General features: G+C 39.9%; 4 protein-coding genes across 12 annotated transcripts; all 4 read left to right on the top strand.

Annotated features, from left to right (window-relative positions):
• The first annotated feature begins 9,618 nt into the window (after positions 1–9,618).
• Positions 9,619–12,445, top strand: LOC110948060 (homeobox protein MSH-C-like). Its single transcript, XM_022189434.2, has 2 exons — positions 9,619–10,493; positions 11,070–12,445. The coding sequence occupies exons 1-2, from the start codon at positions 10,073–10,075 to the stop codon at positions 11,480–11,482; spliced, it is 834 nt and encodes a 277-aa protein (XP_022045126.1). The 5' UTR covers positions 9,619–10,072; the 3' UTR covers positions 11,483–12,445.
• A 1,118-nt stretch (positions 12,446–13,563) lies between these two features.
• Positions 13,564–17,349, top strand: LOC110948086 (ATP synthase subunit d, mitochondrial-like). Its single transcript, XM_022189478.2, has 6 exons — positions 13,564–13,666; positions 15,245–15,375; positions 15,961–16,057; positions 16,654–16,725; positions 16,998–17,060; positions 17,166–17,349. Exons 2-6 carry the CDS (start codon positions 15,254–15,256, stop codon positions 17,295–17,297), a joined length of 486 nt encoding a protein of 161 aa, XP_022045170.1. The 5' UTR covers positions 13,564–13,666; positions 15,245–15,253; the 3' UTR covers positions 17,298–17,349.
• Positions 17,350–17,918: 569 nt separating this feature from the next.
• On the top strand, positions 17,919–52,345 carry pnpla6 (patatin-like phospholipase domain containing 6). 8 transcript variants are annotated; one of them, XM_051945155.1, is made up of 37 exons: positions 17,919–18,052; positions 23,036–23,124; positions 25,182–25,235; positions 25,536–25,623; positions 25,710–25,792; positions 25,941–26,032; positions 26,168–26,308; positions 28,149–28,308; positions 29,208–29,288; positions 29,743–29,871; positions 30,082–30,162; positions 32,768–32,903; positions 33,054–33,122; positions 34,259–34,359; positions 34,614–34,793; positions 35,233–35,310; positions 35,540–35,745; positions 36,007–36,138; positions 36,324–36,447; positions 36,808–36,921; positions 36,999–37,074; positions 37,192–37,341; positions 37,529–37,592; positions 37,878–38,046; positions 38,143–38,325; positions 38,416–38,534; positions 38,826–38,982; positions 39,188–39,304; positions 39,428–39,497; positions 42,272–42,388; positions 44,116–44,232; positions 46,124–46,272; positions 46,493–46,645; positions 48,771–48,887; positions 49,076–49,163; positions 49,500–49,645; positions 50,524–52,345. In XM_051945155.1, exons 2-37 carry the CDS (start codon positions 23,077–23,079, stop codon positions 50,596–50,598), a joined length of 4,164 nt encoding a protein of 1,387 aa, XP_051801115.1. In that variant the 5' UTR covers positions 17,919–18,052; positions 23,036–23,076; the 3' UTR covers positions 50,599–52,345. The 8 variants fall into 8 exon arrangements, with proteins under 8 accessions (XP_051801115.1, XP_051801114.1, XP_022045166.1 ...); XM_051945154.1 differs by having other exon boundaries at positions 49,076–49,169; XM_022189474.2 differs by lacking the exon at positions 42,272–42,388.
• A 1,092-nt stretch (positions 52,346–53,437) lies between these two features.
• Positions 53,438–75,535, top strand: LOC110948058 (ependymin-2-like). Of its 2 annotated transcripts, XM_051945158.1 has the most exons (7): positions 53,438–53,676; positions 71,683–71,779; positions 72,154–72,188; positions 72,297–72,428; positions 73,396–73,579; positions 74,130–74,217; positions 74,936–75,535. In XM_051945158.1, the coding sequence occupies exons 2-7, from the start codon at positions 71,704–71,706 to the stop codon at positions 75,081–75,083; spliced, it is 663 nt and encodes a 220-aa protein (XP_051801118.1). In that variant the 5' UTR covers positions 53,438–53,676; positions 71,683–71,703; the 3' UTR covers positions 75,084–75,535. The 2 variants fall into 2 exon arrangements, with proteins under 2 accessions (XP_051801118.1, XP_051801117.1); XM_051945157.1 differs by lacking the exon at positions 53,438–53,676 and having other exon boundaries at positions 71,069–71,779.
• The last annotated feature ends 52,101 nt before the right edge of the window (positions 75,536–127,636 follow it).

The raw sequence follows: 127,636 nt of genomic DNA, 5'->3' as shown, positions 1-127,636 counted from the left end.
AAGAGGATAAAGAGAAAAAATGTTTAGTTAAGTCAGACTTCAGTCAATCGGGGGGGGGGGGGGGGGGGGGGGGGCTCGGCTTTGTAACTGGCCGCTGGAGATGAGAGACAAAGACAGTTTTGTGCAGACGGCTCGGCGAGGCTCCCCTGTCTTACTCAGTTTATCACAGGAAAATTGTGTTTGTTATCAACAATGGCTTCTAACAAGCACCACAAGCAATGAGGGGATATGACTATGAGGAGATAAAACCGCAAAATAATGCACAGTGTACTTTCCTTCCTCTGATGTTAAATGAAGACCACGTTTTTTGAAAAGGTCAGATATGATTAAAAGCCGGCGCAGCTATTTGATCACAAACTGTTTTCTGCTGCTCTAACTGATGGAATATTAACTGTTTTCTCGTTCTTTTAATCAAGAATATAATCCTTTTTTCCCTCTCGTGGCTTAAGTATTCATACTCTACCTTCAACCACTGCTAAACCAACTAATCTAAAACACACCAGAGAGCCAATGAGTCTCACCTACAGAGTACAAAGATGTCTCAAACTGACTTGTTTAGCATCTGCAGCCAACAGTCAGCCGGGGATAATTACAGCTAACTATTTGTCTCATTAACTGCAGTTTGTATCCCATTAAACCAAGCCAGGGAGACACTTAATGACCCCACAGACGAGCAAATTACAGAGTTAATATTGCAAACTTTAATTAGACTTTACTAGCTGCCTTCAGATTTTGGAAAGTTATTTTAAAGTCTCTTTTTTTCGCAAAGAAATCCAACAGACAAGGCTTAGCTCCTCGAGACAACTTTACACATCCCATAACTGGTCAATAATCCCATTTGCTTCATTTGGAGAGTGTTCCCCCCCCCCTCTCTTCTGAATTGCCCAACATCATGATGCAATTTGGGTTTTTAATCACCACTTTAGCAGTTACAGCGCGGCTGTCCGATTTCCTGCAACAAAAGTGTGTAGTGCCATTAGTGCGAGTAATTCCACACAGCAGGCCTCCAGTTGTGGATGTGATCGGAGCAGAAGAAAACAACAAGCCTCACAATGGAAAACCTGAGCTAATGTCCTCGATCGTCCCACCTTGTTGTGGTTCTTTTCTGGGGCAATTACATTCTTTCAAGATTATGGGGGGAGAAATACCCGCAGATGGGATATAATCCTTCAGCTCTGTTGTTCTCTGCAGTGTGTGTGTTTGTGCGGACTGTTTTTCAGGTGTGTTTAGCGTTACACCGTGTCATACTGAGATGTGTATCCCTTAAGAGTTGCCTAAATGGGTCTGGAGTAGCGCCGGGAAGTTATTGCAAGGTCAGTGGTGAGTCATGGAGCTGATGGCAGACCACTGGGGAGTGCGGTGCAGCGCTGGGATACTTTGCTACTGTGTCACTGTTACATTAAGAGATGTCAAGGTCTGACTTTTTAAGCACTCAACAAAGAATCCCCTATTCTCTCACACAAGTCATTTTGTGGGCAGCCTCGCATCTGTAGTTAAGTGTATTTTTACATATACCCAGTGGCATATGCCCTGCAACATGGACTCTAACCTCACCATCATGGCCCGCTACACATTTCAGGCCCGACGCAAAAAGTCAAACAAGCAAAGCCACACAGCAGGTTAGATATTGAAAATCGTGCACTTAGAGAGCCTAAAAGCAAAACAGCGAGAATTCTTGTCCTGTTTTAAACTTTGTCTTATATAAACGTAGCCGGGGCCGGGGTGATATCTGATAAAATAGATCAGAATTACATTATTGGCTTTTATAGCCCACTGAAAACATAGCCCAAAGGTATGCTGTTTGGCAGAGAGCAGCTCGTAATATGTCTAAGAATTGTTACCATCTGGCTTGACTGCAGGGAATGCTTCTCTCTTAAAAACCTCAAAGTCAAAATGATACAAGTAAAACGCAGCATTCATAACCAGGTTGGCTTTTTATGGATGCCTGTCCACATTGATTTGGCTCCACTGTGTCTTGAAGATAACTTGCGCTATTTAGAGGTAATCATTTCTCCTTCTAAAAGTGGGCTAGGCCTTCTCCGTGGTACGCAGGGTATAAGAATCGTGACAATTCCCGCTCAAAGGAGGCGAAATTTGCTATTTTTGTTCTAAAAAGTGGACAACACTTATTAGTAATCCTCTTAGTACCAACATGCTGTGAAGATAAGGAAAAGAACCGAGCACCAATACAGACTTCCACAACAAAACCATACAATACACAACCCCTCTGCCTGGACAAGAAAATGCTATCCCCTGACATTTTAACCTTTTTTCCCTGAGCTACACCCTTCTAATCGCACTCCTGTACACAGTTTCAACCCTCCATTACCTTATTATGAGATTACAATGTCAATGTGGTCAGAATTGTGACAATTACAGTAAGTGGTGGAGTAATTTTCGGCATTAAATGGGGTCTTTGTGTGTTATGTTGCCGTATATTTCCGCGGCCTGTCATGGGTTGAAAGGAGGCGAGTCCCATACATTCTCATACGTACAATGAGGTGAGCAGGTATAAGGATGCATGTGTGTTTATGTACATGAGCGGATAGGTTGCTCATTCATATTAGCAAACACACATGCAGAGTCGCACTGACAAGCTGCCGTGAAGCAGGAATGCATGTGAGAGTGTGCGTGAGGCCTGTGGCATATGAAACATGAGTCCCTGTTTAGCAGTGTGAACCGTGGGGGAGAGAGAAGGGGGGAGGCTGTTTTCTCAATGCCTCCTTGACCTGTCACTATTGATGATGTGTGCGTGGTTGGTGTGTGCGTGTGCGTGTGAGTGTGTGAGAATCCAGCAGACATCTACGGTGGGGGGGGAGAACAGCCATCCCTTCCCTTCCTCCTCCCCCCCTGCTGCCGATATCCTCTCATGCCACCCCTCCCTTCCCCACCTCTCTGCCTCCTCTCCTCCCCTCTCCTGGCGCCCTGGTATGAGAGAGAAAGCTGTTGTTAATAAAAAGTTTTCAAAGAATGGGATGAAAAGGGAGGTGAAATTGAGCGGCCCTGGCCGTATTATTTCTTCTCCGTATGGGAGCTGGCCTCTCGCGGTCTCTCCGACGCTCTCGGACCGGGAGGGGGTCGCTAGCTCGGTGACCATTACTGCCCCGGGGCCAAAGCAAATGATTTGCCTCTCTGAGGCTTCAAAGGGGAGCAATTACACTTAAGTAACCAAATGAATAGATAGCCCAGCTTGGCAGCAGTTTGGGGGAAACAGTGGAGGCCTTTGAGGGAAGAGGCACCACACCTTAGGAGTAATATGTAACAGCTCGCATCTCAGAGAGAGAAAAAAAATGAACAAGTGAATATTCTGCCACTGAATTCAGAAGACAGACGGTGCTGAAACCTGCCAAAACCAAAACAACAACATCCTTCAGAGTGGTTCACCAACCAGGCCGATAGCTTTTAAAGTAATTGTGCCTTGCAGAAATAGAGACCTGACCGTTGGCCACTTTGGCTAGAATGTCACATAAACACATATTCACAGCAGCATCACATTGTGGCAAATTTGGGAGAAATTCGATAAGAAAATAGTTTCTGGTCGTCGTTCTTCTTCAAGTGTACTGTATGTGTATCCACTGATTTGTTTTTGTAAATTGTTTATCTGAAATAAGCCTCAGAAAAGGTCCAGTCTCTTTACCGCAGGCACAGTGTGTTTTGCATGATGCTTGTTTGTTTATGGGTGTTGCAATTAGCATACAGGCAAACATCAGAAAGGCTTGTGTCCAAATGTGCCCGAAGAGACGACGCTAAAGCAAGATATAAATCATCCGGGTGCTGAATCGAACTGCGTGTGTTGCACAATGAATAACATTAATTGCAATCTTGAGAGCCATGAACTGCAGTTGTGTGAGTGGCACACACATAAAGTCAGCCTCTCCCCACTGATAAAAGACTTGAAAAAAGACCCTATTGAGTGAAGTGGAGACTGGGAGTTTGGTAGGGGAGCTCACCTGTGGAGAGGAGTCTATAGCTGCATAGAAGGCCCAACAGCTGCCAGGGTTGTAAGTCTAGGCACCTAGCAGAGCCGCAGAATGGGAAATGCAAGAAGCTCTTTCAATGCACTGCCACTTAGTAACAGAAGGCATGTGCCAAACTTGCAGAATGAGAATGAAAACTCCCCCTTCGGAGTTCACTAAATATCAGCAGTGACTCTCTTTTATCCCCTCCCCTCTTCTCCCCCCTCCTCCCTTTCTCCTTTCTCCTTCTCCTTTAGTCTATTATAATTCCTCCATAAAAGAACAATGGTTGACTGAAAGACCCCCAAACCACAGAGATATACCAACAATCGGCAAGGAGAAGGAAAAGGGGGAACTCGGCTGAAGTGTGGAAGCCATCAATTACTGAGGGCCTAAAGTTAACATCCCAGCAGGATATGTGCATTAGAATGCAGATATAAGCAGGCTATGGGCAGCAGATGCCAAGCGGAGCGGTCAAAAGAGCATCTCCAAGCTCATAGGAGGACATATGCAATGTGGGAGAGTCTCGCCTCCGCTGCCTCGCCTTGGAATCTACAGAAGAATAGAAAATTGAATTGAATGATGATTGTAGTAGTGGCTCAAAAGGGGCCATTGTGTGGAACTAACTGGAATTATGGGTTTGAAATGTGACAAACAACTGACATCGCGCGTAATGGATGCCAGTGCACATGGCTGTGGTGCAGTCTCAATAAATCTCACACATCAGCAGCGAGATCGTACCATTGCAACAAGTGGTCCTCCTTCCTGTGAGCTCCAGTCGAGTCGAAAACGCACCGTGATTCCTCCACATGCACTGCCCTAACAGGATTTTCCCCTCTCGCTGCATCTCTCTATTCTGGCTGCTCAGCAAGACTCAGCCCTCCAGGCTTCCTCGCACGGCTAATTTACAGTAGCCTGCAGGCTATCTCCACAGTCAGGACAGTGCAATTGTATTTTCAGGGTCATTAAGCAATAGCAGGAAAAAAATGGGGGAGCTCTTACCCCCCCCCCCCATCTACTTTCCCGTCCACGCTCTGTTGAGAGAGAAAAGAGGGGGAGACATAAAAGGTGGGATAAAGAAATGAAGTAAAATTATAGTTGTGAGGCTCTATGAGGTTGTTTGTGTTTACTACATCAGTTTGTTTGGGAGCTGAGGAGGAGGACAAGAGCCTGCACAGTCGCTGCTCTCAATCTGCTGAGAACCAATCCTGCTGCTCGGTAGCAGCTCTATTCAGGATCGACCCATGCTTGTTTATTTGAAAGAGATCCCGCTTTTTTAACTTCCCACCCTCTCCATTGTTCCACTTCTCATGGGGAGGACTTTGAAATTGTAATCTCAGGATATTCAAACACACACATTTGTTCTGACCTTCGGTGCCTGCAATAACATTATTACTTGGAGACAAGCGGTGCCGTGTGTATTCAGCAAGTTTTCACTGAAGAACTTTTTATTGACTTATAAAGATTTTTTATAATCGGGTTGGATAAGAGAGTGACAAACAAAATTGTGATTAAAATAATTAAAAGAAGGAATCTTAAATTAAATACAGGGAAAGATTAGTTGTTTGAATAACCAAGAAAATGAGCACCGACTGCCAGAAGAGAGTTCCAAGGAATTTGCTTTTTTAGTAAATTTATAGGAGAACTGATAAAGCACAGATTTTTTTATTCTAACGCTTGGTTTTTTAAAAAAAAAAAAAAAATCATTTTCTGAAATTGTTGCCATTATTACGATTATTATTTTCTGAAATGAGAAAATGTGCTACATCTACAAATAAGACATCTTGCGTTTTGATTTGACTGCATGAGTTCAGCTTTAAATAGTCAATGATCATCCCAGTTGTAGTCACTTAAAATTAGTAAAATAAAATAAAACAAAATAAGAAAACTGGTTGAAGGAGTTAAATATTATTCGCCCTGTTTAAATGTCAGCTAATGCTTTTTTTATTACGTGAAAGAGAAAATATAAAATCGACCAAATTGCTGTAATTTATACAATAGTTACTGGTTTTGGCCTCGCTGGGATTTGAAGCCAGCAGTAAAAGAGAAAATTGATGCTGCTGCCTTGGTTTTCTTTCTGCTCAGATATACTGCATCACAGCTTTGGCTGCTAAGAGCGTATGAGATTGTGGTGACATTCTTCGGTTTGTGAATGAGACCACAGAGTAGCCACACAAAGTTCCTCGTCCCCAGTGCTCAACCTAACTCGCCCACTCGCATTGTCTCGAGACTTTCCTCAAGAATGTGGATTTCTATGGCCGATGGCAAGCCAGATGAAATTGCCGATGCATTGTCACCTCTTGCGGTTTTTCTCCTTAACAATCTCTATTGGCAATAGAGTTGAAGAGGAACCCTCTCAATGAAAACATCTGTTTTTGGAGATACTGGAGTGGTAGACAACGTTATAGATGCTGTTTAAAAGAATTTAGCTAGTATCTGCATATGAAGAGACATTATTTAAAAATTAAGTTCCCACCACTGCTGACGAATGAGAGCAGCCCGGTCTTGTTTGAGTCAAAAAAAGGAGCAGCCGTAACACCGCAGGACACTCCATCACCCTGATTGCTTTTTTACGGCCCCAAAAAGAAGCCATGATGAATGCAATTTGCTTCCTTTACTTTAGCACGGCAAGAATATTTCCCTCATTACCCAACGTTCAAACACGGGGCACTCCGATGCCACAAGAGGAAGTGGCTTTGGCAGAAAATGTCAAACCAACGTTTAAGTGCAGCATTGAAACCAGTCTGATGTGGACTGGATCAACTTGTTAAGTCAAATGAAAGGTCAAAGATATTTTCCACTGCAGTGGGCAACACAAATAACTGCCACTTTAAACTGCTGGTAAATACAGAGTGCCATGCTGGTCACCTTATGTGAGGAACAAATTGAAATGTAGAAGTTAAAATGTTACCTCTTGCTTCTTGCAGAAATGATGACTACATTTCCCGACAGAATATTCCTCTCTTACATCTAACATCCGCTTGCTTGAGGTGGAGATCTCTAGCACAATATTTCACTCTTCACTTGCCAATTTTAGACAAGAAAGGTGTGAGTAAAGCGCTGTGATGTCGCTCAGAGTAGCTCTCACTTGTCCCCATCGACGCTCTCGTCATGTCAGCAAAGTGTCCATCCAGTTGAGGCCTGGAGCTGCAGGTCTTTGTGCTGCCTTTGACACATCTCACAGGGATTGGGTTCCACGGCCCACTCACTCCTCTAAATGATGTGTTTGTTTGTCAGAGGGCCTGTCTACAGTGGGGGAATTCACATAATGTTGATGGAAGACGAACATCAGCTCACCTGGAATCACAAAAGCTCGAGAAAACTCATTAAAATTTGGTTTCCGAGTGCCTCTGAGCACAAAATGTGCTTCTTTAAAGCCTACAACTGCTTTCTTTCGTTGCTTATTGTGCCACCACTTTGCCCTTTTGCACTTTCTGGTTTCATCGAAGCATGAGTGTACTGGAAATGGCCTGGCGCAAGCATGTGAAAAAAAAAAGTTTTCATTTCTGGTGCCAGCTGAGGGGAAAGTGCTTCCCATCGCGCTCACATCGACCTTGAAGAGCAGATCTGCTTTCAAACTCACTAACACCTTCTGACACAGTTCACTCGCCTGCATGCTGTTACAGAAATGTCTTTTGTGGCAGGGGAGAGGGAGGCCCAGAGCTAAATACACTGCACCAAAACACCAGGGGAGGAGAGGTAACTATGCTTCTCGTGTAGATTTATCTCTGGGTGTACCTGTATCAGATGAATCTCTATATGAGTCCGTGCACTCTGCAGCCCCGGCTCTCATCCCCTTCTTGCACGGCAGTATGGAGATGAGATAGAGTAAAGGGGTGCACATTCATTGGGGTTTAAACGCAAACCAGCTGGGTGACGAGAGGCGTGTGAGGAGACAGAGGGCCGGTTTTGTCAGATAGGAAATGAAGCAGCGGACTCAACATCAGGATTTACTCAAGTCGAATCATCAACCAAAAAAAGTCATGCCTCTCACCTGATGAGAGGTAAATTGCTCTTTGCACCTGAGGGCTTTCAAGAGGGCCAAACATCAGTGATCTCAATAAAGAATTTTGTCAGTCACACACCGTTTATCCTCCAGTTGCATGGCAGTCATGCTCAGTCATATGAGATACAGCTGTAAAACACAACCAATTATGTGTGGTTCCTTAACCAGACAAGTCTAATAGATGAATTATTCATTGTTTCACCCAGCCAGGTGATTAATCGTGAAGGGGGCGAGTAAAGTAATTTGGTGGAAAAGTTCTCGGTCAATCGTCTCACTAATCCACCTCTTGTGTATCTGATAGTGTTGATGACTGTGGAGTTCTCAGTGGGGTCTTGTGTTGGGTTGGAGGCCGCAGTGTGTCGCTGACACATTTAATGAGCTCTCAGCTTGTTGAGAGAGAAGAATTCAGATGATAAGCTTTCTTAAATTCGAGGAAGTTTTGCATCTCCTGTTGCAAAATTGTCCTAGGAGATGCACTTCAACCTATGGATACAAGTATATTTGCTCAGCTGTATGTATAATTTGGGTGTTTTATGCTCCGAGTGCTTTAATTGCAAAACAAATCTCTAAAATGTGATTTATCATTTATCTGACTGTCTAAATGTCCAGTAAAAGCTGCCTGTGTGCTCATTCAGCTCTAATAGTTCTAATGATGTAATAACTGGCAAAATGAGATCTTTATGCAACTATTTTTGACATTTTGACACAAAACATGCAGGACTTTTACTTGGAACAGACTGGATTTTAAACTGTGGTTTATAGTAAGTCAAAGAATCTACACACTGACTGACTTTATGAACTTTCATAAAGTTGCAAAATGTCAGAAAAGTGGTGTCTAGTCATTCCAGCATATACAAGTGCTGCATAATAATGACATATATGGAGAAAAAAATCCGCTGATTCTTTACAGTTAACATCCATCCATCCATCCTCTATACACCACTTTATCCTCATTAGGGTCGCGGGGGGTGCTGGAGCCTATACAGTTAACATAATTACATTAAATTACCTTTAAAAAAATTCCTGCACTTCTTCTGAATCCAAGACAGTATGATGTGATGTTATTGCTGCTGCAGATGTTACAATCACACAATAAAACACGTCCACATGAATTAAATTAAACGTCACCAGCTTTAACTGTACATGTGAAACAGTTAACTGTCAGCCCTGCTTCCTCCTTCCAGCTTCCACGCAGCGAACTATGAAATATTTGGAGGACAATTGGTTAAGTGGAGTTAACCGTTGCCTTTTCTCCCTGAGGTATCTTCCTTTTTGATCCTGCCGAGCCTGGCGCCTTGCAAAACACAACTTGTCTGGCTTATTAAATAGTATGACCTGGAGAAAAGAAAAACGCCTGTTGCTTCTCCACTGAGGCCATTGTGAAGGAGAAGAGCTCCTGACAGGCCTTAAATTGCTGTAACGCTGTGTGACCAACAGTCATACCTAATCAATTTCTATCCTGGCTGCGCACGTTTTCTTATCGGATGCGATTTTCTTTTTAGCTGATTTGCTCGTTTAATTCTACACTCATTTATTTCTAATTACTTCTACTGTTTATTTACTTACAGATGCAGTTTACCGTGTTGAATTTTATTATCCGAATTAACGATTTTTTTTTAAATTCTCTCATCTCCTCTGAAAGTATTAGTTTGGTATTTGCATGTGACTCCTCAGCTGCTGCTCAGCTTTACAGTGAGACAGCAATTCACGGGACAGAGCCGATGGAAGTGCTCTGCTAATGGATGTAAATGGTCAAGAGAGTCCTCCCCACTGGTTAATTGCGCTAAAATTGGTCTAAGCTACTTTGTGAGAGCCATCAATGGCCCCGCACCGCATGGGGTCTGTATGATTAACGTCTCCTTCCTTTCAAAGACCTCTTGATGTTCTCTTGGAAGGCAGCGGGCCAATCAAAACCACACTAGGAGACGTCACGGGGCCAAATCCAGGAGCTGATTGGTGGGAGCAGGTAGAGGGAACAGCCTCTGTCCTTTTATAGACGATCCCTTCCAGCGCGTAAAAGCTACTGGGCACCGCTGACAGCGCAAAGACGCACATTGGACACTGTACACCTCAGCCACACGATTCCTCTGAACGGGCCAGACGGAGGTGCATGGCCCCATCCCCTTGTGTCATGATGAATCCTGTGCAGGGGTCGCCGTCCCAAGACGCCAAACAGCTTCATCAAAAGGAAGAGACGGATACGGAGGGAGAGGAGCTTCAGCCCAAAGACATGACAACTGAAAAAGGATACAAACTCCAGCGGAGCAGCCTCCCGTTCAGCGTCGAGTCCCTGATTTCCAAGAAGACCACCTGTCGGACTTCTTACTCTCCCGCAGATTTAACTCTGGTGCTGCCCAAGCCCGTGGCCGGACAGGGCGCGCAGTTCTCCCCAAGGACTTTTTACGCGGAGAGGAAGACTTCCGCGGAGAGCTCGCAGGGTGTTTCCAGTAGCTCCACTGAGGACAGTTCGCAGTTTTGTGAGAAAGATCAGAGCACTTGGTTCCAGACGTCCTCCTTTTCTACACCTCCTCGTAAGTCCGTCCCTCCACTGTTACCAGACACAAGAATACACTGATTTATTATTAGTACTCGAGGCTAAAGGAATATGAAGTTCAACTACAACTGAAGTTCACTGTAATATCCATTTTATGTTATAACGTCATGGACTGTGCGTAAAATTCGTTTTTACGCACTTGTACTATGCTGTTTCTTACAATAAATCCTGTGCCACCTATCATGTGAATCACCTATTTGGTTGTTGACTTTATTCTTTGTCATATTTGTTCTTACATTTTTATATATGTCTTAATATATTTATACAGAAGTAAAATATAGACGCTGAACTTAAACTATGTGGATAATACGCAATTAAACGTTAAAATTCATATTTGCAGGACGCAATGTAATGTCTGTGATGCGGCTAAACACAGAAGGTCATTTTGTCAACAAAAACATAAATTTAAAACCTATTTATTGGCATGTGTTTGCTTGCATTTAGTTTCTGTTTGCTCGCCAAAGCTCATGTGTCCACCTGCTGTGATAATCCTCAGCTGAAGCTTGAACTTATTCTAACAATTGCTGTTTTCTTTGCAATCTTTCTGTAACAGGGAGCTCAAGTCCAACTCAGTGTACTTTAAGGAAACACAAAAACAACAGGAAACCTCGCACGCCCTTCACTACCTCCCAGCTCCTGGCGCTGGAACGCAAGTTTCGCCAGAAGCAGTACCTCTCCATCGCCGAGAGAGCCGAGTTCTCCAACTCGCTCAACCTGACGGAGACTCAGGTCAAAATATGGTTCCAGAACAGGAGGGCCAAAGCCAAGAGACTGCAGGAGGCCGAGTTGGAGAAGTTTAAACTGGCCTCCAAACCAGTCCTGCCCGCCTTCGCGCTGCCTTTCCCCCTCGGAGCGCACATGGGCTCTCCAACGTGGGGCCAGTCGAACGCGTTCCCGAGGCCCAGTCTGCCTGTCCCAGGACTCTTCAGTGGACCCGTCACTTATGGGATGTACTATTTGTCTTAGTATTCCTGTACGTGCGTGTGCGTGTGTGTGAAAGAGACTCTGACCATGGTTGCAAACACTTATGAGTGAGGACGGTGCGTCTTGTGGCCCACATCTCGGAAAAAAACACATCTTCGTATTTTCACTTTGGAATTTAGATTTTTCCTTAAAACTCCAATTTAAAGATACAGTTTCTTCTAAACTCCAATTTGGAGATGAGATTTTCTCTAAACTCCGAAAGTGAAGTAATTTAAAAAGGTGCCTTCAGATTTTATTGTATAAATATGTGCGACATCGAAATGCGTCACTTGCTCTCCTCATTTCTGTCCAGTTCTGTGGATTGTGGATTCACAGGCATAAATTACTTCTCCAAAACTACATATCAGGTTTTAAATGACATGCCTTAAACACTTCATTCTGGTTCATCCGCAGTGCTCCGCAGTGGTTTGTGAAACTGGACATTTAAAAGTGTCCATGGAATGAAGGCAATAATCCACTAAAGCGGAGGAAGGATCCTTAAAGCAACAGAAAAGTACTTAATCGGTGCCTTAAGACCACGCAGTGTCTTTATTATCACTTGAAGTATTTCTCTTCATCCGGCTTTGACTGTTTTCTGTAATTCTCGGGTAAAAAAAGCAGTTTCCCTGCGTTTTTAGTGTTTCCTCAAAGCAGTTCTATTTCTATATTTTGTAAAAAGGGGACAAAATTATATTTTAGAATAATACACGTATTAGTATTTTTTCGTTTTTGTTTTTTTACTCTCACAACGTGGCCTTTAAGGGAGTGTTATTAGATATTTTTTGAGGAATTTTGCTGTAAATGTAAATAAAATGTGTAGTGTTCACAAAAGCCTGCAGCCTCTGAACAGCAGGAAAAGTGGTATTTATTAAATATCTTTGTATCTGTACTGTGTACATACATCAGTCTATCTAAATGTTCAGTTACTTGTAAAAACTGATTTTAGTAAATAAACATTATACAAGACCTGAAAGTGGCTGACTCTTTCTAAAACCTTTTCTCACTGTTTTCCCTTTTTTTATTCCTATTATTGACTGTGGTATTTTGAACAGCAAAAAATATGACTGTATTAAAGGTTGCCCATCCAGATCATGTTAGATTTTTTTCTTTGCATTAGAAACATTCACAGCCTGACCGACATTTCCTATTTAATTGTTAGTATCTAATTTAAGAATTGCTAAATAACACTGTGATTTTTCCAGTCTGGTGCCTTTTGCTTGACCTGCTTTACATTAAAATGTATAATCTGTGGTATGAATTATGCATTTAATATTTTAAAGGGAAATTTTCAGATATGTTTCAATTGGAACCTGGTATTCAATCCACAATTCTGTACAACTCTTAGCTCTTTTTGCATGTCTTCTTTGAGACAGTGCACATTATTTTTTTATTTTTCATAAAAATAGATGAAAAACACATTTTATCCAACTTATTTTGTCGTTTCACAGCTTTAACAGACCAGGCAAATATTTATTGTAGCCTGGCAATAGTGCAACAGGAACACATGACAACACATATGCACACCTCTCAGGTAAAATGTGAAACAATTTCACAACTAATTTATTTAAAATAGCATTCATGTAATGTACTTGTGAGATTATTTGCATCTTTGCATTTCTTTGTTTCAGTTGAACAGCGTAAGTATTGCAGGAGAAACACAAATGACCCGCTTTTTTATGCTGCTGAAAATAACCTTTTAGTGGCAACTCCGATTTGGAAAGTGGTGGGTTTTGTTTATTTGCAATTATTGCCGGTTGGTGCGCACTTTAACGTTGTATTGTAGACTAATTATATCAAGATAAGCAAATGTTTAAATCAAAATTATCTTATTTTAAAAGAATAACAATAATGGTCCAGTTTTCTTTCAATTTTTTACTTTCTTCATGTTATTCTACCTCCAATTAAAGCAACAGAGTGTCTTCATCTTCAATAAAATATCATGACTTTTGTTTGGTAGAATTTAGTAAAACCTTCAGCCTATTTAGTTTTTATTTACCATTAAGGCGCTGAGATGCAGATAACGACCCACAGCTGAACTGCGGAGCTTTCGATGAATAAACGCCGGCAGTGAGTTTTCGGGTTGGCCGGCAGGTGGCGGTGGCGCCTCTGTGCTGCTGTTGCTGCTGCTGCTAAAATAAAAGAAGAAGAAGAACTTCCTCCGTCCTGTCAGACGACTCTTGCAGCGAGGTGAGTACAGCACAACACCGGGTTATTGAATGAAAGAAACTCTTGGTAAAATACTGTGTAAATACTAATTTGTTAAGCCTACACATATATCGTTTTTCACAACATGTCAAAGTAAATTTAGCAGTTTGCTCCGTGTTTAGTGAAAATAGCGACGTCACACAGATAATTCTCTGACCTTGGCTAGCAGGCTAACAGAGCTAGCTGACGTTAGCTAGTCCTGCTGCGATCTGAAATTGGAACAAAATGTCAAGGACGGTGTTATTGATGGCTTTCAGACAATTAATTAAAAATTTATTTTATTTGCCTTATTAACCACCCTTAAATGTATTATCTGTTAGCATATGCGGTTAGAAGGCATGCTGTATAAAGGGACTGCGCTAGCTTGATTTCTGCCTGTGTTATTTATCACTATGGGATTAACCTAAACGTGATATTTTCTCTTCATGACACAGAAATCCTGTGGTAAAGCATCAAAAATAAACTTGAATTGAGGCAATGCGTTATGATTTACATTAGAGTGCACAGAAACCTGGAGGTGACCGTGTTTTTGATCGTTTCTAAATTCAAAGTAGACTTCATTTCGTGAATACGGAGTAATCCCAGATTTCAGCAAAATGCAAATGTCTTTTCGTGCAGGTCTGTGTATTAAACACAAAAAAACCACAGTGTAAATCCAAAGGTCAACCGGACTGGCTACACATACGTATGTGGTCGTGGAAACAATAGTTGTATATTCTCTCACCACATAAGATCAATTTCCAATTTAGGTGTTTATTTAATGGCACTGTAAAATTAACAACAGCATCCAGAATCATCATGAAGTTAAAAAGACAGATCTCTATACACCGAGTGTTTGTGCTGTTTTACTCTTGGTAAAATTGGTTGTCAACAAAAATCTTGTAAGCTAACTAAATAAGCAAGCAAGTGAAGTTTGTGAGTACTGTTTTGCTTGCATGAAAGCAATTTTGATATAACTTGGATATTGTAACCTTCTTCGTTGAAGATCCTTTGCTGACATGTTAAAATATACATAAAATAGTCTGTGTCTTGGATAATTTGAGTCTATTATGTTTTTGGGGGTAAAGAAGTTAAACTACCCAGTTAGAAATTAATTAAATTCTGTTTCCGTCTCTTGTGTCACTGGAAAATCCAGAACCTGTGCTAAGGTTATCTGTTGCATATATTTATATATATTACATCACACTAAACTAAAGGTTTGTTCAGTGGAAATTTTTAGTCTCCAAATCATACTACTTTAAGTTGCACCAGGATTGGTAGAGTAGACAACTAAACTAAGTGGGAGTTATACTGGGTGTTTAGTTGTGATGCCACACATCATACTTGATAGTACACACCATAAATTTTTCACAATAAAATTTTATTTTCAGGTGTTGTTTTATGAAATTATCGATCTAGTGTTAAACTGAACATACATCATCCTATAGAGTGAAGCTAAAAAAAAATGAAATGAGTAACATTGACCAGAACACATTTTTAATTTGAGGGTTTCTCTCCAAAAACCTTTTCACCTCTGTGCCCAAGGGTTCGTTTGGACTAAAGATTTCCTTCTATTTTCAGACAGTTAAGATGGCAGGCCGTCGTGTAGCCCTGAAGGCCGTTGACTGGGTGGCTTTTGCCGAACGGGTTCCACCCAACCAGCGTGGTATGTTCAACGCACTGAAGACCCGCAGTGACGCCATCGCTGCCAAGTATGTTACACATGACCTGCATTGTTTAGAAGTGAATGGTCGGCATTGGTCATCTTCAGTTATATCGTGATAACTGGTTTTCCTGTTTCCTTTTGTGTCAAGTCAACAAATAGTGCTTTTATATATAAATAATTTTTAGTGGAGGATGTGTTTTGTTGCTGATTTACAAAGAAACATTGACCTGATTTTTGCAGGAGTCTGATATGATTTTTTATGTGCTACGAGAGAATGACTCATGTAGAGTACAGAGCCAGTGTGTCCGCTGTTTTCCTGGCTGAGAGGTTTACAAGATGCTGGAAGGACAGTCAAACTTAAATGCACAAACAAGTGTTTGCACATATCTATTTTTATCCACGATGTGCAGCACTTCTTTGTATTTACATGATCTTTTCTGACATGTCAGGGCTGTAGTCAGCATTTATTTACTTCAGGAGTTTTCCTTGCACACAATCACCTACCTACATAGCCGATTTCCTCACCCTTAATGAATTTTTGTATTCGTGTATTTGTTTATTGTTCATCTTTTGTTTACCCATTGTACCTCCATTGACATCTGTTAGCTTGATTTTTCTATCTTTCCACCAGACTGAACTCCCTGCCAGAGACTCCTGCAGCCATCGACTGGAGTTACTACAGGAGCGCAGTGGCCAAAGCTGGGATGGTTGATGAGTTTGAGAAGAAGGTGAGCTTTACTCAACAGGTCATGGGCCCTAAGTATGCATCTGGTTAGTCATGTGTGAGAATCCTTGTTTTGACACAGCAAATCTCTCCTGGAGTTGTGTGTAAATGCTGTAATTTAACAGATGCAGCAGACAAATGTTAGTTTGTCAGTCTTAGAAATATGTTTTTGTCTGAAAATTTGTGCATGAAGATGAACGTCATGGCAGCTCCTCAAAAGTTAAGCCAACATATCTGGCTTCTGGGCAACTGTCACTATGCCCTGCTGACATGATTTATAAGCATTGTCTGCACAATATTAACTTAACTTAAAACACAAAAAGATATGTCTGTACCCCTCTTTTGTACAATGGGAGGAAGTGGTGATGCTTTGTCCATCTTCATATGCGGTCTGTGGTCCGAACACTTCTGAGAATTACTGTGCTACTGAATAGCACATTAAACCATAGCTTTAATTGCCTTGTTGTGAGTCTACAAGGTTATGCCTTCGTTTTAGCAGGTGGATGTCCGGTTGAGTCATGATTTTATAAATTTGTATTGGTTTAAGAAGTGCTGATTTACTTAACAGTGGTAACGCATTAATGTTCGTCCTGCACACAGTTCAAAGCACTGCAGATCCCTGAGCCTGTTGACACACAGACGAGCGCCATCACTGCCCAGGAGGCTGAGGCTGTAAGTAGTTACACCAAAAACATCATGTACTGCATATGTTTTATCTTGAACTTTGGCAACTGAACCTTTGCTGACATTTTAGCAATTTTTTAGCATTTTAGCAACACTTGCAATGTTGAAACAATATTTCACAATCACACTGAATGTGTAGTTTTTCTAACTGGGGGGGGGGGGGGTTTATACTGATTCCCCCATCTGGAATTAAGCAGACTGCAGGGATTAGATGTGTTGTGTTACTTTTTCAGATGTGTAGTATCACTTTTCTCTAACAGAACAAAAGTGCATCAGCTTACATTGAAGGATCAAAGGCCCGCATCACTCAGTATGAAAAGGAGGTGAGACACAAGTTGTATTTGTTGCTGAATCACCAAATAAACATCTTGAGGGAATTTGCAAACATACTACTATTTTTCTAACTCTTCTGCTTTACGTGTTCACAGCTGGATAAATTTAAGAACATGATCCCCTTCGATCAGATGACCATCGAGGACCTCAACGACACCTTCCCTGAGACCAAGCTGGACAAGGTCAAACACCCTTACTGGCCTCACAAGCCCATTGCGGATCTGTAAACCTGTTTCTGGACACTCACCTCACAATAAAGACTATGTATTTTAAAGAGAACTGCTTGATGACTTCATTATTTTATACATGTATAAAAGGAATATTGCTGCAGAGTTGTTGAATAGTAGTTTGTGAAATTATAGGTCGTGGCCATAAGGGGGCATTGTTGCTTTCATTTTCATTCAAGCAAAAGCTTTAAACAGCTTTCTTACATGCTGACACCTTACAACTTTGCCATTAATTGTCGTTTCTGTAGATATATAATCAAACTCATAAGACCTGAAACGTTCTCTGTTTCTGGTAGAGGCTGAGTCAAGATACAGTTAAGTATAAGTGTAAAATGGTAAGTGACAGAATTGTCATAGTCTCATGATTAAAATTAGTAATAAGGCTTCAATTGTGCATTAACATATTGGTCACTTATTTACTCATCTCAAAGGTACTGCAGTGTGCACACGTCCTGTGTCGAAGTCCAATTACAGGTTAACTTAATGCCAATCATTCCTAATATTGTCCAATCATGGATCGCCTTGTTGTTTCTCTTAACGCTGATTGGACTTCAGATATTTATTTGCATGGCAGTGGGCGGGACATCGGAGCTTCACCCCAGCCTCGGATTTTAATTGGTCCTGCGTTAGAGAATTGCATTTGTTGATTGGTCAGAGTTCTTGTGGAAGTAAAACAGGAGGGACTTCACGGAAGATGATTTCTGTTGTATTTTACATGACAGTCAGCGGCGATTGACGGTAGTCCATCAGCTCAGGTAAATGTCCCTTTTTTATAACCCCTCTTTAATTTGAGGACATGTCTTTAGTATATATTTTAGTACACGGCTGTGCAAGAGTTTTCCTCTAGTGTCGGTGAGAAGCCGGAGGTGAAATCAGGAGCTATCTGCTCAAGTGTGTCAATAACCGTTAGGGCTGTTCTCAGATTGCTCGTGTGGAGGTCAAAAAGGGAGAGCAGAAAATATTCTGAGCGCGTTTTCACTGTTGGATTTCTAATATTGAGAAGTTGTTTTACTTGCATGTCCGTGACAGTGACCACAGTAAATCGCTGTTAGTAGCATCGACACCTCGCTAGCAAGTGACACCGTTAGCCTTCAGATTACGGTTTAGATGGGAGTCAGTCAGGTGCCCTCTGCTCTAAAAGATGGAAAGGTGTTCATTTAGATGTTCTCAGTTCATTAAACTTTAATTTTGCGGCGATATTCATATACATTTTTTAGTTACTTTCGGCAAGCTCATTGTCTTTTGTATAAACAACGAGGCCTAACTGTTATTTTATCTGTTCAGCCACTACTGTGTAGGTTTCATATGACGGTACACTACTGCGACAAAAAGAAAACACCCTCTACTGGTGTGAACTAGCTAATACGAGCTCACTGAAAGAAAACATCGTTTTCTCTTATTCTACTAATAGCGTTCACACCAGCCTAGTTTGTTTACAACAAACAATCCTGCCGAGGGATTCACCAGAGGTCAGTAAGCCAACGCCTCTGTGGGTGCAAATTATGCAAAACTATTTTGGCTGGAGGGAAATATGAGCTGATGTCGTCCTCAGAGTTCACCTTGGTCACTACTTTGCTGCTGTTTGTGTCAGTGCTATTGGAATATTTATTATATTTTAGGTTCCCATTTGTGCAAACCTTAAAACAGCGTCATTTTTTTTGTATAGGTGTAGTGTAAGATGAAACTTAAAATCTTGGCTTGTCTACCACGGTTAAAGGTGACAGATCAGGTTGTGTGTGTATATATGTATGTATACATAAACACATAATTTACACATAAAAGAATGTGAGAGAGTGACTGAATTATGTATCTGAGCCGGAACCAATTCAACGTACTCACTTCTATATATGAAACAGAATAATTAAGATTGTTTTTTCTTTATATTCAACTATATCGTCCGGAGTAGTCCATGGTGAAATGTGTTCTGTCTTCCTTACATAGTCTACTCCATCAAGCCAACTATAAAATTCATGCTACAAATTGGTTTCTACCCATTATTTAACCAATATTTCATTTTCATGTGCAATATTTCAATATTATGTACTTCACTACTGCAGCAGTATTGCCGCTTTTACTTGCGGCTGAGTTTCATTATAATTTTTAATCATCTATAGTATTTATATCTTAATGCTTTTCTATGATGAACTACATTCATTCTCATGTTATTGTAATTTTCTCTGAGCAATATCTTCACACATGAATTACTTTTGGGAATTTCAAGTTCTTTTCTTATCTTTTTAAGTGCATTTAACACCAATCTTAAGCTTTTTTTTTCTTGTTTATGTCATTTTAAGCACAATATTCTGTTACCCTGTTATTCCTGTTAAAGTACACTTGCCACATACAGGAACTCATGATTGCTTAGTCGAGACATGGACAGTGCCTCTGCTCTAAACATTCTGTCTACATATCTGGTGGAAAAACAGGCTTAGATTTTAGCTTTTGTAAATGCGGTGACTGGAATTGTTAAGTTTGCAGGTTTGCTTGTCACATGGGAGTAAAAGATGGGAACTTTATGTGTTACTTTCCAGCATTGTCTCAGCAACTACGTGATAACCTGCTTATAATCAGCACTCAACAGAGTCAGTGACTGCAGAATGAATAGAAAGAGAAGCTTTAGGCATTACATTCCATTTAAATAAGCCTTCATTTTCATATATGCTGATTCAAATATATATCTGTGATAGGCCTCAATATGCCGGTGACTCATCAGGCTCCGCATGTAGACTTGTTTCTTGTTTCACTGCAGCTTTCTGCTTCCAACTTTCTGTCATTTAGATATGATTTCAGTGCAGAGCCACATCACTTTGCAATGTTTTTCAGATGGTTTCCAGCTATTCATCATCTAAATGTGCCTTATGATGCATAAGACCTTGTGAACCTACATCCTTGTTGTTATTTCGAATCTCATGGTCTAAAGTGCGTATTGTTGGGTGACAACAGACATAGTTGTGCGAGTAGTCGGCCCAGGTCTGACCCTGGACAGTGGAGTCAACACTAGCTCCATTGTTCATAAAGGACAATGGGAGTAGGTCTGCATGGAGGGAGGCACTGCTAGGAGGCTAGAGGTTGGTTAGTGTCTCATCCTTACTCGACTGCAGGCCTGTGCTTTTCTTACAGTGTTGTTAACAAACACAAAGCTATGTTGAAAGAAAGATAAGAAATCTGAAGTCACATGCAGCAACAAGTTTCCGATCTGGGATGATGAAAAGTTTGTTACAGCGGCTTCTGCACCACAGACAGAGTAGAAAAGAATTTTTCACAGTAGGGATGACAGCATCCTATGTCGGTCCATTAAGTCACTTGTACTTAACATTGAGATGTAGCAATATGAGATGACAGTTTCAATTATTTGTATTGGATTTATTAGTTTTGAATAATAGTATTCAAATTTTCATTTACAATTTCTGTTAGAATGAAAACCCCCTTTATTACAGATGGATACATTTAGGGAAGGTCATTTATATTTTTATAGGTGTTGAATGGTCAGCATAGATGCTACAGATTTTCTTTTGTAATATTATGGCCCTGAATCTGTTTGTCCTTCACAGCAGCATCCTACAGTGTTTGTTTGAGTCGCAAGATTGCTTCATGTAACATGACACTCCATCCTCAGCTTTTCACTGATTAAATTTCATCTGTACAGCAGGCCAGCCACCGTCTCCCAGTCACTGATGGCATAGATTAAGCAGGAAATGCACCAGACCACGGCTGCAGCTGATGCCAGTTCATGTTGTCACTTCATATGTTGCCAAGACAATCTTGCAACATTGTTGGTATCATTGACCCATATGTTGTGCAAATATTAGCGGTCAGTATTAGCACAAAACATCGTCATTGTTATTTCTAACCAAGCTTCATCCTTGAATTGCAAAACAAGGACTGATGAAATGATGTGAAATGAAAATAACTAATGGTTGCTTTACAAGAGCATTTATAATTTTAGTCCTTTATCAGGCAGAAATAGTGAATGGCTGTGATGGGAAAATAATATTAGAATAATAATTCAAATAATAATTACTTACTGCTGTCAGACCATGAAAAGAGTAAACAAAAAGTTTTGTTGTTGACATTATGTATTTATTTTACAGTAGAGCAATATTCAGTATAATGAGTTATATTGAATTAGTAATTTTGATTAAATTGCATCATAGTTTATTATCAGACTAAATGGGATTTCCCCCCTCTTCACTCAACATTGACATGTATTCAGGCGTCCTTTAGATGAAAGATGTTAGAACACAGAAAAAGGAGCCTATTTGTATCCCATGGCTATTGTCCTGTCTTTTCTTAGCCATGAGATGGCTGCTTGTTTATAGGCTTCTTCATGCTAGAGCAGTAGCCTACTTTGTATGCCCTCAGCAAACATAGAGTCTGTGTTGTTCGCCAGCTTGTTTTCCCTTCAGCTTCACTTTCTGCTGGAGTTGCCAGAGTACGAGTGGGAAATCGGTTGACCTCAGTGAGCTAAGCTAGTATAGCTGTTTATTTGTCTGTAGACGGTGAATGAAGCTTGTTGTCCCTGCTTTAGCATGTATGCCTGTGTCAGCTGAATCAGTCTGTACTGACAGACGTGGGCAGTGATGGTGGTATGCAGCCAGCCTGGATGAACTTTAGGAATTATTGCTTCTGTGCATTACCTCAGTGTGTATCTCCCAGGGTAGGTATATCAGAATATATATAGATATAGATCTTCTAACTTGCTCCTTGCTGAGATCAATTGCACTAATTCATGATGACATCAACTCACACAGACTGACAGGCACACCAAAAAAAAAAAAAACTTTATTGAGACATTATGCCAACAGACTCTTTTTTTCTCCAACCTGATTTTATTTCATCATATTGTGATGCCTTAAATACCCTGTCTAAATCCCTAGTAAAGATGGCATCAGTTTACTGGGACAACAAGGAGATCATCCTCTTTTGGAGTGAATGGGGAGGGATGGATAAAGTGAGGGAAGGGGTTACCATCTGGATAGGTTTTTATCTGTTATCTTGAGAGCCTGCTGTGTTTGTGTGTGGCAGAGACAACAGCCTGGCTCAGTGTCATCAGCAGTATGCTGTTGTAGGATGCAATAATTTGATCCCTATCTGTGCAGTTAAAGCGATTTTGAAGGAGAGATTAACTATGGTTGTTACAACCAGACAGTTAAGAATTCAAGTAGTTTAGTCAGGAACATCCATACGGTCTGCCCAAAGGCTATGCTAACAGCATCTCTTTAACCACGTTTCCTGGTTTCTCCTTACTGGTTTTGCTGTATCTTGGAACAATTTCTTCATCTATGTGTGTGTCCACAGTACCAGCAAGAAATGTTCTTAATTGTATAAACTGCGGTGTGGTCACTTGGTAGGAGAGGTCTCTGAAATCGCTGTGATAGCTTGGCGTTTGTTCACATTTGTGGGCTGCAGCTACACACAAACTCTGCTGAGTCCTGACATTTCAGTGCATGTTTGATGATATTGAGTCCCTGCATTTAAGGTGATATTCTTCCATTAATGCAGCTGTAAAGTCAGGACCAGGATTTTTTTTTTCACAGCAAACATTCTAGCTTGTATTAGCAGGGAGCGTACAGGCCTTACTAACTGAAGTGAGATTGACCGTGATGCACAGTAGTACTCCCCTGAAGCAGCTTAATAGAATTCAGTCAACATTAGTTTCATTCTTTACACTGGTACTTTCCATGCTGTGACATGTCAAAAAGCTTTTTGTTGAGTATACATATCTGTCTTTTTTCCAGTGGCCGTTGATGGACCATCCCTATGAAGAAACAGGCTTACAATGGGACAGAGTACCTCGGAACAAGAGGTCCAAGGAGACATTTCAGAGGTTGCTTTGTTTGCTATGGTTATATATATCAAACACGTGGGGTCAATTGATAAAACCTTGGCGTTCAAGTGAATGCATCCCTGAAATATCAGTGTGGTATGTGGCCTGACAAAAAGGAGTGTTAGAAAAATGGAGAAGCGTTGTCCATCATGCCAATTTTACAAGTTCGACCCCAGAGTATGCTTTCGCAGATAAACACTTACTTTAGTGGACAAGAAGTCTCTCACAAACAAAAACATAATGTGGGTACAGCCATCGTGCTAGGGCTGGGCGATATGACCAAAAAATAAAATCTTGATATTTTTTTTTTTTTTAGTCATCTTGGACGATTACGATTTTAATCGATTTTTGTTGTTTCTTTGCGGTCTGTTTGCTATGGCTAGTGCTAGCCATGCCGCAATCCCGTAGCTGCGAGCACTTTTCCCATTCTTTAGGATGCCTCTGCCCGAGGTGCTGAAAGAGGTTAGTTGTGCTGCTACTCTTTGTTTTCACAGTACTTTTGCAAACCTTGCACATGACTGTAGTTTGCTCTGTGTCAGTCTTGTCAAAGCCGAACTACTTCCATATAATTTTTGCAACATGAGGCCCTTTTCTCGCGACCAACTCTTCGTCTGCCGTTCTGTTCGCCATGACAGTGGTGTGAGTGTTTTGGCGGAAGGAGATGAGAGGTGGAAATAAACGCCAGTGCACAAGTCGTGAAAGGCAGAAGAAGAATCTGTATTATATATTTTCGCTCGCCTCGATTTTCCGATTTGGCAAATTTTCAAATCGTCAGTTTTTTAAAAGACGAATTAATCGAATTAATTCGATTTATCGCCCAACCCTACATCGTGCCAGCACAAAAAACTGCGTGGCAGCTTGGAACAGCCAGTTCCTCTAAGGGTACATGTTTAGCGACATAAAAAGAACTAAAATGGCAGCCAGCTAGCAGCACAAGAAGCAACAGCAGGTGATAATAACAATGCTTCTTTTAAAGTCGGTATTAAGCTCAACTTTTCCCAACATTGGTCAGATAAATGTGGCCAGTAAATTTAGACCTTCTTCCTCAATTGAGCTTGTGAGTCCAAGCAGCCACAGTCACAGGACATAATAGACCCACAGCGAAGCAGAATTCCCACAATCACTGGGGATTTTGAGCAGAGGCCGTGCCCACTTTGTTTCTGTGTTTTCCAGACAAACATTGTTTCTTATGCATGCACTGTATGATCTTTATCTTCTTGTCAATTTGTTGTAGACATCGCCTTCAGACAGTTGTGCACACGTATGCACTTATCACACTTATGCTTTGATTTTCAGACTCCATTGTTTGTACTTGAAGTCTCCAACTGAAATGCATTTCCGTGTACACATGTTTTCTATACTCTCACCATTTGTCAGCCCCACCATCAATATCCCCTGAGTCCAGCTTAGGCCTTTTACTGCCAAACAGCCCTTAGCTCATCACGCTAATCAATAACCACGGATAACAGATATGTATTCTCTTTGGCTGTCAGCCAGAGCACTAAAAACCTATTACTCTTGCTCTTACAATAGTGTATCTGATGGTTAGTCAAGCACACATTTACACACACACTAATAAAAATAGGTCTATTCTGCCCGCAGGATCTTTGCACTCCCTGCACTGACAATGTTGGTTTTAATAGTGAAAACGTGTTTAGTTTTATGTAATAAAACATTAGTGATAAATGCCTGCCGGGCCTTTTGTTGCCTGTGAGCTCAGCAACTTTGCATCTGGAGCCATGTGTCTATAAATACTGGGGGGAGCTCGGAAGCTCCGTGTGGTGTTCTGTTTTTGATATTGTGAAAAATAGAAGTAAATGTTAAGTAAAGTGTTGAGAAGATGTGATGAGATGTTACATTCTTATCCCCCCCTCCTGGCCAGGCATTAATACCTCCAGGACAAATTCCCACATTCCATTACACTTCAGTGAAATTGAAGCCTTTGGGCTCCAGCTTCATACAGTGCTGTTTCAGCAGTTAGCATGCTGATTGTAGAAGTTATGACATTTTCTCTTTCAGATTAGTAATATGTCTCTGCAATTTTCTTGTTACATTAGGACGGGTTTAATAACATCAAGACGTTTGTGGAAGAAGAACTACAGACGAGCATGGTGAGTGTGCAAAGAGGTTTCACTGGGATTGTTTTTCTTTTCTCGTTGCCCTCATTTAGCTGCTGTTTGGACACTCCAGCAGGGAATAGCATTTCCACCATATGTGTCTCACCTTAGTTGAAGTCAGAAAACAAGGAAAGACATTTTTGCTCGCTAATACTTAGATAGCACAGATTAAATAATGATGCAATATTAGGTGTTAAAGTTGATAAGATATATGCACTGAAGCAGTAGACATACATTCAGTACACTGTTTATGCGCACATATTCAACTTTGTTCTTTTGTTTCTCTCTGTTCAGATGGTGGGGATGGTGATTGGTGCAGGCATCGCCATAGTACTCATCGCTATCCTCATCTTCTTCATTTTGCGGAGGATTCAGCTTCGAAGTTAGTACCTAAGAAGCATGTACTGAGAAGGCGTCAATTAGCTTTATGTAGTTCAATCCTAATTTTTCATTTATCTCATTTCACAGACCTAGAAGCTCAGGAGGCACCCAAATACCGCTTTCGCAAGAGGGACAAAGTCATGTTCTACGGTCGAAAGATCATGCGTAAAGTAAGTGTGTGACTGAAACTGATAATTTAAAAAGCCAGTCTGCAGCTGGAGTCACATGTCACACTTTTCCACCATTCCAGTATAGTACATAACACAGAACTAATATAATGAGAATAACATTTAAACCACCACAACTGTTTCCCAACAGGTCTCCCAGTCTACCTCTTCCCTGGTGGGTACGTCCTCCTCCTCTCGGCCACGTCTGAAGAAGAAGCAGAAGATGCTGAACATTGCCAAAAAGTACACTAGACAGCTCACAACAGCCAGCAACCATAAGACTTTTCACTTTACTGACATTTTGATAAGTATGAGTTCACCTTTATCCCCATCTATTGATCTCTCTCTGTGTCATTGTTTCCGTGTTTCCTTGTTTAGGATCCTGCGCTTTAAGAAAGAGGTGCCCACCCTTCAGGCCAAGGAGCCTCCTCCCTCAGTGCTGGAAGCAGACCTTACTGAGTTTGATGTGGCCAACTCCCACCTCCCCTCTGAGGTGCTCTACATGCTCAAAAATGTCCGGTAGGTTTGTCATCTGTATGTCTTTATAATTGTGTTATTATGAACTATAAAATGTGTTCAAAATGCCAATTTGTTTGTATGTTACAATAAACAGCTATATTGAGAGGATTTGCATGATTCATTAGTATTAAGCATGAGCAAATTTTCCTGTTGGAAAGCCTTTGAGGTGTGTGGTTCTGTTGTGAAGCAACAGTTGAGTTGTGCTCATAAAGTTCAGTCACAGTACCGATAAAAAGCGTTGACCCTCGTTGGAATTTTTCTTTTTCATTGCTTTTTAACATTGAATCATGCTCCATTTTATTGTCTTTTTTGGCAAGACTTTACAAAAACACACCCTTTCATGCCAAAGAGAAACTGATTTGTACAGAATAATGTCAACTAATTAAAAATATAGAATGGGAAAATTAGTGACAGCATGAGTATTCAGCCCTTTAAAGTGACTCACCTAATTCAACACAGGTGCAAACACTTTGTGCAACTCAGACAATTATTGAAATGGAGACCATCTGAGTGAAAGGAATGTGTCTCAAGGGAATGTAGTATAAAGCCACCTACATCTGGAAGGTCTAGTCACTGGTGAATCAGTACTCCTGGTGGTGAATCAGTACTACACCACAAAGACAAAAAAACACTCCAAGCAGCTCTGTAAAAAGGTTATCGAAGTTTAAGTCAGAATATCCCTTGGAGTGCAGATACACTCACCATTTGAAATGGAAGGAATATGACTCGTGTAAATCTGCATACAGCAGGGTGTCTTCACAATGTATAAGAGACTAATAAGGGAGGCCGCCAAGACACCTATGATTACACTGAAGGAGCAGCAGCTGAGATGGGAGAGACTGTGCATACAACAACTGTTGACAGGTTCTTCACCAGTCAAATCTTGATGGGAGAACAGCAAAGAGAAAGCCACTTTTGGAAGAAAAAAAACAACTTATTAAATCTTGACTAGGGTTCAGCTTGGCATGTGGAAAATTTCTAGAGTCAGCTGAAAGAAAGTTTTTGGGCCTGATCAGGCCAAAAGTAGTTCTTCGGCCATCATTATAGATGCTATTTTTGTCTGACATCAAACAGTGCATATCATCACAAACACACCATCCCTAAAGTGAAGCACAGTGGTGGCAGCATCATAATGTGGAGATGCTTCTCAGCGGCAGGTCGTGGATTTTTAAAGGTAGAGGGTAAAATGAAGGCAGCGAAGTATAGGGAAATGCCAGAGGACAACATCATGCAGTCTGCAAAAGCACTGCAACTTTGGAGAAGATTTTTTTCAAGCAAGACAGTGACCTGAGGCATACAAGTATAGCTACACATAAGTGGTTTAAAGACTCAGAGCCTAGACCCCAATCGAATAGATAATTTGTGGCTGGATTTGAAAATCGCTGCTCACTCACAGTCCATGTGCAATCTGACAGTTTTGCAAAAGGGAATGGAGTGAAATTGCAGTGTCCAGTTTTGCAAGGCTGATTGGAGCCTTGTCTGCACAGGCTTATTGATCTAATTGTGGACAAAAGTGCATCTACTAAATACTGACCTGTAGGGGGTGCAGTCACTTGTTTTACATTTTAGATTTTAATTAATTGACATTACTTTGAAGGAATTTGTTTTCACATAGATATAAAAAAGTCTCTTTGTAGACTCTTGTAAATGAAAGCCAAGTGACCATGATTCAATGTCGAAAGGCGATTTAAAAAAAGGAAAACTTTTCTGAATACTTTTTATAAGCATTGTAAATACACAGCTAAACTCAGGCAGACCACATTACTGTTTACTGCTTATTAGTACATACCAGGTAGTTGCAGGTACGTGTGCCCCTCTTAACCTCTCTTTTTGTCCTCAGTGTGCTGGGTCACTTTGAGAAACCCCTCTTCCTGGAGCTCTGCAAACACATGGTGTTTGTGCAATTCCAACAAGGGGAGTATGTTTTCAGGCCAGGCCAGCCTGACAGCAGCATCTATGTAGTTCAGGATGGAAAACTAGAACTGTGCCTTAATGGAACGGTACGCATGTATATCCCTATTACTCTTTTTACCTGTAAATGTAATGCATGTTCGAAGCCTAAAACAAGCTCTCTCTCTCTCTCTCTCTCTCTCTCTCTCTCTCTCTCTCTCTCTCTCTCTCTCTCTCTCTCTCTCTCTCTCTCTCTCTCTCTCTCTCTCTCTCTCTCTCTCACTCACTCTCACTCTCACTCTCACTCTCACTCTCTCTCTCTCTCTCTCTCTCACTCTCACTCTCACTCTCTCTCTCTCTCTCTCTCTCTCTCTCTCTCTCTCTCTCTCTCTCACACTCACTCACTGGAGAGTAAATCTACTTAGGAGCTTAACAAATGGGAGTTTTAACTTTCGCAACTCATTGATGGTAGCATTTGACTTGGACAATCTCTTCCTTTAAAGCCAGTATTATTTAATTTTCAGGCTATTTAACAAGTCTTACCTGGGATTTTTGCTCCGACTAAGATACTGTTGCAGGTTTTATCTATAGCTAGAACAACACAGGGTGGGCCATAAGTTTCCATACATACATGTTATGTTGGACAACCTTTTTTATTTATACAATGTTCTCTATATGATTACCATTGTTTCGAAAACATATTAATACGTGTTTTCCACTGTTGATGAACTTGCATTAGCACAGTTAAAGTTATGCTTGTGATGGCGTTGGTGATACGTTCCTTGAGATGATTTATGTCTCTTATCTTCACCTGATACACTGTGGCCTTCAAGTGCCCTCCAAAGATAGTGTTAAATGCATCTTCTAGGGTATCTGAAACATAAGAAAATATATACATTATAGATTTTCGTATGTATGGAAACTTAAGGCCCACCCTATATAATACCCCAAAAAACACCAATTGGTTGATGTGTACACCAGTGTAAATGTCTGATTACTTCACTTCCAGGATGGCAAAGAAAGTGTGGTGAAGGAGGTTTACCCAGGAGACAGTGTCCACAGCCTCCTCAGCATTCTGGATGTCATCACAGTAGGTCACACCCACTGCTTGCCACACTCACAAAGCTGCACAAGCAAAGGTGACGCCCCATACCTATGGGCTTCTTCAATGCACACACCTACACATAATTCGCGTATTGTCATATGAGACACATGCTTTTGCATCACTGTGTTTGACCCTACCCACTTCCTGCTAGATTCTTTCATCCTCAGATGACTCAACAAACCATTTGCACTGGTATGGATATGACTAACACGTTGATCAGCAGTTGTAATTTAGTTGTGATTCAGTTTTTTACCATTGCAGTGGTTACATAGTGTGTCTGAAATGTAGAGTGCTGCTATAATATTACCCCAACAGGCTTCCCTTTTTTCAAATGTGTACCAACACAATTACTATAAGATGCAACATCCTATTTAGGAGCTTCTGTGACTGCAGGTCGATTCAGAAAATATGAGGTGTTTTTTGGGATCTTTGTGTGCAGGGCCACCAGAAGCCTTACAGAACAGTGTCAGCACGGGCTGCAGAGGTTTCCACTGTTCTCCGTTTACCTGTAGAGGCCTTCCTGTCAATATTTGAGAAGTACCCTGAGAGCTTAGTGCGAGTAGTACAGGTGAGTTGTGTTTGCTTTGTATTCATTTCCCAATATTTACTGTAGTACTGAGTAGATGAACTAGACTCCTACATATGGATTCATGTTCATCATAGTGTACTGTAGACTAGAAACCTATGCTGTCAAAGACATGATATGGCTTTAAATAGAAGCATCTGCCTGTTTTCATTTGCTACATTAAATCACTCATTTCCTGTTGTATCTGCTCAGATTATCATGGTTCGCCTCCAAAGAGTAACAGTCCTAGCTCTGCACAACTATCTGGGTCTGACCAATGAGCTCTTCAGTCATGTAAGTTTTCTCACACACACAGAAACACATTCAAACACAGTGCAGTAGGAACTCCCATGCGAACATCTGCGTGCAATGTGCTTTGACATTTGTCAGGGGTTTAACATCATCAGCTTTATTTATAAAGGCCATTATAAACATAGAGACAATTCAAAGTGCTTTATGAAGGGAAAGAACAGCAACAAAATATACAAAAACAGATTGTTGTGTTCCCTTCAGAGCGACAACTTCTTCCTCGCAGCATTTGCAGAAAGCTTTCTTCTGTGCTGGGTTGATGTTTACTGAAGCCAAGTGTGCCCACAGGACTGCAATGGCTGCCTTTTTTTTTTTGTACCAGTTCTAACTCGTCTGCACCAGGGACTGCTACTGTTTTTCACGAGACAGATTTTCACTGTACTTGCTGTGCCTTCTACTTACCTTAAATTACTTAAAAATCATAGCTGGGAGCTTGGAGGGAGCATGCCAGCTGCATCTGTGAGTGGGTGTGTGTGAACATAAAGATCACAAGGACACACTAACTGACAGCTCTGGGATGGGCTGACTGCCTGTGTAAAAACAAGTTCTCAAACATGCCGACATGAGCGAAATGGGGTTTGTTCCAAGGTTATAATATAGATTTATCGCTTTATTTGAGTAATTACCAACTGTTACTAATGGGTTCATACACTCAACAAAAATATAAATGCAACACTTTTGTTTTTGCTCCCATTTTTTATGAGATGAACTCAAAGATCTAAAACTTTTTCCAAATACACAATAGCACCATTTCTCTCAAATATTGTTCACAAATCCATCTAAATCTGTGATAGTGAGCCCTTCTCCTTTGCTGAGATAATCCATCCCCCCTCACAGGTGTGCCATATCAAGATGCTGATTAGACACCATGATTAGTGCACAGGTGTGCCTTAGACTGTTAGAAGTGCTTCATAAAGCAGCGTCAGGTACTACACACCAATGGAGAGAATAAAGAACAGGAGTAATCTGCTTAGTTGTCTTGTTTTTTGTTAGAACTTTGGCAGCAGTGCTCTTAATTAGCACCATTTGTTGTTCACCCTGCTTGAGATGAAGGCAGTGAATGAGCTTCTCTACATCTTGTTCAGTCCAGTTCTTGCTGTTTGTTTGAGATGCTGATTTATTTACTGCCCTTGTGTTGCTGCTGATGCTTACAGAGATTTGTGATGTGAGTTTTCATCTTTACAGGTCAGGAATCAAGCAGTAACTTTTATTAATTTTATCCTTGCGTCAATGTGTTCCAAGCATTGAATGAAGTGAATCTGAATGGTGTGTGAATGGCTGTAATAAACAATTTTACTCTCATGTATTTGTTTGATCAGGACAGAACATGTACAGGTTAAATAACACTGATGCATGAATTGAACCTTTGGGGACTTTGCCTGTCATGGGGAAGCCCCAGGTACCGGTTTAACAGTACAGCCCTTGCCAAGCTATGATCTAAACTGACAAAAGGCTGTAGTAGACAATCCCACCTGCTTTTTCTAAATCAGTAGTCAGACAAATGTCATTTAACACATCTGTCAGTGCTGTCTTGGTTCTGTGATATCTTTTGAAAACAGATTGAAATCTATCTTTAACATATTGTAAATTCTCCAATTGCATGCGCAGTGAATTTTTAAGTTAAAATTTCTTTAGAAGTGGTTTACCAGCAGAAATACTGATTGATTTTGACAAAAATGTGTGATTGGAGTGACAAAATGACAGTTTCCAGCTCATCAACCCACAGTTTAAGACATTTTTGAATATCTGGATGGCAGGATGTTCAAAATAGAAGGCAGAATAACTAAAATACTTCACTACATCCTCCAGAGTTTTATTATCGATAGAAATGCATAGAGTAGGTGTATCCAAATTGCTTCTGTATGGCGACAGCAGTGTTCTGGTAGTGTACTCATTGATATGCGTTCTTTGATCTGGTTTGGGTATTGGGAGAAGGGCCAACATTCCTGACGGCAAATGCTAAATGTGTGTGGGCCTTTTTACACGGTGGAACAGATCAAGAGTTCCAAGTAAACCACGGAATTCCTTTGCAGGTTTGATCTTGAGATAATCAGTGTTAAAATCACCAGCTATGACAAAAGAAAGCAGCTCAGTGAAGCTGTCCGCAGATTTATAGAGAACCTTGGATGTCTACAAATTGCTAACAAGATGATTATTTATGTGAATATTAGTGTGTTATCAATTTTTAATTGCCCCCTGGGGACAAATAAAGTTTTGTGAATCTGAAGTACTGCAAAGTTATTTAATGGAGCCAAAATCACCACATGGTAACTGCTGAAACGCTGATATGCATCATTGAATATGTGGGCTCAGAGCAAACCGAATGTGGCATCACATTGGCAACAAATTAGCCAGATTTGATGCATCAGACAAGTTTCTGGCACACTTGGTCCCATCTTGTCCCAGGAACAGTCATGCATTTCATTGCCCTTGGAACCTAACAGGCTCAGTAGTGCGCATAGAGTTTTTATTATGATTTGAGTCATCAAATGCTACGGTTGTGTCTTGTTTTCCGCTTTCCTAACACACGCTCCATTGAAACGTGTACCTCACATACATCATTTCTACAATACCCGCATTTGTCTTATAGGAAATGCAGCCCTCACGTCTGCCACCTCAATCACCCCACGCTACTCGCACCAGTCCTGTCCGACACGGCAAGCGCTTTGGCAGCCTAACAGTGTCTGAGGAGCATCGAGAAGCTGCCATCAAGGGTGAAGCTGCAGGTCGGGTATAGGTGTACAGCGAACTCACTCATGAGATATAAGAAACTGAACCCATGTACAGGTTTTAAGTAAAGCTTTATATTTTTATTTTTCACCGCTGGCTTTGCTTTCTGTTTACTGATTAGTCCTGCACATTTTATTTCTTCACAGGAGAACAAGGGAAGGATGGAACAGTGCCAACTCTTAGTAGGACAATCTCCATGCCTGTGGACATTGCTGGTGAGAGGCTTCTCTCCTGTTCCGAGCGATTATACTGTCTCGCTGTTCTTAAACTATGCCAGTACCAGAATATTTTGTTCCTGTGCAATGTGCTACTTTGAGAAATTGTGCGAAAACATAGCTGAGATGCTTGAAGAAAATGATTAGCTGAATTATGTGACAAAAAGTTTGGCTGCTCTGGATCTCCAATGTACCACATGTACTCATCTTAAGGCGTGTTCACCTCGGTCACTTTCTGTTGTGTTTATCCTATGGATCCCTTTTAGGCTGCTTGTTTTGGTCAGGTGTGAACACTTATTAATCTCGTCGTAGCTGCTCCAGAGATAGAAAATAACTCCATTTAACAGGGCAGTTAAATTGGCAAGCAAAAGCAGCTCAAGCTTTTGCAGATAATGACATGTCAGGTCAGAAGGGTTTATGGCTGTAATGACAGAGATGTTGAGATGTGATAACAGCGAAATTGTGGAGCGTGCAAAGCCCAGCACGTGAAATGAACACACGGTTGTAATTGAGTAATGTTCTTGCAACAGTAAAGAAAGACAAACTCATTTTACATTTGAAATTACACAGATTAGGATTGGGTTTGTTTGAGCATGTTAGACTCTTTGCTCTGTCTGCATTCAACTTTAAATAATCAAAATAAGTTTGTTTTTTTTAGCACCATTTAGTTTCTGTTTCTCAACTTTACATGCCTAAATTTTTGGATTCTACAAATCAGACAGCTACAAGATGCAAAAAGGTTTGCTTTCCTACTGTTGTTTGCGCACAGTGAACAGAGATGTGCTACAATCTGGGCATTTCTGATGGTGCTCACAAAAAGGCTTATAGGACAATTGGATGGGATGGTTTAAAGATAGATTTGTTTGTTGTTTTGTGATTTTTAGATATATTTTGACTGTAACATTGCATATGATGGAAATATGTGTACAAACAGCTTAATCTAGGTCATGAAAACAGCTGTAAATTGTCAACTTGTTTTTTTTAAGTATGCAGTACATTTTATTTTTGGACTTTTAAGCTGTTCATTTGTTCTTCTCAAACATAAACGTCCACCTACGTTAAGATGGATTGTTTTTGCCTAACCATGCTGAGTAGTTGATTCAAGACTAAAAAATGCTTTTGTATTGTTTGTACAGGTATACAGAAAGGTCTGAGATCAGACTTTGACATGGCATATGAAAGAGGAAGGATTTCTGTCTCTGCAGAGGATGGCAACACTCCTCCTACCTTTACTCGGGTCAGTACGCTGCAGAATCTTGGGACACAAATGAGATAAGGTCAACTTTATTGGTTCGCTGACATGAAACTGGGTAGCTGCCTAAACAACTGCTCTGTCATTAATGAACAAAGAATATAGGTTACTCAATGGGGTATACTTAAGAATATTTACATTTTGTTTAAGTTTGGCTACATATATGACAATATCTGAAGCAAAGAAAAGAATAGGAGGTTGTACTATTTCAGAATGAATCATTGCGTGTGTAATTACAGTCAGTATCCCAGGACCAACGTGAGAGGAGGGTGACAGTGGATGAAGTTCCATCAGGGATCTACCTTTATCCAGAGGAAGAGCCAGCTGTGGATAATATTTTCACACCTGTATCCATTCGATCCAGTGCTGCTCTGTTTGAAGAAGCTCAGAAAGAGGTTCTCAGACTCATGAGGATTGAGGTTTGTTTTTCGTTATTCTGTTCCTTAGGCAGTCTCTTCACATGACATCATCACCGTTACCAGCTGCAGCTGTATAGCTGGATGCATTTTGTTGTGACAAAATGATGTTAGCGATGAGTTTCCATGTGTTTGCATTAGAAAATCCAAAGACTTCTGTGCTACATCTGTGGTGGGAAGTTTTATCTATTTATTTGATGCAATATGTGGTAAAACCTGGCTCTGTGCCTCGGAGTTGGTATTGCTGCACTTAATCTTTCAAAATATCACATTACTGTAACTAGATCAAAGTATGATAGATTAAATAAATGTCACAGAATTATATACAGCAAAGGACAATGAAGACATTTTGTCCATTTTGTTCTTCCACTCTACTTCACTATTTATTACTGCTCGACTTTATATTTTAGACTTTTTTCTCTTTCTGTCTTCTCTATTTCAGGACCCAGCCTTGTTAAATGGGAAAGTGACTCTGCATCATGCAAAAGCTGGAGCTGTCTTAGCAAAACAGGGAGACCAGGTACTTTACAGAAGACACACTGGACCTGCTTTTTGAAAACTAAAAAGAATCGATCTGCCTCCCAAAAGCTGTAATGGTAAAGCAGTAGCAAGAATAGTAATCAGATATAGTAAATATAGGAACTCGATCACTGCCAAGAAAAAAGGTCTAATGTGTGAGATAATTCAATAGAAGTTATGTTTGTCCTCCTGTTTCTGCTTTCTCGCTCTTCCTGCTTTCACTTCTTAAGGACGTGAGTCTGCACTTTGTCTTGTCTGGTTGTCTGCACGTCTACCAGCGGATGATCAACAAGCAGGAAGCCGTCTGCTTGTTTGTGACCCACCCGGGAGAGATGGTGGGTCAGCTCGCTGTGCTCACTGGAGAGCCCCTTATTTTTACCATCAAGGCTGTCCGAGACTGTACTTATTTGAAGATCTCAAAGTCAGACTTCTATGAGTGAGTCATTCTGCTTTACGTGCAAATTGTGAGATTTTTTCACAGACGTAGTGATAAATCACCACTGGCCATTTATAAGCTGCAATTCTTACATTATTCCATTCAACCAGAGCACAAAATTTGGTAGAATTTCGAACTGAATTTTTCTGCATTGTAAGAGTCCTCAAGTTTTGCCTCATTTCTTCACTTTGACCATATTTTATGGTGGAATAAGCAAGTCTTTGTTCTCTCTGTAACTTTTCTGTGTGCTGCCCCCTGCAGGATCATGAGGGAGCAGCCCAGTGTGGTGCTTAGCGTTGCCCATACGGTCGCCATCCGAATGTCTGCTTTTGTCAGGCAGATGGACTTTGCCATTGACTGGATGGCTGTAGAAGCTGGCAGAGCCCTCTACAGGTACTCTCAGCTTTACCCTGGACAGACATATTTTTTTTAAAGCGAAGTATTTTATGTGTGCAAACAATGCTTGATCACTGAGCTGTTTTAACATAGTCATTTTCATTCTCTCACACTATTTATTCACAAAAAATTTGTAATGACTACTCTAAAATCTGTTATTTTTTTTCTCCTCACATCTGCAGACAGGACGACCAGTCAGACTGCACCTACATTGTTCTAAATGGACGTCTGCGTTCAGTCATCCGCAAGGCAAACGGCAAGAAAGAACTGGTGGGGGAGTATGGAAGAGGAGACCTCATTGGCGTGGTGAGAACAAGTCAAAGTCTAATTCTGCCTCTAATTTAATATTAATTGTGTTTTAAAGGTTTCTTTTGTGAATAGTTTTGGTATTAGTGCAGTGTAGCAGTTTTAAACCAGCAACTGCTTGTAGCGTAACATGGGTGGGGGCAATATTCTACATTAGCACAATCTAGGTCAAATGTCTTTCTTATACAAGATCAGTAGTTAAGACAGACATGTTATTTTATATGTTTTTGCCCAGTTTTGAGTGACTGACCAGCCCAGTCATGTAGGTTTAAATGCTGGCAACAGTTTATCATTACTAATTTGCTATCGCTAATAATAGCTTTAAAATAGAACTTTGTGATATTCTGCTTCACATGTTAGGTGGAGGCCTTGACCAGACAGCCAAGAGCCACCACCGTCCATGCTGTGAGAGACACGGAGCTGGTTAAACTGCCTGAAGGAACACTCAACAACATCAAAAGGCGATATCCACAGGTATGTGACTTCTCTGATGAAAACTTGGTTGAAATGTTGTGTACTGTGTAATACTAAGGTTTCATTTCTGTGTTTAGGTGGTGACTAGGTTGATCCACTTGTTAGGTCAGAAGATTCTGGGTAACCTTCAGCAGGGTCGGGGGCCATTCTCAGGTAAAATTGGGAAGAGGGGGGATTACCTGCGCATAAACTTCCTCCCTCTGTCTTTCTTACTGCACCCTCAAGCTTTTCTCACATGCTTCCGTCTCACACTGTGTTTCTGTCTGCCAGGTTCAGCTTTCAGTCTGCCCAGTATGGCAACAAGTGCAGATGTCACCAACCCTGCCAGCAACCTCTCCACTGTGGCTGTGCTGCCTGTCTGTGATGAAGTGCCGATCAACGCGTTCAACCTGGAGCTCAGCCATGCCCTCAGTGCCATCGGTAGACACACTGATTTTTTTGTTTGTCCAGCACAACTCCTTTTTTCTGTGGGATTGCTGGATTTCTATGTAGTTGCATCACAATTCAGTATTTTTAAGTTAAACAGATTGAAAGATTCATGGATGCTCTTTTCTTTTTTATTCATTGTATACACACAGTTTAAACTGCCTCTGTTTGACTCTCATAGGGCCCACTCTACTATTAACCAGTGACATAATCAGAGAGCGTCTGGGTGCTTCTGCTTTGGACAGGTCAGTCTGATAACGAGAGAATAATCTCAGTCAATTCTATCATCACAAAAGCCAGCTGCTATGATCATATCTTCCTCTTTAGTTTTTCCCATTTTAGTTTGACTGTACTTGCTGTATCTCTTATTTGTTCTTATTGTTATTGCCTTTTCCCTTGTACATAAACAGTTGTTAATCTTTTGTTGTTTTTGTTCATTATCATCCTTTTTAGTCATTGTCTGTGTCTGTTTTAATAAATTAAGATGCTGTTCCATATCCTCATCTCTGCTTTTCTTCTCTGTCCATCAGTATACATGAATATCGTCTCTCTGGCTGGCTGGCCCAGCAGGAGGACATCAATCGTATTGTCCTGTATCAGACTGACAACAGCATGACCCCATGGACACAGCGCTGCATCCGCCAGGCTGACTGCATCCTCATTGTTGGCCTGGGCGACCAGGAACCTACGCTGGGAGAAGTATGTGTGTGTGTGCAGCTGAGGACCTGGGAAGGGAAGAATATAATGGTCACCATTCAACTCTTATTCTCTTCCCACTCCTTTCTTTCCATCCAGTTGGAGCAGATGCTGGAGAACACAGCAGTCCGGGCTCTGAAACAGCTGGTCCTTCTGCACAGAGAGGATGGACCTGGCCCCTCCAGGACAGTTGAGTGGCTCAACATGCGTAGCTGGTGCTCAGGGCATCTCCACCTCAAATGTCCCCGTAGAGTTTTCTCCAGACGCAGTCCCAGCAAACTGGTATGAAGCCGATTTTGACAAAATTTCTAGCTGTTTTCTGTGAATTTACTATTACTGTATAATGCAGTTTTCATTTTAATGTCTGCGTAGAGGGAGGTATATGAGAAGGTGTTTGAGAAAACGGCAGACAGACACAGTGACTTCTCTCGGCTGGCCCGAGTCCTGACTGGAAACAGCATTGCCGTTGTGCTGGGAGGAGGTGGAGCTAGGTGAGCAGTCACTGAAAGATCTGAGCCACAATAAGCTGTCCAATCTTGTTAAGCAAATCAAGCTGCCTTTCATTTATTTTTGTGTGTGATGTTGCAGGTAAAGTGTTCTAATGTGAAAATACAGCTTTTTGTGCCTCATATACACAAAGTAATGGAGCGTTAGAAAAAGAATTTCCTGTTTTCTGTTTTGAAACTTCAGTGATTTGTACTGTTTAGACTTTAAGGTTAGAAATCCATTTGTCATCTTACACACCTGCCTGCTGTCTAAAGTATTTGCTTTCCTTCATGCAGAGGTTGCTCCCATGTGGGTGTGATAAAAGCTATGGAGGAAGCAGGGATTCCTATTGACATAGTGGGTGGGACCTCGATTGGCTCATTCATTGGTGCACTGTATGCTGAGGAGAGGAGTGCCGTACGAACCAAACAGAGGGCCAGAGAGTGGTCCAAGGTGCAGTACATATATTTACTGTTATCAAGTAATTTATCTGTCTGTGAGGGCATTTTCTAAATTTGCTACGAAAATTATTGTTTTTTCACATTAACACAGCAGCCTGTATCAAAATGAAAATGATAAGAAACAAAAACTTCACAGTTCTAAATATGAATAGGTGATCAACTTGTGTCTGACTTCTCTGTGTTTTGTTCTCTAACAGGCAATGAATTCGGTGTTTAAAACAGTCCTGGACCTCACCTACCCTATTACCTCCATGTTCTCCGGCTCTGCCTTCAACACCAGCATCTATAAAGTGTTCCAGGACAGGCAAGCTGAGGTGAGAGGATGTGGCATAAAATCATTTTGTTTAACTGCAATATACTCTGATGGAAGTTTTTGAACGAGTCAGTGAGAAAATATTCATAAAGATGATGACACTGAAAAAACTTTGTGTGGCCAGGACCTGTGGCTGCCATACTTCAACGTCACCACTGACATCACAGCCTCAGCCATGCGTGTTCATCAGGATGGTGAGTGACAGCTGATCTGACTTACTATTTTGAAAGATTAAATGTAATTTCAACTTTAGAAAAGGTCAGGGCAGCTCTTTTATATGTTACAGCACTTTTATATACAGTACATTTACTTGATAGGACACATACTCACCCATAGACAATAGAGGGAATGATCGATTGCTTAGGTCTTTTCCAACATTTAACACGACTGAATTCAATTACACTACCCTGAATGATGGAGAACTAATGTGTGAAATTGGCACTGATATCAGTATGTTTCAAATGTTAATTAAACGGTGAGTTGTGCTTGAAGCGTTCACAAGTAAAATGGCACAGTGACTAAAGCTATTACCTAAGTGAATATATTGGCATGTCGCTGCCCTCAATCAGCTCTCAGAAACTACTTCCAGCACCGTAATATGTCTTTTTCTTTCACAACAGCTCTATGAATTATATATTTGTAATCAAGACCTGCAGCAGTACACAAAAATATCATTGACTTTTGCATCATGTAATCATGAGTGACTGGACTGCATGTCCCACTATGGGTATACTCCAAACTAAACTGAAGGTGTTGTGTTCTCACACTCCATTTATGTTCTAGCATAGTAACAATGACAAGAGGTGTGTTTGTTTAATAGTGTCCACACCAGCTGGAGAACACTTGAAGTTATGCTCCCTACAAAAACATTAGAAGCATTGTATTGTAGCCTTCATAGCTCAAATTCATCTCTGCATTTTAGCTGCAAACCCGCTATTTTGCCTGCACAAACAATGCCAGTTCTAATGTAGTTTGGAGTGTGCCGCAGCCAAGTGATGAGAGATTTATGGCACTAAATATTTACAAAAGAAAAAAACTTACATTTCTGTGCTTGTGTTTGTATTTACTGAAAGTGTGTTTTTGTTTGACTGGCATAAAAATGCACCATCACTAACATTAGCTTTAGTAGTTCAGCTCAGAAGTGTCCCCTCACCCATAAGCCCCACAAATCCAGTACTCTGTTTTCTGTGCTGTATATGTTCACTGTAAGGCTCACTTGTAATTTCTAGCATTGTACGTCAAATTAAGACGTTGCTAGTTACACTGCAAAGTCAGTGTTTCAAATTATTTCTACACTGGCTGACTGCTGGATTTGGGGAGTTTTTTTTTTTTTTAGGTGTGAGTTCTGCAGGGAAACACTGAATGCATAAGTTTGCATTTTGGCATGTGTATGAACTAACTGCTAGAGCAAAGCCTTTTCCTCTCTCAGTTCCATTCTTCCCAATCATCTGCCTCTTTTACTTTAATGGCTCTTTCTTTCTTTCTTTCTTTCTTTCTTTCTTTCTTTCTTTCTTTCTTTCTTTCTTTCTTTCTTTCTTTCTTTCTTTCTTTCTTTCTGTTTGAGTATCTGGGTTTTCTTTTCTGTCACACTCTTCATTTTCTTTCTCTGAACTTATTCTTTTTGCTAAATTGATGAAGCTTTTCCATTGTTTTGTCTCCATCACATTTGCGTCTAAAACTCCCAGATTATGCCCTAGGTATAACCCTTATGTCAGATCTCTCTGGACATGTAGAGACATATTGTATAGATGCTTATTTAAAGGTCACGCAGTAGGCAAAATAACCTGTGTAGCCGCTGACCCCCAAAATGCTGAATCCCCTCCCATGTCCATGTGAACATGTAGGATCCAGAACACTTCACCTTGCCTTTTCACCCCTTGCCCTTTAATGACATCCCATGTTGCTTCCCTCACTCCTTAGCCTTCATTCTGTGCTTTCTGTAGATTTCTGGTTTGTTTTTATTCGACATTTATGGTCTGTTGTTATCCTGAATATGTCACTTTGACTCCAGTCATTGAAAGGAAATAGTAATGGAAGGATATTTTTGATGGACGTAAGTCACAGAGTGTTATGGGTTTGTATTATTTCCTTTGCTTTTATCCAGTGAGAAAGAGTGCCAAGACGGAGATTTGAAACTTGTCTGATACTAAACAGAAATCATAAACCTTTAATGTCAAATCTGATGTATGTAGCTCTGTTCTCCTGATTTGACTGTTTGGAGAATTTAGTCAAAGGCCCACCAGTCTTAAAGTGATGGTCCTGTATCTCTCTCTCTCTCTCTCTCTCTCTCTCTCGGTCTCTGTCTCTCTCAATATATCTATTTCTGTCTCACATTTTCTCCCTCTTTCTGCCTCACTCACACTTTCTCCCACCTTGCTTGTTAAACCGGTCTAACAGTGCTACTACTATTTTTTAACATGCTTAATCAACACATCAAACAGACAGCATCACAGTTTTTAGGCAAATTAAATGTCCATATATATGTCATTGTACTTTATTGGTTATCAGTTACAGCAACACATTTTGATGATATTTAGTCCTAACTCTATTGTTTCCAGCTGCAATTTTGCCACGTTGAGATTTGTAATTTTCTGAAGAAAGCCTGTGTTTCAAAGCCTTCAAATAGCGAAATCAAATCAATTATGGAGCAGATCTATAGTATGTTTTTGCATTACATTGGCTCCGTATTAGATTATACAACATTTGGTCAAAACCGCAGACATAAGTGGCTAATTTTGTTGAGATCATGTTGCGCTTTGTCTCTGTTTTGCTCCTTGCAGCTTTTTGCATTCTCCTTCACAACATTGCAGGCATTTTTTTGTCTGTCCTCCTCTCCCTCTTTACTGTTCTCTTTTTCTGCCTTCTTCTCCGTTTCTTCGTCTGTCCTTCTCATTCTCTTTCCATCTGTGATGTGGAGTCCGGCCCATGTTTGATGTGTTCCTCCTTCTCCATCTCCATTTCCCGACAGGTTGCGTCTGGCGCTATGTTAGAGCCAGCGCCTCCTACACCCCCTATTTACCTCCCCTGTGCGACCCCAAGGATGGCCACTTGCTTGTGGATGGTTGCTATGTTAACAATGTCCCAGGTCAGATTTTAAACACCCGCTCACCAAAACCTCGTCCCCCGTCCCTAAGATGAAAATCCACCACTTGACTACCCTCCACTTCTGTCGTGTCCCTTCCAAGTTCTTACCCGTAACTAACCCCACCTTGACCAGCTGGACATTGGGAGCCCATGGTTTGGAAGGAAAGACTAAATCCAACATATATCTTAAGATTGATACAATTAGCGCCTCATATTTTACTAAATAATCACCTAAAGTATATCATATTCTGTCTCCCATTGGCTTCGTTATTTTACCCACACAACACACTTTCTCCCGTTGGCTTGGTGCCATCTGTGAATAAAACCCACCCGGCTCTTACTTTTACTCCTGGATGGGAGGTTTTGCCCCTGCATGTTTGGGCATTTATAGGCCATAGAGTGATGCATGATCATCCAGCTTCTTCTGGCCCCTATTTGCTGAAATTTTCCCTTCACCTAAAGTTCTGGATGTGGATTGTCAACAAAGATGTTCTAGGTTTCTAAGTCAGACTTGACTGGTTTGGATTTAGCTGTATTTTCGGTTGGAGATCCTGCATAGAGAACTTGACAGGCGCTGTATCCTTAGATTAAAGGAAATGGCATTGGAGGTGAGATTTGTGCTTTACTGGAGAGAGTGTAGGGATGCACCATGCCAATATCTTATCAGTCAGCTGTCACTGTGTGGGCCTAAGTGCATCTGTCCTGTGCAACTTGTTTCCCACGAGGTCGTCCTGCTTCTGTTTCATTTCAGTCATCTCTATCTCCAGGAACATGTTCAGTCTCTCCCACCCAGCTCCTGTCCTCTCCCCTGGCTTTGCTTGCTTTTATGTGCATGCCAGTGTAAAATACAGTGAGCCTTTGTACACATTTTTAAAAAATAAATAGACATTGATGCATGTATCGCTTTTTACTTTGAGAATATGTGTTCTGGATCCTACTGTTACACATCTTAGACCTGTCTACAAACTCAGTAAATCCCTTTAAGCTACAATAAATCTAGAGTGAAGGAATGGAAAGCTGTAGGTGGTAAATCCTGTTAAGTCACGCTTCAATAAGATGATTCTGCCTCAGCATTCACATATACTAGATGCAGTTGCACCCCTCGCTTTTCTCTGCGGTGCTCCTTATCCTTCCAACCCATGCAGCACCCAGCCTGCCCCTGCCCCCTGCTGGAACCGGGCGGTACTGCAGGACTGGGTAGGCTGGTTGCTTCCCTGTCATGTTCATGGTGACAGATCTCCAAACATTGCCACATCAACATCTGCTGCTCTTTCTCTACACAGTAAAAGTTGGGCAGTTACGCTACTGTTTTGTAATGCTTCAGACCACTTAATAATTATTGGATTTTGAAATCTCTGTGGATTATTCAAAAACATAAGATCAGAACAAATCCACATGATCAAATGCAACAAAGCATTGTTGTTGTTCCAATAGTTTGGAGATTGAAAACAACTTTGGTTCTCTGTGATGGTTGCCATTTACTTTTTTACCTTTGGCACGCTGGGTCTCTGTGCAAGGTAACGAGGTTTGCAGTGGTGCACAACAGAGTCTAAAGGTGAGCAGAACTGCAGTCCTAGCCTTTGCAGGGATCGGCAACTTCTTCTGTCCGACCTCCCTCTGGTGTTTGGACTGCGGTCTGTGTCGACACTAATCTGAAACATGTAGCGAACATTATTGAGATGTTATTCCACCCCTTCCTCCTCCCTCCTTCCCTCCCTGGTGTGCCAGGCTCTCTGTGGCGCTATGTACGGGCGAGCATGACCCTCTCGGGGTACCTGCCGCCTCTCTGCGACCCCAAAGATGGCAACTTGCTAATGGACGGTGGCTACATCAACAACCTGCCAGGCAAGTACAGGTGGTAACCCCCATTCCAAACCCCACCCCGCCCTTCTCCAACCGCATCCCACCCCACCTGCCAATCAACATATTCCACCGTTCCACACAACTCTTGACTGCTAAAGGAGAGGGAAGGTGGAGTGATGGTTGGAGGTGCTTTGAAAAGGGGGTGGGGTTAGTCAAGTTAGTAATATTTAGAGGCTGGGTAAGTATGTAGATGTGGGCTTAAGGCTACTGGAGGGAAGTCCTGTGGTAGTGCTGAGTTTTCCCCATCTGAATATGAAGCCATTTGAGATCATTAATTATTACATCTAATGAGACAAATGAAATCAAAAACTCAAAAGAAAAAAAGCATTGGTAGAAACTGATCTCACTTATTCTCGATTACTAGATGGGGAAAAGCCAACATTTTGAGTTGTACTGTGAGTGGATTCAACTGTACATAATGACAAAATGATTTCTCAAATTAAGATTTTTTTGAATGCATTTGCCTGTCAAACAGCCTGGTGTCTGATAGATATTGGATTAAAAATGGTGGAAGGGTTGCTACGAGCATTCTATTTGGGGAGAAAAACAATATTGCTTTCTAATATTAAAGCTATGACGGAATTCGGCGTTTTTATTCCACAAGACACCAGTCTGTTCTGAGAGGTCTGATTCCTCTTATGTTGAAAATTAGCTTATATTTTATAGGGCTGGGTGATAATATTTTTTGTCAAGTTGTATTTTAAAATACAAAGTTGACTATTTAAGTATATATTTTACACTTCTGAATAGGTTGCCCTCCTGTAAAGCTTAATAGTGGAACACTCTTACCTTATTTTTCAATGTGATTTGGAACAAACCTGCTATATATTGGTAAATATTTCTAAATCAATTAATGTCAGCATCCTCATTTATATTGTGTTACTGATGTCAACTTTATTGCCTCACCCCACATTTATAATAATCATACCTAAGCTTAATACTAAAATCAATATTTTCAACCAGAGGAAAACTGTGGTGTATGTTTGGACTTAGAGGAGGAGCTTTTTCATTGTTTGAAAGCACTGAAAACTGCACCAGGTCAAATACGCATATTCCTGTAAAGTTCAGGCAACGTCAAACTTTAAACATAAGCAGTTTTTAGCTTTCATTGTATTTTGCAAATGAAAACTCCCCTGAGTCTGACTCGGTGTCGTTATGATAAAGAATATACTGTGTGTTGATGTTAAAGCCATATTACACAAATCTCTAGACTGGCATAATGCAATACTATATTTGGTATGGAAATCATGTGTCATTACGTCCCAGGCGATTCTTTTTTCTGAGGTTTGTGAAATCCGGTGCTTTGTCAGGCCAAAGATTGATCCAGCTGAAGGTAGCCTTGTAAAATCATCATCCTTTATTTCTGAATTTTATTTCTCTGTCTTCTCCCTGAAGATTTTTTTACTCAGTCAGCTGCTTCTATAGTTGTTCTTGGCACACTGGATCGGTTCTTGGGGCTTGTGGGATGTCTTTCTGTTCTTATCTTCGAATAGGCTGAACACCACAAAAATGCTTGATACTGCAAGGCTTTTTTAAACCCTAACAAATCAAGGAGAAAAGTTTGGACTTCAGGCCCTGTGCTGGTTGGCCAGGAAAGTATACAGTTTTCTTTTTGTAAATTGCAGTGTTAAATTGTTACTAATTGGCCTGGACTATGTCTAACAGCTGACAGAAACTGATGTTTTTTTGTGGTGTAAGTCTGTTGGAACATTGTGCACTCCTAAAATGAACCTGTAAAGAAAGTCAGGTCAGCCTGAAACCACACAGGATTCATTGTCTTGTCATCTCTGCTGCTGGATTTTGTCCTGCTTTGTTTGTGTACGTGTGTGTGATTGTGTGCATGTGGGTGAATACTGGTGTTACGCAACCACAGCGGACATTGCAAGGAACATGGGTGCCAGAACAGTCATCGCCATCGACGTGGGTAGCCAAGATGAGACTGACCTCTGTAACTATGGCGACTGCCTGTCTGGCTGGTGGTTACTGTGGAAACGGATCAATCCCTGGGCAGAGAAAGTGAAGGTATGGTAAGAGTTGGCGGCACAAAGCACTGGTAGCTATTCATGATTCAGCAGCTTAAAGTTTTGAAAACTACATTTGCATTTTTAGTTCAACTGATGAATGTGTAGCATCAATGATTCTCATGTGGGATCAGTAGGATTGAATCATTTTTCTTAGTGTTAATTGTGAATTATGGTAGCCTGTGGCGTACATGTATTGCCTGTGCTACCCACTTGTGCAGGTGCCAGACATGGCAGAGATCCAGTCACGGTTGGCCTACGTGTCTTGTGTGCGGCAGTTGGAGGTGGTGAAAAAGAGTGCCTACTGCGAGTACATCAGACCACCCATCGACCGGTTTAAAACCATGGACTTTGGCAAGTTTGATGAGATCTATGTAAGTTACCTCCTGAATATGGCTTGTTTTTACTTTTTTTGGAAATATGTTGCACATTATGAGTATTACATTAGCCTCTCAAATCACTTATTTACCATTAAATGTAATGTGGCCACTAATTAGATATTAAATTACGGGGATTTCTTTAAAGTAGGGGGTCACTGCACAAGCCAAGGTCTGAATGCTGAGCAAGAACAATAACGTCCACTACTCGTAAATATGAATCCACATGTTCCATTGTCAGCTGTTGCAGCAAGCTTGAAATGTGTTTCACTTTGTGTTTCTGAACAAACGGCTACAAGCTGTTATCCAGCAGAAAGTATACACAGTTGACTATTTGCATCAAGGGGACTAATAATTTTGATCTTGGTAGTTTTTGTTTTTTGTTGAATATTTTGTTTCTGTGTGCAAAGTAAAATAATGTAAGCATCCAGAATAAAACAAGTATGTTTGGAAAAGCTGTGTTATAAATCCCTTGATCTGTTGAACAGCACTTCGGAATTTAAAAACAAAACAAAAAAATCAAAATTTTTATAGGAGGCTAATAATTTTGTCTTCAACTTTATGTTTACAAAATTCAACCAGTTCGTAATGGACATTCTGCTATGTGTTACACGTATAGCTCTCTCCCTCTCTTTCCATCCATTTGTTTGTTAAATTTCCAGAAACTGTCTATCTGGACTCTTTAATTAAAAATTTAAAATGGAAGTGCTTTGGACTAAAGGAAAAACCCTGCAGTTTTTCGTTTTTTTTTTTTTTTTTTGCTCATTTAAATGCATTCAGTACAGTCATCATCATCTCTTGCTTTTAAAAAACCTTCACGTTATTGGTTTTGCTGAAAATGGTCCCAGAGTTACCTCTTGAACAGACATTAGTGTGTGATTATCAGAAATTCGACGTCAGAATCTGTCATGGTTTTAAAAGGTGTCCCTCAAGCCTCAGTCCTTGGGCCTGTGCTGTTTGCTTTCTGCATAGATGATATTGTTTCTTCTGTATCCTATTGTTAGCATGTGTTTATGCTGACAGTGCAGTATTTTACTATAGTGCGGACACTGTACATTCTGCTGAACATTTCCTACAGGACTGCTTCTCTCAGTTACAAGTTGCACTCACTAAACCTGAAGTAGTTCCCAATACAGACAAAACCCAATACACAATTTCCAGCAGAGCTAAAAATATTGCTATTGAAAGTCTGCTTATCTCTACTCTGAATGGTACAAATATTGAAAGAGTTGTAGATTGCAAATATGAAGGAATTTGGATTGATGAGAAATTGTCTATTAAGTGGGTTTCCACCCTGTGGCGAAACAAAACAAAAAAAAACAAAACACTTGGTTTCTGTCACTTTGCCCTGTAGGAATACACTTATTGAAGCATATATTTTTTGTATTGGTACAGTACTGAATTATGGTAATCTTATACATGCCTGTATCAGCAGCAGCTCTTAAACCCTTGGATGCTACTTATTACTCTGCATTACGATTTATTACTGGTGATAATCTTGCTGTATGAGCTGTATGCTCTGGTTGGGTGACCCTCACTCTCTGTAAGGCCTGATAAACACTCTGTTTGATTTATTTATAAGGCTCCTACTGTTTTTTTTGCTCTTTTATACTAACTCATTGCTGTCTTTTTTTGTGGGCTCTCATCAATCATACTCAAATAACTGGATTGCGCTGCAGGTGCTGGCTTTTTTACTGAGCCTGAAAAACTTACTTTTATTCACTAGAGTCCTACAACCTGGAATAACCTGCAGAACAATCTAACGCTTGTTTCATTTTTAGGCTCTGATAATTTTAAAATAATTTTTGCATTTTTAATTCCATCTTATTTTACCTCCAACTGTTTTTGTTTTAGTTTTTAAATGGTGTAATTCATGTTTTTGTTATTTTACTAACTTTTCTTTTTAGTATTTTATTGTTATCTCAGCGTATTATTTGTGTGTCAACATCTTTCATTCTTTTTCTTGGCAATGTACTCTGAGTGTAAATAAAGGTTCAATGAATAAATTAATGAGAAATGTTGTTGAAAGATACATCAGATTTAGAGAGTCAGCTTTTTGCTCTGAATATACACAATATTTCCACAAGCTTTGTGCTTCTGTTCAAAATACTTTGTATTTCAGGATGTGGGTTACCAGCATGGGAAGTTATTGTTCACCGGCTGGGCTCGAGGTGACATTATCGAGAACATGCTGAAGGACCACCGTTCTGCTGACTACAACGACAGCAAGAGAACTGACGTGAGAAGGACACACACACACACACACACACACACACACACACACACACACACACACACACACACACACACACACACTTAATACCACTAAATGCAATATGGTTGATATATAACGTACATGTTAGCCATCAAAGTTATTACTGCAATATATGATAACAACAACAATAATAATAACTTCTTTCCTATTAGTCCTGCACATGTCCAGGAGCCGACTTCACTGACCTTGCAGAGATTGTATCCAGGATAGAGCCGGTCCAAATCTACGTAGCAACAGAAGGTGAAGGTCATTATCGTCTACAAAGAATTCCTTTAAAACTGGTTGGAATATGTTTTTCTCTTGATTTCAAACCTGTATGAAATTACTTTTAAGCTATTGTTGCCTTGGTAGCTTGTACATGTCACAGCTGTCTCATCCACTAGATGTGCAGTTCCCCTTTGAGGTCATGTCAAATTAATCAGTGTAATAAATAAGGGGCTGTATCTTTCACCTGGTCTGTTTTATTGAAATACAGCTGGTAATGTTCCTGATATTTTATGGCTGCTATCTAAATTGGGTGGGTCAGTCACACAATAAATTTTCTCTGTAATATCTCCTCTAAATCTTTCCACTCAGCGGAGGAGTCAGACTGTCTGACAGAGTACGAGGAAGACGGGATGGACACGGTGAGAGAGGAGGAAGGGGAGGAAGAGGAGTATGAGGCAGAGGATCCTGAGGACCACTCCCCTGGAGAGTGGGGACAGAATGGCGTCTTTCAGACTGTGAGTGCACAAAGTTTAAGAAGAAGAATAAGGAGAATTTAGTCCTAAAAATGAATAGTTTAAATAAATTCAAATTCAAACACCAAAGCTCACTTATGTTTACCTGTCCAGTTGCTTCTTTTTGCCCAACCTCAAAGGATGGTTTTTATAATATTTGAAATTAAAATAGCAAAAATAACAAATTCATCCTATTTACATGTGCTTTTTGTGCAACTAAGACCTGAAGTAGCTCATTCTGCTGTTCCATAGAGCATTAAAGTTGTCCAGAAATAATTAACACATGACTTTGCCGCACTGGTCCATTTTGCTTCATTACACTGAACACACACATTAAAGTTTATTATATTGCCTCAATTTAATACACACTGACCTGCTGTTACAATTACCCATGCGTAATAGTAATACTAATGCATATTTGATGCTTTAATCAAATATGTATTAACCTCCAGCTTAAAATAGGCCGTGATTTCATTCTTTTTATTTGACGAAGGATAAAGTGTATTAATCAAAATACAAACAATGCAAACGTATCACAAGATACACAAAAGATTAATTGTCATTGGTAGTTCCTTTGTCTAATGTTATTCGTGAGGTTTCAGTGTTAAGTACTCCCCAAAGTGCACAAGAACACCTTCTGGGTAGCAGTAAACTACACAATTGAACATTCAGGAATACACAGCTTATTCACAGTTCTGCTTTCATTATTCTGCATAATTATTACAATAAAATATTTCTTCAGATGGCTTCTCTTGATAATCAAAAAGTTTATTTTAAACAGAATAATAAATTTTATCTATCTAATATTTAGTGCATTATCTTCTCAGCAACCTTCATGTGGTTCCAAACAGATAAAAACAGAACTGTCCTTTGCTCTGCAGGATGAAGAGAAATCTGTGAGACAACGCAGGAAACTTACCAGTGACTCCAACACCTCTGAAGTGTCAGACTGCTGACAGAGGGCCACAGAGGAATAGGACAATAAGAACAAGGGTCACGCTGTGGGTCCATAAACTGTCGAAACGTGGACGTCACACTCAGCCCCTACAACTACTGAAACTCTGTTTCTGTTTTATTTCTGGAGAGAAACCACTCATCCTCTAAGCTGTTGAATTTTGTTTGTGTCAAATGACTTCCTCCGAATTTATACAGTCTCAAATGAGAAAACAAGTGGAAAACAACCAGAGTTTTCTCTCATCACTGACCCATTGCCAGAATCCCACCCACAACAAAAACATGACACTAAGAACTTGAAATTCAACAATTCAAATCACTTGCATGTCCCATCTGTGTCTCTGAATCTTAATGTACGTCTTTAATGTCGGTACAGCGTCCCTGCTCTCCATCGCTGGTGACACGGTCTTCATTTCTTGTTCAGATGAGTGTTACCCATGTGTCAGGATGACTGGTACAGATGAGCAAAACTGTTTTTTTTTTTTTTTTTAATCATAGCATGACACTGAAAAAAAAAAGTCAAGAATGCAGACAGAAGAACAGTAGTTGCTAAGAATCCTGTAGGTTTAGCATAGATGTTGTAGGAGATGGTATAGAAAGAGGGGATCATTATATAAAAACCAAAGTAGATTTGATGTTGACTGAACTAGAGGTTGGACCAGAGTCAGGAAGCAGGGAGAGGACGGACTAAATGAGAAAAGAGAGAGGCATGTTTGTATTGCTGCAGAAAGCTGGAAATGCAATAATGGGATAAAAATGTGCAGACAAGGACAAAGATGGATCAGTGGGCATAGTTTTAATTTAATTTCATTTATTTATTGTTCACGCACAACAGAATAGTGAGCTTGATGTGCTGTAGGCAGACTAAAACCAACAGAGGATGTAAGAAAGTGTAATGGAAATTAGGGATGAATGAGATTATTTCAGTGAGTGGATGACACTGTGTTTGTGTGCTTGAAATGTTGTGTCTCAGTAGTTTTTTTTTTTAAAATGATGCCAGATAATTACGATGCCTTTTCAACTACTGTTCAACCTGCTCAGAGTGAACATGACTGTGGCGCGATCATTCAACTGACAATATACAACAAAGGAGTTTGTGCTCACCTCTGCTTCCACAAGGTCACATGCACAGTACTCAGGGTTCCTGCGTATAACTTGACATTATAACATCCTCTGCTGGTGGATAAGAATATATGAGAGTGTATCTCAAACCGTAAAGTTACAATAATCTCCAAAACCATGCCAACACATGATTGTCAAAAAGTGATTTTGATATGGATAGCACGCAGAAATCCTGAGTAAACCTAAACCTCTAACGGGCAGATATTCACCTCGTCTAACACTTATTTCACATGGACCTCTTGTAGAAACTGTAACAAGATTATATTATAATATACACAATGTTAATATTCATATATGTATATGAGGTGAAAATTTGTATGTTGATGCTTTGCTGCAAAACAAGGCAACCTACACCGAAACAAAAAAGTTTGTTCGCTTAACATCAATTCATCATTTTTTATTTATACATATTAACAAATGGCTTTTTAAATTGGGGATTGAGGGGGGTGTCTTATTCTAATTAGCTCAGCTTTAGCTGTTTTGCACTGAAATATTTGAAGTATTCCTTGCTCTAAAGCTGTTTGGTTTAACATTTGCCATACACCTTGATATGCCAAGGGAATCTAGGAAATCAAAAGAGGTTATAATTGAATATGCATATTGGGAAATAAACGTAATATGCATCCACCTATGTGTAAATAGATGTTTTTGTTCTCTTTTAAACCCTTGAATCCATCCATCCATGCTCTATACACCGCTTTATCCTCACTAGGGTCGCGGGTTGGCTGAAGTCCCAGCTGACTTGGGCGAAGGCAGGGGACACCACTTTCTTCTTAGCTTTCTGTGGTCCATGTTCAGTGTGATACACACCATGATACCAGACAGCTCCGTGGCTACTTTTCACACTTTAAAAAGGCAGACTGACTGATTTCAAGTTTGAAGACTCCTTGCTGGACCCGAATATCCATCCATCCTCTATACACCGCTTTATCCTCACTAGGGTCGCGGGGGGTGCTGGAGCCTATCCCAGCTGACTCGGGCAAAGGCAGGGGACACTCTGGACAGGTCGCCAGTCTGTCGCAGGGCTACATATACAGACAAACAATGACACTCACATTCACACCTAGGGGCAATTTAGAATAATCAATTAACCTCAGCATATTTTTGGACTGTGGGAGGAAGCCGGAGTACCCGGAGAAAACCCACACATGCACAGGGGAGAACATGCAAAGTCCACGTAGAAAGAGGATTTTGAACTGAGGACCTTCTTGCTGCAAGGTGAAAGTGCTAACCACTACACCACTGCGCAGCCCTGAGGTAAATTTTGTCATTGCAAAACAATTCTGTACTGACCCCTCTGTAGCTGAGTGCAGCCCAAAGCTTGTGACAAACTGAACTATGTTTGCATTGCTGCCTACCTACAACAAGCTACCTGGCTGTTAAAACAGAAAACTGACATCCCTACTAAGATGGAAACCTGCTTTTAAGACATGACCTTCTTTTCTATACAAATATAAACTTGTATAATATTGTAATAAGAATTCACACAAACATAACATCAGCTTTTTTTTTTCCATTTTGCCCACCACGCCTGACTGGAAATCTTGTTTTTATTTCACCCTTCCTGCAGTTCTTCTCACTGAATGTCTCCATCTCGCGCAAGCGCAGGTCGAGTATTAATATCAACAAAGTCACGCGTGACCCCGGATGACCGTGGCAGGTATAACTACCGGTGTCATCCAGGCACTCATTCCCTTGAATCTTCTCGCTTACGCAGGTCACCTGCTGTTAGCAAAAGTTAATAATAGCATTTGAGGAAGGGATTGTCGCCGGTAGCCTCGAGACTACAAGTTGTAGCCGCGAGCTGTTTGTCCTCCAGAGGCTGCGACAAGTTTCCCGTTTGAGGAAGAAGCGGCGTTCGCCCGTCGTGGACAACCGATAAGAGCGTGTGTGCTCAGCATCGACTGTCTAAGAGGTCAGCGAAGGTAGCGCTCTGGCTGCTCTTTCTACGACATCACGTAAGTACAGTTTCTACTTAGCGGCGGGGGCTAGGCGCTACCAAGAGCGCGTTCGCTTTGTGAAACGGCCTCAATTGGGAGCTAACTCTTGGTGTGTCGCCAAGAGCTAGCTCGCTGCCCCTAACCGAGACCAGTGACGGCCGTGTTCTCGCTGCCCTCTGACTGAAGCTCGTGAGTATTACACGGTTAACGTAGTGCTTTCGCTATTGTTGGCTGTTGTGCTGATGCCAGTGATGGCCGTGCTCTCGCTGCCCTCTCACTGATGCTATGAGTGTTACGCGGTTGGCATCGTGCTTTCGCTAAGGTTGACTGTCGTTGTGCTGATGCCAGTGATGGCCGTGCTCTCGCTGCCCTCTCACTGACGTTTGTGGGTATTAAACAGCTACCGTAGTGCTCTCGCTAGGGCTAAGTGTTGCTGTACAGATACCAGTGATGGCCGTGTTCTCACTGCCCTCTCACTGAAGCTCGTGTGTATTGCGCCGATACATTGTGCTCTCCCCGAGCTGTTAGTGCTCCGACAGGAGCGTGCACATTCGCTGTCGGCTCCCTCTACTGTAGTGCCGGTGACGGCCGTGTTCTCGCTGCCTCTCACTGAAGCGCATAAGTTTTACACAGCTGATGTAGGGCTCTCGCTGGTGTTAGCGGTTAGTGTCCCGGCTTGTGGCTTCCTATAGCTGCGCCATGCTAAGCTCACATTTCTGTGCTACCTGTATGGCCCCCCTTCACCCTGAAGACGGCCACGATCTCTGCCCCTCGTGTCTGGGTATCGAACATCTGAGGGAAGGTTTATCAGAGGACCCATGTATGAACTGTAGCTTCATGCCGTGCGCATTGAGGGCTGCTAGGCTGTCGGAGGTGGAACGCTTGGTGGGGGGGACAGGACCCCCTCAGTCAGGGGTACCATCTTCTTCTCAGACAGGCCAATCTAGGTGGAAGGCTCTGGGCGCCCCCCCACATAAGAAGAGGGATAGGACAGACACGCTGTCTACTAAAGTGGATCAGCTGTCTAGTGAGTTGGCCCAGATGAAGTCGCTCCTCCTGTCTCTACACCCTACCGTTGAGGACTCCCCTGATGCCGGAGCTGGCCCCTGAAGAGGACATTATTTCTGTGCCGGCTTCGGCTGCGCTTTTCAACGATGATGAAGATGGAGAGGGGCCCTCCCACGCCTCTGAGTCAGGTTCCCGCTCGTCAGCCCGTGGATCGGTGAGGGGGTCCGATGATGACTCAGTGTGGTCGATAATCCATATGGCCCTGGCTAGCTTGCACCTGGACTCGCGGCAGCCTGACCAGCCTCCTGCAAGTGCCTTCTTCAGACATGCCTCAGCTCCAACTAGCTTTTTGGTTCCTCCTTCCGGGGAGTACCTGAGGGAGCTGCAGGCCTGCTGGAGGGACTCAAAGGTTCTCTCACGACTAACCTGCTATTGCCTCTCTTATTGTTCCCCCAGACGAGGCTCTAAGACCTGAGGCCAGGTGCCCTCGACAGCAGTGCAGGGTCACTGATGACCTGCTGTGCAGGGCATATGACACAGCAGCACGCATGGGCAGTATTGGTAATTCCCTCTCCCACCTTATGCTGGCCCTGTCGGCTTCCCTGCAACAGACGTCTGCGGACGCATCCACTACCAGCCTGAGCGATGCCTCATTGCAGGCTTTTGCCCTTATGTCTCGGGAACTGGGGCGCCTTATGTCCACTTTAGTCCAGACCCGCCGCCAAGTGTGGCTGGCCCAATCACCCCTGTCAGAGACGTGCCGGAGGACCCTCCGTGCGGTCCCAGTGGAACCTGGGGAGCTGTTTGGCTCGGCAGCGGTCCAGCTTCTGGAGCAGACGGTACAAGCCGATCAGACCAGGCGGCAGTTCTCAGGGCCTAGCAGAGACTTGCCGCCTTCCAGCAGGACCAGGGGTTCAGTGGGTGTTTCCCGGGAGCGCTCCCAACCACTGCCTCAAACTTCCCATTCTAGAGGGCCTCAACGCCCCGCTGGGGGACGAGCCCGCTTTTGGCATGGCCCCACTGATTTACAACGGGTGAGCGACACCTTGGGCCTCCTGCTTCGGTTTCGAAGAGGAGTAGCACTGCCTTACAGACATTACCTCTGCCTTCTGGGCAAACTGACAGCTGCATCTGCTGCTGTGCCTCTGGGCCTACTGTCGATACGCCCCCTGCAGAGGTGGCTGAACAGCTTCCACCTGGATGCCAGGCGACACAGGTGCAGGAAGCTCAGGGTGTCACAGGGCTGCCTAAAGGCCTTGTCACCGTGGAGAAGCAGGGCCTATCTGGTAAGGGGCGTATCCCTGGGTGCCATCCCATTTCGTTGGGAGACGGTAACTACCGATGCCTGCCTTTCAGGTTGGGGGGGCTGTCTGGCAGGGCAGGATAGCTAAGAGACAGTGGTCAGCTCGGGACAGCCAGAAGCATGTCAACGTGCTGGAGCTGCGAGGCGTGCACCTAGCGCTCAGGACTCTCATGCCGTACCTCAGAGGGAAGCATGTGCTGATACGGTCAGACAACATCTCTGCAGTGTTTCACATAAACCACCAGGGGGGTACCAGGTCAGCTCGTATGCTGCAGGTGTCACAGGATCTGCTGCAATGGGCAGCCCCCCGCTTGGCCAGCCTCCGAGCCATGTATTCAATTCAATTCAATTCAATTTTATTGATATAGCGTCAATTACAGTCAACTCGTCTCAAGACGCTTTACAGAACCCAAATGCCTGACCCCCAGAGCAAGCCCAAAGGCGACAGTGGCAAGGAAAAACACCCTTTTAATAGGGAAGAAACCTCGAGCAGAACCCGGCTCTATATAGGGGGGACCCATCTGCCTGCTGGCCGGGCGGGTTGAGAAGGACAGAAGAGGGCAAGGGGGAGGGATGGGAGAAGAGGGAGGGGTGGGAAAGCAAGGAAAACACAACACACATTTGGATACATGCATGACAGGATATGTGACACAGACAAAGTATAAGCTAACATTCAAAACTGACTCATAATTTACTCTTATGATGTACGGCACTGACATTACACATACTCCATATATAGCTAGCAGTAAAATTCAAACAGTATGTAAGTTAGCATAACAAGTATAGTGAAGGCAATGCAGAGTTGACTGGTGGAAAAAGGGAGTTGGAAGCAGAGGGCTGGAGGAAGGTCAGCAGCAGCATCCCACAGTGGACATGGTGGAGACTGGACCAGCTGGTGGAACATCAACCGCAGATCTGAAGCATCCAGCTCTGGGACCAGGGACACTCGGAGAAATAGCACAGGGGGAAACAGAGTGAATGTACTGCAATAACGGTATACATATTAAATGTAAAGGTAGATAGAGAAGGGCTCAGTGCGTCAAGAAAAGTCGGCCAGCAGCCTAGGCCTATAGCAGCATGACTAGAGGCAGAACGAAGGGACGTCCAAGAGGGAGTCAGCTGTGCAAATGAAGACACAAGCCGAACCCCTGTGGGTCACCCAGTCAGCCTCAACTATAAGATTTGTCAAAAAGGAACGTTTTAAGCCTGGTCTTAAAAATAGAGAGGGTGTCTGCCTCCCGAACCCAAACTGGGAGCAGGTTCCACAGGAGAGGCGCCTGATAACTGAAGGCTCTGCCTCCCATTCTACTTTTAGAAATTCTAGGAACAACAAGTAAGCCTGCAGTTTGAGAGCGAAGAGTTCTACTAGGATAATAAGGTACTATCAGATCTTTAAGATATGATGGAGATTGGTTATTAAGAGCTTTATATGTCAGAAGAAGGATTTTAAATTCTATTCTGGATTTAACAGGAAGCCAGTGAAGAGAAGCAAGTATAGGTATAGGGGAAATATGATCTCTTTTGCTAACTCCTGTCAGTACTCTCGCAGCAGCGTTTTGGATCAACTGTAGATGTTTGAGAGAGCTATTTGGACAACCCGATAATAAGGAATTCCAATAGTCAAGCCTGGAAGTAACAAAAGCATGAACTAATTTTTCTGCATCACTCTGAGACAGAATGTTCCTGATTTTTACAATATTACGCAGGTGAAAAAAGGAAGTCCTACAGACTTGCTTTATGTGTGAGTTAAAGGACATGTCCTGGTCAAAAATAACTCCAAGATTCCTCACAGTAGTACTGGAGGCCAATGTGATGCCATCCAGAGTAACTATTTGCTTTGAAAGCGAGTTTCTAAGATGTTTGGGGCCAAATACAATGACTTCAGTTTTGTCTGAATTTAGCAGTAGGAAGTTAAAAGTCATCCAGGTTTTAATGTCCTTAAGACAATCTTGCAGTCTAGCTAACTGATCAGTTTCATCTGGCTTCATAGATAAATACAATTGTGTGTCATCTGCATAACAATGGAAGTTAATACAATGCTTCCTAATAATATTGCCTAAAGGAAGCATGTATAATGTGAAAAGTATCGGTCCTAAGACAGAACCCTGAGGAACTCCATGATTAACTTTAGTATGCTCAGAAGAGTTATTGTTGACATGCACAAACTGGAACCTATCTGATAAGTAGGATTTAAACCAGTCCAGTGCTGTCCCTTTAATGCCAATTGAATGTTCTAGACGCTGTAATAAAATGTTGTGGTCGATTGTGTCAAACGCTGCACTAAGATCTAACAAAACAAGTTTAGAGACTAGTCCATTATCTGATGCTATGAGAAGGTCATTAGTAACTTTCACTAGAGCTGTTTCTGTGCTATGATGCACTCTGAAGCCTGACTGAAACATTTCAAACAAATTATTCCTTTGTAAGTGTTCACATAATTGATTTGCAACTGTTCTTTCCAGAATTTTAGAGAGAAATAGTAGGTTGGATATCGGTCTATAGTTAGCTAACACATCTGGATCTAAAGTGGGCTTTTTAAGCAAAGGTTTGATGACAGCAACCTTAAAAGCCTGTGGTACATAGCCTGTTACTAGAGAGAGATTAATCAGATCTAACATTGAAGAATTAATTAAAGGTAAAATCTCCTTGAAGAGTCTCGTTGGGATAGGATCTAAAAGACATGTTGATGGTTTGGATGTAGAAACTGTTGAAATTAGTTCAGAGAGACATATAGGAGTGAAGAATTCTAAAGATTCATCAGGTCTAACAGCCAATTCAAAAGCATCTGTGACATTTGTAGGAAGGGCCAGATTAATTTTATCTCTAATCAGAACTATTTTATGTGTAAAGAAGCTCATGAAGTCGTTACTGGTTAAGGCTAAAGGAATACAAGGTTCAACAGAGCTCTGACTCTTTGTCAGCCTGGCTACAGTGCTAAAGAGAAACCTAGGGTTGTTCTTGTTCTCATCTATTAAAGATGAATAATAAGTTGTCCTGGCATTACGAAGAGCTTTTTTATAGATTACTAGACTATTTTTCCAAGCCACATACACTACCTCTGAATTAGTGGAATACCACTTTCTTTCCAGCTTTCGGGATGCCTGCTTTAAAGTCCGCAGCTGGGAATTATACCAAGGAGCAAGTCTTCTCTGAGATATAACTTTCTTTTTTACAGGTGCAACACTATCAAGAGTTGTACGCAGTGAGGCTGAAGCATTATTAACATAATAATCCACTTCTGTGGGGGTAAAATTATAATATCTGCCTTCTGATTTATCAGTAAATGTTGCTGAAGTAAACAGTGAGGGTATTATTTCCTTAAATTTAGATACTGAATTGTCAGACAAACACCTACTGTAATGATATTTGTTCTCAGCTGCTAAACAATCCTTTACTTTAAATTGAAATGTTATCATAAAATGGTCAGAAAGAAGAGGGTTCTGGAGAAATACTGTTAACTCTTCAATTTCTATGCCATAAGTCAGGACAATGTCAAGAGTGTGATTAAAACTATGAGTTGGTTTATTTACATGTTGAGAAAACCCAATTGAGTCTAATAATGAATTAAAAGCTGTTGTAAGGCTGTCGCTGTCTATGTCAACATGAATGTTAAAGTCACCCACAATAATAACTTTGTCTGAACTGAGCACTAATTCAGATAAAAAGTCTGAGAATTGAGATAAAAATTCAGAATAAGGAGCAGGAGGACGATATATAACAACAAATAAAACTGGTTTCTGAGCTTTCAAATTTGGATGAGAGAGACTAAGAGTGAGATTTTCAAATGAGCTGTAATCGGGTTTAGGCCTCTGGTTCAATTTTAAACTAGAATGGTAGATTGCTGCTACTCCTCCTCCTCGGCCTGTGATTCGAGGAATATGACAGTTAATATGACTAGGGGGAGTTGATTCGTTTAGGCTAACAAATTCTTCCTGCTGCAAACAGGTTTCAGTCAAACAGAACAAATCAATCTGGTGATCAGTTATCAACTCATTTATTAGCAGAGATTTAGACGAGAGAGATCTAATATTTAACAGGCCACATTTAATTTTCCTGTTTCTTTGCTCCGTTGAAATAGAGGTATTAATTTTTATTAAATTTTTGTGGTTACTATTTCTTTTGTATATTTTTGATTTGTTTAATTTATTGAATTTTGGTGGTCGGGGGACAGACACAGTTTCAATAAAGTTAACTGAATTACTGGAGGGTGACAGCTGTGAGGAAACTGCAGAGAGGTGTGTAAGACTACAGCTCTGCATCCTGGTCTTAACTCTGGGTTGTCATGCTTTAGGAGTACTAATAAAATCAGCCATATTCCTAGAAATGAGAGCTGCACCAGCCAAAGTGGGATGGATGCCGTCTCTCCTAATCAGACCAGGTTTTCCCCAAAAAGAGCTCCAATTATCTATAAAGCCCACGTCGTTTGATGGACACCACATAGACAACCAGCGGCGAAATGACGACATGCGGCTAAACATGTCATCGCTGGTCAGATCAGGCAAGGGTCCAGAGAAAACTACAGAGTCCGACATGGTTTTGGCGAAAGTACACACCGATGCCACGCTAATTTTGGTGACCTCCGATTGGCGTAACCGGGTGTCGTTACCGCCGACGTGAATAACAATCTTATTATATTTACGATTATCTTTAGCCAGGAGTTTCAAATTTGCTTCTATGTCGCCCGCTCTGGCCCCTGGGAGGCATTTAACTATGGTCGCTGGTGTCGCTAGCTTCACGTTTCTGACTATGGAGCTGCCAATGATCAGAGTTGGTTTCTCAGCGGGTGTGTCGCTGAGCGGGGAAAAACGATTAGAAACATGAAGCGGTTTGTGGTGAGCCGGGACAGCAGGCTTGAGTTTAGGACTGTTTCTCCTACGAACTGTCACCCATCCACCCGGCTGTTCGGGCACTGCTAAGGGACGGCTAACAGATGCTACACTAGCTAAGCTATTGCGGTCCGCACCAGCTAAGGGCACTGTTGCCAACTCCTCAGTAAGGAAAGTCGCTGTTGGCTGTCCTAAAAGTCGCTAGAAGTCGCTAAATGACGTCATCGCCTAATTTGCATATTTCCCAGTTTGCATGTAATTGTAATCAACGTTGTCGGAGAGAGGAATAACGTAGTGGAAGAGACCAAAGAGTGAATATAAAACACCCAGAATATGTTTTTATACTAGAGGCTAAATGCTGTGGTTTATTTTAGCATGACAGTGAAGAAACATTTTCGTTTATATGCAAGGCCGTATTACCGACCGGGCGAGTGGGGCGGGCGCCCCGGGGCCCATGGCCCCAGGGGGCCCAACAATAATGCAGACGCCAATTGCGATTACGATGCCGATTGCGATGCCGATTGCGAGGGCTTCTGGGTCATACGATACAGTGACTAGAGGGCCCCTAGGCCACGGCAATCAAAGGGCCCCTGGGCCATGGGAAATGGCGACCAAAGGGCTTCTGGTTCATACGATACAGTGACTAGAGGGCCCCTAGGCCACGGCAATCAAAGGGCCCCTGGGCTACGGGAAATGGCGACCAAAGGGCTTCTGGTTCATACGATACAGTGACTAGAGGGCCCCTAGGCCACGGCAATCAAAGGGCCCCTGGGCCATGGGAAATGGCGACCAAAGGGCTTCTGGGTCATACGATACAGTGACTAGAGGGCCCCTAGGCCACGGCAATCAAAGGGCCCCTGGGCTACGGGAAATGGCGACCAAAGGGCTTCTGGTTCATACGATACAGTGACTAGAGGGCCCCTAGGCCACGGCAATCAAAGGGCCCCTGGGCCATGGGAAATGGCGACCAAAGGGCTTCTGGGTCATACGATACAGTGACTAGAGGGCCCCTAGGCCACGGCAATCAAAGGGCCCCAGCTGGGCTACGTGAAACGGCGACCAAAGGGCTTCTGGCTTCTAGGCCACGAGATATGCGGTACGGCAACCATGAAATACGACAATCAAATGGCCCCTGGGCTGGGTATATTAAACAAGAGTCATCAGAAGATGACCTAAGCCATGGAAGCTGAACAAATTAAATTTACAGAATTCTGAAAATATCAAAAGGCACCATTTCAGTAGTGGGTTAAAGCACATACCAAGTTTCAGATGGATATCAAAAACGGTTTTCGAGTTCTGCCCCGGAAACGAAATTATTACGGACGGACAACGTACGGACGGACAGACAGAAGAGAACACCTCTGTCTGTCTGTCCGTATGTAACGTTAGTCAACATGGTTACAGTCCGCCACTCTGAAACACCACCATTCCGACATGCAGCCTTTCCGGAATAAGTCTATTCCGAAATACCTCCATTTCAAAATCTCATTTTACGCGGAAAGAGACAGTCCACGCATGCGAGAGCAGCGCAGCAACCCTAACCTACAACCTAACCCGAACAACATCCTAATCCTAATCTTAACACTTAATTTGAGCCCTGTAATCCTAAACTTTTCAGAATGGTGGCTTCTTTCACAGTTTCAGAAGAGTCCCCAGTGATGCTTGATCATGTCGGAATGCCGGTATTTCGGAATGGCGAAAGACCCCCAGTCTACATAGCCCACCGGTGGGATAAAAAAAACCTAATATCGATTTTTTTAGAAAGCAAGTGTTTGACACTAACGTAAGGCATCTAATGTCCCCTGCCGTTATCTCATATAACATATTATTGAACCACATATCCCAATGAAAACCAGTCAAAGTTACGTAACGACCTTGAAAATTGGGTCAAGGTCACCAAAATCGACTGGTGTCTGTGCGCTGCCTCCATAAATGCAGTGGTCAAGTTTGAAGACGATAGGGCGGACGATTCATGAGATATCGCGTTAACGAGAAATGCGACATTACGTACGTAACTACGTACGGATTACGGACGCCGCTGTATTGGCCTCACTGAGTGGACTGACAGAAGGGGCGGAGACTGTGGCTCTGTCTCCTGCTTCCGGCTCCCCTTCTCCTCAGTCCTCACTCAGAACTTGACCGTGACAGTTCAGCTTGACGACTTGCTTTGCATTCAACCTGTGCCTTATCACTTGTTTTTTTCATATTCAACAGCCTTTTTAAAGGCTTGTGCGCATTTGGAGCATACTATACTATTATAGTAGATCATTCTACATATAATAGTTTAATACTCAACAGCCTTTTTAAAGGCTTGCACACATTTATGTGTGAGCATGGATAGTGCATTTTGTGTTTAAATAACGTTAAATCACCTTCTTCACTTTAAGGCGTGTTGTGCTGTATTTCATTTAGCCTAGTGAATTTACGTAGCGACCTTGCATATTACCGTTACGTCACTCTGCCTTCAAGTTTCACATAGCAACTTTTGGCCGTTTTTGACAGCCAAAAAGCTCAAGATTGAGATATTTTAATTATCAATTCATTTTCAGTTCTGCCTCAGTCAATTTACCGTCATTTATTTCAAATTCTATTGTCTGCCTTGGTAATTTTGTGGACGTCATTATTGCGTTGACATCTATGCTATTTGATCGTTAAATCTCTACGTCAATATCACATTCGGAAAATACGTAATTTAGACTTATTGTTTTGCACCATCCAGGGACTGTTTGACGTCGAAACTATGGAATTTTTCTGTCACGTCATTAGGTCAGGAAGCCTTTTACATTAGCCTTTTTGTCATTAATAGTAGTATGGATTTCAAACAAAAAAGTGGCGCTTCAAAGCGAAAAGCCAAAAAAATCAGGGAGGCTAAACAGGCCGACTTCATAAAAACTGTGCCTTTGATTTCTGGCTTTTTTGATAAGCCAAAAGATTCCAATGTTGATAATGTCATCAGTGGTCCGAGTTGCAGTAGTGCAGAGACCACCATTGATCTGATGGTGCCGGAGCCCACACAGTCAGGCATAGACCTGAATTCTCAGGCTCAGGTTTCAGGGCCAGACCTAAACCAGACATCACCTGAGAAAGGTATGGAGGATTGCACAGAGCTCAGTATCACACCAGAAGCTGGAGACACCATCTCTAGTCATGATTCTTCGGCTTTGTGCTCAAATACCACAGCCCTTCTAGACCCGTGTACTCTTGCAACAGCAGACTCGCCGTCAGACCAGGATGAATACACTGAGACCAGTATCCCTAGGACCTCAAACTTCTGGTGTGAAACCGTGAATGACCCTGCTTTGTGGCCAAGTGTCATTACTGAAAAGGCCAAGTCGATTCTGGTTAGTCGAGGAGCAGTTGCTTTTCAAAATCGGAGTGAGAAGTACCCAGCCTCAATTAGAGATATGACCATGGGGGGTGGCACTAGGACTTTCAATAACTCCCATATCAAATGCTCTCTACCAAATGGCCAGTCCGTGAAAAGGCAGTGGCTCCTTTATTCTCCTTCCTCTGGTAACATTTATTGTTTTGCTTGCAAACTCTTCTCAAGTAAGTGCAATGCATTTGTCTCTGGGTTTTCTGATTGGAAACATTCTGAGCGTATCGGTGAGCATGAGAGGAGTGAGGAGCATAGGGCTTGCATGTTAGCACTAAACAGACGTTCCAAAGACACAGGAAGGATTGACTCTGATCTTGTGAAACAAATAGATGCCGAAAGGCAATACTGGCGGGAGGTTTTGAGAAGAGTTGTTGCTGTTATTCAGTTTTTGGGAGAGAGGGGCCTTGCATTCAGGGGAAATGACGAGCAGTTGGGATCAGCTCACAATGGCAATTTCTTGGGCATTATCGAACTGTTGGCCAAATTTGACCCCTTTCTTGCAGATCACCTCCAAAGGTTTGGAGGCAAGGGCAAGGGCTCTGTGTCCTATCTCTCGTCCACAATCTGTGAGGAATTCATCAACTTAATGGGAGAAAGAACAAAGGAGGCAATTATCAGTGAGATAAAAGACGCTAAATACTTCTCTGTTATAGTTGACTCCACTCCAGATCTTGCCCATGTGGACCAACTCACTTTTATTTTCAGATTCGTTGAAACTGGGGGAGACGTTGTTGAGCGGTTTCTGGCTTTTGAGCCAATTGAGAGTCATAGCGGGAGCAGTTTGGCCGAGTGTGTTGTTGCAATGGTGGAAAACCTGGGCCTAGACATAAGTAACTGCCGTGGCCAGTCATACGACAATGCAAGTAACATGTCAGGCAAGTACAATGGTGTTCAAGCTCATCTGAAACGCATCAACCCGTTGATTTGTTATGTCCCCTGTGCTGCACATTCATTAAATTTAGTTGGAGTCAATGCTGTCGACAGTAGCCCAGAAGCTGGGCGTTTCTTTGACTTTCTGCAGTCATTCTACACATTCTGTGCCTCTTCAACACACAGGTGGGGAAGGGTGTTCAGAAATACAGATGTGAAGCTCACCCTGAAGTCCTTGTCGGGCACTCGCTGGAGTGCAAGAGCTGAATCGACAAATGCTCTGTGGAAATATTATGCAAAATTGAGAGAGTCATTGAGCAATATTTCCAAAGATACGCAGGAGAAACGTGACACTAGAAGTGAGGCCTCTGCACTTTGTGACAAGCTGGACACCCTAGAGATAGCTCTCATGGCTTACTTTTGGGATACCATACTACAGCGGTTCCAAGCCACAAGCCTACAGTTGCAGAAACCAAACATTAACATACATACAGCTACACAGCTTCTCATTTCTCTTCGTGATTTTGTGGCAGCACAGAGAGACAATTTTGCCCATTTTGAAAGATCAGCCATAAAAGTTAGTGTTTCTGTTTCTCAACACTACAGGCATGATCTCCAGCGCACAAAGAAGCGCAAGCATATGGATGATGAAAGTGCAGAGCCAGAGGTTGAATTTGGTGGAAAAGAAAAGTTTCGAATCGAAACATTCAATGTTCTAATTGACAAGCTTGTGTCCTGTCTTGACCATCGCTTAACTGCATACACACACTTGACCAATCTTTTCCATGTTCTTTTCATGCCTGATAATATGTCCATCAGTGAGCTCACTTCAAGGGCTGAAGCACTTGCTGCAGCATATCCAGCAGATCTGACCATGAGCCTGGCAGATGATCTTATTCAATTCAAATCATTCATTCCTGAAGAACAAAGATGCCCAAATACAATGCTAAAGACCGTGGTAAATTTGGGTTTGCAGTCCACTTTTCCAAGTCTTTACATTGCACTTCGACTGTTCTTGACTCTGCCCATTACGAACTGTGAAGGGGAACGGTCATTCTCCAGAATGGCTCGAATCAAAAATGAGCTCAGGATGAAAATGAGCCAAAATCGTCTGAACTCCCTCTCTCTTCTTGCCATTGAATCACAGTTTGTGCAACAGCTGAGCTTTGATGAGTTGGTTGATGATTTTGCTCGAAGGAAGAGCAGAAAGAGACCTTTGTAGGGGGGGCTTGGGTGGTTGTGCTCGGGCCGGGGCAGGGGGGACTGGTGGGAGGAGAGTGGGTTGGAGGGGGGCACTTTCAAACTCCCTGCCCCGGGGCCCAGACCCACCTTAATCCGGGCCTGTTTATATGGCTCCGTAAGTCCGGATGGGATCTATTGTGACTGCGCATGCGCGATTCATCTGTCGTCTGGCCGCGGAGTGATGTGGGTCTCCCCCTCCCCTCACTCGGACTGCTGCGGGGTTACTGGACTGACAGCCTGTGCTCTGGGAGGGGGAGAAGCTCACAGCAGCACCTGCTGCTTGTTGAAAACAGTAACTGCAGAATGAGCCGAGTTTTCCTATCAGTCTCCAAAACGGCAGAAAAAGTCGCTAGATTTGTCGCTAGTCGCTTTTGACAAAAAAAAGTTGCTAGGAGCTTTGAAAAGTCGCTAGATTTAGCGAGAAAGTCGCTAAGGGGGCCTGGGTAGCTGCTAGCGGGTTATTTTCCATGGTGCGGAGCCGCGATTCCAATTCGGAGAGCCTCCAGAACTACATAAAGGCTGCACTTATTACACATATCGTTATCACTAAAGGAGGCAGAGGAATAACTAAACATGTGGCACACTGAGCAGGAGAGAGAGGGAGAGGAAGAGGCAGAAGCAGAAGCGATGCTAACAACACGACACAGTGCTGAAACAGGAAATGACGCAATACGCACACCGTAAGGTCAGACGTCGCCTGCAGGTCAGGATCCAATGACAATGACCAACATTTGAATTATTCAGTTTGTCAAAAACATTCAGGGACATGTCTATACTGAAACAATACAAGCAGTCAAAAATGTTCTGAGAATACTGTAAAAAATCTATTGTATAATTCTGGTTCACAAATGCTATTAAAATTACAGAAAATGTACATGACTGACATTTTCTGTTTTGTGTGAATTTTTTCCAGAGAGTTTTTCAGATGAATTCTGATGATAGGCCACATGAAAACATCTGGGACAATGTTAGTTTCCATAGAGGACTATTGATTAGGTAATGGTTCAATATGAACCTCAAGTTATTGTGGTTTTTCTGCCACCATATTCTCCCTTTCTGAATCCTACAGAAGAATTCTTCTCTACATGGAGATGGAAGGTATGGAAGGTCTGTGTACAATAGAGTGCTGTATTTTTTGTCTAACATTATTTTTATTTTGTAACGTAGAGTCAAGCACTGCAGTGGCCCTCTCTGATTCATTTACAGGATGCATTTATGTTTAAGTTGTCATTTTTTAGGACTGTATCATTTTTTTACACTTCATATGAAAACACAGTGAGAGAGGAGTGTTTTGTGTTTAGCTGTGCAGTGTCCCAGTTTTGCTTCGTGTGTCTTAATTTTGAAAACAAAGTTCAGATTTTGACAACAGAGTGCACTTTTCACACAAGTGTGCAGTGCTTTGTGAATTGTGTTCAACTTAAAAAAAAAATAGTGTGCAGTGTGTTGGGAAATGTGGGCTATTTTTCAGGAACAGTATCTTATCAATTGAGAAAAACTGTAAAATCCCTCTGGCATGTCAGTCGAGCCACTGTCACCTCCAAACATACCTCTCTTTGGAGCCTAGTATCTACTGAATTATTGAATTATTTTGAACATTATTGCAAGGACACTGATCTGAAGTGGGGAGTTTAGCCAATAACTTCCTAATAACTTTTGTAAAAATAAATATTGACTGAGTGTTTCATGACGGAAATAGATGTTTTTTGAACAGGAGCCTATTGGAGAGAGAGAGTTTTAGGCAGCAGCACTCACTGACCATTAGCGGTATTGCACTTTCAAGAACTTTTGCATTCACTTTCAAGTCATAGAAGGGTTAACTTTGCTACTCAGTAAAACACATTAGGCCACAGTGATAGGGTAAAGATAATGTTGTTGGAAGGAAAGCTTGCGATTTCTTTCTTCCTTTCAGAGTACCTCCTATATCATTGACTGGGCAACGTCTACCTGCACAAAGTTATGGTGACTTCTTTCCCATGCGCGTGCCTAAGGATGCTAAACTTTTTGGTCAGTTTTTCATGGGATCCTCCTCCTCTTTGGGAACGGGTGTGCTGGTCAACAACTGGAATGGAAGCCTGCAAGTTAACGGTAAGATGACACAAATTTTTAAGCATGAAACATGATTTAAGTTCCCGGTGAATATATTTTGGATTTTATTTGCATACTTTTAAGTAATTTGAGCCAAAAAAACATTTGGGTTCTGCTTGGAAGATATCAGTTTCATCTTGTGTATTCAGCAGAGAGACTAGTTAGCTAACAATCGAGAAAAAAAAACAAATATATAGGACTGGTTAAATTTGTAATCAGACTTTCTGTTAAACTGTATTTTTTTTTACCCTCCTGTCGTCCTGCGGGTCAAATTAAACTTTTTAAAATGTGGAGAAAATATATATATTTTCACAGAGAAAACTTCCACATTTTCAAAATCTTTTAGGAAGTTTTCAAACATTTTGGTGGAAAAAAACAAATAAAAAAATGTTTAAGAACATTAAAAAAATAATCAACTGAAATCCAGTGAATTTTGCTGTCAAATTTGGGGATTTTTTATTTAAAAAAAGAAAACTTTTGAGGGAAACCTTTCATGAATTTTCTTCCTCAAGATTTTGAAAATTTTTATAAATTTGGGGAAATTTTTTCTGACTTTTTGGACTTTTTTCAGCAACATTTTTTGGTAAGGACAATATGAGGGTTAAATGAGACATGCAGGGGATGTGACTTTGTTAAAATTATGCTTTTTAAAGTAATGAATGATAATAATATAACAAAGAATTTATTTCTTAATATTTTGTGTTTGTATTTTGTGTGTTGAATAATTTTTACATACACATTAAGCTTTCTGTGCTGCTACACGTTCGTCAGTACTTCTATTGGATATGAAATCACTACTTATTTTACTAAAAATGAATAATAAACTTCCATTTATAATAGCGCTTGCTTGGATTCTGGCTGTTTTGTGCAGTTCAGTCTTATTAAACCTCACAAGTAACATTGACACACCATGATACCAAACAGCTCAGTGGCTACTTTTCACCATTTAAAAAGGCAGACTGACTGATTACAAGTTTGAAGATTCCTTGCTGGACCCGAATATCTGAATATTTATTTTGAGATCCAAATATTCGGATCCTCCCCCCACTCCGCCGTTGGACGATGTCGCACATCAGTATTCGACTTGTCAGTCTGTCTGTCTCACTGTCGGGCGTTATGGACCGAGCTGAATATTCGGATATTCGTCATTAATCAGGCCAAATATCCGGAGCCCAGAAATTGCCATTCGGGCCAGCCCTACTAATTACAGGACACTTTTATTTCACATGTCCCCATGGTCAAATCACTTTCAATCTTTTCTGGGGGTACCATTATTTTTGTCCAGGCCAGTTTCATTAGCTGTCCTTTGCTATATTTACTCCAGTTATGTGACAATTGGCGTTGGTGTGTCTGTCTGTGAGAAACATTACTCAAAAACACATCAACGGATTTGGATGAAATTTTTAGGCAAGGTCTGAAATGCCACAAGCACCAATTGATTGGATTTTGGCAGTGATGCAGCTTATAGTCTGGATCCCCGATTTTTAAAAAAGATTTCATGTGCTGGAAATGATATATCCGCTGAGCATCCTTGGAGTACTGCGCTCTCGCTTTTCTAGTTTTATCTGAGTAGCACAAAGAGACTCCATCTGTAATTTCATCATTCAACAATGAGAATTAAACTGCATCTCAAATTAAAAAAAAAAAAAGAAAATCACATCTGAGCAACTTATACACAATGGCACAGTCACATTGATGAGTCTTGATTCATACAGTCTGGAGTTTTTTGTCAACTTTCCTTCCTGCTTTGGCTGCAGGAGCTTTGTTACTTTCAGCCAGTATTATATTTTTTAAACTCTGCATCTTTTGGTTCAGGACTATAGTTTGTTCTCCTTGTGAGAAACATGCAGCTCTACACCTGTTCATGGTTCACAAAAGTTAGTTAGCTTAGTTAGCTTTGAATTGAGTACAATACAAAAACAAAAGTTTCCAAACTAATGAATGAAAGGGAGCAGAAAGAAGAATAAACTTATGTAGTCTGCCCCTTTATATCAAACAATGAGTTTACAATGAGCATTAAAAACAAACAACAAACAAAACTAGAAAAACTTGCGTTTCCTGAAGAAAATGTACTGTGAATGCTGCAGGCTGAACTGACTGCTAAAACAGAACACTTGCCAGCATGTACCACCTATAGCTCAACAGGTTGAGCTCTTGTCTTTGGTGCGGTGGTTGTGAGTTCGAGCACTATCAACTTCTATCTGCTGCAGGGGCATAACTTTTCTCAAAGTGCTGTTACCGCATTCATTGTCTATGGGAAAAATGAATATTTCAAAATTGAGTATTTCAAAAACGATAAAGGTTAGACAAAATCTGAATAATAGCACACATCTCCTAAATGAGCTGAACATTTTAAAAGTGGAACGGTGACAATCGGACGAAATTTGAAGGAGGAGTAGCGTGCCAAAGTTTTGCAAATAATAATAATAAATAAACAGAACAACAATACTGTGAATGCTGATGCTCAGCATTCACAGTAATGACTATAATGTCTGAGGCCTGCACAGCCACTCTCACTCCTATCAGAGTTTTCTCTCCTGACAAACATGATCCTCATAAATCATTTCTTTGTATTTCAATAATATGCTGATTTTAATTCCCTTTTTAAATATTGTTTGTCATTTTGATTCTTTCCATAAATTGACCCCTTTCACAGAAATGCAACTTTCCATTAATTTGGTCCTAAATTTGGAAGAGCCTTCATGTGTAATCAGGTAAATACAGTCTGAGAAATGAGCAGGTGGAGTAAACATGGGATCATTTATACCTGCTCTTAAAACTACGGAGCTGACTCTTGAACTAGTGGGTTTAAATCCACAAACTTTTTCCATCAGCATGTAAATGTGATTTTTAACCAGGCATGGAAATCTAGATGTGTTGGCGCTCACTGTTAGAAAGTTGAACAGGACACTTCTGAGAAGCAAATCAATTGAAGTTTAGAGTATATAGTACAGAATTAAAGCACTATTCATTTGAACCAATTAATATTAACACGGCAAAGGGGAAAATGGCCGTTTATACCAAAATTCCTCAAGATATTGACATTTTCGGTACATGCTGTATGTTTTGTTTTGTGTTTTTACACATTCATATGATAAGGTGCAACATCTACAAGAGCCAAAGGGCAAACATAATATTTCCATAATATCTGCACACCTTGGTGCTCCAACAACAAGAAAAAAAGCATGTGTTGTGTTGCATAATCGTAGAGATTGAACCAGGTGGTAAGCATCTGTGGCAGGTATAAATGGAGGCATGTACAGTTCCCTGCGCCAGATTGCTCTCAGGATTTCCTCCTCTGGCTCTCAAAGCTTCTCCTGCAGATTCTCACCATGAACTTCACCTGCATGTTGTCCTGCCTCAGCCTGCTGCTGGCAGCTGTTGCCGCCCAGCAGCCCAAACCCTGTGGTGAGTATGTTGGTATCCACAAAAAAATTACAATTTATTTGTTTTAATTGAGAGTTACTTTTTTAATTTTTTTGAGTAGTTTGCAGCAGGTCAGTTGAATTAAATATCTGTACTGTAAATATTAATTTACTCAGTCATTTATCAGTTTATTTAGATTGATGAGCAGCTGTGATACTGAAGCCTGTAAGTGTGTTACTTTTTTGGCCAATTTTTTGTATTTATTGGCAAAAGTAAATTAGGAAGGTAGATTTGCTGTTTGCCCTTAAATGAAATAATGAGAGTTATTTTACCCATATGCTATGATTTCCAAATGATATGTTAGATTGTGACACAAAGAATTTCTTAGTTTTTCTGTTTGTTTTTTTGTTCCACAGAGGCCCCTCCATTGTTGAGTGGAGACTTCAGTTGGGTGAGTTGAAGGACTTGCTTTATAGATAAAGTCCCTCACATGTAATCTCACACTGCTTTTTTTCTTCTCATTTTCTACACTTTGTCTTTTTCTCTTTTCTTTTTAAAGATTTTTGGTCATGGATTAACGTCAACAGGAAAATTCGACTATGATGCCACTGCAAAGAGGTCGCGGATTAGAGAGCTGAGAAAAACAGGCAATAGCACCGAATTTATGGACCAGCTGACGCTTTTCTCAGAGGTAATTAAAATATATTTTTTGTTCAAATCTACATACATACTGAGTTTGTGTTGTCGCAGACATTTTGCACAGAATTACGTCCATCTCAGCACAAAAATAATACTTTCATCTAAGAATTGCAACATAATTATTTCTATGTTTGAGCACACACCTGCTAGAAATTTTGCTGTAACTACTGATTGACAGTGACTCGAACAATGAAGTAAAACTTGCAATATATGATAAAAAACATGTTGATGTAACATCAAACTGATACAGCATGCAATTAAATCACTCCTTTGTTGCCACAGTGATAATACAAATTCTACTTAGTGCAAATATTAAATAATAAAGTGCAATAATATTAAAATAAATGTTTTAATAATAATTTGCTCACTGAAAACACTAGAAATGTGAAACCATAGGGGGTCCGTTGGTGCAATTAAATTAAAATAAAGCCACAATTTTAGTGAAAAAAGACAACAAATTAAAACAAAGGAAACTGTCTGTGGAAAATGTATCACAACTGAATCAAGACACTAAACATCCATGACCCATCTGTATTATCCAAACAATTAAAATCCCTCTGGCATGTCAGTCGAGCCACTGTCACCTCCAAACATACCTCTCTTTGGAGCCTAGTATCTACTGAATTATTGAATTATTTTGAACATTATTGTAAGAACACTGATCTGAAATGGGGAGTTTAGCCAATAACTTCCTCATAACCTTTGTTAAAAAATTATTGACTGAGTATTTCATGAGGGAAATAGATGTTTTTTGAACAGGAGCCTATTGGGGAGAGAGAGAGTTTTAGGCAGCAGCACTCACTGACCATTAGCGGTATTGCACTTTCAGGAACTTTTGCATTCAATTTCAAGTCATAGAAGGGTTAACTTTGCTACTCAGTAAAACACATTAGGCCACAGTGATAGGGTAAAGATAATGTTGTTGGAAGGAAATCATGCGATTTCTTTCTTCTTTTCAGAGTGCCTTCTATATTATTGACTGGGCAACGACTACCTGCACAAAATGGAAGCTGGATGAGGAATTCATTCCCATGAGCGTGCCCGAGGACGCTAAACTTTTTGGTCAGTTTTTCATGGGATCCTCCTCCTCTTCGGGAACGGGTGTGCTGGTCAACAACTGGTACGGAAGCGTGCCAGGAAACGGTAAGATGACACAAATTTTTAAACATTAAACATGATTTAAGTTCCCGGTGAATATATTTTGGATTTTATTTGCATACTTTTAAGTAATTTGAGCCAAAAAACATTTGGGTTCTGCTTGGAAGATATCAGTTTCATCTTGTGTATTCAGTAGAGAGACTAGTTTGCTAACAACCGAGAAACCAAAACAAATATATAGGACTGGTTAAATTTGTAATCAAACTTCCTGTTAAACTGCAGTTTTAAATGAGACCTGCAGGTGATGTGATTTTGTTAAAATTAAACTAAAATAAACTTGAAGGTAATGAATGACAATCATATAACAAAGAATTTATTTCTTAGTATTTTCGTGCTGTGTTGAATAATTTCTACATACGCATTAAGCTTTCTGTGTTACTACAGGTTAGTCAGTACTTCTATTGGATATGAAATCACTAATTATTTTACTAAAAAATGAATAATAAACTTCTATCAAAAATAGCGCTTGGTTGGATTCTGGCTGTTTTGTCCAGTTCAGTCTTATTAAACCTCACAAGTAACTTCATGTTTTCAGGAACCTACTCATATGTCTTTACTGACAATGGCTGCGTCCCTATATCCCTCACCACCTACAATCCATACGATGGGTGGGCCACTCTCAGGTGAGAACACAGAAGTAAAAATAAATCACTCAAAAGTGCAACTAGAAACATTAATAGCGTTTATATTAACATTATCAAAACTGAATCAACTCCTGGCAGTTACCTTTAATAGTTTAGTTTGTAAAAATAATCTCATCACATACCGTCTGACAATACCATGTATAAATATACTGCATTTTCATAAAGTGCTTCACAGTATGAGCTTGCAATGACTGTCTTGCTGTCCTTTGGGTCTCAGAGGTTTGAAAAAAATGAATACTGTACAATAGGAACCATCTCCCAAAACAACTGTAACTCAATCAAACAGTTTTTAATTCAGAAGTAATCATCCTGGGCACCACTGGGACGGTACCTGGTCAACTCGTGCGTATGCGAACTCGTGCGTATGCGAACTCGTGGGTATGCGAACAATAAAATCCATAGCTACTATTAATGTACATAATAAAATAAAAATGCAATTTGTGTGTATGCAAACTTGTGCGTATGAAAACTTGTGTGTGTGTAAAACCAATGCATACGCACAAGTTGACCAGTATTCACTGGGACCATAACTGTTAAGGATCACACAATATTTCTGACCTTAAACCACCAGTTAAAGACATTTAATGGTACAAGCACTGCTATGCTGTAGGCCATCTAGACCAGGTTAAACTGACCTTTAAACTCTGTGTTGAATCAAGTCTAACAGTATTCTCTGAAAACGTTGTTTATTCTTCAGCACCTACAACTGGGTCGAGGGCATCATACGCCCCCAGGACTTCTTCCCCCCTCGCTTCTGTGATGGAGCTCGACTGGAGGAAACAAAGCAGCCACTCACCTTCTTCACTGCCCTGCAATATTTGGCCAATAGCATTCTGGACGAGTAAAAACCTGGAGCGTTTCACCAAGATAATCACAGACGCTGCTCCTGTTGAGGCAGCAGAGCTAAATTTGACCCAAATGAATCAGCTGTCATGATGAAATGTAAAACGAATCACGGAAACGGGATTTACAAAGTAGTTTTCACCTGCTGGGCCCCCCATGTAGCCACCAGACAACACAGATAGCAGGGATACATGTGATTCATCTCTCATCCTATTTGTAGTTGTGCGAGGGGGAAATCTTGTTCTGTTGAAGTAAACAATTCAATTCAATTCAATTCAATTTTATTTACACAGCGCCAGTTACAGGTCAAACTGTCTCAAGACGCTTTACAGAACCCATATGCCTGACAGTCACAACCAAGCAAAGGAGGTCTCTTCATAACACCTTAGGTACCATCTTTGTTGCCTATGTGTCTTGTCTTTACTGAAATCCATTAAAAGCATTAAAAAAATTACTGATTTCAAGTTTTATTCTTGGATGGAATAATGAATATGACAAAAAATGAATACCAGCGTAACATACGATAGAAAAATACCATTTGAAATGACAATAAATAGAAGCAGTTACAGTGAAATGTAAATATTTAATCCTTATCAAATGTTTTTTTCATGCTGCGACATGAAGGTGTGGCAAATTAGCAGTCAGTAACTAGATTCCAGATCACATCAATTTCTCTTTTGTTTTTTGGTTGTTTTTTTTCCGCCCAAGTTGATGCATCTTGTCAATCGAAACTTTTTCCTACTAGGAAAAACTAGGAATTATTTTATTAACCAGTCAAACGTCTCATAAATATGGAAAAGTACATTTTTGTTTCACCTCCAGAACCTTTAAGTCAATATTGCAAGATTGCTGCAAGATTGTCTTAAGGACATTAAAACCTGGATGACTTTTACTGCTAAATTCAGACAAAACTGAAGTCATTGTATTTGGTCCCAAACATCTTAGAAACTCGCTTTCAAAGCAAATAGTTACTCTGGATGGCATCACATTGGCCTCCAGTACTACTGTGAGGAATCTTGGAGTTATTTTTGACCAGGACATGTCCTTTAACTCACACATAAAGCAAGTCTGTAGGACTTCCTTTTTTCACCTGCGTAATATTGTAAAAATCAGGAACATTCTGTCTCAGAGTGATGCAGAAAAATTAGTTCATGCTTTTGTTACTTCCAGGCTTGACTATTGCAATTCCTTATTATCGAGTTGTCCAAATAGCTCTCTCAAACATCTACAGTTGATCCAAAACGCTGCTGCGAGAGTACTGACAGGAGTTAGCAAAAGAGATCATATTTCCCCTATACTTGCTTCTCTTCACTGGCTTCCTGTTAAATCCAGAATAGAATGTAAAATCCTTCTTCTGACATATAAAGCTCTTAACAACCAATCTCCATCATATCTTAAAGATCTGATAGTACCTTATTATCCTAGTAGAACTCTTCGCTCTCAAGCTGCAGGCTTACTTGTTGTTCCTAGAATTTCTAAAAGTAGAATGGGAGGCAGATCCTTCAGTTATCAGGCGCCTCTCCTGTGGAACCTGCTCCCAGTTTGGGTTCGGGAGGCAGACACCCTCTCTATTTTTTAAGACCAGGCTTAAAACGTTCCTTTTTGACAAATCTTATAGTTGGGGCTGACTGGGTGACCCACAGGGGTTCGGCTTGTGTCTTCATTTGCACAGCTGACCCCCTCTTGGTCGTCCCTTCGTTCTGCCTCTAGTCATGCTGCTATAGGCCCAGGCTGCTGGGGGACTTTTCTTGACGCACTGAGCCCTTCTCTATCTACCTTTACATTTAATATGTATACCGTTATTGCAGTACATTCACTCTGTTTCCCCCTGTGCTATTTCTCCGAGTGTCCCTGGTCCCAGAGCTGGATGCTTCAGATCTGCGGTCGATGTTCCACCAACTGGTCCAGTCTCCATCATGTCCACTGTGGGATGCTGCTGCTGACCTTCCTCCAGCCCTCCGCTTCCAACTCCCTTTTTCCACCAGTCAACTCTGCATTGCCTTCACTATACTTGTTATGCTAACTTACATACTGTTTGAATTTTACTGCTAGCTATATATGGAGTATGTTTAATGTCAGAGCCGTACATCATAAGAGTAAACTTTGAGTCAGTTTTCAATGTTAGCTTATACTTTGTTTGTGTCACATATCCTGTCATGCATGTATCCAAATGTGTGTTGTGTTTTCCTTGCTTTCCCACCCCTCCCTCTTCTCCCATCCCTCCCCCTTGCCCTCCTCTGTCCCTCTCAACCCGCCCGGCCAGCAGGCAGATGGGTCCCCCCTATATAGAGCCGGGTTCTGCTCGAGGTTTCTTCCCTGTTAAAAGGGTGTTTTTCCTTGCCACTGTCGCCTTTGGGCTTGCTCTGGGGGTCAGGCATATGGGTTCTGTAAAGCGTCTTGAGACGATTTGACTGTAATTGACGCTATATAAATAAAATTGAATTGAATTGAATTGAATTGAATTGAATATTTAGTACCACAAAGTTCATGCACTTCACTCTTCCTCCTCTAAATCTGTGAAAGAGCTCTACTGGGGACAACAGACACACCGGATCTCATTTTTGCCCCCTTTGATTCTCTGGCACACAGCACAAATCCAGTCTGAGCTGCAGAACTACATTTTGCCCTGATCTGATTTATAGGGCTGTGATTCATTGTATTATCATGTAATTCCCCATAGTGTTTGCGTTATCCTAATGTAAGGAAATTACAGTATATTTTTCAGGTAGATGTAAAAATGAATCTAATCTGAGGCTGATAATTGGAGAAAAACTGTTTGAAATTTTGTCTTTAATCAAATAAATATATATTTTTTAAATTTTCTGGACAATTGAATGAGTAGAAAAATGAGACAGCAGCAATTATATGATTAAGTATTACAATTTGGAACTATTTAAAGTTTAAAATAACATAAACCTCTCACCAGACATACCTTAAAGGGGGGGGGGGGTAAGAAAATGGAGAAGTTGCAGGCGCTGTGTGTACCATAAACTGTATGGATTTAAGTTTTCAAAAAGTGGGCAACTGTTTTGAGATGAATGAAAGTCTTTGTAAGCGTTGCGGTTATGTGTTTGAGACGGCTGCTTGTGATTCCTTAAATCCTCCTGCAGTACTTCTTGTCCTACAGCAGATGGAGGCAGCATTGCTCTTTCTGTCAGCAGGTCCTGCTGTCAGTTAAGCATTTCCACAATTTCTTTCTGAATTTAAAAGTTTAATTAACACCATGGGCCTTGATCAATTGCTTGAGAACCCCTAAGTGATTGCACTTTATTTCAAGGCTGTCCGCCCTCCGTATTTAGCATTCATAAGGAGTTAATGAATGTTTCCAGCACAGTGTGACTGCGTTTGTTTATTAATGTCACTGTTTTCAACTATGAGTCTTCCTGTCAGGCATAAATAACTGCTGTAATGTGGAATAATGCGCTTGTCTGTTACTACATGAAGTAGGTTTTCTTATATGAATTTAAAAGTCTAAGTCGGTGTTTATCAAGGGTTCATTTATTAAAAATCTCCTCAACTTTCTTGACAGGAGAGAGAACTTAAGCTCCAGATAAACTCTACTTAGTATCTAGAGATTTTTTTGTTTCTTTCTTTATTTAATTTGTTTTTGATTGATTACTTTTCTGAGGTCAACAATTTATTTTTAAAGTCAGAATACCTGAATGACTTCATGAGTAGCTTGTGAGACACATTTGTTGAGTTGTGTGACCATATATCAATATAAATGATTGCACCTATGTTGTACCACGTTATCAATCATTCACCTTTATATAACACTGCCAGTGCCTCATAGGAGAAGTCATATTTGTTGACAAATGCATCAATAAACCCTTAAAAATGTCCCTATGTCCACATAAAGTGTCATGCATAAGATAATATACGACCAGTTCTCCACATAAAGTAAGTAAATTGACACCAGTGTTAAATCAGAGGCTGCTGAGCATCTTCTGCCGCCACTTACAGTTCTCTGCTGTTAGGCAAACTGAATTTAAAACTTATCACATCTTTTCTTTTAGTTCAACTTTTGAGTTCATTTGAAAACAGTTTCCTCTTACAGTAACAGCTGACTAACCCACTGAGCACCAGTAATAAGGGCATTTCTTTTTATCATTAGATGGTCTTCACACTGGTTTCACCTCAGGGATTTGTGAGTCAACTTCTGGTAACCAGCATCATGTTGCTCAGAGGTGGCTACCTAACCCCACTGTCAAAAATTAGTCATCTATGTGATTAAAGAGATGAGGGCCCTGCTCTGGAAGCATTAGCAGAAATAATAGCCTTTCTAGTCCGTCCAATTATCAGTCTAATGATTCTCTAAGCATGCTGTGACTTTGGCTTAGAATTGTGCAGGAAGACACAAGGCTGAGTGTAAAGTCCCTGTTGTGACATGGAAATTACATTGTTCCAGTCAATTCCACCTTCCAATCTCAGCAGATTAAACTGAGCCTAAATGTTAAAGCAGGAGATGTTTTATGCAGATTTTTTAAATTTTGTGCCTGATTGCCAGTCAACGACAAAGTCACTGAGAAGTGGAGGCAATTTCAAACCTTGTCGCCTTGAAAGTCTCAGCAGTATCACATGAACGGATCTAAGTTAAAGCAAAATAAACGGCTTCGCAGTTAGTCCAACATAAAGGTAAATAATGTACATTGAACATCTGTTTAGTGCTGACACCCACAGAGAGAAAAAGTACTACCGACCAGACTGTCATGAAATTTTCTCAAATAATCATTCATAATATTTTTGATGGTCATCTGTACATGCAGCACCAGTAAACCTGCATATTCTTCTCGACTTTTCCTCAGCTGCCCTCAGCACACTGTTCTTCACCCAACCGATACTGTAGCATAGATGCAGCAGGTTACCTTTGCCTGTGTCATAGATTAAAAACTAAGCAAAGCTGATGGGAATGTTTAGCGGGGATTTGGTCGCACCGAACCTTATTATTGGGCAAACTAAATTTTGGTTTGTTAAATAAAAAGCCCGAGGATCACCAAAGGTATTGGGATTGGTGGCGATCAACCAAATGTTCAGCTTTCAGTTTAGCTACAAATATATTACACACAGGGCACAAACGCAAAAGTTATCAATCAGTGTCATGTGACTACTACAAATACATAACTATGTTACTGTATGAATGACAAATTAAACGTACGGCATATGAAGCACAGTACAAGTATTGAAACTTCGAGCAAAGTTTTTCCTTTAACACTTGGAGAATTTAAGACGCTCTCTGGTGAAAATCTTTTTTTTTTACTTTGGTATCAGGCACATATGACACTTTTTATTTAATACACTGTATATATGCTACATTATACATCTTAAGCAAAATGAGGAGTCACAGCTGAGCATTTCCACCTTGAAACTGCTGATTACAGGCTTCAAAACAGACTTCATATGCAAAAAAAAAACAACAACAACAAAGAAAGCAACATGTCACCTTACAGTGTAGGACTTTCTGTGTCATAATTTATCTCCAGAACCGGTTTCCAGCTCAAACATGTGCGGCTGAATCTCTGATTCTGTAGTGTAGGAGTAGATAAGCTGGTGTGATTGGCCTGAAAGAGGTGCATACTTTATAGCTCCTCACATTCAGTGTAAAGTTATTTCTAAGCTGCTTTGAAGCATGGAGGGATTATTTTCATGGAAAAAGTTTCTAAATATGACAAAGAGTTTTTCAGAGTTTAATCAGTGACCGGAGGGGGACTTTAATGAGCTGAAATCCAAAGCAGGTGCAAATCAGGATAATTTCTGCTCCTACACCTGGTGTGTGTGATTGTAAATCCAAACAGCTCCAGTGATTACAGGGTTTTCCATCCACAGTAGAGGCTTCATCAATGTATCCAGGTGAAAATTTGTACACCCCATCTGGAGAATTTTGGTGACTTATTCAGCAGCAAAGCGGTTTTCTTCGATCAGGCTCTCATCAGCTACTGTTAGGGGAAAGAGATCATCGCAGAGAAGAGCTAGCTGACATTGTTGGATTCAGAGAGGTTAATACAGGTGGAAGGGTGGCGATGGAAACAAAGATCTGTCATTTTTCAGACGCTTGGCACGATGGGTGATTTTCGAACATTAGTGCAAAACAGTGAATGTGTGTGCAAATGTGTAAAATGTTCCCCTTTAAGCATAATTTTTTTGCACCACTGTATATTTTTCAGTTTCATCTGCAGATACAACGTATGAAATAGTTCTATTTTGAGAATTTCATCTCTTTGGATAATCCCTAAAGATTATGAACCAGTCGCTGTGCGTTAACATCCATTGCACATTATTCTACATGAAACCGACAGGTTAACTTTCATCTCTGAGCACCACATACAAGGAGAAAAAAAGTACATCAGCAAATGCATGTATGAACCCTCTGTTTCACTCAGCGCACACAACAAATGGCTACAAGACCTCTTTTATTACTACTCAGTGTACTTATTGAGCACTCATCCAGGCTGATCAAAGAGCCCTAATTACAGGCATTAGTGAGTGATGACTCCAGTGAGTGGGCACTACACATACAAACAAGACTTTGGATGCAAGGTTACAGATTTTAATGTGTGTGTATGAGAATTTGTGGGGGTGCTGGGCGAGCTCGTGTGTGCACGTGGTGCAGCAGAGCGGTGTTAGTCATCGTCACCGAGCTATTCAGGAGAGGATGATGGATGTCAGAGGGTCAGCTACCAATTATCCCCTTTACACTGATGAGAGAGGCTGTTCCTCCTTTACATACTCCTCAGTCTCTTCTCATCTTTCTTTATGCTTCTTTGATTTCAAATTCTCCCTGCCTCTCAGAGAGTGTTTTTTTCTGTTAGGAATACAAAGAGCATATTAAACCCTCTTTGGTCTTCATTCATGGAGCAGATTTTACTGTCTGCAGACACAGATTTATTTCTACTTCTCTAGCAAATAAACTTATAATCTTATTTATTTAATCATATCAGCAACCGGAGGGTGAAAATCACAACAATTTAACATTTTACACAGTGCTATGTGCGGATTACACAGTGGGTTTGTGAGCTTTAGAGATTCTGTAACTGGTTCTTAGCAATTTGTCACTGTTTCCGTTCATTGCTTTAGTTTAAGAAAACCATCTGCTGGTTGTAGCAAACATGCAAATCATTGTTCTCATCTGTTTGCAAAGAAGCGTGTTCCCAACATCTGTCTGTCATTTTTAGTCACTAGTTCTCAAAATGGGATGTTCTTGCAAGATATCTGAGGGTGGGTTGTGAAATGATTTCCAGAACTCAAATAAATTTAAAAAAAATTATTACAAATTGCATATTCCAACCATAAATGTGTCAAAAATATAATTTTTTTTTAGTAAATTTCAAAATAAAAACATAAAATAAATCATCAGCTTTCTGAATTTTCTTTCCCCCACATAACCAAAGAGGTGATGATGGATTAGCAACAGCATCAGTGAGTCTAGGTCGATTTAAATTCGGATCGTGACATGAAGGATGACCTCTGAGTGGCCACCATCAAAATTAAAGCCAGAAGGAACTCGCTGTGCTCCAGGCAGAGTGTCCACCCATGCCATTATGTGATTTTAACTTTGAAGTGAAAGTAATGAGTAAAAGCACATCAACAGTGTAGGAGTCTGCTGCTTGATACACACAGAGACGTCATCTGTGAGTCTGCTGCTCCCACTCCCACTCAGCACCACAGTTTATACACAGAGATTAATGTAGCTTTTTTTCCAGCTACTAGAGTATATTTAATTATGGTAAAACAATATTATGGCACTTGTGTTCTTTTGTGTTGTCATTATGTTTGGATGGGCTTAAGACAATTCTGTAATTCTACAATTGTACAATTTCATTTAGCGGATTCTTTTATCCAAAGCAACGTACCTCTGAGAGTAAATACAACACAAGCAAGGATGTAGTCAGGAGAAAACATCCTGGATAAGTGCCATACAACCAGTTCATAGGACCGTGGCATCTACAGATAGTGCAGATATAATAGGATTTTCTTTTCTTCTTTTGTAGTCTGTCAAGTGCAAAAGTGTTCGATTAAGATTTTTAGTCTTTTCTTAAAGACTGAGAGGGGTTCTGCAGATCAAACAGAGTTTGGTAACTCGCTCCACCACCAGGGAACCACAGAGGAGAAGATACAAGCTATCGACCGGCCCTGTTATGGTGTTTGTATCAGGAGCCTTTTGTTGGCCGAGCGTAGTGAGCGGGAGGGAGTGTAGACCTTAATGAGAGAGTTCATGTATGATGGAGCAGTTTTTTATTGTAATTTTATACGCAAGTATGAAAATTTTATGCAGGCAGCAAATGGAAGCCAGTGAAGTGATCTGAACAGTGTGGTGATGTGCTGTTTTTGGCTGGTTGAAAACCAGATGTGCTGCTGCATTCTGGATCATCTGCAGAGGTTTAACAATGCAGTAAGGGATTGCAGTAGTCGATGTGTGATATTATGACAGCGTGCAACAGGAGCAGTGCTGCACGTTCAGACAAGAATGGTCTAATCTTCCTGATGTTGAACAGGATGAATCAGCACGACCGAGCAACAGAGGGTGCAAGACAGCAGAAGAATGCAACTAGCCACTCTGCAAAAACTGCTGAAGAATGACAAAAGGAACATAACAAATCGCCCTAGAAGTTCACCAATTTGATACAGTATGGGATGAATAAACCTGATCCAAAGGAGCGACCCAGCAACCCAAAGGAACCAGAAGGATAACACTGCCAGCATCCTGTTGCCAGAAACCACAGCACACCCTCAGAGGGCTCATGTCAATGTCCTAAGGAGGGGAACCTGCACATTATCATAGCTGTAATGTTGTCAATGATCAGTGTAAGCACACCAGTGTTGTTTTTTTATTTGTTTGTTTTTTGTGTGTCTTTAAAACATCCATCCATCCATCCATTCTCTATACACCGCTTTATCCTCACTAGGGTCACGGGGGGCGCTGGAGCCCATCTCAGCCGACCCGGGCGAAGGCAGGGGACACCCTGGACAGGTCACCAGTCTGTCGCAGGGCTACATATACAGACAAACAATCACACTCACACCCACAGGCAATCTAGAGCAACCAATTAACCTGAGCATGTTTTTGGACTGTGGGAGGAAGCCGGAGTGCCCGGAGAAAACCCACACATGCACACGAGAGCATGCAAACTCCATGCAGAAAGATCCCAGGCCCACCCCAGGATTTGAACCAGGGATCTTCTTGCTGCAAGGCGAAAGTGCTAACCAGTACGCCACTGTGCAGCCCTGTCTCAAATATTAAATTACCTCTAATTTTTCTCTGCTCTCTTAAGCAGTAATTTTCTGAAAGTTTAGATTAATGGTGATGAGAGGCAACAGCGTTATGTTCAAATAAAAAAAAGGTTTTACATTTTGTAATGTGTAAATGCACAGACAAATGATATTCACTTGTTCCATGCAGTTTATTGAAAATAAAAAGAACAGTGAGCCTCGGAGGGCTCAGTAGCTGTTTGCAGTTGCATTATTTAACAGGTCTGAAGAAATATTTCATCCTTTTAAACTCTCAAATAAGTTTAAACTCTATTTGTTAGCTTAGAAAGCAGGTTTGTGTATTTATTGCACTCGAGCATGTGCATATGTTCTTTAAACAAATAGCTGCAGGCATGAGAAGGTAAGGACAGCTTTTTAAATAAATTACTGTGGTTCTGTAAGTACCTGCTCTTGAGCGCTGGGCCACCAAATGTTGTGAAAAATCATTGTTGTTCGAAGTGAGAGAAAAAAAGCAGAAGTTAATGGTCAATAAAACACTTTATGACTTTGAGTGGTTTGCCCTGTGACACACGCTTATTCAAACAGCCCCAAGCATATTAGCACAGCATATGTCCATGAATATGTTTATATACAAACACGTAAAAATTCCAAGCTGACATATGCAATGTCTACCATGTAAAAAAAGAAGAGGAGGGAAAAAAGCACATCATAAATGAGTCTGTCTGGCATGAACATTTACATAAGAAGCTGGTGAAACAAGTACATAATGTGTGAATCATGCATTGCTGTAGTTACCGGATGTTGAAATGAGGTGTGAAAGCCATAACTAAAGATTGGACGGCACAAATAAAGGAAAGCATGCAACTAGTCTTTATGATATCCACTGCAGTTAATTAGAAATGCTCTGACAGAGAACAAAATGTCTCGGCAGTTCCCTTGAGGAAACATATTGTTCCCCCTTTCTACCTTTATCCCAGAAAATCTTCCCACATGGGTACCCCATCTGACCTGTTACCCTTTTACAGAGGGTGACTTTTAGCATAAAGTTAAACAGGATTAGAACAGCTTTTCCCAGAGTGTATGATTAAATTCAGCCCCTGGCAAAACATGTTGACAGAGGGTATTAATCTCATTACATGCTTGTTTTGAGGTCTCTCTCCCAGTGTGAACAAGTAGGAATTTGGACTGAAGATTCTGTGTCAGCTCCACTTACAGATAAAAGGACATATTGTGGTAACAAGAAGAGACTGCAGTCACCTAGTTTAGCTTCTGCTTTGGTTGCTTTAGTTTCAGCATTGCTTTTTTAGTTTAAATTGTGAGGAGTGCTGTGCTGCCTGAACTTTGTTAAGCTGTCTAAGATTCAACAAAATATGTGTTTATATCCATACTTTATTTCTCTTTATGAAGAAATGATTGGATTGTGATATGCTTTTGGCTCTTTGTTGTGTTCCTTGCATTGTCCCTGGGCAGCTTTTGTGGTGTGACACATTGTGTTTTTGACGGAGGCTCGGGCTGGAACAATGTTTAAGTGATCTGTGGTTTAAATGTTGCAAATGTATACATTCTGCAGTGTGTACTACAGAAAAAGCACTGTTTCCTGCAAAATGCAATTAGGTATCTGCAAAACAGACTGTCAGCTGTACGGATTGTTCATGTGTCTACAATGGGGACATGAAATCATGTTGCCTCATACAAATCAAAAAACCCACATGGAACTCGCATTTCTAGATTTCTTCTTCTCTTTCCCTACCAGTAAGCATCAAAGGGGTGCGGAGCTTTAAACGCAGCTCCTACTTAATACTAATTGCTTTGTAATGGCGCTTAATGGGCTGAATGCTCAACATGAATGGAAGAATGGGCAGGGAAAAGGTGTAGAGTGGAATTAAGTCTTTGTGCTTATAGTCCATCTATCCATTATCTATACACCGCCTAGGGTGAAGGCAGGAGACATGCTGGGCAGGTCACCAGTCTATCATGAGGTCACAAAGAGAGACAGACAACCAATCACACTCATCTTCTAGCTGTGAATCAACAGTGCGGCTGTTAAAAGTCAGCCCAGAATATGTTAAATTTAAGGAAAGATGTAACCGATCAGTGCTTGTCTTTTTCATTGGAGCAGGTTGTTGGATTAGATAGAACTTTATTTGAGTAAAATTCAAAGCGAGTTCAACCTTAATCTAACTAATGGGGAGGGGGAGGAGTTACCGTCCACATTTTTTTCTCATTACACTGACCAGTGTTCAGGATTTGATTACAGCCTTTATATTTGTCCTTGTTACATTTTCCTGGTTATATTTATTTTTAATAATTTCATCAGTGACTTTGGTGAGTGCAGTGCGAATATAACTGAAGCAATGAGCAGCCACAGCTACAAAAACAAAACAAAAAAACAGGTAATAATAAATCACAGCTTTCCTTTAAGACCAGGGTCAGAGCAAGCCTTTGTTTGTGAATATGTACTTTGCAAGTCTCTCTGTAAGTAACAATCTTCAGATTAGTCTTGACTTCACGTTACATAAAACCCCCAATTTCAGCGGTGATCACTGAGTTAATCACAAAACCCTTCAGTGAAATGTCCGCCGCGTGAAGAATTCCACACCAGCGTTTGAAATCGACAGTTAGGGAACAGATCATTTTGAATCTGTGAGGCTTATACCTGTCACCCTTTTTTATACGGGCTGAGTCTGATTAAAACACTTCATGGGCTCCTGACCGTGACCTGCCCTCTCTAACAGATGAGGATGTCTGTACAATCAGTAGTTACAGACAAGGACTGGAAACAAATGTTCTAATTGATTTCTGTGGTTGGATTGAGTCTCAGCTGAAGATGTCATCATCAGATATAGGGACAAAAAAAAAAAAAACAGCCAGCAGGCATATATATAATTACAGAGGCACACTGAGGGTCTGCACTAATTCTCTAATTACTTGTGTTTCACTGTAATGCTGTGTGTGTGTGTGTGTGTGTGTGTGTGTGTGTGTGTGTATGTGTGTGTGTGTGTGTGTGTGTGTGTGTGTGGGTGTGGGTGTGTGTGTGTGTGTGTCAGGACATAGTAGCCATGGAAATGAAAACACCCACTACGCTGACACACACAGCCACACATGCAGTATAATGCTTCAGGGCCTTTTCATCTCCAAAGCCCAAAACATGAGGAATTAAACTAATTTTACACTTGTTGAAGCCCACACTGTTATTTAAACATCAAATACATTTATTCCAAAGTCCACTTTTTTCTTTCTTGCTCCCATTTCAAAAGGTCACTCAGCTGTAATAACGTACCCACAGTCATTTGGACTAAACTCACACTTGAAAAGCCATTAGAAAGGTTACAGCAATATTTTCGGCAGGTTGAGCCATCAGGCAGGTTAGAATGTTTCAGAAGGTAATGAGAAACTGCAATTTGTAAAGTGCAGATCGCTTTAACCCCTTCTGTCCTGCAGGTGTAGGTACCAGGACCAGGACTCAGCTGTATTGAAAACACAAAGCCATTTTTCAGAGGTTGCCGAGGGTGGCACTTTCACTGAAGAGGCTGATAAGTCCTGCTTTAACTGAAATGGATGCGGCATTTGCTGTGCTTCATTACTGATGAATTTTTGGAGCAGGTTCAATAGTATCTCTGTTTACTTCCTTACAGTTATAAAGATGTTTATTTTCTAATTTACAGTGTTGATTTGGCAGAAGGACAAATGTAAATTCTTGCAGGTCTTTTTCAAATGGTGCTGAGGATTACTGTATTTCAAATTCTACCACTGAGCCGAAGGTTGATCATTTTTGCCTTGCAGTGTCGCGGCTGTTATCGATTAATCTTGGAAAGGTGTTTTTAGCCCAGGGGTTTATAGATAAAATCTGTGATTCTGGAGAAAGATTATTGATTTTTAGTTATTATATTTGTGTCCCAAGCAAGGATGTGCCACTTTGTTTATTTACAGAGTCGCAGCTTCGGCAACACTGCTGCCACAGAATTACATTGCTATACAACAAAAATGCATCTTCAGTTAGGATTTAAGTGGGATGTATTTTCTACAGGATTACATTTCTTTACGACATTTTACAGATATTGTTTCTAATCAACATGTCCTTGCCATATTTTTAATTTATTACTTTATGGTGGCTCCTTTTCAGCCAAAAAAAAAAAAATCATAAGTTGGATGGGCAGAGACTCATCATCCGAGTAATCCAGAAAAGCTTCAAACATTTTGTGATAAGCTCTTAATTTAACCCAAACCATGGATTTTTAAAAGCTAACCAAACCATCAAATATAACCAAACATGTCTTTATGTTGTAAAAATGTGAAACAAAGCACAATATTTTCCTAAATTTAATCAATTTTTTTGGTGACTAAACCAAACCAAACGGGTGCTATGTCAACCAGGCAGTAGGCAGGAGTGGTCATCTAGGTGCACTGTGCCCTGGTGGTATAGACTAGCTCTGGGGATGTGGAACATCACCTCACTGGCAGGGTAGGAACCCGAGCTGGTGTGAGAGGTGGAGCGATACCGGCAAGATATAGTTGGGCTGACCTCCACCCACAGCAAGGGTTCTTGAACCAGAATCCTGGAGAGTGGTAGGACTCTCTCCTTTTCAGAGCTGCCCAGGGTGAGAGGTGCCGGCTGGGTTTGGGGATACCCACGAGCCCTCGGCTGAGTGTCACTTTGTTGGAGTTCTCCCCGGAGAACAAGAGGGTCGGCCCTCTGTGACTTCGTGTTGTGGAGGGAAAAACTCTGTTGTTTGTGCTTATGGACCGAACAGCAGTTCTGAATACTCTGCCTTCTTGGAGTCTCTGGGTGGTGTCCGGAAGGGATACTGCCTGGGAACTTCATAGTTCTCCTGGGGGACTTTAACGCTCACATGGGCAATAATGGAGAAACCTGGAGGGGGATTAATAGGGAGGAACGACCTGCCTGATCTGAACTCGAGCGGTGTTTTGTTTTTGGACTTCTGTGCTAGTCATGGACTGGCCATAACAAACACTATGTTCGAGCATAAGGTTGCTCATAAGTGTACCTGGTACCAGAGCAACATAGGTCAAAGATCGATGACTGACTTCATAGTATCATTGAACCTGCGGCCGTATGTCTTGGACACTCTGGTGAAGAGAGGTGCAGAGCTGTCAACTGATCACACCACCTGGTCTTGACAAGATCCGCCCTGAGATGTTGAAGGTTCTGGACATTGTTGGACTGTCTTGGCTGACACATCTCTACAATGTTGCGTAGGCATCGGGTACGATACCTGGGGAGTGGCAGACCGGGGTGGTGGTCCCCATTTTCAAAAAAAGGGGACTAGAGAGTGTGTGCCAACTACAGGGGTATAACACTTATCAGCCTCCCTAGGAAAGTTAACTCTCGGGTGCTGGAAGGGAGGCTCCAACCGATTGTCGAACCTCGGATTCAGGAGGATTCCGTCCTGTTCATGAGACAGTGGACCAGCTCTTTACTCTTGTGGAGCTGCTGAGGGGATGGTGGGAGTTCGACCTGCCAGTCTACATGTGTTTTGTAGATCTGGAGAAGGCCGTGTCCCCCAAGGGGCTCTGTGGGAGACACTGCGGGAGTATGGGGTACCAGGCTCGCTGACACTAGTCATTTGGTCCCTGTACAACCAAAGCGAGACCTGTGTCCGCATACTCGGCACAAATTCAAACACGTTTCCAGTGGGTGCTGGACTCTGCTAGGGCTGTCCCTTGTCTCCGATCCTGTTCGTGGTTTTCATGGACAGGATCTCAAGGCACAGTCGGGGAGAGGAGGGTGTCTGGTTTGGGGACCTCAGGATCGCATCTCTGCTTTTTGCAGATGATGTGGTTCTGTTGGCTTCCTGACATCATGACCTTCAGCATGCACTGGAGCGGTTTGCAGCTTAGTGTGAAGCGGCGGGGATGCAGATCAGCACCTCCAAGTCCAAGGCCATAGTTCTCTGCTGGAAGCCGGTGGATTGCTCCCTCTGGGTTGGGGGTTGGTTCCCCAAGCAAAGGAGTTCAAGTATCTCGGGATCTTGTTCGCCAGTGATGGGAAAATGGAGCATGAGATGGACAGGTGGATTGGTGCAGCGTCAGCAGTAATGCGGGCGTTGTATCGAACTGTCGTGGTGAAAAGGGAGTTGAGCCGTAAGGCGAAGCTCTCAATTTATCAGTCCATCTAAGTCCCAACCCTCACCTATGGTTATGAGCTCTGGATAGTGACCAAAAGAATGAGATCACAGATACAAACGGCTGAAGTGGGCTTCCTCCCCAGGGTGGCTGGCTTCAGCCTTAGAGATAGGGTGAGAAGCTCAGACATCCGGAGGGAGTAGAGCCGCTGCTCCGTTGCGTCAAAAGGAGCCAGTTGAGGTGGTTTGCCGTCTGAGTCGGATGTCTCCCAGGAGACTTCCTCTGGAGGTTTTCCGAGCACGTCCGTCTGAAAGGAGACCCCGGGGCAACTCACTGGAGAGATTATATATCTCGTCTGGCCTGGGAACGCCTCGGGATCCCCAGGATGAGCTGGAAAGCGTCGAGGGGGGAGGGATGTCTGGAATGACCTGCTTCACCTGCTGCCTCCGCGACCCGGCCCCGGATAAGCAGAGGAAGTAGATGAATGGATGGATAGATGAACTGAATCAAAGCTAGTTAAAACTGAAAGCAAGTCTAAGAGTGATGATCCCCCATGGGATACAAACCCTGGTCTCTTGGGAAAATGTGCTGCTTCCAAATTATTCCTCCATCCTTTCCTCCAACCTATAAAAGTTCTTGGCCTAACCAGAAAACATCACAGGACCTTTACTGCACTACGTATGTGAACGAGTGTGAACACTGCATTGTTCACGTACGTTCAAGCTCACTATCGCTTCGCTGAAGATGGTACCATCTTGAGCCTCCAGATTCTCCTTGACAGCATGCATGACATCATCATCATTCTGAAAATGGCAAACAGGCTTAATCGGCTTCAGGGGACAGGGACTTCAGTTTGGGACACAGATGGAAGTCAGCTGGTGAATGAGGTTCATGGAGCAACAGTTCAAAGCCACATTTGGTTGGTTCTGCCATGTGCATTGTGTGGACGGATGCATAGTCCTGAAGCAACAGCACTCTAGCTTAACGCTTTCCTCTCGTTTTTTTCTTTGATTGTTTCAAACATTGGATTTTTGTCAGCAGTGATGCAAGGCTTTACAGTATACAGCTTTAGCCCAAACTGGGATTTACGCCCATTGTTCCCGGGAACTTTTGTGGTTGAAAATACAATCAGCTTGAAAAAACAAACCAAAAATATTTATGATGTAATTGAGAATGCAGGTTACTTGTAAAGTGTCACACATTAGTGGAGACAGAGTGGGCTGTGGACAAGCTCCAGATTATTTTTCAGCATGCGCACAGAATGTAAGATATTCATTGAATTTGACAAATCCTGTCTTGGATTAGTACCACTGACTTCTCCTTTAAAAGATTAAAAGTGAGATGAAATAAAAATCAGCTTCTCTCAGATACACTTTGCACTTGTTTTATTGCCTCTGACTAGCCCTCTTCAGATGGGCTACTAAGAACACAGCCAGGAGAGACCTGCCGCTGTGTTTAATGTGGCACTCTCTGTTGACTGTCCTGCTGGATGAATGAACACACCGTGCAGACGCTGTGACGTTTGCTCTGCAGCTCAACATTAACTTGTACGGTCACCGGTTCACACGGTCTGGAGTTTCTGTTGATTTATGCACCTCTGCTCAGCGAACAGCGGTATCACACAGTGGTGGCAAGAGTTCCGGCTTGACATCCGTCTTCCAGGGCCCATCGTTCAATATGTCAGTACTGCATAACAAATTACAACCTTCAGTTGGATTTGCGTGAGTGTGTGTGTGGCACTGGGTTTCTGTTTATATTTGCACTGAGAAAGTGTATTTGAGCATGATTGTTCTTGTTTGTTCATGTGGGAGGATTCTGTTTCAGTACTAGCAGGGATTAGCAACATTCTCGTGATGACTGTGTACACTTTTAATGCCATTTTACACTCCAGTCTGCTAGCAAAATGGTTACAAAATGTCTTGCTAATTACAGGTTTTTGATATTTTTATAGCACAAAACTGTTATCTGCAGTGGATTTGGCTGCACCTAAGAAGAGTACTTAAATGTCATGAAAAATCTAAGAAAAATTCAGTTAATCTCCTTGTTCTGGCATGCTTGCTGACAGATTGCCATATATATATATATATATATATATGTACACACATTGCACTATGACATGCTCTGGAAACATATTGGTAATGTGAAGAAAATGTGTTAACACACACACTGATATGACTAAAAGCATGTCAGTACATAAAATGTGACACATTAATATTGATATTCCACAATCATACAATTAACCACTTGTTTTTAGTAAATTTCTCAATTTCAAAATAAAGTAAAAAACCATACAAAAACAGGATTTAATGTCAGCTAGCCAGACTGTACATCAACCTACAGTAAAGGCACCTCGTCCAAAACAAAAACATCTGCCATTACTGTGAGTGTTACACAAACACCAAACAGCAGATGATGGAAGAAATAATGGAACCAACCCGTCAACCAGCAGCCATTATCCACTCGTTAATCCTCACATATTCGTTTTAAGTTCTGTTTTCGTGCGTATGTATTTGTCTCCCCATACCTGCAGCTGCTGAAACAGCTCATTGAGTGGATGTGTAATGGGGAGTCGAGGTTAAGAATGGCTGGCCTCCATTACCTCTGTTGCTTCTGCTTTCAACCAATTTTGTTCAGATGTTCCCCACTGATCTGACACACCCACACACACACACGTCTGGTTCTTGTATCCCCGTGGGGACTTACCATTGACTCCCATTCATACCTAACCCCTAACCCTTACCCTAACCCTAACCTTAACCAACACCAAAACAATGCCTAACCCTAAAGAAACTTTTTTGCACTTTTACTTTTTTCAGTAACAACAACATGGCCAAGAAAACACTTTTTCCCTCTGTGGGGACCTCATTTTTGGTCCCACCATGACGCGAGTCCCCACCGAGATAGCGTGGAGTCAGGTCAAAGTCCCCACCAAGTCCCCACCGGTATAGATAAACACGTACACACACACACACACACACACACACATATATATATATATATATATATATATATATATATACATACATATAGATATACCAGTCTGTGCGAATGGGCACAATTTATTACTGGACCGTGGACCAGTAAACAGTAATTTTTTACTGGACCGAAACAGTTTTTACTGGACCGAATATTTTATGCACAAATGTACCAAAAGTTGATGTATAATTTAATTTTAATAATTGTTATACAAATTTACTACTTTATTAATTATGTTTGCAGGTATGTATGAAACCAAGATCAAGATTCTAGCTCAAGAAAGCCCCGAAACAGCCCATGCGTAGGTTTAAAGAGTAGAAGATAGAAACAAGTCAAATTTTTTCCTATATGTTGTTATTACACCTCTGGAGGCACGAACATCAGGTTAACAGGGTCCCAGATACAACACGACGCCATGGGCGAAGAGAAATTACCGTTTTTATATAGAATAAACCATACAAAATTAACTATTGGATAAAGAAAAGCACTCATTTGAGATCAAAACATAAATCATGTACTCAACCATGCTAGAAGTACTATAAATCACAGAGCAATGTGGCTGGGTCAAGCAGAGCGACCTTGTAGAAGCGAAATGAGGTGTGGTTTATTTATTTTCTGTTTATATCATGCGTTTTTATCGCGTGATATCGCTGTTCACACGAGAGCCTCTCTGAGGAGCAGCCCTCCCCATCCGGACGGCGCGCTGCTGCGCTGCGCTTGCTGTGTGCTTTGACTTTCGGAGCAAGACAGCGGCGCTTCGTTCCGTTGCGTGGCGCGGCGCGATCGCATTATGTGGAACTTCAGGGTTACAGGAAAAAAATTACACCAGACATGAGACCAGTAATGTAGTAAGTTTTACCAGACTTTTGGTACACAAATCGGATTTGACCGATGGTCCGACATCATTGGCGCACACTGGATATACGTATGTATATACCTCCTGGGTGAAAGTCCGATTGCAGACTTTCCAACCTCTTGATATAAACTTTGGAGCTCTTTCAAATTACATCTTACAACAATTACCTTATGCGCAAAGCGATGTCGATGAATTAGTAATTTTTGAAGTGACTCAGTTTAGTCAGTTTACCAGGCAGCCATTTGGCCCTGGAAGTCACACACTTAGTGAAATAAAGATCATCTGAATGCAGTAAATGTGTCTCAAGCGATTGCAGCATAACAATGAGGGAAGCACTCAGAGAGCACAGTACTCCGCCAAGGCTGGTCAGTCATATCATTTCCAACGGCTGAAATCACATCACCATAGAATGTGGCCATTTATTGTAGATGTACCCACAAACAAAAAAACGTTGCGGTGAGCACAGGTGTGGGTTCTGCATGTGTACGTTATGTACGGATACTGAAAAACGTAACCTAAATATGTAACAGCCAGTGGGAATTGATGGGACTCAGAAATACCCCCACAATTTAATCAATTCTTCCTTGTATCATTTGAGACGGATAAGTTGCAATAAGTCCGCAACATTCAATTTGTAGTAGGATCACAATTACATGCAGCTGACGTAGTGTTCACTTGTTGTCATAGTTACAGCAACGCTTTGCCGCTATCTCGCAGTGATACAGAAATCTTTAACAAATCGATGGATCCAGATTATAAGCCACATCACCACCAAAATCTAATCAGTTGGTTCTTGTGTCATTTAGGAGCTTTTGAGTGATGTTGCAGACAAACAGACAAACAGACAAACATACGTCGATCGTCACATAACTCTGTTGAGGCTTCACCTATTTGACAGAGTAAAAATACCCGTATCTTGAAATTCCGGTCACTGATACATCAAAACCCCTGCCTGTAACTACACCATGAAGAGAAAAGAATACCTCATGCATCTCTGTTAAATGATATGAAAAACGTAAGTCTGGGGATGAAAACGAGGAAATTTTCAAGTCACTAAATATCTCTTGGAGTACAATTAAATCCATCATGAATAAATTTAAGGAATATGACACATGCACAAATTTGCATGGAGCAGGCCATACTCAAACTGTCCAGAAAAAAGATGAGTGAAAAAGTAAAAGTGGCCACCAAGACACCTATGAGTCCTCTGAGCGACTCACTGGTGTCTTGGTGGCCAAAGAAACATTAAAAAGCAATAAAAGGGTTAAACTTCCAAGGAGTGAATACTTTTTAGTGATACTGTAAACTGAAAAACACAAAATAACCATGACGACTTGTGATGAGAGCAAAATAAACATGCAAACATTATGTAGTGGTCCCAATAAAATACTCTTTTTTGTGACAGTGCAAATGCCATTCACCCTTCTACAAGGATGTATACCCTTTTCCAGCCCATACAAATCCAGCTCTTCCACAGAGTCTCATCCCTGCACACCCACCCACCCACACAGAAGGACAGCTGACACTCTACAGATGGTGTCCAGTCAGGCAAAACAGCATACATATGCAGGTTATAACTCAGCCAAATCTTCTGCACTGAGACCTGGCAGAGCTATGAAGGTCTGCAGCCAGCTGACTAACATTTACAGGGAAATCACCCACCTGCACTCACAATCCAGCTACAGATGGTGCTGAATATCTACTCAGGGAAAGCAGAAAGGATGTGGCCACCGACTCTCTCAGCAGCCTTGTGTTTGTTTTCAGGCATAAAGAAGAGACAGATGGATGTGACAGATCATTACAGTGAGGACCATATAATGTTTTCTTCTCAGGGCCACCGGAGTCTTTGAATTGTTCGCTGTCAAGGTGTTTCAAGTGATACGATGGTGGAAGTGGCCTTAGAGTGAAAGACAAGTTAGGGGAAAAAATCTGTTCAGTTTCTGGTATTCTCTGCGCAGATGACTGGTTACATTTCCAGTTGCATAAGGTCAGATCCTGAAATGAAGAGTATCATCACAGAAGGACAATAACAGTTGCTTTGAAATTAGTTTTCATGTGTAAAAACTTTTCACCAATCAGACACAGTGAAGAGAGGATGCTGACGTTCACCATCCAGTTTTATCTCATCGCTGCCAAAGTGGTTTCAAGGTAGGAAAAAAACCATCACCAAACATCAACTGGCTATCAGTCAAGGTTACAAGTGTTTTGACAAACTCACACAAGCCACAGTGTGCCAGAACCTGGCCTGTGTTTGGTTTGATGTTATTCTTCTGCACCAGATCACAGAATGGGAGAGAGATAGCTTAACAACTAATGTTTTTTTTAAAGTGTTTTATCTGTTTTCACGTACTGTGTTTTAATCTTTGAGTCTCCTGTGAGTGGATAAGGATAAAACACGGACCGAAATGTTATGTTAGTTGTTCCTACCCTACAATGTTTGTGTTGTTAAAATAAGATAAGATAAGTTACACCTTTATAAAGTGAGGAAATGTGCATTGTTACAGCACCAAAGGGATAGCACAAACATTTAAGGAATATCTGTACAATAATAAAAAATAAACAGAAACATACATAAGTACAAATAACAACATTGCGCATATCAGTTGTATTGCACAGATTCTTTCATGAATAGAAATACTGCACATATTATTTATATTGCACATTTCAGTAAGTGGGAAAATAATAATAGAGAATATTTTCTAGTATATGTAGAAAAATAAATATTGTTTTTAAAATGTGGGGTTGCACAGTGACTCAGTGGTTAGCACTGCCGCCTCACAGCTTGAAGATCCCGGTTTGAGTCCCGGCCTGGATATGAGCCTCTTTCTGCATGGAGTTGCATATTTTCCCTGTGCATGTGTGTGTATTCTCTGGGTTCTCTGGCTTTCTCCCACAGTTCAAAAACATGCTGAAGTTAATTGGTGACTCTAAATTGTCGACGACCTGTCCAGGGAAGCGTGACAGTTTTTTGGTGCGCAATCTATTGGGAGAAGTGCTGATTGTTTAGTCTGAAGCCCATCTGCCAATGTGGGAGACATGGTATTTTTTTAAATTATTCACATATATATATATATATATATGTGTGTGTGTGTGTGTGTGTGTATACACACACACACACACACACACACACATATATATAATTTATTTATTTATTTTCATTATTTTTATTACTTTTTATTTATTTTTTTATTTTTATTTTTTTAAACATCAGAAATGTTCTGAAACATGTCACTAGTTTTTAGCATACATTTCTCAAACTGCAGTAAATAGCACATTTTTAGTGGACTACTTTCAGCTGTGGATTAATACACTTTTGGTGTGCTGGTCAGTATTTACACGCAAGAGGAATATCCTGCGTGTATGATTGTAATAACCAAAATGAGCTCTGTCAGGACTGTAATTCTGACAAACAATTAATGGCTATATTGGTCCTCCATTGACAATAACGGGAAAGAACATCATCAGCCTCATCTTTTAATGTCACAACAAAAGTGACCTTGATTACATCATGCTAGATAAAGCAACATGAGCTGAAAAGACCACCATAGATCAGGGTGATGTGAATACACGAGTGGAAGTGCTACATTGATTGATGCCCATTGTCACGGAAAAAATCAACATAGAACATGCTATTAACTATTCACCAGTCAATCACAGTGACTCATACGAGCTCTGCAGCAGTTTCATTAATTTGCTGCCAGATGTTATTCGCTATTGGCTGACTACCTGCCGCAGTAGCAAATACAGTAAAACAGATTTCAAATCTTTCACTATTGTTTTATTGTGATGGACTATTATAGTTTCTTCTGGTTAAAAACTCAAACACAAACAAGGAAGAAAACAATTAATTGTTAATGTCAAGTTATTGCCCTTTCTTAAAGGTACTACATGCCATATGTAAGCTAAGGTTAAACCTTGATTGCAATCAGATAATCAACCAGCAGTGAACTTTCCCGCAGGGCAAATATTTTAGGTGTCCACAGGTCAAAGCCCCTTAGGGTGTCCTAAATGTTAATTAGATGAAAACAGGATATTGTCAATTTCAGTTCTGTCACAAGAGGCCCCTAAAGCCCCATTCACATCGAACTAATATCACCTGGGGACCTCTAGTAATTTGAAATTAGTGCAAAGGTTGTCAGTGATCGGAATTCCTTTTGAATCTGCAACATCAATAATTTCTATAGTTAAAACTCTACACAAATTCCAAACACAAAGCCATATGTCTTGTGCTGATACTTGATTTGTCTATACCTGTCTTCTGCCTGTTTCCTGCTCAAGGATTATGGAGGTATTGGCAACTACAATTTAGGTGCAAATTCAGGAGGCTCATGTCACTGCACAGCATGGAGACTCATTCACAGAAACAGCAAGCTGAAGTACTTCAGAAAAGCAAAATCTTCAAGTATGATGATCCGGATGACACGTGTGGCAGCATGTGTTCAGGAACATTTTGCTGTATTTTCACAGACCCAATAATTATTATTTTGCTGCCTAACAATATCACATCCAGGCTTAATGTCTATAAATTCAGGCAAAACACAGACGTATCCTGTATGAATGCATGAAGTCGAGGGATCACTTCTAAATTGCGTGAAGTCTCCAGGTAACACTAATATTGTGTAATTACATGTGCTTTTTTTTTCTGTGTTGCTCACAGATATTCAGGTACAATCTGTATCTGTCAGTGAGAGAAATATCTAAATTCCCAAAGAGAACAACATGTTTGTTATGTGGAGATGTGGAAAAAAAAGAACAGTCTGGTGAAATTGAAAATATTCTTCAATGAACACAAGCCAATTTTCAGTGACGTATAAAAGGAGGCAGAATAGAGCAGATGCCTTCACCCATAATCATTAAAGATCCTGAACATTCAGAGGCTACCGTGCAAAGGTTCTTGGTTATGTGACTTGTACCGGGCTTTGCAAAAGTTCTGTTACACGGTTTCATGATCTTTACAGACGTTTACATGTCGGAGTGAAAAATTCCATTAAACAAACTGAAAGTTCTACCTTATAGGCAGGTGTCATTAACACAAATTTGTTCTCCGGTGAAGTTGTATCAAGATGGAAGTCAAAAGAGTTGAGATATCTGCTCTCCTTCATGCTGGCCACAACAAGTCTGACAGAGCCAAGCAGCTGAACATCAGCCGGATGACCGTCCACAGAGTCGCGGAGAGGCTCAAGAATGGTGAAGATCTTTCAGTGATCTTTCAAGAATGACCTGAAAGATCTTCACCATTCTTTAGCCTCTCCACGACTCTGTGGACGGTCATCCGGCTGATGTTCAGCACGAAGGAGAGCAGATATCTCAACTCTTTTGACTTCCATCTTGATACAACTTCACCGGAGAAAAAAATTTGCATTAAGGACACCTCCGTATAAGGTAGAACTTTCAGTTTATTTCATGGAATTTTTCACTCCGACCTGTAAACGTCTCTAAAGATCATGAAGCCGAGTGTAACAGAACTTTTGCAAAGCCCAGTATATTTGAATCTATAAAGGCTTTGTGATACAAAGAAATTTGACTGCTGATAAAGAGGAATAAAGAAGAATTGTGTACATCCAACAACAGTTGGAGGAAAAGAAGCTTGACTGCTTCAAAATATACAAGAAGAAGAAAAAAGAAACACCATCAGTTCATGATAAAAGTGCCACTTTTATCAAATTAGCTACAAAAATCAAAATCCTGCTTCTTTTCCTCCAACTGTTATTGGATGTACACGATTCCTCTTTATTCCTCTTAACCAGCAGTCAGACGTCTGTAAATACAGACACAAGGGAAAAAAGCAGCCGCAAAGGAATAAGAGAAGGTGTCCACAGTGCAGTTTACAAGATCCATAGTTTTTATGAGTGCAACATTTGACCTGCAATGTCCATGTGGGGCAAACATGCGGAGTTAGAATCTCAGGCCCCCAAACCTTCAGCTGTTTGTCGAAAGTCCCTTCTTTGTTTCACAATGCCTGAACTTTGGGCTGCATCTAAAAATGTTTGCAAATCAAACAAGCATGCAGACTTCTGGTTTTTCATGCTTCACATAACTACTGCGTGTGTAGTCACATGAAAAGTGACACAGGGGTTATGTGAAGCATCGTGTGTGACTTTTCATGTGACTGCACAACACCAGGAATACATCTGAGCTGAAAAGTGCCGGAAAATATGTGCAGCACTTTTACCTCACCTTTGAGTGTGACCATTCAGAACTGCTTCAAATGCATTTGCCTGCAGATGTGGCCAAACAACATGTCATACATACTAGTTTGTTTCAAGCATGCTCCTACTCTAGCAACACAACAACAGCATTAGAGCTGCATAAAAATATGTTGCCCCCTTGTTCACCATGTTGTCTTAGCAATATCTTCAGCATGAAAACATATGTTGTCGCACAAGCCTCAGTTTTGCCTATTGTGTTGGCACCTTCCTGGTAGATTTCTTTAAAATGTGAACTACAACTTATGAATTTACCTCACAATTTGGTGTTTTCATGTCCAGCAAGCTTCCAAGCTCATGGATCTCTTATGCAAGTTCTCCTGGATTATATTTCATCATCTCACTGTTGCCTGTTGCACCAATCGGGCCCCTTGTGTTCAAACACAATGACACCTTTTCTATCTGAACACCAACTTAGTTCATACTTGTTCCAGTGTGTCTCAGTATTTCCTGATTTATACTGAGTGTCACATTGTGACAGTAGAATGTCTGGTCAATAAATGTTCAGACTAAACCTCTTAAAGTGTGTATGTGACAGGCCGTGTTTGCAGAGCCAGACATCAGGGGTTTGTTATTCCTAATGGGCAGTAACGTCTGCAAGGTCAGACCATGAAGCAGGGAAGTCTGCAGTCCTTGAAAACTTTGATTGTTGTTGAGAAATGAACCATGTTAGACTATTTCTTTGTCGCGAATGGGGATGAGTCAAAGCCATTTCAATCAACACACTCCCTGTGGTTTTGTGATTCTTTGATATTTAGATGGAAAAACAGCGATGCTTTTTACTTATCTGAATTGGTTGATGATTTTTGCATCTGTCTTACTGAGAAGAAATGGACGCTGGTCGTATTGTTTAACCCAAATAAATTCTATTTTATGATTCAATCCACAAATCTAAAGCACGACGGATGCTTACTCGATATCCAGCCGGGATAATTGTTCTGTTCAGTGTTTGTTTTTTTTCCTGTAATTTAATGGTTGCTATTGAACTGTGCCTGCAGTCATCCAAAAAAAAAAAAAAAAGCCTTACTGGATCTTTTAAGTTAAATAATGAGGTTTATTAGACAACTGCTGAATCCTCAAACTGCCACAAAAATCCATTGAAACCTCTCACATATAGATGAAACTTTAGATGTTGTTTCTTTTTTTTTTAAAAAGAAAAATAATAATTTGATTAAAGGAGCGCAAATTGTCTCACTCGTGTGTTTTCCTCTTAGCCACTTGGAAATGGGACCGACTGATATCAGCCACATAAATACCCTGCAGGGTTATGAGGCTATTTGATGTGAGTTTCTTAAAAGTCCTCAGCCTGGACATGACTGTCATTATCCAAAGCACTGAACTAAGCACCAGAACTCACAAACCCCCAGAGGATCCTTCCTGTCCCTCCACGCCCTCCGATTTTAAATGACGGTAGACAAGAAGTGATTATCATTCAAGCAGTAAACTACTTTTACAGAAAAACTATTTTCCTTGCTGCCACGACCTGCTCAATTCCCTAACACAGATGTGGAAATCAAACAGTAAAGGCTGAGACTGTCAGTGTCATGCATGGATGACCGTAAATACAGCTCCCTGCTTTGAATACTCATCGTTTTTTCTCTTGTGAATATCAGTCTGGATGATGTAAGAATGAAAATGGTACATCCACAATACACTGAAATACTTTTGTAGCACAGAATGTTTGTCACAAATATTTTTCTGCTTTGGCTTTGACCTGTTGACCTTGTGTTGGTAGCAGCGATTCCATACAGCCTTTAATTCATCGAATATTAAGAATATTGCCTGCACGATGAGAATAAAGACTTCATTTTCCACACACATTCTTTGAAAGTGTTTTATATTCTCTACAGCTGACTATGTTGTCATGCAAATGAGTTCTGTGATTGCTCTGTTTTTATATCTGCACTCAGACACTGCAAAATTTGGCCACTTCTATAAAAATCCATTCAATCATGGCAGTGATTTTGCCCGTTTGAGGCTATTTAATTACAAATTGCACACTCCAACATCATGCCTGAGCATTGTCCAGAGCAGATTGTAGACTGTGTATTGATTTCCTGCCACGGTGCAGTTTTGGTGTCAGTTTGTAATTCCAGTATTCAGTAAAAAAACACCTTGTAATGACTTGATACTTGCATGTGATTACTTTTGTTCCAGTTTTCTAAATTTTGTGATACTTGCAAGCCAGAATCATGTACTTTATTAAAGTTTGGCACAGACATTTCAGTCCCACTCGACACAGGTGGCTTTATTTGTGTGTCACAGTTGCAAGGATATGCTTTGTTTTTTCTTTTGATTAAAAAAAACACAACACTGCCTGTTGATACACTGAAGGACCTTTGAGTGTGAGCTGCTAAGTGGCAAACTTTGTGAAATCCACAAGGACCAAATTCACAATGTCTTTTTTACCTTAACTGTCCGTGTTTGTTTTCTAGATTCGATTTTCTGACATTGCTTGGAGGACAAATATCTCTTTTCAGATGTCTAACAGAAAACAATGTGGAGCTCAGAATGGAGCAGGTATACATAATCTGAATATGTGTAATACCAGATGGATTAGTTCAGAAAAGCTCCAGAAGTTTTAAATGCAGCTTCGCTTCCGTTTGAACAGAAGAAAATAGAATTTATCTATATATTGTTTATATAGTTCGTGGTCGTGGTCTGCAGATGGTCCAGAACACTGCAGCTCGTGTTCTGACCAGAGCGAGTAGATACAAGCATAATACTCCAGTCCTGGCCTCTCTGCACTGGCTAGCAGTTCATGTTAGAGCAGACTTTAAGGTGCTGCTAACCTACAAAATTGTAAATGGAATTGCTCCATTGTACCTATCCAATCTGGTGCACCTGTATGTCCAAACTCGTGTTCTCCGTTCCCAGGGGACCGGGCTTCTGAGTGTCCCAAAGGTCCGTAAAAACACGGCTGGGAAACAGGTTTTTTCATTCTGTGCACCAACATCATGGAACAGTCTACCTGCTGAAATCAGGCAGGCATCTCCCATTGATGTATTTAGAACTAAGCTGATAACCCACTTGTTTAATTTTACATATGAATCTTAAATTGTTTGTTTTACTGATGTCTTTTTTATTGTTTTGGTTTTTTATCAGTTTTTACAGTTTTTATCTGTTTTTATTGTTTTTATCTCCGTGTGCAGCACTTTGACTGAAAGCGCTTTATAAATAAATGTATTATTATTATTATTATTATTATTATTATTATTATTATTATTATTATTATTATTATTATTATATGTGAGTTTTGTTTTTTTTTTACAATGACTCCAGGGTCCATTAAAAACACTAAAACATTATTCAGGCTATAATAATGTATACACATTTCCAGAGCACTGTTGTGAAAAGTTTGAATTCATCATACACATTCTCTTGCAATGTGAGATTAGTGCCCCAAAGTATTCATTTTAGTCAGTTTGCAATCATAAAAACATCTATTATTAATCTTTACCTAAGATACATAGCATAAAAGGTGATGCATACTTTATTTACACTTTAATTATTTACCAGGCACTACTGCACGACTGAGTAGTGAAAAACTGAAATATCAGTGAAATAGCTTGTTTCTCAGGACAGCTGGGTGTCAAGATGTAGCTACTTTTTCTCTGTATATTTGCACCACATCCTGTTTTATAGGACTTTGTTCGACACTAAAACATTAAAATCACTGACGGATTAGATGAATAACACTGATAAACTTCTTAAAATGCAATGTCCTGCTGTGAAACCTTAAGTCCTGGAATTCATGTGGATGCTACTTTGACACCTCCCACCGAATCACTGTTGCAGACCAAGTATACCCTCCTGATGGCAATAGTACTTCCTGACACCAGTGGCTGCCCCAGAGAGATAACGCACAACGCCACACCACAAAAAAACAATTAGGAACAGCTCAAGGAAACCAGAACCCAGTGAATCTGCTGATACCATCCTGGTGTCTAATACCACAGGACACTTCCAGAGGTCTGAGATGTTTCGATGGGAAATGGGACGCATGTACATTATTTGACAGTTGTTTTAATATTGAAGCAGACAGGTGTGTATGATTCCCTATATAACTTCGCAATACAACGCCAGTGTTTATTACTTGTGGGAAACTGCTTATACGAAAGTCAATTTAAAGAGAGAAATTCTGATGCTCCCAGTAATTCATAAATGTATTAAAGTTGCACTGCTTGAATGGCGTAGTTATTCATACCTCACAGTTAGTTACTAACCATTATCACAACTTTCACAGCTGCTGCTGAGAGGCTGCTTCCACACAACAGCTTCAAAGGGATCTGGTAGCCTGCAAACAGAGTGGGGGGTCTGTCAGATTTGAAAAATGAATTTAGGCAGAGAAATGATTATGGTTTCTAATATTTATTAGTTAATCTACTTAAAATGCTTGCTTTCAAAATAGAATTTAACAATATCTTGCCATCCAATTTCAAAAATATCAGGGCATGTGACCCTTCTAGTCAAAGCTTTTGTGTCAGACACACAGCAGTTTGTTTATATTGCATTTATTACTACACTGAACCTGAGTCAGCCACAAACCTATCACTCTCTGTTCATATGTACTTTAAAGAAATGTAATATGAAGGAAGTTTGTTGTATTCAGGCTTTCTATGCGTTAGTGTGCTTGACAAACTTTAAAACCCCCGCCAAACATAATGGATGCCATGATGGTGGCAATCAACTTTCTTTATTAATCCAAGTTTTCTTGACCATTTATTCATTTTATTGATTAAAATTCTCTGTGATAAGTATTAATAGATTGATCCGTTTTCTAGTCTGTGTTCTATTAACTTCTAATGAGCAGTGTAAAACTGACTTGGCATTAAATCATAAATAATGCCTAGTAAATCGTGTCATAGAAAATAAACCACAGAAAAAGGGAATAATTTTAATAGTAAAACAAAACAAAATAAAAATAACAACAACAAAAAAACAGGTCAAAATTGTAAATACTGTTCACATTAAAAAAAAACATTTTTACAAATAAATACTGGTTCTTTTAGTTTGATTGGATAATTGTATTGTGCAGATTTACCATTATTTGAAAAGAAATCATATTCAGGACTGAAAAAAATGGGAGATGATTTTGTTAGTTACTTGTTAGTAAAAAGTATCAAGTAAAAAGAAAGAAAAAAGTCAGAATTTACATGCTAACTGTAAAAAAAACAAGAAAATAAAACCTTAGACCAAAACTACACAAAATATCCAAGTCAAAATCAGTATTTTTACAAATAGTAATTCATACTTTTACAGTATTTGAAATTTCAGTATTTCCATTATATTTAACCTAATAGCTAAAACTAAAAAATGGTATTTTAGATGTATGCCATTATTTTCAGAGTTTATTTATTTTTATAGTTTTTTGAACATCACAGTGTTCCACCATTTATTAGCATGTGGTTTTTTTCCCCTAGGGTTTTTCTTACGGTGCATCTTTGTCATATTGAAAACTCTGGCTTTAGGCTCCACACAGCTTGCTAACTCTTTGACCTCATTTCATAGTACATCCTCAACTTCCTTAAGGCTTAATGATCATAAACCAACATGGCAGGTGACCAACTTTCACTGCGCCAAAGTAAGCCCATCCAGTACAGCAACAGGAATGTTATATTTGCCACCTCTTGTTTTATACTGCCAAATGGATACATTGGTGTTTCCTGCCACCATCTCCCTCCCACACCGTCTTCTCTCCTTTACCCTTCTGTTGTTTCACAGAGCTAATTGGGCCGTAAAGTTGACTCAAGTAGTGACGCTCAAATAGAATTAGGCCTCTTCTGCCTCATTTGGCAGAGGCAGAATAATTCAGCCCTCTCTTGCCGTGCCACCGTCGACCTGTTCGGTGGGTTGATCCTCTCTGGTTAAACAGCTGTGGGCAAACACAGAGGAGGCAGAATCCCAGCGCCTCCTGCAGTCATTTTTGAATGTTCAGTACACAACAGGACGAGCTGCTCAGGTAGCACAGCTGCTCGGCCAATACAAACACTCACGATTTCTGTGGTTTGTTGACATCCGATGAATCATCTTAATTCTAATGACGTTTCAAAAGAAACTGTAAAATTTTAGTTGAGCATAAATCTGCTCTGGTCTCTAATAGGTGATATTTTAGGCATCATGTCCCAGACTTACAAAAAATATTGCTCTCGGTCTTCTGCTTTTGATATTAATTACTTATTCATTAAATGAGTGGGATGAAATGGAAGAGGTGGAAATTTATAATGCCAAAAAGCACGAACTGTTTCACATTTATTTACAGTAGAAAAAAAATCAGAAAATATTCTATTAAAAGTAAAAAAAAGAAGGTAATTGTACATTAACAGAAGGAATAGGGGGTGGCATAGCTCAGTGGGTAGAGTGGCTGTCTTGCAACTGGAAGGTTGTGGTTTAATCCCCCGGCCTGCCGTGCTCATGTTGAGGTGTTTCTGAGTGAGACACCTAACCCCTAATTGCTCCAGGGGTGCTGACCCTGTGACCAGCTAATATTCTCACCATGTAAAATGTTTTTTTCTGAAGAAAAAAAAAGTGAAGCAGAGAGGGAGAGAATAAAAAAGTGTTTGCTAGTTAAGTTAGTCTGAAATGCTACTGAGTTGTACAATAGAATAGAATGCTATGTGTAGGGGACCACTGCCAGGTTGGTAACTAGCTAGTTAGCCTAAGGGAACATTTTAAATGGAAAAGTGAATCAAGTATGTTATTAAGTACAATGTGTGACATCTTTGTTTTGCAAAATTTCAGGACTCTAGCTACATTCTTTCTCAAGTTATGGCACGTCAAACGTTGCTCCAGAGATTAACGCGAAGAAAACAACACAAAAATTGGCACAACCTCGCCCTTCTTTATGAATGTTAAGCTCACAAACTAATGACCTCACATTTTGCACATGGTCAGTCCAATCAATATTCAACATTTGAAAAAGGAATCTGTCAGGTTTAAGATGTTCAGGTGTGGGGCATTTGCTGAATAGAGGAGGGATGACCCTACAGAAAACCTACACAATTAGTGGTTCATGTGGACAGGGTGGGCTAAGATGGAGTGAGATTCTTAGCATTGATTATTGTCCCAATGCCTGGCTGGGACCTTTATGTGTAGAGTTTGGATGTTCTCCTTGTGCCCACATGTTGTTTTTTCGACACAGGTAGGTGATTCTGAATATGCTGTAGGTGTGAGTGTGAGCATACATGGCAGCTTGTCTTGGGAAAGGCTTCCTAGCAACATTCTGCAACCCCTACAGATTGAAGCAGCTATAGCTATTAGGTGGATTACTAGTGATTAATAGTAAAAATATGATCACCAGAAACGCATTGGAGGGTTAGAGTGCTGCAGTTTTTCAAGACAGATAGAAAAGTACAACACCTGAGTAATAAATGGTTTTTGCTCAGTAAAGACAGTCATGCTCATCAGGTCGAGCTCTGCGTCACTGTGGCTGCCTGCACTGCTGACTTTCGACAATTGCTGTCTGTGGACCTACTACAGTACATATACGCTGACTGCTCTCTACTTTCCTGGGTCCCACTTTAAAATTGTATTCTTTTAATATGCTGTGCAGCATTTCTTTATGACATTGCTGGTTTTACGGTCATGCCTCTTTTTCTACAACCCATGAATTTTACTGATATCTCAATTGCACTACCAAGTTTGAAATGGGCGGGGGGCAAATAGTCCCCTGGGAATGTGAACAAATAGTTCACATTCCCAGCCTGAATATTGTGAGAACACTGAGGTCTTCCAGAAACAGACAAGGCCATGTGCATTTGTGCAAGTTGGACATTTTGACAATAACATTTCTAATTTGGGCGTGCTGCCTGTTCAGCTCCAGATTCTGGAGGAACCGTCTCCTGGTGACACTGAGTGGGAGCAGGTTGTACAGACCAGTGGAGTATTTGTATGAAATACTATCCTGGAACATGAGGAGGAAGAGGAGGAGGAGAGAGGGAGGAAGGGAGGCAGAGAGGAACAGGCAGCCAAAAGTTGGTAAATAACACTTTCTGGTGTAATGAGCTGCAGGCTGAGAACCAACATCCTAGACTGATTAAATAAATGATATATATGCATCAGCCTGGTCTGGACTGCTGCTGTCAAATCTAGAGGTTCTTAGACAGAACAATAGTCGAGTGTTTTCATGAATCTGCTTTAGCATCTGCTTTTTGGCTCATTCTTTGGATCTCCTGACAAAACTATACACAGAGTAATGTGTGTTTGAAGGAGGCTGGTACAGCGTGCTTTGTAAATCATTTACCTGCATGTACAAAGCTCCTTCGGCTCCAGTCTTCTATTATATTCCTAATAAGTCATTTCACTGCACAAACACTTTAAATCTGGTTCACCACACCTTACAACAGCAAAAACAAAGAGCAGCAGAGTGACTGAGACATTGTCTGCTTCTTCCCAAACATTAATAACCTTTTCATTGACACGGTCACTGTTGCTCCACCAGCTCTGTGGTTCCTGTATGCTATTTCGCACCATTAATCTTGTTCTGTTTACTTTAGTTAAAATCACTCACCCAGACACCTGTTGAGAGGCTGTAATGACAGCTCCCGAGGAGAGACTTGTGTCGTGAGCCGAGGTAGATGAAGACCAGCTAATGTGATGACTATTACCCACAGGCTGCCTCCATTTATCACCCCACACATCATGGGTCTGTCTTTTCCTTTTGCGTTCAGAGTTTTATTCTTCTTGCAGCTTTTTTCCCATGACTACTCCACCAAGGAACAGCAGACTTATGTGACGATCGGCGTACATTTGTCTGTGAATCCGTCTGTTTGTCTGTCTGAAATGATACGTCAACTGAGCAGCCTTGGCGGAGTGCTGCATTCTCTAAGGGCTTTTCAAGTAGTTTAGTATGTCTAAAATGCCGCAAAAATGTCATAGTTTAGTATGTCGTCCAGCAAGTGGAAAAAAGGTGCCCAGGTAGTTCAACTGGTTGAGAGGGTGGTTTATAAATAGGCCTGTGACAGAAACACCAGTTTGATTCCACCTCATGGCCCTTGACTGCAGGCCTTTCTTAGTTTCCTGTATTCTCTCTACTTACCTATTGAAAAATAACAATATCAAATGTGAAAAAAATCCAAAAGATCAAAATTGTGTAACAAAATGTCACAGTTTAGTATGTCATCCAAAATGTGTAAAAAAGTCAAAGTTTAGTATGTTCTCTGAAATGTTACAAAAATGTCAGTTTAGTATGTCATCCACAATGTAAAAAAAATGTTGTAGTTTTGTATGTTGTCCAAAATGTCACAAAAGCATCACAGTTTAGAATGTCGTCCAAAATATGGCAAAACCGGCACACATTTGTATTTCATTCAAAATGCCACTAAAATGTCATAGTTTAGTATGCTGTTAAAATTGTGGAAAAAAACAGTTTAGAATGTCCTTCAAAATGTCACAAAAATGTCATAGTTCAGAATGTCGTACAAAATGTGAAAGAAAACATCATAGTTAACGATCTCGTCGAAATTGTGGAAAAAAGGTCATAGTTTAGTATGTTGTGTAAAATGTAACAAAAAAGTCATAGTTTAGGTGTAGTCCAAAAAATCACAAGAAACGTCACAGTTCAGTATGTCGTCCAAAATATGACAAAAAAACAAAATAGTTTAGTATGTTGTCCATGAAGTCATAAAAAACATCATAGTTTAGTATGTCAAAATGGACCGAAAATGGACAAAAAACGTTAGTTTTGTATGCCGTCCGAAAATGGGGAAAAAAACGTGATAGTTTAGTATGTAGTCCAAAAATGGACAAAAAATGTCATTTTTTTTGTGTGAAAATGGACAAAAACATCATAGTTTAGTATGTCATCCGAAAACAGAAAAAAATGTCATAGTTCATTATGTTGTCCAAAAACAGACAAAAACGTCAAGTTGAGTATGTCGTCGTAAAATGGACAAAAAATATCATAGTTTAGTTTGTATGTGGAAAAAAAGCTATTATTTCAACGTGGTAAAAACGTGCCATATGATGAAATAATGTAAAGAAGGCTGTGAAAGGGTGCCAACAGGTTAACAGGTTAAGTGAGTGACCCACGGACAGGGGCTGGTCTCCGATACAGCGGCCTGGGTTCAATTCTTGCTCACGTACCATTGCTGCATGTCTTCCCCCGTTTCCTGTCTGCCTTTAGTTTAGCATGTTGATCGAAAATGCACAAAAACGTCTCAGTTTAGTATGTCATGCGAAAAAGGACAAAGAAGTCATAGTTTAGTATGTCTTCTGAAATTGAAAAAAACCCATCATAGTCTAGTTTGTACGTGGAAAAAAGGCGATTTTTTTCGTGGTGAAAGAATGTAAAGGAGGCTGTGAAAGGGTGCCATTATAGCTCAACAGGTTAAGTGGCCGACCCATGGACAGGGGCTGCTCTCCGACGCAGTGGCCTAGGTTCGATTCCTGCTCATTGCTGCGTGTCTTCCCCCGACTTTACTCCCCTGTTTCCCATCTGCCTTCACTGTAACTATCAAAATAAAGCTAAAAACAAAATATTAAAAAAGGAGGCCATGAAAAACACTGCAGAGCAGATATCTTCGAAGAAAAAAATCATCATGAATGTTGTCCAAAAAAACGGCATAGTATAGTTTAATATATCATCTGAAAATAAAAAAAAAACGTCATAAATTTATATGTCTTCCAAAAATGGACAAAACCGTCATAGTTTAGTATGTTGTCCGAAAATGGACAAAAACTGTCATAGTTTAGTATGCCATCTGAAAACGAACAAAACCGTTGCTGCATGTCTTTCCCCTACTTTTCTCCCCCGTTTCCTGTCTGCCTTCACTGTAACTATCAAAATAAAGCCGAAAATGGCAAAAAATAAAAAATAAATAAAAAAGGAGACCGTGAAAAACCCTATAGAACAGTTTTCTTTGAAAAAAATCAGCATGAATTTTGTCCAAAAAAACGCCATAGTATACTATGCCGAAAAAAAGGCGATGTTTTCAACATGAAGCAAAAACGTGCAATATGATGAAATAATGTAAAGGACGCAGTGAAAAACACCATAGAGCAGATTTCTTTGAAAAAAAAAACATCATGAATTTTGTCCAATAAAAAAGCCATAGTATATATTAGTATTTCGTGTGAAAATCGAAAAAAAACGTCATAAATTTATATGTCGTCGGAAAATGGACAACAAACATTGTTTAGTATGTCTTCCGAAAATGGAAAAAACGGTTATAGTTTAGTATGTTGCCCGAAAATGAACAAAACACGTCATTTTCTGCCGGAAAATGAACAAAAACATCATAGTTTATTATGTCGTCAAAAAAAAGACTAAAACGTCACAGTTTAGTATGTCCTGCTAAAATGGACAAAAAATGTCATAGTTTTGTACATCATCCAAAAATGGACAAAAAAGGTCATAGTTTAGTATGTCGTCCGAAAACGGACAAAAAAGTCATAGTTTAGTGTGCCTTCTGAAAATGGACAAAAAACGTCATAGTTTAGTATGTCGATCGAAAATGCAGAAAAACATCACAGATTAGTATGTTGATTGAAAATGCACAAAAACGTCTTAGTTGAGTATGTCGTCCGAAAAAGTAGAAAAACGTCATAGTTTAGTAAGCTGTCTGAAAATGAACAAAACATGTCATTTTCTGTCCAAAAATGGACAAAAACATCAAAGTTTAGTATGTCGTCTGAAAATGGAGAAAAACGTCATGGTTTAGTATGTCTTCTGAAAGTGAACAAAATCGTCATAGATAAGCATGTCGTCTGAAAATGGACAAAATGTCGTCCGAAATTGGACAAAAAATGTCATAAATTTATATGTCATCGGAAAATGGACAATAAACATCATAGTTTAGTTTGTATGTAGAAAACAGGAGATTTTTTTCAACGTGGTATGGACAAAGAACATCATAGTTTAGTATGTTGTCCGAAAAAGTAGAAAAATGTCAGTTTAGTATGCCGTCTGAAAATGAACAAAAGACGTCATTTTCTGTCCGAAAATGGACAAAAACATTGAAATTTAGTTTGTCATCAAAAAATTGACTAAAACGTCATAGTTTTGTATGTCGTGCGAAAATGGACAAAAAACATCATAGTCTGGTATGTTGTCCGAAAATGGACAAAAAAGTCATAGTTTAGTATGTCGTCCGAAAATGGGAAAAAACATCATAGTTTAGTTTGTATGTGGAAAAAGGCGATTTTTCAACGTGGTAACAACGTGCCATATGATGAAATAATGTAAAGGAGGCTGTGAGTGGGTGCCATTATAGCTCTACAGGTTAAGCGGGTGACCCATGGACAGGGGCTGGTCTCCGATGCAGCGGCCTGGGTTGGATTCTCGCTCCGTTGCTGCATGTCTTCCCCTGACTTTTCTTTTTTCCTGTCTGCCTTCACTGTAACTATCAAAATAAAGCCGAAAATGGCAAAACAAAATATTTTAAAAAAGGACAAACACTATAGAACAGATTTCTTTGAAGAAAAAAATCATCATGTATTTTGTCCAAAAATAATGCCATAGTATGTAGTCTGAAAATTGAAAAAAAAACTTGATTTTTTTTCACGAAAATCCACAAAAAACGTCATAGTTTAGTATGTCATCCAAAAAAGCAGAAAAATGTCATAGTTTAGTATGTCGTCAAAAAATGGACTAAAACGTCATAGTATAGTATGTCGTGTGAAAATGGACAAAAAAAACATCATAGTTTAGTGTCTTCTGAAAATGGACAAAAAAGTCATAGTTTAGTATGTCCTCCGAAATTGGACAAAAAACGTCATAAATTTATATGTCGTCGAAAAATGGACAAAAAACATCATAGTTTATTTTGTATGTGGAAAAAAGGTGATTTTTTTAACGTGGTGAAAACGTGCCATATGATGAAATAATGTAAAGGAGGCTGTGAAAGGGTGCCGTTATAGCTCAACAGGCTAAGCAGGCGATCCATGGACAGGGTCTGGTCTCTGACGCAGCAGCCTGGGTTCAATTCTTGCTCGCGAACCGTTGCTGCATGTCTTCCCCCAACTTTTCTCCCCTGTTTCCTGTCTGCCTTCACTGTAACTATCAAAATAAAGCTGAAAATGGCAAAACGAAATATTTAAAAAAAGGAAAAACACTATAGAACAGATTTCTTTGAAGAAAAAAATCATCATGTATTTTGTCCAAAAAAATGCCATAGTATAGATTAGTATGTAGTCTGAAAATTGAAAACGTGATTTTTTTCCCCAAAAATCGACAAAAAAGTCATAGTTTAGTATGTCATCCAAAAAAGTAGAAAAACGTCATAGTTTAGTATGTCGTCAAAAAATAGACTAAAACGTCATAGTATAGTATGTCGTGTGAAAATGGACAAAAAACATCATAGTTTAGTGTGTCGTCCAAAAACGGACAAAAAATGTCACAGTTCAGTATGTTGTCCGAAAACGTACAAAAAAGTCATAGTTTAGTATGTCGTCCGAAAATGGGAAAAAAAACATCATAGTTTAGTTTGTATGTGAAAAAGGCGATTTTTCAACGTGGTGAAAACATGCCATATGATGAAATAATGTAAAGGAGGCTGTGAAAGGGTGCCATTGTAGCTCAACAGGTTAAGCAGGCGATCCATGGACAGGGTCTGGTCTCTGACACAGCGACCTGGATTCAATTCTCACTTGTGGACTATTGCTGCATGTCTTCCCCTGACTTTTCTTTTTTCCTGTCTGCCTTCACTGTAACTATCAAAATAAAGCCGAAAATGGCAAAATAAAATATTTTAAAAAAGGAAAATCACTATAGAACAGATTTCTTTGAAGAAAAAAATCATCATGTATTTTGTCCAAAAAAATGCCATAGGATAGATTAGTATGTAGTCTGAAAATTGAAAAAAAAACTTGATTTTTTTTCCGAAAATCCACCAAAAACGTCATAGTTTAGTATGTCATCCAAAAAAGTAGAAAAATGTCATAGTTTAGTATGTCGTCAAAAAATGGACTAAAACGTCATAGTATAGTATGTCGTGTGAAAATGGACAAAAAAAATCATAGTTGAGTGTCTTCTGAAAATGGACAAAAAAGTCATAGTTTAGTATGTCGTCCGAAATTGGACAAAAAATGTCATAAATTTATATGTCGTCGAAAAATGGACAAAAAACATCATAGTTTATTTTGTATGTGGAAAAAAGGTGATTTTTTTAACGTGGTGAAAACGTGCCATATGATGAAATAATGTAAAGGAGGCTGTGAAAGGGTGCTGTTATAGCTCAACAGGTTAAGCAGGCAATCCATGGTCAGGAGCTGGTCTCTGATGCAGCGGCCTGGGTTCAATTCTTGCTCGCGGACCGTTGCTGCATGTCTTCCCCCAACTTTTCTCCCCTGTTTCCTGTCTGCCTTCACTGTAACTATCAAAATAAAGCTGAAAATGGCAAAAACAAAATATTTAAAAAAGGAGGCCGTGAAAAACACAATAGAGCAGATTTCTTTGATGGAAAAAAATCATCATGAATTTTGTCCAAAAAAACCATAGTATAGTTTAGTATGTCGTCTGAAAATTGAAAAAAAAAACTCATAAATTTATATGTCATTGGAAAATGGACAAAAAAACGTCATGGTTTAGTATGTCGATCGAAAATGCAGAAAAACGTCATAGTTTAGTATGTCGTCCGAAAAAGTAGAAAAACGTCATTGTTTAGTAAGCTGTCTGAAAATGGACAAAAAACGTGATTTTTTTCCCAAAAATTGACGACAAACATCATAGTTTAGTATGTCGTCCGGAAATGGACAAAAAAAGTCATAGTTTAGTATGCCATCCGAAAATGGACAAAAACGTCATAGATAAGCATGTCGTCTGAAAATGGAAAAAACGTGATTTTTTTCCCGAAAATTGACGACAAACATCATAGTTTAGTATGTCGTCCGAAAATCGACAAAAAACGTCATTGTTTAGTATGCCGTCCGAAAATCGACAAAAACATCATAGTTTAGAATGTCGTCCGAAAATGGACAAAGAATGTCACAGTTTAGTATGTTGACCGAAAAAGTACAAAAATGTCATAGTTTAGTATGCCGTCTGAAAATGGACAAAAAACGTCATTTTATGTCCGAAAATGGAAAAAACATCATAGTTTAGTATGTCATCAAAAAATGGACTAAAACATCATAGTTTAGTAATCCGTCTGAAAATGAACAAAACACGTCATAGTTATGTATGTCTATCGAAAATGCAGAAAAATGTCACAGTTTAGTATGTCGGTCGAAAACGGACAAAAAAGGCATTGTTTAGTATGTCGTCCGAAAATGGACAAAGAAAGTCATAGTTTAGTATATTGTCCGAAAATGAATAAAACACGTCATTTTCTGTCCAAAAATGGACAAAAACTTCATAGATTCGTATGTCATCGAAATATGGAAAAAACGTCATAGTTTAGTATGTCGTCCAAAAATGGACAAAAAAAGTAATTTCCTGTCTGAAAATGGACAGAAAACGTCATAGCTTAGTATGTCATCCAAAAAAGTAGAAAAACGTCATAGTTTAGTATGTCGTCAAAAAATGGACTAAAACGTCATAGTATAGTATGTCGTGTGAAAATGGACAAAAAAAATCATAGTTGAGTGTCTTCTGAAAATGGACAAAAAAGGCATAGTTTAGTATGTCGTCCGAAAATGGACAAAGAAAGTCATAGTTTAGTATATCGTCCGAAAATGAATAAAACACGTCATTTTCTGTCCAAAAATGGACAAAAACTTCATAGATTCGTATGTCATCGAAATATGGAAAAAACGTCATAGTTTAGTATGTCGTCCAAAAATGGACAAAAAAAGTAATTTCCTGTCTGAAAATGGACAGAAAACGTCATAGCTTAGTATGTCATCCAAAAAAGCAGAAAAACGTTATAGTTTAGTATGCCGTCTGAAAATGAACAAAAAACGTCATAGTTTAGTATGTTGTCTGAAAATGGACAAAAAAATGTCACAGCTTTGTATGTCGTCCGAAAATGGATAAAAACATTATAGTTTGGTATGTCGTGCGAAAATGGACATAAAAGTCATAGTTTAGCATGTCATCCGAAAATTGCCAAAAAACGTCACAGTTTAGTATGTCTTCTGAAAATGGAAAAAAACACGTCATAAATATATATGTCATTGGAAAATGGACAAAAAACATCATAGTTTAGTTTGTATGTGGAAAAAAGCGATTTTTTCAACGTGGTAAAAACGTGCCATATGATGAAATAATGTAAAGGAGGCTGTGAAAAGGCAACAATATAGCTCAACAGGTTAAGCAGGTGACCCATGGACAGGGGCTGGTCTCTGACGCAGCGACCTGGGTTCGATTCTCGCTCGTGGACTGTTGCTGTATGTCTTCCCCTGACTTTTCTTTTTTCCTGTCTGCCTTCACTTTAACTATCAAAATAAAGCCGAAAATGGCAAAACAAAAATATTTAAAAAGAAAAGGAAAAACACTATAGAACAGATTTCTTTGAAGAAAAAATCATCATGTATTTTGTCCAAAAAAATGCCATAGTATAGATTAGTATGTAGTCTGAAAATTGAAAAAAAAACTTGATTTTTTTTCCGAAAATCCACAAAAAACGTCATAGTTTAGTATGTCATCCAAAAAAGTAGAAAAACGTCATAGTTTAGTATGTCGTCAAAAAATGGACTAAAACGTCATAGTATAGTATGTCGTGTGAAAATGGACAAAAAAATCATAGTTGAGTGTCTTCTGAAAATGGACAAAAAGGCATAGTTTAGTATGTCGTCCGAAAATGGACAAAGAAAGTCATAGTTTAGTATATCGTCCGAAAATGAATAAAACACGTCATTTTCTGTCCAAAAATGGACAAAAACTTCATAGATTCGTATGTCATCGAAATATGGAAAAAACGTCATAGTTTAGTATGTCGTCCAAAAATGGACAAAAAAAGTAATTTCCTGTCTGAAAATGGACAGAAAACGTCATAGCTTAGTATGTCATCCAAAAAAGCAGAAAAACGTCATAGTTTAGTATGCCGTCTGAAAATGAACAAAAAACGTCGTAGTTTAGTATGTTGTCTGAAAATGGACAAAAAATGTCACAGCTTTGTATGTCGTCCGAAAATGGATAAAAACATTATAGTTTGGTATGTCGTGCGAAAATGGACATAAAAGTCATAGTTTAGCATGTCATCCGAAAATTGCCAAAAAACGTCACAGTTTAGTATGTCTTCTGAAAATGGAAAAAAACACATCATAAATATATATGTCATTGGAAAATGGACAAAAAACATCATAGTTTAGTTTGTATGTGGAAAAAAGTGATTTTTTCAACGTGGTAAAAACGTGCCATATGATGAAATAATGTAAAGGAGGCTGTGAAAAGGCAACAATATAGCTCAACAGGTTAAGCAGGTGACCCATGGACAGGGGCTGGTCTCTGACGCAGCGACCTGGGTTCGATTCTCGCTCGCGGACTGTTGCTGTATGTCTTCCCCTGACTTTTCTTTTTTCCTGTCTGCCTTCACTTTAACTATCAAAATAAAGCCGAAAATGGCAAAACAAAAATATTTAAAAAGAAAAGGAAAAACACTATAGAACAGATTTCTTTGAAGAAAAAATCATCATGTATTTTGTCCAAAAAAATGCCATAGTATAGATTAGTATGTAGTCTGAAAATTGAAAAAAAAACTTGATTTTTTTTCCGAAAATCCACAAAAAATGTCATAGTTTAGTATGTCATCCAAAAAAGTAGAAAAACGTCATAGTTTAGTATGTCGTCAAAAAATGGACTAAAACGTCATAGTATAGTATGTCGTGTGAAAATGGACAAAAAAAAATCATAGTTGAGTGTCTTCTGAAAATGGACAAAAAAGGCATAGTTTAGTATGTCGTCCGAAAATGGACAAAGAAAGTCATAGTTTAGTATATCGTCCGAAAATGAATAAAACACGTCATTTTCTGTCCAAAAATGGACAAAACTTCATAGATTCGTATGTCATCGAAATATGGAAAAAACATCATAGTTTAGTATGTCGTCCAAAAATGGACAAAAAAAGTAATTTCCTGTCTGAAAATGGACAGAAAACGTCATAGCTTAGTATGTCGTCCAAAAAAGCAGAAAAACGTTATAGTTTAGTATGCCGTCTGAAAATGAACAAAAAACGTCATAGTTTAGTATGTTGTCTGAAAATGGACAAAAAAATGTCACAGCTTTGTATGTCGTCCGAAAATGGACAAAAACATTATAGTTTAGTATGTTGTGCGAAAATGGACATAAAAGTCATAGTTTAGCATGTCATCCGAAAATTGCCAAAAAAAGTCACAGTTTAGTATGTCTTCTTAGAATGGAAAAAAAACACGTCATAAATATATATGTCATCGGAAAATGGACAAAAAACATCATAGTTTAGTTTGTATGTGGAAAAAGCGATTTTTTCAACGTGGTAAAAACGTGCCATATGATGAAATAATGTAAGGGAGGATGTGAAAAGGCAACAATATAGCTCAACAGGTTAAACAAGCGACCAATGGACAGGGGCTGGTCTCTGACGCAGTGACCTGGGTTCAATTCTTGTTTGTAGACTGTTGCTGCATGTCTTCCCCCGTTTCCTGTCTGCCTTCACTGTAACTACCAAAATAAAGCCGAAAATGCAAAAACAAAATATTTATAAAAAGGACAAACACTATAGAGCACATTTCTTTGAAGAAAAAAATCATCATGAATTTTGTCCAAAAAAATGCCATAGTATAGTTTAGTATGTCGTCTGAAAATTGAAAAAAAAGTCATAAATTTATATGTCATCGGAAAATGGACAAAAATGTCATAGTTTAGTATGTTCGTCGAAAATGCAGAAAAATGTCTCAGTTTAGCATGTCGTCCGAAAATGGACAAAGAACGTCATAGTTTAGTATGTCAGTCAAAAATGGACAAAAAACATCATAGTTTAGTATGTCATCCAAAAATGGAAAAATACATCATTGTTTAGTATGTCGTCCAAAAATGGACAAAAACGTCATAGTTTAGCATGTTGTCCGAAAAAGTAAAAAAAGTCATAGTTTAACATGTCATCCGAAAATGGACAAAATGTCATAGATAAGCATATCGTCTGAAAATGGACAAAAACATTATAGTTTAGTATGTCGTCCGAAACCAGACAAAAAACGTCATAGTTTAGTATGTCGATCGAAAATGCAGAAAAAGTCATAGTTTAGTATGTCGTCCAAAAATGTACAAAAAACGTCATAGTTTAGTATGTTGATCAAAAATGGACAAAAAAAAGTCATAGATTGATATGTCTTCCGAAAATGGGAAAAAAAGTCATAGTTTAGTATGTCATCCGAAAACGGACAAAACGTCATAGTTTAATATGTGATCCAAAAATGGACAAAAAAAACGTCATAGTTTAGTAGGTCGTCAGAAAATGGAAAAAAATCGTCATAGCTTAGTATGTCTTCCAAAAATGGACAAAAATGTCAAAGTTTACTATGTCGTCTGAAAATGGACAAGAAACGTCATAGTTTAGTATGTCGTCTGAAAATGGAGAAAAACGTCATAGTTTAGTATGTCTTCCGAAAGTGGACAAAATTGTCATAGATAAGCAGGTCATCTGAAAATGGACAAAAAACATGATTTTTTTCCCAAAATCTGACGATAAACATTACATGTTGTTCGCAAATGGACAAGAAACATCATAGTTTAGTATATCGTCTTAAAATGGACAAGAAACATCATAGTTTAGTATGTCGTCCAAAAACGGACCAAAAAAAAGTCATTTTCTGTCCAAAATGGACAAAAACATCAGTTTAGTATGTCGATCGAAAATGCACAAAAACGTCATAGTTTAGTATGTCAATCGAAAATGCACAAAAACGTCATAGTTTAGTATGTCGTCCAAAAATGGACAAAAAATCGTCATAGTTTAATATGTTGTCTGGAAATGGACAAGAAATGTCATAGTTTAGTACGTCGGTTGAAAACGGACAAAAAAACGTTATAGTTTAGTACGTCGTCCAAAAACGGACAAAAAACATCATAGTTTAGTATGTTGTCCGAAAATGGACAACAAACATTGTCTTTTATCTGAAAATGGAAAAAAATGTCATAATTTAGTATGTCATCCAAAATGGAAAAAAAAACGTCATAGTGTAGTATGTCATAAGAAAATGAACAAAAAATGTCATAGTTTAGTATGTCGTCAGAAAATGGTCAAGAAACGTCACAGTTTAGTATGTCTATCGAAAATGCACAAAAACGTCATAGTTTTGTGTGTCGTCCAAAAATGGACAAAAAAGTCATAGTTTAGCATGTCATCCGAAAATTGCCAAAAAAAGTCACAGTTTAGTATGTCTTCTGAAAATGGAAAAAAACACATCATAAATATATATGTCATTGGAAAATGGACAAAAAACATCATAGTTTAGTTTGTATGTGGAAAAAAGTGATTTTTTCAACGTGGTAAAAACGTGCCATATGATGAAATAATGTAAAGGAGGCTGTGAAAAGGCAACAATATAGCTCAACAGGTTAAGCAGGTGACCCATGGACAGGGGCTGGTCTCTGACGCAGCGACCTGGGTTCGATTCTCGCTCGCGGACTGTTGCTGTATGTCTTCCCCTGACTTTTCTTTTTCCTGTCTGCCTTCACTTTAACTATCAAAATAAGCCGAAAATGGCAAAACAAAATATTTAAAAGAAAAGGAAAAACACTATAGAACAGATTTCTTTGAAGAAAAAAATCATCATGTATTTTGTCCAAAAAAATGCCATAGTATAGATTAGTATGTAGTCTGAAAATTGAAAAAAAAACTTGATTTTTTTTCCGAAAATCCACAAAAAATGTCATAGTTTAGTATGTCATCCAAAAAGTAGAAAAACGTCATAGTTTAGTATGTCGTCAAAAATGGACTAAAACGTCATAGTATAGTATGTCGTGTGAAAATGGACAAAAAAAAATCATAGTTGAGTGTCTTCTGAAAATGGACAAAAAAGGCATAGTTTAGTATGTCGTCCGAAATGGACAAAGAAAGTCATAGTTTAGTATATCGTCCGAAAATGAATAAAACACGTCATTTTCTGTCCAAAAATGGACAAAAACTTCATAGATTCGTATGTCATCGAAATATGGAAAAAACATCATAGTTTTAGTATGTCGTCCAAAAATGGACAAAAAAAGTAATTTCCTGTCTGAAAATGGACAGAAAACGTCATAGCTTAGTATGTCGTCCAAAAAAGCAGAAAAACGTTATAGTTTAGTATGCCGTCTGAAAATGAACAAAAAACGTCGTAGTTTAGTATGTTGTCTGAAAATGGACAAAAAAATGTCACAGCTTTGTATGTCGTCCGAAAATGGATAAAAACATTATAGTTTGGTATGTCGTGCGAAAATGGACATAAAAGTCATAGTTTAGCATGTCATCCGAAAATTGCCAAAAAACGTCACAGTTTAGTATGTCTTCTGAAAATGGAAAAAAACACATCATAAATATATATGTCATTGGAAAATGGACAAAAAACATCATAGTTTAGTTTGTATGTGGAAAAAAGTGATTTTTTCAACGTGGTAAAAACGTGCCATATGATGAAATAATGTAAAGGAGGCTGTGAAAAGGCAACAATATAGCTCAACAGGTTAAGCAGGTGACCCATGGACAGGGGCTGGTCTCTGACGCAGCGACCTGGGTTCGATTCTCGCTCGCGGACTGTTGCTGTATGTCTTCCCCTGACTTTTCTTTTTCCTGTCTGCCTTCACTTTAACTATCAAAATAAAGCCGAAAATGGCAAAACAAAAATATTTAAAAAGAAAAGGAAAAACACTATAGAACAGATTTCTTTGAAGAAAAAAATCATCATGTATTTTGTCCAAAAAATGCCATAGTATAGATTAGTATGTAGTCTGAAAATTGAAAAAAAAACTTGATTTTTTTCCGAAAATCCACAAAAAATGTCATAGTTTAGTATGTCATCCAAAAAAGTAGAAAAACGTCATAGTTTAGTATGTCGTCAAAAAATGGACTAAAACGTCATAGTATAGTATGTCGTGTGAAAATGGACAAAAAAAATCATAGTTGAGTGTCTTCTGAAATGGACAAAAAAGGCATAGTTTAGTATGTCGTCCGAAAATGGACAAAGAAAGTCATAGTTTAGTATATCGTCCGAAAATGAATAAAACACGTCATTTTCTGTCCAAAAATGGACAAAAACTTCATAGATTCGTATGTCATCGAAATATGGAAAAAACATCATAGTTTAGTATGTCGTCCAAAAATGGACAAAAAAGTAATTTCCTGTCTGAAAATGGACAGAAAACGTCATAGCTTAGTATGTCGTCCAAAAAAGCAGAAAAACGTTATAGTTTAGTATGCCGTCTGAAAATGAACAAAAAACGTCATAGTTTAGTATGTTGTCTGAAAATGGACAAAAAATGTCACAGCTTTGTATGTCGTCCGAAAATGGACAAAAACATTATAGTTTAGTATGTTGTGCGAAAATGGACATAAAAGTCATAGTTTAGCATGTCATCCGAAAATTGCCAAAAAAAGTCACAGTTTAGTATGTCTTCTTAGAATGGAAAAAAAACACGTCATAAATATATATGTCATCGGAAAATGGACAAAAAACATCATAGTTTAGTTTGTATGTGGAAAAAGCGATTTTTTCAACGTGGTAAAAACGTGCCATATGAATGAAATAATGTAAGGGAGGATGTGAAAAGGCAACAATATAGCTCAACAGGTTAACAAGCGACCAATGGACAGGGGCTGGTCTCTGACGCAGTGACCTGGGTTCAATTCTTGTTTGTAGACTGTTGCTGCATGTCTTCCCCCGTTTCCTGTCTGCCTTCACTGTAACTACCAAAATAAAGCCGAAAATGCAAAAACAAAATATTTATAAAAGGACAAACACTATAGAGCACATTTCTTTGAAGAAAAAAATCATCATGAATTTTGTCCAAAAAAATGCCATAGTATAGTTTAGTATGTCGTCTGAAAATTGAAAAAAAAGTCATAAATTTATATGTCATCGGAAAATGGACAAAAATGTCATAGTTTAGTATGTTCGTCGAAAATGCAGAAAAATGTCTCAGTTTAGCATGTCGTCCGAAAATGGACAAAGAACGTCATAGTTTAGTATGTCAGTCAAAAATGGACAAAAACATCATAGTTTAGTATGTCATCCAAAATGGAAAAATACATCATTGTTTAGTATGTCGTCCAAAAATGGACAAAAACGTCATAGTTTAGCATGTTGTCCGAAAAAGTAAAAAAGTCATAGTTTAACATGTCATCCGAAAATGGACAAAAATGTCATAGATAAGCATATCGTCTGAAAATGGACAAAAACATTATAGTTTAGTATGTCGTCCGAAACCAGACAAAAACGTCATAGTTTAGTATGTCGATCGAAAATGCAGAAAAAGTCATAGTTTAGTATGTCGTCCAAAAATGTACAAAAACGTCATAGTTTAGTATGTTGATCAAAAATGGACAAAAAAAAGTCATAGATTGATATGTCTTCCGAAATGGGAAAAAAAGTCATAGTTTAGTATGTCATCCGAAAACGGACAAAAACGTCATAGTTTAATATGTGATCCAAAAATGGACAAAAAAAACGTCATAGTTTAGTAGGTCGTCAGAAAATGGAAAAAAATCGTCATAGCTTAGTATGTCTTCCAAAAATGGACAAAAATGTCAAAGTTTACTATGTCGTCTGAAAATGGACAAGAAACGTCATAGTTTAGTATGTCGTCTGAAAATGGAGAAAAACGTCATAGTTTAGTATGTCTTCCGAAAGTGGACAAAATTGTCATAGATAAGCAGGTCATCTGAAAATGGACAAAAAACATGATTTTTTTCCCAAAATCTGACGATAAACATTACATGTTGTTCGCAAATGGACAAGAAACATCATAGTTTAGTATATCGTCTTAAAATGGACAAGAAACATCATAGTTTAGTATGTCGTCCAAAAACGGACCAAAAAAAAGTCATTTCTGTCCAAAAATGGACAAAAACATCAGTTTAGTATGTCGATCGAAAATGCACAAAAACGTCATAGTTTAGTATGTCAATCGAAAATGCACAAAAACGTCATAGTTTAGTATGTCGTCCAAAAATGGACAAAAAATCGTCATAGTTTAATATGTTGTCTGGAAATGGACAAGAAATGTCATAGTTTAGTACGTCGGTTGAAAACGGACAAAAAAACGTTATAGTTTAGTACGTCGTCCAAAAACGGACAAAAAACATCATAGTTTAGTATGTTGTCCGAAAATGGACAACAAACATTGTCTTTTATCTGAAAATGGAAAAAAATGTCATAATTTAGTATGTCATCCAAAAATGGAAAAAAAAACGTCATAGTGTAGTATGTCATAAGAAAATGAACAAAAAATGTCATAGTTTAGTATGTCGTCAGAAAATGGTCAAGAAACGTCACAGTTTAGTATGTCTATCGAAAATGCACAAAAACGTCATAGTTTTGTGTGTCGTCCAAAAATGGACAAAAAAGTCATAGTTTAGCATGTCATCCGAAAATTGCCAAAAAAAGTCACAGTTTAGTATGTCTTCTGAAAATGGAAAAAACACATCATAAATATATATGTCATTGGAAAATGGACAAAAAACATCATAGTTTAGTTTGTATGTGGAAAAAGTGATTTTTTCAACGTGGTAAAAACGTGCCATATGATGAAATAATGTAAAGGAGGCTGTGAAAAGGCAACAATATAGCTCAACAGGTTAAGCAGGTGACCCATGGACAGGGGCTGGTCTCTGACGCAGCGACCTGGGTTCGATTCTCGCTCGCGGACTGTTGCTGTATGTCTTCCCCTGACTTTTCTTTTTTCCTGTCTGCCTTCACTTTAACTATCAAAATAAAGCCGAAAATGGCAAAACAAAAATATTTAAAAAGAAAGGAAAAACACTATAGAACAGATTTCTTTGAAGAAAAAATCATCATGTATTTTGTCCAAAAAAATGCCATAGTATAGATTAGTATGTAGTCTGAAAATTGAAAAAAAAACTTGATTTTTTTTCCGAAAATCCACAAAAAATGTCATAGTTTAGTATGTCATCCAAAAAAGTAGAAAAACGTCATAGTTTAGTATGTCGTCAAAAAATGGACTAAAACGTCATAGTATAGTATGTCGTGTGAAAATGGACAAAAAAAATCATAGTTGAGTGTCTTCTGAAAATGGACAAAAAAGGCATAGTTTAGTATGTCGTCCGAAAATGGACAAAGAAAGTCATAGTTTAGTATATCGTCCGAAAATGAATAAAACACGTCATTTTCTGTCCAAAAATGGACAAAAACTTCATAGATTCGTATGTCATCGAAATATGGAAAAAACATCATAGTTTAGTATGTCGTCCAAAAATGGACAAAAAAGTAATTTCCTGTCTGAAAATGGACAGAAAACGTCATAGCTTAGTATGTCGTCCAAAAAAGCAGAAAAACGTTATAGTTTAGTATGCCGTCTGAAAATGAACAAAAAACGTCATAGTTTAGTATGTTGTCTGAAAATGGACAAAAAAATGTCACAGCTTTGTATGTCGTCCGAAAATGGACAAAAACATTATAGTTTAGTATGTTGTGCGAAAATGGACATAAAAGTCATAGTTTAGCATGTCATCCGAAAATTGCCAAAAAAAGTCACAGTTTAGTATGTCTTCTTAGAATGGAAAAAAAACACGTCATAAATATATATGTCATCGGAAAATGGACAAAAAACATCATAGTTTAGTTTGTATGTGGAAAAAGCGATTTTTTCAACGTGGTAAAACGTGCCATATGATGAAATAATGTAAGGGAGGATGTGAAAAGGCAACAATATAGCTCAACAGGTTAAACAAGCGACCAATGGACAGGGGCTGGTCTCTGACGCAGTGACCTGGGTTCAATTCTTGTTTGTAGACTGTTGCTGCATGTCTTCCCCCGTTTCCTGTCTGCCTTCACTGTAACTACCAAAATAAAGCCGAAAATGCAAAAACAAAATATTTATAAAAAGGACAAACACTATAGAGCACATTTCTTTGAAGAAAAAAATCATCATGAATTTTGTCCAAAAAAATGCCATAGTATAGTTTAGTATGTCGTCTGAAAATTGAAAAAAAAGTCATAAATTTATATGTCATCGGAAAATGGACAAAAATGTCATAGTTTAGTATGTTCGTCGAAAATGCAGAAAAATGTCTCAGTTTAGCATGTCGTCCGAAAATGGACAAAGAACGTCATAGTTTAGTATGTCAGTCAAAAATGGACAAAAAACATCATAGTTTAGTATGTCATCCAAAAATGGAAAAATACATCATTGTTTAGTATGTCGTCCAAAAATGGACAAAAACGTCATAGTTTAGCATGTTGTCCGAAAAAGTAAAAAAAGTCATAGTTTAACATGTCATCCGAAAATGGACAAAAATGTCATAGATAAGCATATCGTCTGAAAATGGACAAAAACATTATAGTTTAGTATGTCGTCCGAAACCAGACAAAAAACGTCATAGTTTAGTATGTCGATCGAAAATGCAGAAAAAGTCATAGTTTAGTATGTCGTCCAAAAATGTACAAAAAACGTCATAGTTTAGTATGTTGATCAAAAATGGACAAAAAAAGTCATAGATTGATATGTCTTCCGAAAATGGGAAAAAAAGTCATAGTTTAGTATGTCATCCGAAAACGGACAAAAACGTCATAGTTTAATATGTGATCCAAAAATGGACAAAAAAAACGTCATAGTTTAGTAGGTCGTCAGAAAATGGAAAAAAAATCGTCATAGCTTAGTATGTCTTCCAAAAATGGACAAAAATGTCAAAGTTTACTATGTCGTCTGAAAATGGACAAGAAACGTCATAGTTTAGTATGTCGTCTGAAAATGGAGAAAAACGTCATAGTTTAGTATGTCTTCCGAAAGTGGACAAAATTGTCATAGATAAGCAGGTCATCTGAAAATGGACAAAAAACATGATTTTTTTCCCAAAATCTGACGATAAACATTACATGTTGTTCGCAAATGGACAAGAAACATCATAGTTTAGTATATCGTCTTAAAATGGACAAGAAACATCATAGTTTAGTATGTCGTCCAAAAACGGACCAAAAAAAAGTCATTTTCTGTCCAAAAATGGACAAAAACATCAGTTTAGTATGTCGATCGAAAATGCACAAAAACGTCATAGTTTAGTATGTCAATCGAAAATGCACAAAAACGTCATAGTTTAGTATGTCGTCCAAAAATGGACAAAAAATCGTCATAGTTTAATATGTTGTCTGGAAATGGACAAGAAATGTCATAGTTTAGTACGTCGGTTGAAAACGGACAAAAAAAACGTTATAGTTTAGTACG

This window comes from Acanthochromis polyacanthus, chromosome 3, assembly GCF_021347895.1.
Source record: "Acanthochromis polyacanthus isolate Apoly-LR-REF ecotype Palm Island chromosome 3, KAUST_Apoly_ChrSc, whole genome shotgun sequence".
Taxonomy (NCBI): Eukaryota; Metazoa; Chordata; class Actinopteri; family Pomacentridae; genus Acanthochromis; species Acanthochromis polyacanthus.
This window is presented reverse-complemented; position numbering and strand designations above follow the sequence as displayed.

What these genes read in the sequence shown, in the direction of transcription:
- LOC110948058 (XM_051945158.1), top strand. Translation starts at nt 71,704, where the DNA reads ATGAACTTCACCTGCATGTTGTCCTGCCTCAGCCTGCTGCTGGCAGCT. An exon ending in CCAGCAGCCCAAACCCTGTG is followed by an intron (nt 71,780 to 72,153) that starts GTGAGTATGTTG and finishes TTTGTTCCACAG; the next exon opens with AGGCCCCTCCATTGTTGAGT. An exon ending in AGCTGACGCTTTTCTCAGAG is followed by an intron (nt 72,429 to 73,395) that starts GTAATTAAAATA and finishes TCTTCTTTTCAG; the next exon opens with AGTGCCTTCTATATTATTGA.
- pnpla6 (XM_051945154.1), top strand. Translation starts at nt 23,077, where the DNA reads ATGGGACAGAGTACCTCGGAACAAGAGGTCCAAGGAGACATTTCAGAG. An exon ending in AAGAACTACAGACGAGCATG is followed by an intron (nt 25,236 to 25,535) that starts GTGAGTGTGCAA and finishes CTCTCTGTTCAG; the next exon opens with ATGGTGGGGATGGTGATTGG. An exon ending in AGGAACCTACGCTGGGAGAA is followed by an intron (nt 38,047 to 38,142) that starts GTATGTGTGTGT and finishes CTTTCCATCCAG; the next exon opens with TTGGAGCAGATGCTGGAGAA.
- LOC110948060 (XM_022189434.2), top strand. Translation starts at nt 10,073, where the DNA reads ATGGCCCCATCCCCTTGTGTCATGATGAATCCTGTGCAGGGGTCGCCG. An exon ending in CTCCTTTTCTACACCTCCTC is followed by an intron (nt 10,494 to 11,069) that starts GTAAGTCCGTCC and finishes TTTCTGTAACAG; the next exon opens with GGAGCTCAAGTCCAACTCAG.
- LOC110948086 (XM_022189478.2), top strand. Translation starts at nt 15,254, where the DNA reads ATGGCAGGCCGTCGTGTAGCCCTGAAGGCCGTTGACTGGGTGGCTTTT. An exon ending in TTGATGAGTTTGAGAAGAAG is followed by an intron (nt 16,058 to 16,653) that starts GTGAGCTTTACT and finishes TCCTGCACACAG; the next exon opens with TTCAAAGCACTGCAGATCCC. An exon ending in CTGCCCAGGAGGCTGAGGCT is followed by an intron (nt 16,726 to 16,997) that starts GTAAGTAGTTAC and finishes TTTCTCTAACAG; the next exon opens with AACAAAAGTGCATCAGCTTA.